General features: G+C 39.7%; 1 protein-coding gene across 4 annotated transcripts; it reads left to right on the top strand.

Annotated features, from left to right (window-relative positions):
* The first annotated feature begins 14,961 nt into the window (after window positions 1-14,961).
* Window positions 14,962-111,263, top strand: tox2 (TOX high mobility group box family member 2). 4 transcript variants are annotated; one of them, XM_028574690.1, is made up of 10 exons: window positions 14,962-15,322; window positions 46,512-46,604; window positions 64,639-64,698; window positions 79,351-79,638; window positions 95,859-96,134; window positions 98,614-98,844; window positions 104,718-104,798; window positions 107,892-108,302; window positions 108,388-108,536; window positions 109,291-111,263. In XM_028574690.1, the coding sequence occupies exons 1-10, from the start codon at window positions 15,230-15,232 to the stop codon at window positions 109,331-109,333; spliced, it is 1,725 nt and encodes a 574-aa protein (XP_028430491.1). In that variant the 5' UTR covers window positions 14,962-15,229; the 3' UTR covers window positions 109,334-111,263. The 4 variants fall into 4 exon arrangements, with proteins under 4 accessions (XP_028430491.1, XP_028430490.1, XP_028430493.1 ...); XM_028574689.1 differs by having other exon boundaries at window positions 98,602-98,844; XM_028574692.1 differs by lacking the exon at window positions 95,859-96,134.
* Window positions 111,264-121,896: the final 10,633 nt, after the last annotated feature.

The raw sequence follows: 121,896 nt of genomic DNA, 5'->3' as shown, positions 1-121,896 counted from the left end.
TACATTTTCTTGCAGCACGAGGAAACGACATCCTGTAATGCTGTTATTCACTTGATTGCATTTGTTTTCAATATCACTCCCATACAAAATGACAGACATGAATTAATGATATTGATGCAGATGTTTGAAATAATGGAGCTGTGCTGGTAAATGTTGTGATAATAGAGGTATAAAGGAAACATTTGTGATTGAGGAGGAGTGATGGATGCAGATAGAGCTGAAGATAAAAGAGGAGGACTAAATGCTTTGTCTTTTAACACAAGTAGAAATTTTAATTGATGAACGCAAAGGGGAAGAATGGGATGCATGGAGGTGTGCGGCTGATTCAGTAATAGAACCAAGCGAGATAAAAGCAAAAGCCTGTAATGCACTGTGACACAAGGCACTGTGACACAAGAGAAAAGTAATGGTGAAAATGTTCGTCTGATAAAAAAGCCATGTTTTCTGTCAAATATTAATGACTCCATGAAAGGCTTTACTCATAACAGCAGCTATTCTGAATTTATAAGTGGGCCGGGTTACACAGAATAGTGATAAATAACATCTTCTAGCTCTCACAACCACACCCCTTTCTCTTTAAATAGATGGGTACACAACACAGGCAGCCGCATCTGTCTGTGTCTCTCTCACACACAGAATAAATGTGTGCGTGTGTGTGCGTGTGTGTGCGCATGCGCGTGTGTGTGCGTGCGTGTGTGTGCTCAGTGTTTGTGCAACTCTGACTTATTTTTCACTTTTCCCTTTAACTTCCTGTGAGTCACCAGCAGTGGAGGAAATACTTTACAGCTGTACCTTTATTTTTTATGTGAAAACACGGCATGCACACAGAGAACAAAAGCAGGAATCTGGTACAATGTTTTGCTTTACTTGTAAATTCCTGTGCACCGAGCTAATTTGCTTTGCTACTCAATGGCAAAATGCAGTTATAGAGCTGTTATATAACCTTTGCTTATTTAAGTGTGTCATGAGCCTAGAGTGGCTTATGTAACTTTACAAGATTGTATAAATCTGTAGATCCTTTCCTCTTCTCACTTATCTAAAATCCAAGATAGATCTCTTGTGCTGATGGAAATGTGAGAAAGTGTCCTTGATTATCGTGCATGAGATTAGTTTCTCTAAAGTGGATTGTGTCTCTACAAATCTCTTTATTGTTATAGTTTTTTTTTACAACCACAATTAATGTGATGCAGTGCAGTATTAGTTGCACATGTTGCCTGTCACACGTGTAACGCAGGGAAAAAAAGAGATGAAAATATTCTTTATTTTTGAGATATTCATATTTAATGTAAACACAAGGAATGAAAAGTCCTTTGATGATAGTAGAGCTTGATGGCTGCTTGTTCATTTGTCATTCAAGGAACTACAGGGAGAGATTAAATGTCTGTAGAATTTTGTCTGATAATTTGTATAAGAAATTCAGTTTCCAGAAAACACCACCTTCCCTCGGAGTAAACTATGATATAGCAACAAGATAAACCTGTCGTTGTGGATACCTCTAGATGAGTTGTTGGAATGTTGCCTCAGCATTACATAACCCAAAGGCATTCACTCAGATTCATGGACTTAAGAGTATGTTGGAAGGGACTATGTACCTCCCTCTATTGTGATTTATAAGCTGAATTAATTTCTGAAGGAGGGACTTCTTTATAGACATTTTCTTTTTTGCCATGACTCCATCTGATGTCAGAGCCTGACAGCAACATAACCCTCTGACAATTTCCACTTTGATTCTAGATGGAGTTTGGTGTTGTTGGTGGGGAACATGTACAGTTAATTGGACTTGTAAAGATTAATTAAGATAATTAGAGATTGCCTCCCATGTTGGTAAGTGAGAGGAATGGTAGGTTGTGTCTCGATAAATATTTAAATAAGGAGCCTCGCTGAACAGGCTGGAGTGTGTACTGTTGTCTGTTATTGTATGTAGTTTACTGTGTGCTATTGTATGTACCATTGTCTGATGTGTACAGTGCTATGGAAATTAATTTTCCCTTGGTGACAATAAAGTCTACAATTAACCAGGAACAAGTACATATTTAGATGTTAATGTGAGTTAATAGAGAAAAGAAAAATATATGAAAATTAAGAACTAGGCGGTGTGGCTCAGAGGCAGTAATGTCACAGTCTTGTCACACTGCTCGGCCGCAACTACGAGCAACTGAGTCGGAAAAATGGTTCATGTCAGCTTCCTAGTTGTAATTCCAAGTTGAAGTAATCGGGGGGGTTCTGACAGCGAAGATGGCCACAGTTGCGTTGCCATCGCTTGGAGTTATATCTGAAACCCAATATTAACACTAATTCAATTGATTCAGCTAATTCAAAATTAATTTAACACTGTTTGATCGTATGTGGTTTCATTTGCAAACAAACTGCTCCAACTACATAATAATGCAAAAGTAGCTAATCTAGGCTATCTAATTTAATGATGTGACGACAAGGCTAGCAGTAGGGTAACTATTAGGGAGTAATGTGTGAACACTCCCAAGTCAGAATAACGTTAAAGATCAAATTTTGTCAGATCAATTGGTAAATTAGCAAAAGTTAGTGTCAAGAAGAGGAATTGTTTCTGTCAGTTTGATTTGGAGTAAATCCAGTTTGAAGAACTCGTAATAAAAAAGAAAACATTACTAAATTGAGGCTGTATGCTAAACATTAGCATGTATGCTAACACATTAGCCATAATACTTTTTTGAAGTGATAATATGTCAGGGGTAAGTGTTTCTCATCATTTTGTAGCGTTCTTCTGCCCCCAAGTGGCCAAAAAGGGAAATAATGCAACTTTAAAACTCAATATTATATTCATATGTTAAAATTGAATCAAATAATTTCTAGTTAGAAATATTTATTTACCTATAAATACATAAAAAACAAATGCCCTCATACTGTGAAGGTAATAGATGATACTTTAGCAATGTACTGCTGTACAAACACTACACTGCCACCCTAACTCACATACAATATACAGTTAAACAGCATTATTAATGATAGTGATTATTTTTTTATATAATCTTTTGTAATTCAATTAACACTATAATGTCTAAACATTTCAATTTTACAAAAAAAATAAATAGTGCATTTATCTTTTTTTTTTTTACTTCTTTATCACCACTGTTCACCAGTTTGTTGAAAGGTTAATTTGTGGTTAATTCTGCAATATTCCTGTGAACATTAATGTGCCATACATACATCTTCACGTAAAGCATCCTTGGGTCCAAGGAAAGGCACTTTTAAAAATCCAAACTATTATTATTATACAGGAAGTTTATGTTTGCAGAACTAACACTTGTTGCACTAATGGTAGTTCTTGTTCTAGGCTTTTATAGGCATATAAATAAATAATTTTGTGGCATTTCATTGAATCTTTCTCTACATGTTGCGTCCTTTTTTTTTCGAGTTCAGACTCCCTCCTGACCAGACTACAGCCGGGGACATTTTAAAATCTTTGTGTATCAGCCTTGTTTGGCTTGCTGCCTGCCCCACAGGTCGGCTAGCCACCGTGAAAACTCCAGGCTCTCCAGATGGCCGGGGCGCTTATGAAAGCAACTTACCAAGTCCCTTTTGAACTGCAGTGCATGCTAAATCTCAAATGATATTTCAGTGCTTTAAAATTCAGTAATATTAATAAATCAAATATATGTTACAGTACAGCGAGTGATTGTTTTCAAGAATAATGGAGTTTCTGTTTGTTTAGTGTTAGTGGATTAGTTGAACATCAAAATAATCACCCTACACTACGGGCATTACTGTCTCATACAACTGTCTATCAACTCTCTTTCTAAATCACTCTAAAATCATCCCACATTAACAAAGTCTGTAAGTATGGCCAAGAGACTGTAAGGCAGGAAGTTACTGTGTTCTTTGCTTGGCTGCCATTTGTTGTGGTTGAAACTATGAAACAATAACCAAAGCTACAGTATGCACCAATTCAGGAGCTGGATCCTCTTTAGTCAGCATTTCTAGACCAAATATGTTATAATAGGCAACAAGGCCAGTCCCGTTTCAACAGCTCCACACGTGAACATAGAAATTATTTTGCTCAAATTTGGAAGACACTTCTGTATGTTTAATCTTTGAAGCCATTACTATCCCATATAATCCTCTGTGGACCAGTCAGTTGTTTAATGGCTTGTTCAAATGATTCTTGTCACATGACTATGGTGTATTTACGAGGTACTTGGTTCAAATTGGTTATCATACATCACATGAACTGGACCAAAATGAAAATGGCCGAGCAGGTTGCAGGTGCAGCCCATAAACGTGGATCTTCATCCTGAAATGGGACATGGCTCCCGAGTGACTGGCCTCCTTTGATCTCATGGAGCTGTAGCTTTAGCTATAGGTGTTTAGTGCCATGCGGTGGGAGGCTACTTTGTGATCATGGTTAGGCTTCCTTCTGCCCATATAAGTCAAAACACTTCTCACAATAGCTGCACAACCACAGAAAATTAATATTAGGTATAAGTCACACTAAAGACATTTTTTACCATTGTCATTAGTATATAAAAAGGATTGTCAATAAGATTATTATCAATGTTAAGTGAATGATGAAAGTCACTTGGTATGCAATATAGTTGTACCTTTGCTCTTAAGTGGTAACAATATAGGTTTGTCAATATAATAATAAAATAAAATGGCTGATGAAAGCCATTTGGCATATTATATTTCAGAATGTGGTGTATAGGATATCTTTACAATTTGAATGGCGGGACATTGACACAGTGTGTCAGTATCTACAAACATGGCACTTCTCAAAGCTGTTTTCAAACATAATGTTTTAATTAACTTAATGGATTTGGATTAGATTCTTGTTATGGGATATACGTTTGAAAGCAATGTTGTTGTTTTTGTGTTTTTTTAGTTTTTTTTTACAGATTTTACAAGGCCAAATAAAATCAAATATTGTGCCTTTTTTAAGATCAAACTTTATTTAAATTTTAAAAGCAATCTAATAAAACAACTGTTCAACTCAATCCAAGCTGGTAGTTATTATCTTTTACATATCTCCCCTCTTACATATTAGAAAATGCTGAATTTAAGACTATAGTAAAAGTGGTTGATTTTATAGGCCTATGATATTAACATTAAAGTACAATATATTTAAGAAAGCTGCAAATTACTTGTCAAACAAATTGTACAGTAATTAATTCTGAGAGAACAACAACTAAATGCATGGGAGGTAATCGTTTTGGTTTTGTGTATGAACGGGCAGTGTGATAGGCATCTAAATACTGTAGTTGTCTCCAGTTTCAGACCACATTTGAATGATAAAACAAAGCCTTAATTATAGTGAATAGAAATAATTTGTTGTTATTATATAGGAGTTTCTTATATTTTAAGTCACAAATAACAGAAATTGTATTAAATTACAGTATTTTTGACTCAGGAAGTGAAGCAGATGTTAACCCCAGCTTTAAGAGCTGAAAGATTAATAAGATTGATAAAAACAGCCAATATACTGCAGAGCAGCAAATTCAAGAGCAGCAGAAGGATACCGAGGAGAGATTGAACCATGTATCTTTTTTTCCCTCTTGCCTCGACACCCTTCACATTCAAATGACCGCTGAAGGCAGCATAGGGATCTGCCAGATAGATATTACAGTATTTTGTCTGTTGCTGCTATGTGCTCCACTTCAGTGCCACCCTCCCCCACCAAGCAAGCTGACCTTTCATATTTAGTATACCATGTTGGGTAAAGGTCACTACTGTTTTGGCTTCTCTCCACTGGTTTTGTTGTCCGATTGGAAATGGCCAGTCTTCGATATATAAATATTTTTCCAGGTTGCTGTTGAGAAACAGGCAAAGGGCAAGTATAATCATGACGCGTTTTCAGCAAGGGATTTTTGAGATTTCTAATTATGCCGGGCTGATTCGCTTGCACCTGAACATGCAGAGCTATAATGTTGTGTGTTTCTCCTCTCATTAATTTCCATTACTTCTATTCAGCCATGATCAGCTTTATGTCCTGTGACCTGAAGTATAGGGTATGCAAAGCTTGAAATCAGTGTAAGACCTTATGTATCATGTGTCATGAATTGAAAAAACAATAACTTTGTTATTGGAGAAAGCATCACCTGTTCAAAGCACCAAATTATCCAGACATAAATATATATTTTCCCTTTGGACCACAGATTTAATGTCACCAGCATGTTTTTTCCCACCAGACTTCACGTTCAATGGAAAGGCAATGGATTTTCTTACATTAGATTTCCCAATAACATAAAGTGCCTGCTGCAGGCTCCCTGTGACAGTTGCAGAAACCTAAAGAGCCTTTTTGAAAACTGAATACCTCTTTGCTAAAATCATGTACATTATTTCATTACAGGGAGATTTTATAGTAGTGGGTAAGCCACGTCTCCCTCCCTCTATGTTCAGTATATTATTGAAACGATTTCGACCTTCAACATATTTCACTCATTTACTGGAATTTTAGACTTTTGTTTCATCACTGTGTCTTTCATTCTGTCATCATCTCTCTCCGTGGTGGTTCTGTTTTAAGACTTGGGAATGTGAACGGCTCCAGTTAAGCTTCAAATGGCCCCCCTCCTCTTCTCAATGAGATGGAAACATTAATCAATTAGGTTGGCCCTTAAAGGATCTGAAGGAGATGAAGCTCCCCTCTCTCTGAAAATGAAATGCCACAGACTTTTAAATCCAGTCAAAGGGCATTTTTCCCAATCTTGCTCTCTTCTACCCCCCCACCCCTCCCTCCCTTTCATTCCCCACTCCGTGTTTCATTCATCTTCCCTCCCATCCCCCTCTCATTTCTCATGTGCAACATAAGTAGAAGGTTGGGGAATGAGAAGATGATGAAGAGGAGGGTTTATTCAGAAGTGGAATGGAAGGATGAGGGGATGATGGGGCTGTGAAAACACGAGTTGAAATAACATTTTCTAGGAACAAATCTAAAGGCTAGAAATACACATTTTCTAATTGTGATTTAATTACAGATTTACATTGTTTCCCCTTCACATTCACATCATTGCAATTTCATATAAAAGTCAAAACTTGTAAAAAAGTGATTTGATTTAGATTATTTGTGTTTCTGATGCACCAAGCCACCATTGTCCATACACTTAACATGGAAATGGTATAACAAATAATATATAATTTAATAAAATGTCATACATTTGTATATGAATAGTAAATATTGTATGTGGTTGGTTTGCATCTGGTGGAAATGCAACAGCAGCTAATTACGAGTATTGAAAAGGGTCACGCAGAGGGTGGAGCGGACTCCATGAATGGCAGTTGTTTCAATGGCCGATTGTCCGAAGGAACAAGAGACAACATAGTCTCATTATTAAAGGTCAGTGGCTAGAAAAGGTTAGCAAAGGTTCAGCATTGAACAGCCCTTTGTGGCCAGCCTGCCATGGCCTCACACAGAATTTATTCACACAAGCTTTGATACAAAACTCAACTGTGCTTGGGTAAAGAGAAGTGCAAATTCTGCAAAGCATTATTTGGCGTGTAATTGTTGTTATTCTGGAACTGTCACACATTTTAGTTTATTTGCACATTTTAATTCAGTTGACGCTACACCAGGAAATGTTTGAATTGTCTGTGATTTCCTTAAGTTAGTTTCAGGTTTTAATGTATAGTACATCTTTGCTTGCCATATGCAGTTGTTCTCTCGGAAAGAACATACAGAAATATGATCTCATAGGGGAGCAAATAACATTTATGGGAGTCAGTGAGACTGAGCATTAAATATTCCCAGACAAGAATGGGGTCTCTTGTAAGGCTTTGGTCAGTGTGATAGTTCCAAGCTATATGAAGCCACATGCTGTGTCTATCAGTCAGGATGTTGCATCTGGAGCCATTATATGTCTTGTTAACCCAGAATTGTATTCCACCAAACCCTGTCATGTCATCACTTCCATTGTTTGTCCTCACAACATTTCTCTCAGAGTCCTATTTAAATTAATTTTCTTATTTTCTGTTTATGATCATGGTAGTTTTGAGGAAAATAATAGCAATCAATTGTCCTGCATGGTTGAAGAGAAACAGCCAAACTGACTGAGCGGAATGGTTTTTCATTCAACATATTTAGGCAGCAGGAGACGAGTGGAAATGTGAAAAATTAAGCACCATTGGTACATTAAGTATTGGCTTGATTTAGCTCAAATTGAAAGTGAAATTCATTGTATGAGAACGAAAGTCAAAAGCAAAGTCATTTATAAAGGCTTTTATGAAGCATTTTTACCAGCTGCTATGTCACAAAGTGGTTGGCAGAACACAAATGACACAAATCAAAGCAAAGGTGGGTATTTTTGGCATAATCAGTTTCTATGGGTTTTATCTTTTTCCACAAATTTGCTGCTTCTTTGAAATACTGCGAAAACAGCGTGTTTTCTGTGTAAATTTGGGTCATTAATGAGTCATCTCTCTCCTTAATGGACCTATTGAACTATTTCCTGTTTACCATTACTTTGCTGTTTGCTTTTTTCCGGACAACCTTATATGGAATTACTGCCAGTAGACCTTGCCAATGCTGTTACAACATTTACATTAGTGATACATTAAATCAGAGAGAGAGGTAGCAACATGTACTTTCAATTTGGGTTAAAGGGACAATGAACATCTATGTGAAAAATAACCTCGTACTGCTCCGATGTAAAGAAATGACTTCTAAAACATCTGACAGTAATGTCTGAACATGAAAGCTTTGAGCTGTTTTAAAAAAGAATAAGCATTAATATTTTAAACAAAATGACCAACAACGAAACTCTTGCTGTGTCTGATAAAACTGCACCTTGACAGCTTCACTTTCCATAACTAGTGTGGAACTGAAGGCCTTATTATAGTGACATAAAATAACACTTGCGTAACTCTGCTTATTTGTTACAGATGAGGGAGTAGGCTAATGTGTGTTCTCTCGTGTGGAGGGAGGATGCCATTAAAGAAATACAGATTAATGTACAATAGGACCTCTGAAATACATAGTGTGTGGAGGTTATTTGTTGACACCAATCTTTTTCCACTTCCCAAGCTTCCCACTTCCCCATTTTGAGAATTTCTACACTCATGCAACACAGTTAAAGATGTTTTTATATCGATTAAAAAAATTCACAAGTCATTCATTACTATTCACTTCATCAGAGACTTCTAATTCATGAGCTCAATAGCTCAGATTGCAGAGGGAGCCTTATAATTCCAAGGTCACAAATATAAAAAGGGCAAACTGATATATATATATATATATATATATATATATATATATATATATAGTCTACATTTTCTGTGATAAAGACTTTTATATCAGTCACAATCGATTTTAAGCCCACATAACAATTACAGCATGGAATTGGTGCTCTCTTCCTTACATATACTAACATTTGCTTAAAAACAACTGAGGCAAGGGAAATGTAGCAACTATCTCATAGTGTGATAAAAGCACTTGTAAATTATGAACAGGGAAAATTATTTCTTTGTTGTTGCTTAATGCTTATTGATGGTAATCAGTCCACTTTTCCAAGTGGAAGAAGAATTACCAGCTCAGTTAAATGCAAGAGGAAAAATCTAAGGGGCAGAGTAGAAAGGGAAGAAAATGTTTCTGACTTTGTCTTGTGCCTCTTTTAATTTTTTTCTCTCCAAGGCCAATTGCTCCTGTAAAAGCACAAACTGAACATTACTGAGTTCCTTTACTTACAAAAGAGTCTGAGAGTCTGAGAGTCACCACCACTTTCTTATAAAGGAAAATTAGTTATCAATTTTCAAAAAGTGCGATCACTTAAGCTTAGAAGAAGTTATAGAACCAGTACTGCTGACATCATCTAAGTAGCGGCTGGGTCGTAACCCCTAATGGAAAATATTGTTTTATATTTTCCTCTCATTTCCTGGTGCTAGCCGGAGCTCTTACCAAGGCATTAAAAAGTGTTTGTTCTTGCTAATTGCTCTGAGTGGATGAATGTATTTAACAATGGTAGGCTAGACGATATGATTTGCATCCCACGTTGGAAATAAGTCATTCTTGAGTGTTACACATCTTAAGAATTTGCGTGACTTTGACTTTTCTCTCCCTGTGTCATCTTTCCTTTATTTACATGTTACACCAGTCTGAGTCCCTACTTTGTTCACCCCTCCACCGAACAACTAATTCCACCCTGTGTCTCATCCTTCTCATGTTCCCTTTTCTTTTTTTCCATTTACAAAATTTCTTCCACCCCCCTCATTTTTTTATTATTAGTATTTTTTTTGAAATCAGACATATTTCCTTCTCTGTGACATAATTCCTTTCTGTCTGGCCAATACTGTAATGCAGCGCTGCAACACAAAAAACGGCATGCATTCCTTTCCCATGAAGCCATGAGTCGGCCTGTGCCAGATACCCCTGTGTACCGCGTCTTCTCTGCTCTAACAGTGACTGACACTGAGAGACTGAGTGAACGAGTGACAGTAAGAAAAAAATTAAGAGACGGGCAGAGAAGAATCACACAGACAGCGACACAGAGGTACAGAATGAGGAGGAATCGGTTTCTTTGTGACAGTTAACCTTATGAGCCTGGATTCAGGACAGCCTGAGCTGGCAGCTGATGTCAGACCGCCACAGCAAGCCCACGGTGCGACCCATCTGTGCCTGGTATTAAAGCAGGCTCCCACCCCAGGGCCAGAGCCACCATGCTGCGTAATAGCTACACAGACATAGGCACAGTCCTGAGGGGGCCAACAAGTCACCCACTGGGATGACAATGGCAGTTTGGTTAACACAAACACACATATATAAAACTCAAACACATGCACCAAAAGCACAGAAAGACAAAAAAATTGTCTTTCACATTGGCCAGAATACATAACTTACACGTTGCTCTGCCTTGCAAAAACACATTAATGACACTTCTCCTACACGTATGACTGAGCACATAACACCACTCCACCGCATTCTTAAAAACAGTGTGATACACATTTGGCTGTGAGCTGTTATTTTCCCTCTCTGCACCTATTTGAAGCTCCAGTTAGACATTGTTCTGTGTTTACATCCTGTTGTGTAGACTGCTGTGTGAGTATGTTTTGCGTTTGTCCAGCTGTGTGTAAATGTGACTGTGTGTGTGTATGTGTATGTGAGGGTCAAAGCTGGAGCACGGTAGCAATATATATCATGTCAGCTACCATGAGAAGTCTATCTGTTCTCAGTGTGTATTCAACTGCTTGCTGCATAGAAGACAGGCATCAAAATGAAATAAAGTGGGGAAAAAAAAAAGTATTCCAAATAGCTGTAGGCAGTGATTTAGTGGTGTGGAGTCCTAGGTGAAACAGACTTTACCAAAAATAATAGCTTAGCATGAACTTTATGGCCTAAATTATTACACATCATATCAAGTGGGGTCAAAGTGATGTAAGTCATATAGAGTTTTAAAAGGGAGAGAAAAACACAAAAGTATGCATTCATGAAAACAATGTTTTTAACCCCTAGGAAGTCCTATTTTATTGGCAGTCCTATTTTATTGGCATTACTGTTAAACACTATCTGAAAAATATACAAACTATGCATGTGGTTGGCCATTTCTTCTCTAAAGTCTGCAGTTATTCTTCACTGACTCTCAGCTGTGTCCTTCCAAACATTTAGCATATAGCTCACATCCATGACAGTCCAGTCAGTGACATTATTAAGAAACAAAAGGAACATGTTAGATTTTCATGTCTAAATTATAAAAAGACTCCAATCCTACAAAGCAAATGAGTCAAATTTTTCACTCTTTTTTGCCTTAAAGGGGTGATAGAATGATTATATAGGGTATTTCACACTGTTCCTTAAGGTCTCCTAATAGGGTATGTAATATTGGTTGGGCTGAAAATGGCCTGAGTGCTATTCTATGGGTCCTAATGCATCCCTGTGTTTTGGCCCTATTTGGAATGAGAGCTTTTCTTCCAAATATGGTATGCTCATGAATATTTAGATGAGCCCAAATTCACATGGAGACGAGACAGCAGGTCTCATATTTCAGAAACTGCAATGTTATACATTGTTCGTTACTACTAAATTACTAAATTCATTTCTGAGACTTTTTTATGCGAGAAATCAACTATGTAAAGGCCAAATATGTGCCGTTTTACGAAAATTGATGTCTAATTGCAAATTTTGTCTGACTGTGTGTCGGAGTTCATGCTCCGTGACAGCGGCTGGTGCTGCCTCGCCGCCTGGCCTGTCCTTTCACAGACCCCAGGTACACTTTCGGCATAACTATAGTATATTTACAGTTAAAATTTCGTCACGGCATGTACATCACAGCTACCCTAAGGTCTTACAAAACTTAGCTAACTGTCCAATTTCAATTTAATGCATTTTTGAGAATTTCAGAGGTCTTGTTAGGAGGAGGTTAGCTAGCTCTTATTGATAGAGCTCCGTCCAGATCACTCGCGGACAAGAGGCGTTTATTTCCCCGATCGTTTGTTTAAATAACTCAACACACATATCCATTATAAGATTAACTGGAACCTGTGGTAAGAGATAGCAGGCGTAACAAGCTCGCTGACCGCGCTCTCACTCACACACACCGGCCATTTAGCAGGAAGAGGGGAGCTGCAGGCCCTGGAGCTCTGTCAGGGCAGAGTCCGCTGAACTCCGACACACAGATTGGATATAATTTGCAATTACACATCAATTTTCGTAAAACGGCACATATTTGACCTCTACATAGTTGATTTCTCGCATAAAAAAGTCTCAGAAGTGAATTTAGTGATGAAATAGCAGACGAACAATGTATAAAATTTCTGAGATATGCGCGACCTATTCAGAAGCCGGTGTAGCCTATGTAAATGTTGGGCCGTGACAAAGGTAGAGACTAGAGCCAAATAAGGAGGAGCCGCCGAGTTGACGTCAACTCAAGAGTGTATGGCTCCCGTCTCATGCCCTCCCGTCTCATGCCTTCCTGTCTCATGCCCTCCTGTCTCATGCCCTCCTGTCTCATGCCCTCCTGTCTCATGCCCTCCTGAATCATGCCCTCCCGTCTCATGCTCTCCCGTCTCATGCCCTCCTGTCTCATGCCTTCCCGTCTCATGCCCTCCTGTCTCATGCCCTCCCGTCTGGTGCAGCCCGAGCTTCGACTTTTCAGAATACGAAATTGTGAATTATTTTCTAAATGAAGTCTTGGTTAAGTTAATGAGCATGATGCAATTAATTGAATGCCGTTTAAACTTTTAAATTAATGATAGCCATACATAGTCTATAGTTGGCAGATTTGTGGATGTTAATGTTGTCTCCCTGATGTTAACCTTTGTTGTTTATTTGATGAAACCTGCTATGACTTTACTTTTTTTTATTAATGTTTAGGATTAATTAGGATTAGGATGAATATGAAATATTGTTTAACCTCTTCCTTTCTGAAATCATAAAACATTTAAAACTGCATCAGCGTTTAGTTTGTTTATGCCATATTACATGAGAGGGTTTAATTTAGAGGTCCGTAATTACGCACATTGTAGGCCTAATCAAAACAATACACATACGATTGTGTACTACTACAGGTTATGTTTATTAAATGAAGCCCAAAATATGTTGCCGATTAGAAATTGCTAGTATCAGCTAGTGCTAGCTAATGTCAATGGTAGGTAGCTGCTAGCTAACACTAATGCTAGCAAGAAGGGTTTGTGGTGACATTGCCTGGAACGCTACCAAGTCGTAACTCGTGACTTGAAGTCGTAACTTACGGGCTAAAAAGTGTGTCTGGAACGCAGCAATATTGTGGAGCAATTCGCTCTTCCTACAAAAAACAAAACAACAGACAGGATTTCTAGACAGCCAGCCAATTTGCGCTAGATAGCTTTGTGAGACTGCTTTGCTAGCTCCATCGTGTTGTAACTGAGACATCTGCTGAAAAAATGATTGTATTCATTAGCATGATTGCTGCTAGCAAGCTTTTATTTTGAAAAGTCGAAGCTCGGGACGCCACCAGCCGGGAGGGCATGAGACGGGAGGGCATGAGATGGGAGGTCTCCAGGCTGCAGCCATACCTCAACTCTGTGGTTCGTTGAGATTTGCCCGTTTTCAGAGGCAGTTTCAAATTGTGAGATTTGCAGAGGAAAGAGGTGTTAATGGGATTTTGAGGCTCTATGTATGTCCTCTTTACCCACCAAACTGTCGTTATTCAACTATGACAAGGCAAAATTGGATTTGCATTCTATGACCCCTTTAAATAGCTTTTGAGATACAAAAATGTTTTATCCACATCGTACAACCGCACGACATAATATATAATGTATCTTATATTTCCAACACTGAAGCTATATGGTGTTTACATTGAGTGACATATTCAAACCTGATATTACATCTGATCTGATGGAAATGTTTTAGATTCTCTCGTATTTTTCGGCATTAGCTGTTTTTGCTTTTGATGCATTTTGCAAACACTCTCATACTTTACCTAAGTGACAATTACATTCAATACTTATACGTGTAATGGAGTATTTTCACAGTGTGGTATTTCTCCCTTTACTGTGGTAAATAACTTGAATAGGCTACTTCGGACTGATTAGAGTTAAATTAACTTTAGATTTGTGTTGCCACTACCATGCAAACACTATCCCACCAATTAGGAGGGGACTTGACCCCAGTTTGGGAGTACTCATTGTCCCCCCCCACACACACACACACACATATTCAATCCTCCCATCCCCTCTGACCCGCCTGTTCCTCCTGTGACCGGTAGAGGTCGCAGCCTAGCAGCCACTCTGTGTGGACATGAACGCATGGATGTATTGGAGCGCTCCCACATGACAAAAGCTCCAGCGCGTCTGGAAACCAGGAACGGAGCACGGGGCGTTTTGGGAGAAACCGTCGACAAGATCCATTCTGCATCTTTACCTGCAGCACGACTCGGCTCGGTTCGGCTCGGCTCGTTGACAGACAACTTAAGTGACCGGTTCACTTTTTGTGATTACTGAGGCGGGCAGCTCCCCTCCCCTCCCCTTGTCTCCAAGTGAACTTTATAGGGATGTTGTATCAGAGCATCACCGTGGTGAATGCCCAGATAGTGCTGAAGTAAGTGCAGGACGGGTGTGAATAGTGAAAGACCGGAGAGACTCAGTCCTCTTCCTCTTCTTGTTCTTCTTCTTGTTCTTCTTCTACTACTACTTCTACTTTTTGTTCGGTTTAATAGACTACGCGAGAGAAAAAGAGAGTGTGTGTGTGTGTGCAGGAGAGAGAGAGAGGGAGAGAGAGAGAGAGAGAGAGAGAGAGAGAGAGTCGCACAGGTTTTTGGAGCTACGCTTTCATGCCGTCAGTCTTGCGGACTCTGAGATGGACGTCAGATTTTATCCAGCTCCCCCTTCAAGCGTGGGTTCATGTACGTTACCGACTGACTCCGGTTTGGACTATTACCACGCCAACAAGGTAACAATTATCTATACTTTACGGGCTAATAGTCGGTCAGATGTGCAGCACTCGGTGTAATGATGCACGCGCGCGCACAAGTAGCCTACATTGGCTTACACATGGTGGGCCGTATATAGCTATATGAGCAGGCGCAATGTGTAGGAAGACGAGTGCTGCACTTTTACTTCCCTCGGGATGAATTGGATTGAAATGAGTCTATAAGCTACACTATCACTGAACTTTGTTGCATTTATGCTGTGTTGATTGTTTTAAACTCTGCAGAAAAGCACGCATGACACCTGTTCTGAACTCGTGCACGCGGGTTTTCATTTAATTAGAATTTGCTAATGTGTTCACCTGGTTAAAGTATGGGCACGTTGTACCTACTGTAGCTGTCCTGTGAGCTGAGTCCGAGCGCACCGCTCTCTCCAGCGCCCTGGAGCTACTGGCGAATGCTCAAAAATTGAACATGTGTCTTTTTTCTAGTTCTTAAAACTAAATATGTAAACGGGCCAAATCGTCCCTGTTTAAACCATGCTGGACTAACTGCGGAAACACGCTATCTTATCTGCTCCACACAGGTTCCCACATGGGTCAATGCACAATTAGTCCAATAAACAACTATCAAGATTGCGTCTGAATGTGATAGTGACAGCATGGTATGGATCAGGGCCATTTGTGATGCTCTAAGCCAGTGTATAGGCTATCGTGCATCTTGTAACTGACCAGTCTGCGTATTAATTTGTCTTATTTTGTCTCATTGCTCGACAAAAGTGTTTCAATGAAGAATATACAGTAGCATGTTTATGCAGGCTCGGTTAACACCTTTTTGCGCATCCACCTAATCTCATCAGTACGTATAGTAACTTTGAAGAATGAATTATTCATCAGCAACCTATAAAAGAAACCATCCGGTGTTGTTTGAAATTCTAAAGGATGAAATATTGGAATTTATTATCAGCTTTTGTGTTCCTATAAACATGCACATGCGGTTTCAAGCGCGAAATGTTATCCAATTACTAGAACCTCAGATACTTTTATTGGTAAATTGAAGTGGGCAGCAATAAAACAGTATTATCGACATGCTTCCATTTGACAAAATCAGTTTGCATCAGCCCTTTTTGGAAATACTGTCAAGTTTCCTAAATTATGCAGTTATTGATATTTCTGTTGAATGTCATGGGGCCTACTGTAAATAAATTATTTTTCCACTGCTCCAATATTTCCATGGACACCGGTGCTGACTCTATGCATCACTGATAAAGGTTTAGTATTAAGACAAATGACAAATTTACAAAACTGCTAAATAGTCCAAGATTACAAGTCACACGCAACAAAGCTAGTTTTGTTTTATGTGGTCAGGGTAAAACTTGTGTAAACATTTGGCAGAGCTAGAAGAAGGCATTATACCTGCAGCCATTCAAATAGGTTTGCTTGCCTTAGCACCTGGAAGGAAGCCAGCAGGCAGTTAACATTTGCTGATGACAAAGTGAAACATTATACTGTAGCACAGTACAATATTTGAATTGTTAATCTCCCCTGTCCATACACACAGTCACCTGTATACATGAACAACACACACAGACACACACTGTTACACCTACACTCACGTGCAGTGAGGTTTGAATTACAATACATGAGACTGCAGCCATTCCCTAACCCTAACCTACTGTAACATCAGCGTCAAGCCTTTAACTCTAACATACCTTAAATAAGCTATAGTTATAAATGTGAGGACTAGCAAAATATTGTGTGTGTGTGTGTGTGTGTGTGTGTGTGTGTTAGTGTGTGTGTGTATATTGGCTAAGTCTAGTTGACACACATAGGCACACACACAGTAGCTGCTGCGGATGTATATTTAAGATCACAATGAGACCTGGCTCTCTGACCAATGCCGGGTCTCAGGTCTTGTAGCGTTGACACAACGAACTGTACTAGTTATCATGATTCGGCGAGCGTATAGAGGTTGTTGGCCCGGTACGAAGCAGGTTTGGGTTTCAAGGACAGAATCGTCTAACATTGTCATTACTAAAATAACAGCTGTGACTAAGATGTAAAGTGACACATTATCTGTGCTGTGCTGCAGCTACTACACATAACTGTTGAATAATGATACGGGAGCTTTATATGACGTTTTGGCAATAGTTCATCCTTTATAGCGGTTTCATTTCAGGAGCTGGATGGAGTTGACCCCCTGAAGTAGCACTGTGTGAGCAGGTGTTAACTCGGAAGCTTGCAAAGATGATTAAAACAATAAGATATTGTTTTGTCTTTCACAGTCATTATGTAGTTAGTTATAGCTATTGCAGGAATGATTTCAATGGTTTGGTGATAATATTTCATAGGAAATTGTAAAGATGATTCTCACTGAATTTTGCAGGAGCAGTTTTTTCAGGAAGGTAGGTGTTGATTCACAATCATTTCCATTAAGTTAGCCAGAATATATATATATATATATATATATATATATATATATATATATATATATATATATATATATATATATATATATATATATATATGTATATGTAACCGATGTGATCTCTGCGTTGTGTATAATTCACTAAATAACTCTGTTACATATATATATACGGCTTGTCTGAAACTCAATAGTGTGGTTATGCATTACTTTACAGCATTGAATACACTAACCAGGAAGTGAGCATAATACTAAGTGGGACAGTCCATATATAAAAGCCCAGCACTTCCTGTTCTAGTGGTGTGAACTCAAACACATCTATTTGTGAGACTGACTGTTAGGCTTTGTGAGAATGACAGTGAGTGTGTGTGTGTGTGGGTTTGTGCACATGCCTGTATTCATGATGTTTTCTACCTGAAGGGGTTAATAATTGAGGAACGTAAAGAATGTGTAAGCTGAAACTGGTTAGAACTGATCAGCCACATTCAGACTGATGACTGATTGATGCCTGCCAGGAATATGGATCACACTGACAGGATAAGTCAATACCACAAATCCATGATTGCACTTGACCTTTGAATTTAGACAATGGCTTTCCTGCAATTACACATAAAACATCAACAGAATACAGTATGTAACAATCATGAATGTATAAATCAAAAGGAGTCAAATGTACTTTATGCTTTGATTTCCTTTTTAAAACCCAAATCTGATTCAAACACAAAACGATGAGTAGATCATGTAAGACAAAGACGCCGTTGTGCTTCTTTAGATTTCATTGTCCATGCCTTGATGAAACGACCTGTGCATCCACATTCCAGAACAATGCAAAGAACAACACATGAGCGAATCATCGATTTGTATTTTTGCTATGAACCCCACGGCTCTGTTGCTCTTCTCAACTCCATCCAACTTGCATTGTCCTGCACTTGCACAATCACCGTGAGTCATCTTTACTTTTTGCCCAAGATTTCTCCTAATCTTTTTGAAGCCTCTCTGTATCTTTCCTCACTGAGTGGGAGGCTTGTTTGTTCAGCGTACACTCAGCTGTGTATACCAGTGCTGAAGGCCACTTCTTCGCAAATGCCTGTTTTAGCGAGAGACTATTTGTCAAATGCATTATGACTTGTGCATATCCCAAGGCAGAATCACTCCGGTGAAATGAAGTTGGATAGATTACTGTAGCTGTTCCACTTTCTCCTCATCCCTCTTCCCTCTAACAACAAGGTGCCCAAGAGAGAGGCTCTCACGTAATTATACTGTAGTTATTCTGTAGGTTTATAATCCAATGGTTTGCAGATGTTATTCTTCACATAGTTGCAGTCTGTTCCAAGTTACTGTATGTTATTTATATATGCTTAGGCCATTTTCACCGCAGTGCAGAGCAAACACTTTATTGATACACAGTGTGTGCAGTACTCAGAGAAGTGATATCTCAATAAAAGCATTACTGTGTTTGACTGTATGTGTGCATGTGTGTGTGCGGTGCATACCTAATTGCTATTATACCTTGAGGTGAGGTGTATGAAACATGTTTAACAAGATGACCCTCATTTATACATTGATCGAGTTTTACACCCACGTGTTATGCTTTGTAATGCCTCATTGTGCATCTTTATATGAGCGCAAGTAACAAGCTGATGGCATTTGTCCACCCAAAGAGCAATGAGGCGAGCTTTTGCAGAGCACGTACCATCCCTTTTCTAGTGGTCCGTTCCATTTCCACCACTATCCAAATCACTGTATTAGTCATGGGATACTTCAAAGTATGGACAGACGAAAATATTTTCCATGTTGAATTCTCAGAATGAGTTTTTTCTTTTCTTTCTCTCTCTCTCTCTCTCTCTCTCTCTCTCTCTCTCTCTCTCTCTCTTCAAAACATGACCGTAATAGAAACAGAAAAAAGTAAAGAGTTATTCCAGCAGTACCTCATTCTGTACACAGAGAAAAGTTAATTACATGGAGGCAAGCATTCTTGGGTCAACAGCATGGACTTGGGGTTTTTCATTGTGCCTATTCATAACATTCTGCTGACTGGCCAGTCCGAGTTGCAATATCCCAACCGTTCTCACTGGGAAAATGTTAACCCATGCATGGCAATAATGCACACCAGAGGGGGAAACGCAGTCTGAAGCTGCTGGAACTGTGAATACTCAAAGTGTTGAGTTTATTGTTCTAATGCAGTTCCAGGCAGTTAACTCAGAGCAAATAATAGATAACATAAAATGCAGTCATGGAATGAACATTATTTTTTGTATAAAACTACTGGCACTATTCATAACCAAGTCTTTCTTTCTCCCCACCTCTCCCCCTCTCTGCGTCTAACTTCTTCTCTCATTTACCTTCCCAGCAGCAATGTCAAAAGGTTATGGTGGGAAGCCGGATCGCCTGGGGCTGATTGTGTCTTTGAGTTAATGATAAGTAGCTACAGTGTTATTCTCTGGAGCAGTGGGGCTTAGATTGTGTTCTGGGCACAGACTATTACAGAATGAGAAAAACTGTGCTATTTATGATCACTTGCTTTAAACACAAGAAAGGAAAATACAGGATATTGAGAACATTTTTAGAATCAGATGGATAGATTGTGGATACGTGAGTTGCAGACGGAACTTCACCTGCCTTCTAATCTGTTTATGTTCATTCACCTTTGTAACAACATTGGACAAATCTCCACATTGGTGCCACAATATCAATGATACTGTAGTTTGTATTCTGCAGCTACACCCACATAGGATTTTATAGGGAATTTCAGGATGGCAATTGAGTAATAGAGAACAGGCGAGGGGATACAGTACTGTCCATAACAGGGATTTACCACAGTGGACTTCTGTTTAACCTACAGGACAGTGAAGGTGGCAAAGCCTCAACCAGACTCTCTCCAGCTCTCCCGTTGCTCTGCTCTGTACTTTATAATCTAGACCAGACATGACTCAGAGCTACTAGAGGTGTTAAGAGGGTCATAAGTCATGTATGGCTGAAAATAGATAGTATAGTTTATCCTGCCTGGTTAGCTACTTAATCACCTAGGTCCATGGAAACAGGCTATTTATGTCGATGATTGATTGTAGGAACTGCCAAGAATTCAATCATGACTGTGCTTTTTTTTTTTTTTTTTTTTATATTCCCAATATACTTTTGTGATATACTACTGCTATCCAAATCATTTCTATGCTGCTATCACATTGCAGTCTATCCACCAGAAAGTAAGTTTACTATAAGAAATCATCAGACTGATAGCAATTAGTTTTCAGGCTTGGTGACAGGCAGTCTGTAACGTAATGCGAAACACAGCCACATCACAAGATGTCAGAGTAATTCCAATTTTGACGTTGAACGGCAATCGAAGCGCCCCGGCCCCGGCCCAACTCGTGCCCCTCATTTAATCACATTAACCCTAATTATCGTCACTGCCCCTTGAAACCAAAATACTACAGTCAAGCTTGACTCCTGGCTCCTCAGCTGGATGTTGGGTGTGTGTTTCAACCCCTCAACTTGTGTAGAGGAGTTCAATGTGTCAAGGTGTTTTAAACTGTCTTCACCTCAGGAGGCCACTGGTTCCTCAGTAGCAATAGCCTAGCCTGTCCTCTGCCTCTCTCCCTGTCCTTCTGCCCCCCGCCAGCCAGTTTCCTTGTGCTGTTTTATATTCAGTTCTTGATTGGTTGGGGGATGGGGTGGTGGAATAGCATTTGAGAGGTTAGCTGGTTTGTGCAGGGAGGGGGGGAAGTAGACTTGGGTTGTGTGTAAAGAGAGAAAGGGCTGTAGATGGAGTGAAAATGGAGAAAGATTTTAGGGGTACTTTATTTTTCAGCTTGCCCTTGAGTCTGTAATGTCATTCAACGATGTGGAAACCAAAATGAGCTGTGCCACCAGATGTGTTCCAGTCCAGATAGCGACTTGAAAGACAGACGTTTATTGTTTTAGTGCATTTGGTGTGGTACAAACCCAAACTGCATGAAATGCTGATTGATGGATTTCACTAATGAATGTGTGTGTGTGTAAGAGAGAAAAAGAAGGAGAGAGAGAGAGAGACATCTGCTTCATGTGATTTATTTAACCATTTCTGTGCTCTGCTCTACACTCTGCCTGCTCATCAGAATGGTGAACTATATGAATTTCACTGTGCTACAGCAGCATTTCAAAGCAGATTCACTTTCTTTTTATAAGCACAAAAATAGGAAATAATACCACCCTTTCAGTAATGTTTTCCTTTGATATTTACAGAGTTGTGGCCTTAATATTTCTATAAAGTAAATACAGGATAACAGGCTTCAATAGAGATAAGTATGGTAAACATACTTAGCAGCAAGAGGATATATCACAAAGTTGTTGCATAGGCTCTGTCTTTGTTATTATATAACAATAAGCCAGATTCAATATTAACACTGTGACCCTCTGTTATGCAACTTTATACATGCATGTTTGGTTCACCAAGGGCAACAAACTTAATGTTGATGCAGACATTTAGCATCATCCACATGCATGTGGTTTAGACTGTAGGTCAGGAAGTGAGCAGCTCTTTTTTGCAACAGTTTCAGCATCCCTGCTGTGAACCGCGTGTCCTTAATTATCATACACTAACACTTTTGGTGTTCCTATTGTTTCACAGTTTTAAGGTATCAACACAGCTAAGACAGACGCAACAAAGACAAAACATTTTCAGTGTGTCGAAATGCAGCAATTCCCGGAGCGAGAAAGCTGATCTTCATTAGGATAATTGCTTCATTTCATTCATAAACAAATAGACCACAAAGTGATTATTCTAGATGCTGGATATTATGAGTGCAGTTATTGGCCTTGGCAGATTTGTGTAAAGCAGGCTTTGGTACATAAATTAGCGTAATCATTGTATGAGAAAACCATATCAACATTTCACATAAGCACAGACAAGGCTCATCATCTCTGACTTTCACACTCGCCACTCTGCAAAGATCTCACAGTTCACCCAACAATTTGTTTTTCATTTCATCACTCTGGGAATGGTTTGTTAGTGCCTATGTTTTGGTACTTTTATGATTTTTTTTCAGTACAGTATGTGAAATGGTATGAGACTGCTGTTCAGTCTAATAGCAGGAAATGAAACACGAAGAAAAAGAAGGATTGAAGGAAAAGGGGGGGTCTTGTTGACAGATCAGAGTGGGGAAGATTTAACAAGTTGTGGACTTGGAAGATAAGATCTAGCTATCACAGGATTGGGAAGGACAGTGTTAAGTCAATCTTGAGTAAGTCTGTGAAGGCACCAAATTACCCATCAAAATGTATGATTGGAAATTCTGCTTTTTGTGGGACATGGCATCTTTCATCGCTCCCACTGTTGACTCAGTCCTTGTTATAAGGCAGGTTTGCTGTATTAAATGGTAGACTGACAGCTGATCCAGGTACAGGTTATAACGTATTAGATTATATTAAAAAGCACGGATAATTTGCAACATGGCATGCGGTTTATTTGTTGGCATTTCAATCCTCTGGCTCCACTCCTGACGGGCGTTTCCTCAGAGAAGGTCGGCGAGGATGGCGTGATCCAACAGATTCCATAGGATATATGTATAAAAACACTGATAAACATAGCATCTGCGCCGTCTATGAATGCAGCTGTCGGGTGTATTAAGAGGGGTTCGCAACATGGGCAAACATGAACAGTTGTCTTAGCTTCCTGAGGCATGTCCTGTGCAAACAGAACTGGAGATAGCTGGTTCAGGCCCACACTTAGAGACCATGGGTCCACTGAGTACACACTCTCACAGGTAGACACACTCATACATGCAAATGCAAGCATGTCCTCGCTCGCATAGCATAAATAAACACAAGCGAACACGTGTGAGCATACAGACCACATAAATAATGGTGTGTTGTTGACAGATCAACAGGCCGACAATTTTGGAAAGATTTCTGGTTGGGACGAGTATATTAGTAAGATTTATTAAAAATATAAGTAAGCGTTTAGACTTTTGGTTTAACATGTCTAGTTGCTTCCTTCTCTAATTGCCACAGTGACTTTAGAAGCCCTGTTCTTTTAACACAGGAAAAAAAGTCAATGTGTGACTAACCTCAACGCAAAGTTCAATGTGTCGTTGACATTGAAAATCAGCCCTTAAGTGAAAAGTTTTGAAACTAGTGTCACATGTGATGTATAGATCACGTTTGAGATACTTCAGGATTGCAAGGAGGAAGTTAGCTGGTTGGGCCACCAAGGATTGGTCCTCTGCCGTGTGCCGTTTGTCTCTGTGCTGCTCTGAGCCAAGTCTGTGTGTGTGTGTGTGTGTGTGTGTGTGTGTGTGTGTGTGTGTATATGAGAGAGAGTCCCCTCCCTATCACTACAAACCCACAGTCCCCCTAGGCCCCTTTTTTTTTTTTTTTTCCTCAGTCTAGTAAACCACCTCTGGCACTTTTGGGCTTTGTTCATAATATTTTCATTGTAGCTTTGCTTTACTTTCCAGGAATTCCATTCGCTGTGTGTGGATAGTCAGTTTTTGCTACTTCAAGATAACATCAAATAAGAGCGTCAAATAGGAGCACTTAATAGAAGAACTGCACCCTATACTTAAATCTAGATGTAATTGTGTTTTTCTTTTTCTTTGCCTATGCTGAATCTGTTACGGTATTCTTTTAACATCTAAACACACACACACACACACACACACACACACACACACACACACACACACACACACACACACACACACACACACACACACACACACACACACACACACACACACACACATATAATACTGCTTCAGTAACATGTACAGGAACCTGATAGTACAATTAACTTTACATTTAGAAATGTGACTTTTGTATCATATTGATTATGGATCTACAGTAGCTGCTTGAGGTATGTTTTAGGCCTCAGTATGTTGATTGGTATGCAATGTGTTGGTGCAGCTGAAAGCAAGTGTGTTCACTGTGCAAACACAGCATTGCTGGCACTCCTGGTTTCATTTAATCTTTGACACAAAGGCACTGGCATGTGGCTGGGCTCTCAGACACATTCAGAGAGAAAGAGAGAGAGAGAGAGAGAGAGGGAGAGAGAGAGAGAGAGAGAGAGAGAGAGAGAGAGAGAGAGAGAGAGAGAGAGATGTGTGGGTGTGTGCATAAATAGCGGGATAATTACTTAAAAGATCTCCCATTTTAAATCGTTTAGATTTATTTATTTTCTCTTTTTTAATTCCATCTAGACAGGAAGATTACCTTTTTTTGGGGGGGGGGTTTCTGTAGGCCTTGAACATCACAGTTATAAGGACTTCCTGAAGCAAACACATAATCGTGTGACTGATACCATGCCTGGTTCTTTGGTCACCTCAGGACCTTATTCTGGGTTGTAGTATGCACAGAAGTCCACATTACTGCCATTCTTGATGGATGATTTATTTGCCTGCCATCCTATAATTACCCACCGGGTAGATGGGAGGACCTCTCTGAGATTATAGTTTGTCTTTGCAGTAAAAGAAAAAGAAAAAGAAGGAAAAAAAAGCCTGAGACTCTTGAAACGATTTGGCAATAAGCTCTTTTAAAGGATCTTTTGATGTTTTATCAAGCACTGAAACATTTATTGAAAATGTATTCATAATCTCTGTAGTGATGGAAATGGTGAAGAAAACTTTTTTTTATTTTTTTATTTCCAAATAGTCGTGTTATCCAGAGTTGTGTTCATAATTACCGCAGTTCAGCTTGTTTGTACTAAAAGGTTACCTCTTGGCACCAAAGACTGTTGTTTGCAAAGTTTGATATCTTTCAGATGCAGAAGCAATGCATTCAGATATGTACCGAATGAATATTTTCACATTAAAAGAATAGTTTCTTTGTTTTTGGGACATGGCTATAATGCCAGAAGAATGATGCCAAAATGAAAAGCGGTGACCTTTCATCAGACTTTGACAGAATTCTGCTGACACCGGTCATGGGTAATCACCAGCTTCTTGGCAGGAGAAAGGCGTTAGTTCTTTCTAGATACACACCACCTAATATTCTTTTAATTGACTTTAGAGAAACTGTATCAAGATGTGCTGATGAAGTTACAAATTGGCTAAAGCTGCTCATTCCGAGAGCCAGATCTCCTTGTTCCTTGTGGTTTGGTTTGTTGTACTTTCTGCTGCTCTGCATAACGACGAGGGTGGAAGAGTGGAAGATTTCAATTACTCTGAGAAAGTCAAGGAGCTCGTTGAAGTTTGAGAAATACAACACAGTTGGTTGCTACATGGAGATTGCGCCCATTTGGAATGCAATTAAATTGGTTTGGCTGTTTGCCAGTGAAAAAATACATCCCCTTTTTTTTCCCAAATGAAAATGTATAGAGTGTTTTGCTGAAAAATACCTGGAGGGAACAGTAGGCTGTTGAATATTTGTAATACAGCTTGCACTGTGCAGTTGAAATGAGTTTTGAGATGAGTTATCCATTGTGGTTTCCCCTTTGACATTTCAAAGGTATGCAGCTTTTGAACCATGGATTTACTGTAATCTATTTTTTTTCTTCTATTATTGATGTGTGGTTGAGTTATAAACTGTAAATTGGCTTCTTTGCCATTTCACTGGCTGTGCCATATCACGAACCATGAGGCCATGGTGCAGAATCCGACTTTGTAATAATGTTTATATATAGTCACATGTAAACCCCAGTTGTTGGTCCAAGTCTACATATGGAACTGTACAAGACTGCTGTTTACCATATAGAGTGTGTGAGTGACTTTCAGCAGCTCCTCAACAGCACAAAGTAACTAGTCCATACAGAGACATGTAACAGACGTTACCAGCCGTTCTAATTTGAAAGTAATGACTAACTTTATTATACGCAAAGACACACACAAGAAAATAAACATTAGAAGGTGAAAGTATCATTGCAGCGGCTCCAGAAAGTATAGACTGAGGTATAAATCTGCAGTCGTAACTGCAAATGTTTTCACATGCACTTAAAGAAGGATCAGGCTACAGTTTATTATTAGTTTACACTAGACATCTGTTCTTCGATTGATGTTAACTGTTCAAGGGCTGAAACAAAAGTTAGCATTTTAACAAAGTGATAAAATATCATCCAAAATGACTAATAGATGAAAAGATAATGTCAGGAAAACCGACTGTGTTATCACTTCCTTTTAGCTGCGTAAAGACCAACAGTAATTGACATTTGAGGTTGTTTTGGCATGCACAAAGTACACAGTGATCTTCCTCTTCTTTGAATGACCTCAAGGCAGTATGAACCACAAAAAAACAATACTTTCAAATATTCTCAGATTTATGTTCAAGATTGTACTGTACTGTTTGCATTCAAGAGAAATTTCAGGGTTTCATTTCAAGCATTTTTAAGGTTGAATAATAACAGCAATTTCTCAACAGTCACACAACAGTGTGAAAACGCCCTAAGAGAGATGGAGAGAGAAGCAGAAGGAGGAACCAGCAGATAAATTCAGAACCATAAACGTGAGGTTGTTGTGTTTTATTTGTGGTGTAAAAATGTCCCTCTGATCCACTGTTGCCTGATCTGCAAATGGATCGAGCTGCCCAGCCGAGCCGTTCTTACAAAATCAGCCTGGCATGGCGTTATAATAGCTTTTCCTTGTACCTGTCCTGTCAAATCAACTTAGCCTCTTCGGGTGCTATTTTAATGTTAGTCACACAGTCGATAGAGGAAACTACAAGTCCTGTGTGTCGCCTCTTGTCCCCAGAGAGCACAAGGAAAACTACTTGTATGTTCAGCGCCGTGATGCTTTCATTACACCATGACACTTTTGGGAAGTGTACTCTGCAACCAGATCCATGGAGCGAGGGAGAGAGGTGTTGAGATGATGAGCTAATTAGCAGGGTCTGCCACTATCCTGCTAATGGCTGTTTGCGGCTTTGCGGGTGCTGCAGCATGCGCGCGTGCGCACTTACGCTGCACGGTTGATTTTTAGTCAGAAGCTTAATTCAACATGTGCATGACAAAGCCTGCTAAGTGAATCAAAAAGCTGTGTATCACTGGAAACAAGGCTCCTCAGTCTCCTCAATGGAACTGCAAAGATAGAGCGAACAGGCAGATGCCTGCCAATACACCTTCGGGGCATTGATTGAGTGCCATAATGCTTTCATGTGCCTCTCCTGCCTATGTCGAATGTGAATATCTCAATAAAGGCGTAGGATTTTCTTCCGTGTGTGTGCCTTCTTAGATACTCAATGTGAAAAGATGCCAGTAAACGTGTGTGTGTGAACCCAGACTTAGGGATATACTGTTAAGCTGTAAAATTATGTAGGTTTCTACTATTACAGCTTGTGCAAAGAACTACAAAACAAACATCCGACAGAGAGGAAGAGGAGATGCAGAGATAGAGCTTTATCCGGCAGACAGAGAAAGAGGCCTGACGAGCAATTCTGCAAACTTAACAGGAAAAAAAGAAACTAATAGAATAGATGATGTGTGCCACACGTTAGCATTGACACATGCACGCAAACCAAGACAGAGTCCTCTTTCCCACAGGACACCCGTTCTCACTTTCATTTGTACTCATGCACTTGCTCACACGCTTCATTACAGCAGAGAGAACGTCATCCATCATCAAACATCGGTGTTCCTACCACAGCCCGATAACACGGTAGTTTTCAACAAGTTCCCACGACTAAATGACAAAGGTTTTTTGTCATTGCAGTCCAAAACCATCCGTATGAGCACTTTATGAGGGTTACGTCACGGTTAGGTTTAGGCAACGCTAAAGGAAGCTGAAAGGGTGTTTTGATTAATAATCTGTTGATCAACAAAAAAACGAATTGCCAGCAATTTTGATCACTGGTCATTAGTTTAAGCCATATATCAAGCAAAAATGTCAAATATTCACTAGCTCTGCTTATTAAATGTGATTGCGGGTTTTGGAATGTTGGTTGGACAAAACAAGCAAAGCAAAGTGTTTTAAAAAAAACTAAACGTTTTCAATAGAAATATTAATTTACAGATTACAGTAATTTATAACAAAAGCCCTTAAACAAGCCAATGGCCTATCAGGTGAAGACGAGATGCAAACCATCCTTCCCTCCTGTCCTTTCATTTTTGTGTGAACCAAACACTATGTTTAGTTTAGCACTAAATGTAAGCAGGGGCCGTTTTAACCTGTTTGAACAAGTGCTCAGTCCAGTTTCTGGAGAAGACAGCCGTCTGGTTACATGTCTGTCAAAGTATTGGGGTTTCGACCAAAAAGGTGTCTCTTGGAGAGAGAAGCAGTGTAGATATGGAGAGGCAATCGATGAGCCAGTGCTTGACCATTCAGCAACACTTCCAGCTTTTATCACATTCCAATAACATTTCTGCTTTTGTCTTCACTTTAAAGAGGCCGCGCTCCTTCTGCTTGCGGGGTCAGGACTTTGTACGTCAGCTTCAAATTTGTAGTAAATCCTGCAGCTTGGTTGTGCACTGTATGCATCCTTGACATCCCTTTACAATTGAATTAGATTTTCTGTAGTCATTCTGGCTTCTTTATAGTATTTGGCAACTACTATTGCTAAGCCCCACAAACAAACCCAAGCAACAGAGCAGCATGAGGGGTAAGCAGGTTTCACGTACGACACCGAAGTGATGGATGAGCTAATTGGGGATTAACAGTTAATAACTGAAGGAGGTGAGACAAGTGCTGAGCCCCTCTCTGTGCCAAAGTCTGCGGTGATATTTCTTTCTTCCTGGTTCTGTTCACCCTTGTTTCTCACCTGTCATGCTGTTATTTCTATCTCCCTGGATTCTCATCCTTTCTGTCTCACTCTGTGGGATTTCTGTTTTTTCCCTTCTCTAACCATCTTTTTATTCTCTCTCTCTCGGGATGATTCTCATCAGTCTGTATTAGTTGCAAATGCAGAACTAAGTGGCTGTGACAACATTCTCAGATGCTCCAGCTGCCACAGATTTATTGAGTTATTAAAGTAATGTACTGTGATTAAAAATGCTAATTTTCCCTAAATAGTACGCCAGCTTACATTCTTTTTTTTTTTTTTACATCGTTTTTTTTTTTTTTCAGAAGCTGATTTAATTACATGGAAAATGAAACAAGGGCCGATGATTCAATCTTTGCAGCTAATTGCCTCTCCACACAAAAAAAACAAAAAACGAATACCCTCATGATACAGAATTATTATTGTTTGGGAATGTGAAATGACAGTGGGATTCTTTTAGATGGAATAATCAGAGGGTTTGCTGTTACATTGTACTAGCTGTAGAGTGCACAAATGCTTACATTTGAACCGTACATGTATTAGTTTAGCTTGTATTTTTGTTTATATGCCATCTCAGCAATCTTACCTCAGGCCATAATCTGAAAGTGTGGCTTTGAAATCAGTGTAAAAATACAGATCCTTTAAAATCCCTATCTTGTTAAAGTAAGCCACTCAATACATGTAGGTTAGTTCTGGATTTACATTTAAAGTATGTATTTTAAATAAAGAGAGAAAAAACTTTCTGTTCCCAATATTATTATGAATTGTGTCCTCGTCTATTCTGAATAATTTCCTTTCCCCTGGGGGATTTTTTCAGTGTGCTTGCATTGGCTCATTTTGGCCTCTCATTATGCATTCATGTATTCGTTTATATAATACGCAACACTGCAGCTTTATTGGACAAATCTTAGTCGTTTTGGACAGCGTTGTGTATGATACATGAATGTTAACATTTCTTTTCTTTGAATTCCCTTTTTTTTTTTCTCTCGTTCAAGCAGTCAGTTTCTCCTGCTACCGTTATTTTGCAGAATATGCGGCCTCTTTTGAACATCAGTGGTTTGAACCAGTTTCTGAAAAAGTCATTCTCATTTGAATAATGAGATAGAACTTTTTCTCTTGATCACTTGATCTTTTCGGGGCACTTCTGCTGAGCAGCAGATAGCACTGTGCTGCAACTTTATTCTAGCCCTCTACAATATCTGCAAGATTACCAGAACAGCTTCAGATATTGTTTGGATCCCTTCCAGATTTTCCAGTGTACTGTAACAGATCCTCGCTAGTATCAACACCACTTTACAGCCCTACCTCCTAAATGGGTCCTATAGGTTAGTGTGTGAAATATCCGTGACCATGTCAGATGTCTTTTCTTCTCTGGTAAGGATTGACTTATATGAGGAGTACAACGGAGAGTGAGTGTCTCCGGCCTCCCAGATGTCCCAGACATAACAGAGGCTTGTCAGCTCTGTGGCTGGGCTCTAAATGGGTCACTTTCCTAGATATCACACAGCTCCTTCACAATGACCCCACTGTTCTCCTGATATTACAGAACACCAGGTGGCTCACTATGAAATGTCATGGCCAGACAAATGTGGACTGCGTGTGTTGATGAGTAGTCAGAAAAACAAATGCACATGCACACATGTGACTGCAGTTTGTGTGAGGTATAGACATGGGTTTGATACACACCACAGGCCAAAACACAAGAGCTTATAGAAAGCTCACTGTTCTGAAAAATAATTAGATTTTTTTTTTCACTGTATGATTTGTGGCATCTCATGACAAAACCTTTGATATGGGGAAAATGCATTTTTCATTGATCTGCTATTCACCTCTATCAGAGCAGTTTATGCATGGCTGTGTGTAACACAACATGCTAGGGAGCTCTGCAGAGAGGAGTAAGAGGGTAGGAACAATAAAAGAAGTGAGAGGGAGGGGGAGAGGGGTTGGGTGGATGGCAGTTCAGTGATTTGTGATTTATGGTTTGATTACAGTCTTTCCATCCTGCTGAAGACCGGCTGTATTTGCCTGCATCACGTGCATTTTTTCGTACATGGCCTATTGGTGCAGCAAGCTCCAGCTCGTTCTGCTCCTCGTCAAAATGAAACACGCATTTGCACATACACACACCAGTAGAATGGTATTCAGGCACACACACGTACACACACACACACTGATTGAGAGATAAAATGGAGAATGGCTCTTTTAGTCAGCTGAGCAGTCTCCCCTCCAGCAGCCTGGCAACCATTCAATACCATTTACCTCCTACTGGGAAATAATATTGATATTCATAAATGTACCCAGTAAAGGTACAAAAAAAAGCGATACAATAGACGATTCAAGCACAGGTGTCTACTGTCTTGGGTTCACAATATCCCACCCAGAATGAATTTCAGCACGTTTACAATATTACTGCAAATATGAATGAGAAGAAAAACTATCTTTATTTGGAATGTCAATGCCGCCGTTTTGTAAAAAAAAAGTAACCATGAAAATGTAGACAATGGAGCTTTTTTCAGCTGTAGCTGGTTGAATATACTGAGAGCTGCATTCCAATAATATACTAGGAGTCATCAGACCTTGGTGTGAAAGAAACACAGTAGCAAAGTATGCTCCCTTTATGTGCCATTAGTGTTTTCAACCAGCATCGACCCACCTTCATTTAAACCATGTTGGTGTATGATAGGATGAAAGCTGCAGTGACAGATCCAGTCACTGATATCATGTCTCCCCAGGCTTGCATTAAACTGCCATTCATTCTCCTCCTCAAGCCTCCTTAGGCCTCTTACTTAGAATTCTCTAACTGCACATTCTGTACCACGGACTCCCGAGCCTTGTGAGTGAAGTAGTACGTTCAAGTTCAACTTGTCACTGGTTACAAAATGCTTCAGTAAGTTTGAGAACCAGACCTTCCAGATCTTGATTTGTGACTTTGAAGGGATCATCCCAGCTGTCAAAATACAACATTAGCAACGAAAGGTTAGTTAGGGAGTTGGTTCTTATAATAATAAAAAGACCAAGCCTTGTAATGTTTAAACAAGTAGTCTGTTTGGTGGGTATCATCTGATTCAAAATTGTTATTACCAAAAAGAAGAAATTTAAGTTTTGTATTGTTCTGTAATGATAACACCCTCTAAATTGGTGTTCTCCAGAGGGTGTGAATGTTTGGGTCCGACTATACTGTTGGCATTGGTTATTTTGTTGGTGCAAAATATCAGCCCGTTCTCACCTCGAAAACAACCATATGGGTCGATTATTAAACTCATAACGGCCGACAATTACATTTCTTGTTAGGTGGCGACCTCTCGTGGCTGTTGTAATTGTCGCGAGAAGAAACGAGGAAGTGAGGTGACAAAGTATAAGATTGCCAAATTCTGCCTTAGGAGGAAAGATTTCCCATGTCTTGATTGCTAACAAGAAAGTTAAACAGAGCGCAGAGGTTACAAGACTTCCCTTTGCTGTGACAGTATGGTCATTGTCATTAACACAACTGGACCCATGAAAGACAGTTAACGCTAGGTTGACCCCACTTGCTTGTGTAGTGCAGGATGAATCCAATACAGAGTGTGCAGAAGCTGCTGATGCTTCACAAGTTAACACATTCCTAGTGGGAATCAGTGCTAGCTACAGTAGCCTAGCTTGGAAATGCCCACACAGGCACTCAAGGTTAGACACTGTTTCCACTGATATGTTCAATAATGGCCTTATTCTCTGGGGTAAAATGTCAAAATATGTACTATACCTGCAGTATCATAAAGGTTTATATTTCCTCACACAAAAAGTGAGGACTTTTTCAGTTGTGACAGATTCTTTTTTTAAGGAGCAGATCAGTTTGAACAAATTTCCCCCTAGATTTGGTGTCTCTGTGTGCCACTAATGTAGTTACTCGGCTACAAGAAGACTATTATCACCACAACTTACAATAAATAAGGACCCCTCGCAATGTTGACTTGTCAGAAAATGCTTGCTCTAATATAAACAGAAAAATGGGGAGAAAGTGCAAATGAACAGCAGATAATGCACCACTTTTTAAATCTTTTTAAATCCAATTTTGTTTTTAAATTGTTGAAAATAAACATACAAATTCCAAAAATAAAGAGCCCTATCTATTCTTTTAATTTGGAGCCTGAAACACTAAACCGCTTATTGATTATGTAGATGAGCCATCATACGCAGTCAGGTAACGTGACAGCAAAGCGCAGAGTGGACCTGATTGTTTCTGGCAGCTCTCAGAAAGATCTCAAAATTAACACTTGGTGAACGCTGATGGTAAAAACCTGTGAACACCAAAAAAGGCCAACCAAAATGACGGGTGTGTTCACAGCGGCTCCAGCATCAGCCGGTACATTTGAATATGAACAGCCCTGACTGAAAGGTTATGACCCATAAAGAGGGGGAACGATTTGAGCAAACCGTGCAGCGGGGAGAATGTCAGAGTCAGAATGGCAGGAAATATGTTAGTGACAAGGAAAAAGCTGCCCCTGGTATTCTAGAGCCGATGAGTAAAAATAGGGCATTGGGCAAGAAGGCAGGAAACCAGCAGAGCGAGGCCTCTAGTAGGAATTTCTTCTGGGGAGGAGAGATAAGGGACTTAACTCCCTCCTGTCTGGGCCCGCCGACTTTAACATGCGACATGTGATCACTGATCACTTATGTAGAGATGGACAGAGAAAGAGGAGATTGAAGAATTGAATAAATGATTTGATCACTGAGTGAAGTGTATGTGCGTGGTGTGTGTGTGTGTGTGTGTGTGTGTGTGTGTGTGTGTGTGTGTGTGTGTGTGTGTGTGTGTGTGTGTAGATGTTAAAAGAATACCATAACAGATTCAGCATAGGCAAAAAAGAAAAACGCAATTACATCTACATTTAAGTATAGGGTGCAGTTCTTCTATTAAATGCTCCTATTTGACGCTCTTATTTGATGTTATCTTGAAGTAGCAAAAACTGACACACAGTGAATGGAATTGCTGGAAAGTAAAGCAAAGCTACAATGAAAATATTATGAACAAAGCTCAAAAGTGCCAGAGGTGGTTTACTTGACTGCTGTGTGTCTTAGTGTGTGCACTTCTGTGTGCTTTCTGATGATCTGTCACTTATTGAGCATCAACAGGACTTTCTAATTAGGTCAAGTGTGATGGAAACCAAAGATTTTACACACACACACACACACACACACACACACACACACACACACACACACACACACACACACACACACACACACACACACACACACACACACACACACACACACACACACACACACACACACACACACAAACACACAAACATTGAGGTAATGGCTAAGGAGTGGAAAGTACCGTGTGTGTGAGTCTGAGGTTCCTCAGGTTAAAGAGTGGAAGTTAGACAATAAACAGTGGCCTTATCAGACTCTGGGCAGAGCTTCCATCCCAATAGCCCAACATATCACTATGACTATTACTGTAGAAACAAATATGACCTCTACACCAATTGCCTTAGCCCACTCTGTCCCGTGAATAACTAATTTTGATAAAAAAGGCCCCTTAGTGGCAAGTTTGTCTCAGTGTTAAGATTTTAAACAGCTTTTAGACTGTCATTTTGCACACTCATCATGCTGCATTATTTGATTTGCCTGCAGTTACGTGACCTCACCGAGACAAGATTTATCAGGATTTTTTACAAATCAAATTTTCAGGCCTAGTGGAACGCGAGATCGATACCCCAGAAGAAGCGAGACAAGGAGATGATTATCATATCGTTGATTACAGTAATTTGTACATGGTGTGACAGTGGTGGAGCTGATAGGGCGTTCACTGACAACTACACAGTTGACAGGCTGACCATTTTTTTTAAACTGTGGGTGGTTCAGGAGTTCCCGATGTTGATGTTGTGCAGGGAACAAAGTCAGAACTTGCCAAACATCTACTCGAGAGACTAAAAATAGTGCACAACAGCTTAACATTTAAACCAACAATAGAGGTCACTGACTTGTATTAATTGTTTTGAAGTATTTCATTCCTGTCCTAAGAGTACAAAAAACATACCCCTGGATCCTAATGATAAACTTTTCCTTATTTACTTTCTAAAGAGGATTGTTTGTTATCAGTAGGAAAAATAAAACGCACATAAATTGTATGCGCTGTTCATTCTAAATGGTAAATGTTTCTTGACTGACTAGAGCTGACAGACCTTTGGTCGCTCATTGAGTTGATTCCATTAAATATAAGATACTGTGAAATAAAAGAGTAATCACTGGAACCTGACAGTCTCATTTCTGTCCCAGTTGTGCAACTTCTTTTTTTATTGAAATGAATAGTCTGCAACTTAAAAAATGTTGAATGACCCTAGGGAGAAGGCAGCTGGAGATTGGGAATAACACAAAAGTGTGAGGGTAAAGATCAGTGTATAAGGATTTGGAGAATACAGGATTTCTTCAGCGCTCTGATGGAACAGTAGCTCTGTATGAAACATACTCTATGATAATTGGAATTGAAAGACAGAAGTGCTTCCATTGACAAGGGGAACAGTGTTACATAAGCGTCCTTTTGTGTCCTTGTTGAGTCCAGTTGCTGTCATATTGAGGACACAGCCTTCCCTCCAGCTATATTGCTGTATGAGGCAATAACCTAAATACCTGTCGGATTTCTCTCTTTCTCTCTCTCTCTATCTATCTATCTACCTATCTTTGTGATCCCATTTCATCCTCACATTCTACACTGCTTTTCCTCTCTCGCCTTCTCTTCCCCATGCACCCCCTCCCCGGTTACCCACACCTCCTCATGGTCACTCTCTTAAGTGATTGCTACATTTCATCTCATGGTAAATCGGCCGTCAGCCCGGTGAGCTATCATTATGCAAATGATGGGCAATTCAATTTCAGTTGGTCGGAGGGGGAATTTCTAATTAGGGTGAGGCACAGCACTCAAGATGGAGAGAAAGATGTAAAGGCAGAGAGAGAGAGGAAGGCAGAGGTGCTGGAAATGGATAGCAGAGGTAAAGAGAGAGGGAGAAGAAAAAGGCTGGAGAGAGAGAGAGAGAGAGAGAGAGAGAGAGAGAGAGAGAGAGAGAGAGAGAGAGAGAGAGAAGGGGGCTGGAAGAGGAGAAGTATTTATCCACGAAATCAACACCTGCATCACAATTATATTCTTCAGTTGGCTGTGAGTCTCCTGCCTCCTGCTCTTCCCATTGATTTTCTTTGTTTCTTCCATATTCAGTTAATTTTAATGAAGAAGTGGCTTCTGAGCTTTCCTAGAAAAAAAAAGATTTAGGCTGTTTTCACTGTAGAAACCTCTGAAAAGCACACAAAAACGGTGTTATTACATTCATACTAAACTTGTCATGATACTGTGGTGAGCAAAGCAGCAGAATGAGAGTTTCACATGGGGAAAAGGAAGGTTACTAGTGTAAACTCTAAATATATACCTTTGACTCATCTGCTATTACACTTGTCTCATAACTTGTGGCAAGTACACGCAGGTTATTACAAGGGGGTTTCATACTCTGAATCTAACTCTGAATCATTTTGCATTGCTTGATATATTATAGAAATTTCCTCTTGGTGGTCAGAGCTATTTTTTCCCTTTCCTTTTGGTGCAGTTAGTCAAAGTTAAGTTTCAAGTAAAGTCATAAGTGCTCAAGGGCTAATATCAGTCAAGTCTCTAGCAAGTTGTCAGGTGACCATTACAACTACACAACATTTGAAGCAGGGATGCGACTAACGATTATTTATTATTATCAAATAATATTTATTATTATCAATTAAGACCTTGTTTATTTTCTTGATCAATGGATTCGTTGTTTTGTCTGTAAAATGTCAGAAAATAGTGAAAAATGGCCACCACGATTTCCTATGTAACCCAAATATATTGAATTTACAATTACAGAGAAACAGAGAAAAGCAGTACATTTTACCATAAAGGGATGTCAAAAACATAGGCCATGTACTATTGACTACACAACTACACATTTGTAATCTATTTGCACTCAAATGCATCATTAAAGCCTTGCAGAATGAGAATACATAAATGAACTACACTATGTTGACTACATTCATGTGTTAGTGTAGGCTTAGTGCACTGGTTGGGCATCATATGCAGTAGATTTCTATATGTCTCTCTGTGTGTGAAAGGCTTTGCCAATTTATTCTGTAATTACCACTGATTTGCATTTGTATACATTAATGTGTTTAACAAAACTTATTCAATTATATAAATCAATATTGAATATTCAGTTAGATCTATAGTGGTAATGACATTTTAAACACACAATATTTTAGATTTTCAGTCTGGATTGCCCACAATCCATCTGCTTACAGCACATTTGTAATGTAAGAGATAAAAGTAGCTTTATGATCATGAGACTTAACATGATGGATACAATTAATATATTTGCAGTAACTGCAGGTTTGTGTAGTGCATTTTTTTCATGTGTGCTGCTGTCAAACTGGATCAGTACTGTGCAACACATTGATTTTGATTGAGCATCTTTATTGTTTCTCATCACTGGCATTGGGCTTGTCTGTGTTTTTTTTTAATTCTTCCAGCAGCCCAGAAGGGACGACATGCTTCTTGCAGGAAGAAAAAAACAAAACATGGTCAATCTGTTTCATCTTGATTAAGGGAATGTGCTCATTTTAGCTGCATATGAGTTTTTTTTTGTGTCACTGTGTGTGTTAGCGTCATTTAGGATTTGAGTTATGTATAGTGTCTTTATCACATACTGTCCACTCTGTCTTTGTGTGTCCATGTGTGTGTATGTGGGAGTCTGTACACGTCCGTGTGGGCGGTTTTGCACATCCACACATATCTGAACATGTGTAGGTGTATGAATGTGTTGGGTATCAACCATACATTCACACACACACACACACACACACACACACACACACACACACACACACACACACACACACACACACACACACACACACACACACACACACACACTTACTCACAGAACAGAGGATTCAGCTGAGATCAGCAGCTCACCCTAGGCTGTCAAATATTCTGTCAGCACAGCCCAAGAATCACAATTGGACTCTTTGGGAGGCATTAATTCAAAGCACCGTAACAATGCTCTCTGAAACCAAATCAACTGCCTGTAGTCAGCATATCAACTCTCAACTAACTCGGTCCCTCCATCTCTCTCTCTCTCTCTCTCTCTCTCTCTCTCTCTCTCTCTCTCTCTCTCTCTCTCTCTCTCTCTCTCTCTTCTTGCCTACTCTAACACTCTCTCTCTCTGTCTTTGCTGCCTTGTCTTCTCCCATCCTCACTGTCTCTCTCATTCCCACACTCTTTCTCTCTCTCTTCCTCCGATGTGTGATTGAACTTCTAAACATGTTGCTAAAGCTGACTTACTGTACAAGGTTACCTAACATAGGCAGTGACTCGCTCTGCAGCTCACATCTTGGAAAAGCAACACTTTTGATTCAAATAAATGCATCTAAACTTCAAAACATTTAAAATGATATGTTTTACATGTTATTTAAATGTTCTGAGGTAAAGTGACATTTTCTCTTCCTGTCTTACTATCAGCAATACTGTGTTGCTAAAAATCCTTATAATGCAGTACAGATGGTATATTTGCTAAGTTGCTAAGAAACACGAGTACATTTATATCACAGTCACAGAATTTCTCATGAAATTAGATGACAAATGCAAACTGACATTCAGGAGTCTCTGCTCTCCTCAGCAATCCCAATTTGTTAAGGAATTATTCTCCTCTGCTTCTGCCTGTATTAAACTAATCTAGCCTTTGCGTGTACGTCTTCTTGGTAAAAAGAAAAAAAAAAGAAAAGAGAAAATCCCCTGTTTTTGTATTAGCTAAATCTTCTCCCAACCATCTGTTTTTTGTCTGTAATATACTAGTTGTGGGCAGCACACATCCCAGGCTCTGGCTCTGCTTGACAGCTGTTGGTTGTAAGTCGTATTGTTGTAACCCTGTCTTGTTTTGCCTTCAGGAAACTCCGTTAAAAGATGAGGGGTTCTGAAAAAAAAAGACAGAAAAATATGAAAACGAAAAGTTTCTTTTCTCCCTTCTGTATCAGAGAGAGCAAGGGCACCGACTTCAGTTTATTAATGTGCTCCATCTCTCCCGCTTTTGTGTCAAATGCAAAAGGGCAGAAAGTGACAGAAAAGAGAGCAAACCCATTTCAGCAGGCTAGTTATTCATATACATGTTATCCTTGGTAAGAGGTGTAGTGCTATAGAAGTCTTGTGTTTAAAACTGCCCCTGATGTAAATAAGAGACATACTTCATCAATGTATTGCTTATCTCTGACATTCAGCTTTATTGGAGATGATGCTTGATTACTTTTTCATTTGAACTACACTAATTTAGTGTTTCAATTTGCACTTTCAAATATCCTACGACAAACTGTACTTGACCAGGATTGACTGAAGCAAAAATCTTTAATCACATCTATAACTTTTATTCTGTTTCTCTGTGTGGAGTCTTCAGAAATGCAGCGTTTAAGCTACTCAATAATCCACTCAGTTGACTGTACTTAGTATCTGAGTTTTGGCACAATTTTAGATGGTGCTGTTGAATTTCTTATCTACCGGCCTGAAAACATGCAGCCAAGCTGTACTTTGTTGTTCCAGTAGATACAGAATCTACTTTCTGTGACAGCCCTATGTAGCTGCAGGTATAGACACACAAAGTCAAGTTAGAAAGAATGAGAGAGAGTTTGTGGAAGAGAAGAGAGAACAGTGCAGTGTCATAGAAGTTTGAGAAATGAGCACAAAGTCGGAAACCTAAACTGTGTTTCAGATACGTAGCCTCCACTGCCACCATTAATTGTGTTTCTTAAAAATAGCAAACAGATTTTCAGCTGTTTATCACACGAGTGCAGTGCCCATTCAAAATGGGCACTTTTCTAAACGGGCTGATTGCTTGGCCTCCGGTATTGCTGCTTGCAGCTTTTTTGAGAACCGCTCAGCCAAACAACTTCACACCCGACACTGCGCTTCCTTGTGTCCTCAGCATTACACGTGCCATGACACAGTTGCATCTCCTAGCAATGCTAGTATATAAGCGCTGTTTGCTAACAGCTAACAATTTGGGACCAGGCTACTTCTGGGAACAAAAATGTTCATTTTGAAAATCACATTACTGATGCCTGTTTGATTTTGCTACATTGTAACATCTCCGGTCTGTCTCTCTTCATCTGTTCTTAAATGCACTGTAGCGAGTGACAGAGAGCGAGCTTTACCCAGCATGCTACATGCTACAAACTAGTAACAAAAATGTCCCGTAGATCTCAAGAGCACGCACTTGACACTGCACTCCCTTGAGTCTTCAGTAGAAAATCCATTAAGGGTTAAGTTGATCGGATGAACGGTTGTCGAGAAATCGACATACGGACAGACAGAGACTACTTTCATTTTAGTTAGATGTAAATATTCGGTAACAGTCAAGTTTCGACAAATACAGCACCTCTGGTTAAGGGCAAGAAAACATTGTGGAATGAGTTGGGTTAGAAATTGCCACAACCAAAGAAAAATGGGACCTCACCCTCACTTTCTACTGTACATTTTCAGTGTCAAACAACAACTACACGTATTTGCATTTTAACACATCGTGCTAGTCTCTTGAAATGCCAGAAGACTGAGAATAAATAGACTTGCGTGAAAATTACGGTCTGCATTGACTTGTGACAACAAAAACCATTAAAGAAATATAAACAGAAGACAGCAGCACAGTCAGGGGTGGCAAAGGCAAAGCTCTGTAACGATTTTATAATAATCAGTTGTTCCCACCTTAGAAGCACAAGCGTAAGCATGTACGTACAAACAAACTTACATGAATTTACACCAGGAGTAGATGGAGAGTCTGTAAAAGCTGCGGTAAGCTATAAATAGCCCCGGCCGGATATTCCCAATGGTGTGATCAGTAGTTTGAGTGTCAGTAGTGGCCTGAGGCAGGTAGCCCCTGGGTTCATGTCCTGGTTATGGTTGAGCTGCTTAGGCCTTAGTTGACATCTCTTTCATACGCACGCGCGCACGCACCCATGCACGCATGCACACACACACACACACACACACACACACACACACACACACACACACACACACACACACACACACACACACACACACACACAACACATCTGTCTGCCTTTCTCACTACAGGTGTTTGGAAATAAATAATACATACAGTACAAACACAGCCCAATGGAATGTGACATACCTGTTGATTCATAATCTATGTGAAAATAAACACAAATATCTAAACAAACAAATCACTGTAAACATATACATGGGTATGTACAATATGCATCAATATGTTTGTGCAAGTAGCTTCCAGCCTTTAGTAATCAATGCTTTGTATTGATTCACAAGTACTGGCCTAACAAAAGAGAATAAACACATTTATGTTTGAACCTTGAGGTATAGATTACATTAATGCAAGTTACCTCTCTGTTTATATTTCATAGCTCAAGTCTGTCCTTTCTTCAAGGTCTAAAGGCTAGAACTCACACATGGGGGGGTGGATACTGTAGGTATATTAACATTAAAAAAACTCAAGTCCCTGCAAAGTAAAGTTGGTTTCATGAACTTAAGATTCCAATAAATCAAATTAATTTGTCATAATAACATTCTAGTATGATTGTAGTACATACTGTACACCCTTCCAAACTGAGATGGAAATTCAGCTTATGTTTGAACATAAAGCTAAACATATATAGCATGTTAAAATATCAGATGTAAAGCATGGCAGAAATCATGCCTGAATCATCTTCCAGCAAATTAAACAATATCACATTCAGTACAAAATTTATAAAGGAAAATGATTCATCACAATATGCAAACCAATGTTGCACACTGCAGTTGGTTTTGTCTCAGACCTTTAAAAGACACTGAAAAAGTGATTCATACTCTGTTATTGACTGTTAGACCACCGCAGCTAGAAGTCGGACTGGTATTATTCAAAATGTTTATGCAACAGAATTGATAGGATAATGTATGTTACCAGTTGAAGAATATCAGGAAGAACAGCACCGACGGGAGCAGAATTGAACAATGTAGAGACTGAATTTGGAATGAAAGTAATGTTTTGTGTCATTGAGCTTTTGATGTCAGTGTGCAGGCATTGTTGAGCGCATACTGTACGTACAGTATGGAGCACTGTCTCCATACTGTATGCATACATGTATGTACATGTATGATTGTGTGTGTGCATACATCACTGTATATTATAGATGAGTTATAGGGTTTCCTCATAAGCCGGTCTAGGCCCTTGCATTCCTCTCATCGGTGGAGTCTTATGTGTGCAGGCCTTTTAGCTAATCTGGGAAGAATGTCGGCTGCAGACACACATGTGTTCCATTAAGTCTAGATCTGCGTAAATAATATAACATGCTAACGTTACAGGTAACTATAGCCCCACAGCTGTGCCTTTGGCTTTGCAGTGCCCCACAACCCCCGCCTATAAAAAGGCAATGCTGATATCTAATGAGTAGATGTATCGCAGTGTCTAATGTGCTTTAGGCTGCTGATTTTTTTTGGACTATTTATTAGATAATAGAGCCCAGCAGATTATTTTGGATATTGAGAATAATAAAAATCTGATTTTTTTTTTTTGCTTTTCCTTACTGCTTTTGCTTTTACAACATAAATATAATGATATGTCTGGGTTAAGATATTTTACAGTCAAAAATGTTTTAGAGCTTTATCAGAGATGACATATTTACGTAATATATATATATATATATATATATATATATATATATATATAATAACTATAAATACAAACATATTACAGTAATCAAAAACATACTATAAATCAAATATGTACAAAAAGCCACCAATTAAGCATTTATTGCTGCAGTTAATGTTTTGCTTATCCGACAATTTGCATGTTGATACCATTATATTTGCGATCTTGGCCGCAGATCAGTATCAGTTGGCTTATATATTATATAATGTGTTGGCAGACAGCTCATTGTTGTTAGAAATATTCAACATCGCAATAGCTTATCTTAGCGAATATACGCTTTCAACAAGATTTTTCAGAATCTGTCATTTTAATCTGTACACGAGCATAAAATTCTGACACAAGGCAAGAGCTGTGCGAAAAAGCACCCCCTCTATTGTTAATGGTTCCACATCCAGATGACCGTCATTGGCTCTCTGTGTTTATTGTCTGCCTGCTTAGCTTGTACTGATTGGCTCCACTCTGCCAAGCGACAGGACAATGTTTGCTTTTGCTGTCTGCCTGGGGAAGTCCCTTTTGTCCCCAGCCGGGCCAAGCTACAGTAACTGATACAAAGTTCAGAGGATGCCAGCCTCTTCCTGGTGTGGTGCAGCATCTTCCTGTGGCTGTACACCAAAGTCAGTTAGAAACTGCGAGTGAGTTACACAGTTGTTTATGTATTTATTTTACCTTTACTTTTCTCTGCGAGGATTACAGTAGCGTGAACAAACAAGAGAACTCTGGCTTCGGCTCTATTTTGGTCAGAATGAGAGTGTGGGTGTGCGGGATAAAAAAATTAAATAAAAAAAGAATAAGTGGTTGGACTCAACATGGTGTCGAGCAGAGATGGTAAACGGCTGGCAGCATCTGGGTTTGGTAGAAATATCACAGAAACCTAAAGCCAGCCAGAAAGTGAAAGAGGGGTGACAAGGGTGAGAGCGTCTGAAGTGAGGACTAGAAAACAAAAGAAAGGTGTCAGAGAACAAGGGTAGAGAACAATGCTTCTTGCACTTGCAAACTGTTGTGAGCCAGCAAGGAAATGTGAGGAGTTTGGCTGTTGCTGTTCTGGGTGCCAGCACTCCTAATGAGTCTGTCAGGGCCAGTTAGCACAGCCAGGCCTGCTTGTGTCCCCTCCAGGCCGCAGACAGCTGTTATTAGCCCCGTAATGGCATGCCACAGGGCCAGATTAGCCTGGCACACTGGAGAAATATCAAACATTCACTTACTGTGGCTCCTTCACTGGCTAAAGCAGCTATTCTGCGAGGCATTCATTTAGCTGAGATGCTGGCAAGCTACCTAAAAAGCCACGAAAGAAAAAGTCTCCACTGAGGGATGCAGTTAGTGTACAGTTGCTCCTCTGGAAAGGTAGAGAGAATTTTCTGATGTACAAGGCACAACGTACCGGGTCATGTTGCTGATTATGACCTAGAATAGCACTGCAAATAATTGAAATAGTAAATAAATATCTATATTGCAATAAAAAGTTTATGCACTTTTTTGTGTATGGGAAAACAGTATATCCATTTTTTTTTTTTTTTAAATGAAAAAAATGAAAATGAAAATCCAAATGGTTGTTTTGTGAGTTTTATGTTCTTGGTTGTCAGAACGGTGCAGCATCGAGGAAAGTTGTAAATGAGAGTTCTCTTTAATAACGCTGGGTCATCATTATGCGAACCATATCGACGAGATGGCCACTGCTGTCTACTCATCTGTTTTCACCTTTCATAATGAGCACAGGAAATCAAACCCTTACACAGCAAGTACTCTCACTCTGCCTCAGGGGATAGCCTGCCACTGTATACTGTCTATTGTAGGCTATTAGATCAGCATACTTTTAGTACATACTGTATACTGTTCTGCATAGAACGCTGCTTATAGGGCATAAATCATGGTCTTTGAGCCTGTGATTTCTCGAATACGTTTCATGCATGATATGTTACATAAGCTTTTGCATACATTGCTTGTGGGATTCACTGCGTGGTGGTAATCATTATGCTTTTAGGCCTATAAACATAAGGTGTGTTTATGGAGGTTCCACTATAAAAGCTGAGGACTGCTATGCTCATGTGAGCACTGACTGGATGTGTGTTTGCCTGCGTGTTTTGGTTCAGGGATATTTTCACACTCAATTGTTAAATATAGTGAAATACTGACTCACTGCATAGCAATCTGAAGCCCTGCCCTTGGATGTAGCCTGTTTGTGTGTGTTTGTGTGTGTGTGTGTGTGTGTGTGTGTGTGTGTGCGTGTGTGTGCGTGAGAGTGTGTGGATGAGGTGACAGAATGAATAGATAAATAGTAAAGCAAGTAAAAAGCTTAAGTTCGAGAATGTGATATTTGTTCTAGATTGCTAGTTTTTCTCACTCAATAACCTACATCACATCCTCATTAGCAGACTGTATGTAATATGTGTGGCAAAACCAACAGGCACTTTACATAGCAGACAGGAGCCATACTCATTACCAATATAAATTCATGTCTTATCCTCTTATTTATGAGAAACAGCATAGCATTTATTTTAGCAGCAGTACAGAAGCAAAAATAGACACTCCAACACCAGACAGAAAAGGATGTAGATCATTTTATCAATTAACACGCACACGGAATAGGTCATCATTGTCGAGATGACAGAAACACCATGCAAACTGTTGACTAGATGTTATAGAAGAGAGATTCTAAGAGTGACAGAATATCAAGGAATCACAGAGGTGCAGTGAGATGTGTATAGTTTAAGGTGAGGAGAGAGATAAAGACGAGGAGTTAGATAGAGAAAGTGAGATTTGAAGTGAATCCTGGGATGTACCCCCGCTGGGCTACGGTGTGAACCACACTGAGCTGCCCTGTCTTCCCCTGGCAGGGACCACTTGTTGCGAATCATTAGCTTCCCAGCTACTGAGGGCTTTGCCATCACTCCCTCAGGTTGTGTTGCACAGCTGAAACCCACATAGGCAAGTACAGGGAGGAGCCGGCGGAGCCCACCACTCGAATTATCATCTGTGTAACATATAGAAAGATGGAGTCAGTAGAGTTCAGTGGAGCTGAGCACAGGAATCCTGGCTACCAAACACAACAGCTTAGTTCCATTAGTGCCGCTACTGAGCCAACCTTATCCAGTTATTATGTGTGGTACATCACCATGAGGTGATGTGATCTAACATGGCAGCCAATGTGCAGGCTCTCCGACTTGGCGGAAATTTATGAAACTAAATGAGGACCGCGAAAAGAACTACAGTATGTATGATCCCTGCACTATGGATTAAAAAAATAAATAAAACTTAAAAAAGTAACTTTGAAACTGAATTAGTTTGAAACTACTTTAATTTAAATCTTGATCTTTTGATTGCGCTTTTATTCTATAGCGTTTGAAGTGTTTAATTTATGCAAAGTTTCACGCTGAATTCTCGCTAAAAGAAAGTAAATATACTTAAAAAATGTCTCTCTTTCTTTCTCCTCTTCCAGAGCAGATACGCTGCTGCAGATCGAGGTGTGAGACTCTACAGTTCCTTGCCCATGCGCCCAAACCCTGACAGCAAGAGACTGCCCTCTACTGGGGTAAGACCCATCCCTCTCAGCCCTCTCTCCCCCCTCACCCCTGCTCCCTCACCCCTAGGTCTCATCCATACCTACATGTACTGACATGCCACATTGAACCCCTATCCATACACTAAGAGCCACCGAAGAGGCCTTCACACATTTGCACAGCAAGGTTGTCACAGGATATAAGTGACAGTTCACAAGCAGTGCAGACAGTATTTCATGGGTCAAAGTGTGCTCCCCTCGGATGCACAGTAGCTGGAAGTTGTTGATCCTTTGATCGAAAGCTTCTGCATAGAAAAAACTGTTAAAGACAATGACCAATATCTGGTTTCAACCAGCCACACAACCCATCATGTTGAACTTAGCATCTTCCTCAACTACCATGACTTCTTCCACATCCTTTAACCCCTCATCCCACTACTACTCACCCCAAGGGATCCTCACACTGACAGACCTGCTCAGTCCCCCGTCCTCAAACCATCACTGGCCACCGCAAGGTTCCCTATTGAGCACCCATCTGACTTGGTGGTTTGTGTGGTGTCTGCCTGGTAGCTTCCAACAGAAGCGTTTTGCTCCAGCTGATAGGCAAAACCAACCGCCTGCTAGTGTATTTGTGTTTACACAGAACAAAGGCACGCAGTGGCTTTCTGGAAACAATGCTTCTGCTCCTGACCTATTTTAGGTTAAAAATAAAGGAAGGTAAATTGTTGATTGAGTATAGAGATTTCGGTGATTTTATTCATGATTTCATATAATTGTTTGCGAGGACGAAGTTAATTGACGTTTAGTGATGCAGCACTTGCAGTACTTTGACTTTGACAAAGTGCGAACAGTAAGTCTGCTTTGTTTGTGACACCTTTCTTTCATTTTTTTAATAAAAAAAAAGAAATCTAGTGTTGTGAAAATCATAATTAGAATCTAGCTTGCCTTGCTTTTATGCATTTATGTAACAAAGGAGAGAAAATGAAAGAACAATAGAGCAAAAAGAGAGAATTTAATTTCATATGTCCCCCTTTTTCATGTTTCACTCCATGCAAGTGCTTTTTGAATTATCTCTTCTCTGCTCCAGGGCTCAATGAGAGGAAGTGTGGGTGAGCGAAGGAGAGAAAGGGAAACAGAGATGGAGTGAAGAGAGAGAGAGAGAGAGAGAGAGAGACAATGTGAAAGCTGTGTAATATTGTTGGTGCGCACCTTTTTTTAATTACAACAGAGATTGTATTGATGTCTCAGGCCACATGTCCTCAATCATTTATCAAGGGGGAGAGTGCTAACAAAGCATTTCTAAGAAACCCATCCTCTCCTCGGGCCTGGAATCATACGTTATCTAAAGTGAATATTGTTAATGCTGTTCTGTGGAGAGACCCACTTACAAATCATGAGAATGAGTTCCTTGTCAGTACATGCATGAGGTAGTAAAGATATATATCCACTTTCATCTGATCCTCTGTTGAGCAAATAAAACTCTGCGTCTAAATCTCTATGCAGAAATTGTATTTGAAATGAAGAAGGACATGTTAAAAGTGATGAATAAACATTCATGTAAGGTAAGGAACATTTCTAAATCACCTAGTTGTGTTTTTTTCAGGCTCCAATTTAAAGATTGCAACTCTGACACAGATTAGAATTAATCAAAAAACAAAACACAATACACAAGGAGACAATATGTGCTATTCCCCCTCCCCACTTTTTGGTTTTCTGTCATTTCCTTTAGTCTGTTATTACCTGGGAGTAGCGTCAATACAGTAGCAGACTGTAGCTACAGGCTGCATGGAGAGGAGGAGAATATAAACCACTTAACATGCAGGAGGAAACCAGACGTTTTTCCATTGCACTTATCAGGTGCTGTGGTGAGAGCAAGTATCAAGGTGTAGTAGGTCTCTGCACCCCCCACCACCCCCCTCCTCACCCCACAGCTCCTCTCACCCATCCTCTCCTTCCTCCCATCTTCCTTCCCCTGCACACCCCTTTTATTTTCCCCTGATCTCTATCTCTGTCTCCCCCCTCCTGCCTCACCCCACCACCGCTCTCCACCCTCAGTTCAGTTAAAAGTGGGCTTGGCACTTCCGCAGCATCAAGCCCCCCCTCACCACCACCACCACCCCTCCTTTTCTCTCTGTCAAACTAACCTCCAACTCCTGCTCTTCACCTCTATGTTTCCTGTCAAGGTGCACTGCCCCCTTCCCCCAACCACCGGCTCTGCCCCCGCAACCTTCTCCTTTTCTTTCTTTCAACATCTATTATGGCTCTAAATGCCTACAGTTCATTTTTAAAAATGCTCGGTGCAGAGGGCCTGACCCCCAGCGCTCTGCAGTGATCTTGCAATCCCTGCATGTACACGAATGGGGGGGGTATTTGTGGCTTTGAAGATAATCTCTGCCTTAAAATAGAGACTCTTTATTTTAATTTTACTTCTTTAAAAGGTAACTTCAGTATTTTTTTAACCTGGACCCTGTTTTCCCATGTTTGTGTCTAACTAATGTGACCAACATTTTTGGAAATCAGTTCAGTATTGCGCAAGGCCGCTATAGCCGGCATCCACAATACAGGCTGCATTGTAACCACTCGTAGCATTTGTGCACCGTCCATTTACATTCACTAAAAGTGCTTGTTTTGCCACTGACATGCTGCAGATTATTATTGTAAGTGTCTGATGACATAATGGGAACGATCCCTACAGAGATAGACCTTTTTGTTAAAGACTAAGATTCTTTTTGTTTAACAAGAAACCGCTCCGAAATTGCCATCACCAAATTCACCAGACTCCATTTAAATAAACAATACTTTTAGCGTTTATAGAGCCAGCATATTTTCACATGTAAATGGGTGAATTAAGGGTTTATTTTAACCAAACCAGAGTGGTGATTGATGGAACAGTGGAAAGTAACTCCCTTAAAAACTGCTAATTGTCATTTTTCATTATTGTTGCCATAGGCAGAATTTTTGTAAGAGCCAAGCTAGCTGTTTGAAGTTGTAAAGAATTATCTATCTCGTTCCACACTGCCAAGTATAGCTGTGCAATTTCAGCATATGGAAATATGTCTTGTGCATCATTACATACACATTTCCTCTAGTATCACCCTGACAATTTGGTATATTTGTAAACTTTAGGATATCCACTAAAATTTAAGATAACACTCAGTGGGTTTGAAACAGTGTTTGCCTGCACATCATGAGTTTGCAATAACTGACCCACTGGCGGATCAGTGAGCTTTAATAGGTACGCTCAGTTTACCAACCTACTGCATGCATGGTGCAATGTGTTCAAGTTTTGTCATCTATAATGGAGCTACAGGAATCTGTACAATGAAATCAAATAATGAAATATAATGAGTGTTTAGCAATCACTCTCAAAGCTGCTGAAGTGGAAGTTTGTTTCAACTCAGGTTGGATAAGCATCAGCGTATTCTTTGCAGGGAGTCAAACTGTTTGAGTTACGGTTGTAGCTGTTGTTATTGTTGTTGTTGTTGTAGCTCCACTGCCTTGACAGGGATACATATAGGGTGAAGGTTCAGAATCTGCGATAGCGTAGAGAAGACAGGATCGTTTCAGGACTCTTTCTCTCTCTGTCTGTTTCCCTTGGTTTCTACATGTCTCTCACTCTCTCTTGCTCTCTCTCCTGCTTTGTCTCTCTCTCTGTCTTTCCCTCTTTTTCCAAGCTGATTTGGAGCCTTGCATAGTCAATTATGTAGGGAGTGAGAGATGGAGTGGGGGCTCCGGCTTCCATATTTTGGTGCGATATTAATATTGCATGAGCGCTATTCTGTAGTGAATATCTAAGAGACTGCCTATTAAGGCAGCAGCAGGAGAAGAATGTGACAGACACACACACAAACACACACACGCGCGCACACACACAGACACGCACGCACGCACGCACGCACGCACACACACACACACACACACACACACACACACACACACACACACACGCACACAAACCACAAACACTGTACTGTATACATACACACAGCCAGCCAGAGAGCAGGGGTGAATTAGTCAGGATCATGCACAGGTTTGTTATAATTAGTGTTTTCCAGATTTATTTTGGTGGGATAATAAGAGTGACTCATTTTCCTGTTTAATATGTCATGTTTGTTTATCTTGACATGGCTCACATCACGCCATACAGTGAGCGTGTTTGATGTTGGTGAGAACTGAGTGATGTTCCACTGTAATTGTGCTAAGAATGGAATATTTTAATGAACCAACTGAATGAACAAACAAAACAGAGACACAAAACAAATGCCTGCTGTAAAAAAAGAGTGAAAATTGCCAAGATAATTGTGATATTGCAAAGCAGGAGTGATCTGATGGCAGGCTATGTACATGTATTTTCTGCTGCTGGGTGGGTATCAATGATGCATACAGCAAGTGTCAACAGTGACAGGCTGAGAAGGTCCCTAGCAATGACTGAGAGGCTCAGCACACTTGATGCTTTTTTGGGTGCTAAGTGGGGGTGACACTGGATAGTCTGTAAAAGACATCTCATTTCATGCCACCGCAGTTTGAAAAAAGCATCTGATTTTAATTAATGTGTCATATTATAAGCATAAACAAAACACAACAAAACATGTATCATTTGCTATAGTGTTTTGTGTTTTGTAAACCTCAAACAATCAATGTTGTTAGGTGACATGGCTGAATAAGGATGGTTTTTAAAATTGATATACTGTATATCATGTTTTAATGTCATCAATCAAACACATTTATTAACACACACACATATATAGGGCTATAACGATTAGTCTCAAAATTAATCAATTCATTGTTTTTCTTTTTTGGAAAATGTCAGAAACAGTGACATACAGTCATTGTAATTGCCAAGGCGACATCACATGCCCTGTTTTGTCCGACCAACAGTCCAAAACCAAAAGATAATCGGTTTACTATCATGTAAAAAAGAGCAAAATCAGCCAATCCAGGTAGAAGGTATGATACTGGAAGTGTCCTGCATATCAAACATAATGATCAACTGGGAGTTATTTTCTCACAGGACTTGGAGAACATGCTAAAGAAGTTTTTCCCTCTTGCAGTCACATTGCCAGTCGCTGTCAAAAGCCCAGAAAGCCTAGCCTGGAGTCGACACAGCCAGTTAGTCCCAAGCCCAGAAGCATCACGCTGGGCCTGACATCGAACAAGTGCTTGGTGACCTTACAGCACCAGCTGGAGTTAAAAGAAGTCTTTAAAAGGCCGATTCTCCACAGTAATATCATCGCCCATGCCTCAAAGAGTCTGGATTAAGGCCCACTTTCCCTTGCTAAAATGTAACAAATGTGTGAAAAAACATCACAGCCAAAGCCAATACGAAAGGAACAATGGGAGAGGAAATGGAAGTAGAGAGAGAGAGAGAGAGAGAGAGAGAGAGAGAGAGAGAGAGAGAGAGAGAGAGAGAGAGAGAGAGAGAGAGAGAGAGAGAGAGAGAGAGAGGGCTAGGAACCGATATAGGAGAGGCAGAAAAGAAGGGAGAAAGAAAGTGAGGGAAACTCAACATCTTAAGATCACCCCAATCCCCCCTCCCTGCCAAATATATCAATGTAGTTGGCTTTCTCTGAAATTCAAATGGCAAGAGAAAAAAAAAAACCAGATAAAAAAGAAACCTCTGGCTTTGGAAAAGGGGGGGTGGGTGTGTGTGTGTGGGGGCGGGGGGTTTGCTGTAGCTGAGAAAAAGACCTGCCATCTATGTATTAGTGCTCCGTAAATATTACATGAGCTCCACATTCGCTCAGTTGTTTGGCATTACTTCCACTGGATGGGTATATTATTTTAGAAACCATGCCTTGTTTATGAACAGGCATGACCTACTTCCAGACACTCCTCTCTCTCTTTCTCTCTCTGGTATTTTTTCATTCTCTGCCCGCTCTCTCCTCTTTCTCTTCCTCTCTCTTTCTCTCCCTCTCTTATTCAATCTCAATCTGCGAAATCTCAACTAGTTGTCCCTGCTGAACAATTACAAGGCAGAGAGACCCAAATGGAGATGTTTGTAGAAAACAACATGTGTATAATTAAGGTTTAATGAGCTCTTGTCAGGGTGGAATGTGCAATTAGATTGGTAATAAAAAATTCTGCTTGAATGCTAGTGGCAGAGGCTGGATGTGGAGTCAGCATGGCAGTTTATGAAGGAACAGTGAATTATTGTGAGCCCTATTGATAGAAACATACGGTACTGGATGCTGCATTTAGATTTAAATACATGGTGAGGTCCCAAATACAGAAAGAAGTTTTTTTTTTCTTCCTGCTGGTGCTGTATTGTGTGTTTTCAAATAACTGTACTGTACTTGTGCAAACCAGATTGGTTTCTTCGGAAAACAAACAGATGAAGTTATGCTTTACTGCTACAGAATGAAACAGGGGAAAATGATTGTAATTTGAATGGAGAAGGTCATAAATGTCATTGGATGCAAGAACATAAAAGGGTGAGCTGGTTTTTATTAAAAAAAATCTCCAAAAGTCATTATTAATTAGAGAGCATTCAGAGAGCATATACCTCAGCCAAGGCTGCACAATGTTTTCTTAATTGAAAATGTTTAGACATTTTTAAATTTCCATCTAGATTTGAATCTGCATCAAGTATCACAGTGAAAGACAATCCTGCTGATTAACAAATGGCAGCCATGGTATTTGGAGAATACCTAAATCCTGCCCTGGCATAGGAAGGCTTTGTACATGAAGAGGTTTTTTTTCAAAATGTCAAGTGAATCGCTTAACCACTCGCTTATACCTTATGGCCATATAAGTTCATTATGTTGCTATAGCACCATCTATAGTTGAAAATAAGGCTGCAGCAAATTATTATTTTTTAATTTTGACCAATTTGCCTATTATTTTGTCTAAATGTGAGCCTCCATTTCGTTACATATGTGCCTGCACATTGTGTCAACACTGTTATCCCGAATTAGTTGACTTTACTAGAAATTCGCGTGGAAACCTGTTGCCTTACACCGTCCAAGTTTTTACACAAGGTGAAACTTACCAGGTCAAGTTGTATTAACACAGAGCAGGACGTTGATGCAGTAGACAAATCATGTTTACATTAGTAGTCATTACTAAAAATCCTTAGTAGACATAAATCATTTTTGTATGTCAGTATCACTCTCAGAACAATGAATTTAATACATTTGTCCTAAAAATACATAAACAAAGACATTACACATAAACCATTGTAATTTCCCAACATATTATGTTACGTGAAATGTTTCACTCAGAAGATAGAGTCACTGATTTCCAATCTGTGTTCAAGCCTCTACTCATTTTCTCCCTGCCCAGAGCCCATTGGTCCCCACCCGGGTCTCGTTCATGGAACAATAAATGTAGATAAACACGAACACTAAAACCAAGGTAACATAAATGCACACCCAAAACATTAACAGAACATTATTAAAACACACTTTAACTAGGACAGAAACCGTTCAGAACATATTTTTTTTTCCCATGAGCCTTTCCCATCAGCGCAGAACAGTTCCAATGACCCCGCCCCTCCCATACAGAAACTTAACATCCTTAGTTATCTGTGCTAGATATGATCTGTGCACTGCATACTTAAGTTTAATTACAATAGAGTGAATGACAGTAAAATGGAATTGAATTGAAAATAATGAGAAACGGCCATTATATTTTTCTGGAAACCAAGGTGACGTCTTCAAATGAGCGATGACAAAGAAAAGAAAAAAAAATCCTCACATCTAAAAAGCTGGAAAGCAGCAAATATTTGACATTTTTGCTAGAAAAAGGACTGAAACCACAAATTGATTATCAAAATAGCAGAATAGGTTCCTGTTGATCGACTGATCAGTAATTGTTACGGCTCTGAAATGTCATAAACATTTGCAAGTTTGCTCTCATATGCATTATCTAAGTATTAGCGATCGTAAAGTCTGTTCAAATGGCCACAGCGGTAGTGTGTGTGTGTGTGTGTGTGTGTGTGTGTGTGTGTGTGTGTGTGTGTGTGTGTGGGGGGGGGGGTGGTCAACATTTCCTACGGCACATTAAGGCAGCAGGTGAAGGCCGAGGAGAAAGAGAATGAAAAGAGATGAAGCAAGAGGGTTAGGGTTAATATATTCAAATCCCAGAATTGAAAATCAAATACCTACCCATCGAATGAATATTCGAGTATTCGGATCCAGCCCTAAGAATTAAGAATCTCTTCCTTAACTGATGGCTGAGCTTTTGACCAAATTTGATTGAAATCTGGTGCTTTTTTAGATATCCAGGGAACTTTACAGACAGACAGGCCAGCCTGGTATCCTTAAGAATTACATCCATACTTGACAATTCTGCAACTCATGATGTACAGTATTAACCTGACTCCGCCAGATGGATTGCTTCGCATTTGCTCAGCATATCCATCTGGGAACTTTCCGTTGGAGAACTTTTGGGAAGGGGTGAAAATACTTGTTAGCTGATTGGATGGACCATCAGTCTATCACCTATGTTGGTGATAGACGGGCCAAATCAACCAATCAGATCCACAAAGCGTATGAAAATACAACCACAAGCCCGCCCCTGCTGCTGCAGGCAAAGCATAGCTCGTTAGCTCAGCAAGCAAGCAACATGTCGGTAAAGGATATTTGCCGTTTGTGTAACGAGAATTTAGGAATAAAAGTCACCATTTCAGGTTCCCGGACCGCTGTCTGAAAATAATGGTTAGCTGATTGGATAAACCATCTGTCTATCACCACCTAACCTGCCTCAAAACCAACGCTGATTGGCCCGGTCGTTTGGCTAACGGCTCCAAATTTTCTCTATCTCAAGATGCCAGACTGATCTGCGAGTGGAAAACTGGTTATGCTGGAAGTAGTGGGCCGTTGATGTACTGTAGCAATGCTGAAGGTTCAGGGTGTAGGACATCTGACTTTTATGCAAGCGACTGGAGTTTTTGTCCCATCACAAATCTGCAATTAACATTCACCTTTGACCAATTGTTTTAGTTGCCTAGTCTTACCCATACCTTAGCTTATTTTCCATGACCGTAATCTTTTTCTAAACGTAACTGTACCGCAGTTGCCATGTGCAGATTTTGTAAAACACCAGGCTTTTAAAAACTTTGGCACTTACGTTACATAAAAGACATGTCAAATGTAATCGGGAGTCTTGCAGAATTGTCCAGTAACAACGGTCTTTTGTGGTGATATGGTTGGACAGACAGACAAACAGAACTGAAAACATTACCTTTGTGGTGAAGGTAACAAACATACAAATAAGTGTATTAATTGAATATAATCAGCATTCCTGGCATTTTTATTCCAGGTCTGTTCCTTTTCTGCCTTAGAGAATCACTATTTTGGAGGACACTTCTTCAGAAAAGCTTGTGTGTCTTTTTTAAAAAACTGCTCTTTTTCCCCCCTCTATTCCTTTTTTCCCGACAGCCTTTTTCTTGACTTGGTGAAATTGCCGCTTGGGGTCTGGTGGAGAAGATCCACACACACAAAAATTGTGTTTGGCTCTTTCTGAATTACTTGACTAGACCCTGAAAGAGAGGGCCCTTTGTTGGCTTCCTCTGGGACTGCCCTTGAAAGGCTCCTATTGTGTGGTAAGCACTATGATATAATGCAAGTGGATTTAATAGATTTAATGGAACATGCAGACATGGTTCTCAAGCCCTCATGTGATAAGAAGCAGCTTGTTTTTAGGAGATCAGAACCACATCTTAAAGAAATTAAATGATCTTTCAATGTCGCGTTGCTCCTGATGCATGTTAAGCTTTGATTTTATGTTAAATATTCTTCATTGTTCGGTGTGTATGCAGACGGAATCCATTGCAAGTATTTATACATTACCAACAGTATGCTTTGGTGTCTCATTTTTTAGTTATTTTCAGATTTCTGTATCCCTTGATTATCCATTTCAGTGTTCCACCTGAGTTATGTTGGAAGTCAAGGTTGGGCAGAGTGGGGGGAGTTGAATGTCTGCGATGTGTTAGCTTTGTTTTCATTGTGTTAACAGGAGCACAATGGCACGATTGTGTGGCCATCTGAAACCCTACACCTACTCAGAGCTTTCGGGGGTCAGAGGTGGGGGAGATATGTGTGCCTTTAGCCTGACGAACCATGCATTTTGAAAGACCCAGAAACCAAAGAGTAATCCAACCAGCATACCATCAAAACCATTCTGCTTCGCAGGCTCGCTCACATAACTAGATCTGCATGTAAAATGCTCTCATTTTCCAGATATAAATGATGCTTATTTTTCTCTCCCTTTTTTTCCCCTTGTTGCTTTGTAATCTGTCTCATTATTTTAAGGTGCCATTTGAGGAGTGGCCCGCCTCTTGAAACCCCTCAGTATGATGGACAAAGACCATAAAGCAGAGCAATAAACCTGAGATGAATGTTATATCTTAACACTGATAGAGGCAATTAAGTCCATCATAAGCGAGAGAGGGAACATTCTCCTCTGGGGACTCATTCACTTGCATGGTTTAACATGATTCCCAGCTAAATCCCTTATTTTATTTCTCTTCTCAGCTCACAGCTTACAGTCGAGCACAAATTGAGCTGATGTGTTTTTTTTTCACACAATTTGGTCTTTCTGTCTGATCTGCCCTTTTCTGTCTGTCGTCATGCATCTCTCTGTCTCTCTCTCGTGCGCTATCTCTCCCTTCTCTCTCTCTCGCCTCCCCATTTCGCCGTATTTGTCATGGTAATGTAAAAAAATCTCAGCTGCTCCAATTCATTTTGTGCTCTTTCAGTCGAGAAAGAAGGGCAATTCTGTTTTTCCTCACTGGTTTCTGTGTGTAGAGGTTTAAAGGTAATGAAGACCATATTTCATCTGCATGGAGTTATATAACTGGGCGTGGCTGAGCAGGTCTGTTATGGGAAAATAAATATTACGGAAGGTCTGACTTTGTTATCTTTATCTCGCTGAGATCAATGTGTGTATTATTGGACAGGATACATTACACAAACACGTCGGCACGCACGCAATGTACACACGTTCAGAGCCAAGAACCTAAGTTGTCTATACAGCATGCAAACATGCTCACACATAAGGAACACATAAAGGTGAAATACACATGCAGCAGCAGCGATATCCACACAAATACACAGGCAATCCATATCTGCTTTACACCACACCATCCCCCATACTCTGCTTTGGTTATGTCTGTATGTATATGTGTGTGTGTGCATTCACACGTATGCATTCATTCATCTGTGTGTGTGTGTGTGTGTGTGTGTGTGTGTGTGTGTGTGTGTGTCAGTGAGTCACTGAATGCTCTAATGACCACAGTCCTGACACAGGTATTTTGACTGCTGCCTCTTTCCATGGGCACATTGACTGACATGTGATTAGTTACGCTGGGGTGAAAAACTAGGGAGGCGCACACTCCAACCATGAAAAGAGACAAGAAAGAGGGTCACGTCCTCTTCTCTCCTTCTCTCCTGCCTCATCTTTCTTTAAATCTGAAACATCCCTGGCCGCAGTTGCCGGTTGTGTGATTTGGTATTCAGTACGTACAGTAAAGCACAGTTTGGCTCACAGCAACCTTATGAGAAAAGCTTTTCGTGTAGATCAATGCAGGTTAGCAATGCTTTAGCACAGAATGCAAAGTAACCATCCCAGTAGGAATATGGAATTGATATAAAAGTAATCTAAAAAAAAAAAAATCTTTTAAGTAGGGCACCGCACCGTTACCGATCTCTGTGAGGGTTTCCTGTATCGGCAAGACTTAACTGATCCACATTAAGTCCAGTTGGTTTGTAAATAAAATGAACAGTTTTTGTTATATGTTACAAATAATTCAATCACAGCAGGCAGGTGATTTTGTGCCAGAGCATCCATGGTGCATGATAATGTCGTACTTATTCCAACGAGTTCCACATTGTGATGTTATACAGAGTGGTAATTTAGGCAAAAGAGAGCAATGGTATCCAATCAGTACCCAGTATTGGCAGATACCCAGAGTTAAGGCCTTTTTACTGTCGCCGCAGCCGACCTGTCGAGCGCCAATGTGATGTCAAAATGACGTAGATCTTGCTTGGATTTTGAGTGTGCGCGAGTATAAAGAGTTACGGCGCTCCCATGACGTCACATTTGCGCACGACAGGTCGGCTGCGACGACTATACCGGACGCAGCCGACTGGAATTGGTTTCAGGAGAGAAAGAAATGGATCGCCACAACCCTTTTTTGTTAAGATCACTTATGCTACTCTTAACAAAAGTACACACTAAACCCAACACAAAACCAAAAACATAGATATCCAAAATATTTGAAGATTTATATGCAATATGAAACACAAACTAGAAAAAAAAAAAAAAAAAAAATATATATATATATATATATATATATATATATATATATATATATATATATATGTATATAATACTGAACATGAACTGGTTGCGGCAGATAAAGCTACTGTACCTAGAATACAGTAGAAACTGTCCCAATTTCTTTCACTGTCATCATTAAGAGTAAAAATTTTATCCTGGTTCCTAATTTTCTCCACTTTCTCCACAAAAAAGTTCTATGGTGTAATTTTGTAAGAGAAACTTGATTTGGATGGTTTTGAGATGCCACTATAGATGTGAGTCCTTACCTGCAGGCTCTGGAAAGCTACATTTCTGATATGTTGTGTTCCAGTCAACAGTTGTTTTATTACCTCGATGACTGTGGTGCACTTCCTGCATCCAACTGACATTGGTTTGTCTTTACGCAAACACAAAGCTATTTATAGCATCTCTCTCCCACTTTATTTTCTCCCTCCCATTCTCTCCCTCTCATGTATTTGCATTTCTGCTATGCAAACAGGAGTCTGGTGTCAAATGCGTCAGTTGTACAGGCCATACTTGTCCCTTGTCTTTCTCAAGCCTCAATCTATCTCAAAATGTCTCTCCTTCGTTTCCTCACTCGACATGACTCCCCTCTCCTCCATCTCACTGTTGCTCTCCACCTCTCTCTCACCTTCACCCTCTCCTCCCTCCCCACTTCACCCTCTCCCCCCCCGCTCTCTCTCACCCTGTCTCTGTTTTCCTTTGCACAATTGTTTTGCTGTAGATTTGACCGCTATGATTAATGACCTCAAAGCCTCAGGAAAGCAAACAGAGAGAGACGCGACAAGCTCGCCCTTCCCTTACAAACCTCCCTTTTTCTCATATGTCAACTGCTCATATGTGCACACTGAGCACATTATGACTACTGGATGAAAAAAATAAGATCTACATAATATGAGTCAGATTACATGAGAGGAAAATTTTATATGCACACATTTTTTATCTGATTTCTGCAGACACCAACCGCCACCTGGCAGCGAGAACAGCTTTCCCAGACCATTGCTGTAAAGCTACATGCATTATTAATTTGTTCTTAGTGCATTTTTATTTGGCTCCTTAACTAATTGTATACATTTTGTTATTATGCATCTCTCTCAGCTTTTGACATTATTTTCTAACATTTCAGAGGTTTTGTCATTTTCAAGTGTTCAAAATGTTAAATGAACCTTAGAGCAGGGAGCACAGATGAACTGAACCTTTTGCTCAGATTAGTCAGAGTAGTCACATTTAGAGGTAGGCGTTCAGGGTCTTGCTAACGGACACTTCAGCTGGTTGGTTGCTTGAATATGGTTAACATTTTTTGGTAAAAGTGTGACTTTTATAACACAAAAGAAACACATTTTATAACCATTATTCAACTTTTTTTCTGTCGAAATCTCCCATGTGGAACTACTACAGTATAGTAGATTTTTGATCAAATTTATAAATGTAATGTAAATAACCAGTGTTGCCACAGTTACTTTGAAAAAGTAACTAAGTTACTTTACAGATTACTTGGTTTTAAAAGTAGTTTAGTTACATTACAGATTACTTGATTTTAAAAGTAACGAAGTTAGATTACAAGTTACTTTATTAGTTACATTCAGCAGCTGCCGACAACACCCCTGCAGCCTCAACATAAAAATGACAACCGGTTTACTGTGAGGCAGCTCGGCAATGCCAGTAGTAGGGATCTGGTTTATTCTGGCACGAAAGAGAGTGAGTCAACCGTGTTTAAGGGCAGCATTTCCTCTACAACATACTGCCAGACCAACTTCTTCAACTCTCCCCCACTTACTGGTTTTGCACCGAAGTCCAGCTTTTGTTGTATGGGTGGTGGAGGACCTCCTGCTCTCTGCTTCGATCCACCTGCTGGAACTTGCTCTGTAAGTTTGGCTGCAGTGCTGCGACTCCAAATGTTTCTTCAAATTTGACGTAGTCGCCACCAGCACAGAGTGTACAACAGACCTTAATATTGCCGTCTTGCTAGCTGACACAAACTCTAAATAGTGACTGGATTTCCAGCTAGAAAACGCGCATCTCTTTCCTCCCTCCATTGTTGATTACGTTTGTGTTGTTGCGTGGAACACGTGAACTGTCCTCATGTTGAAAACGTGACTTGTCGCATACGTGACTTCACTCCCCGAGACACAAGAAGAAAGCAAAAATATATATTTTTACTAGGGCTGTCAATCGATTAAAAAAAATGTACTAATTAATTGCACAATTTGCTGTAATTAATCGCGATTAATCACTTTTTTAAATTGAGACTGAAGCTTGTAATAATGGATATTTAAATGCTAAATCACTTAACTTTGCAAATATGAAGAAAAAAACAAACAAGGAAAGGTTCTGCTAAGTTCAGAATGTTTAATATCTTTCAGAACAACAGCAGCAACAATTTGGCTTAGTCCTGCTGAAGGCTGCTGAAACGGCTAGAAACTGTACGACTTGAGAGCAGATTTTTGTCACCGTCCCCGGCTGCTGTCGCCTGCTCTCGTCTACTTTACAGGCGAGGCGCAGTTCATCTCCAACGAGCCGAGAGTTCAGTCGTCGGCAGGGCAGTCGGGACTCACCCGGAAATGGCGAGCAGAATGAGGTGACTAGTCTTTCAAAATCTGACGAAAATCTTCTAAACTGACCTTTGTTGAGCTGAAATGAAGACAGATTCAGCAACTGCACGGCCTATTTCTCGCTTAAAATGTTTTCAGAAACATGTTTCAGTGAACTATTTTAGTACAATATGAGATTGTATTCTGAACGGCCGCCATGACAGTCTGGCTCTCAATATCCGGAGAAAACAAACCCATGTGACGCGTTCGTCCAATCAGCTGCCGGTTTTCATTACTTGGGCAACAATACAGAGTAGCGCCGCCTGCTGTTATGTAGGCGTACACGTTTCTCAGCCGCCACATGAAGTAAACAAACACAGCTGCGTTAATTTCGTTAATTTTTTTTAACGAGTTAAATATTAAAAAATTAACGCAAAAATTAACGCGTTAATTTTGACAGCCCTAATTTTTACCAAGGAAAATGACAAATAGTAACGCACAGTGACTTGGATAAGTAACTTTAATCTGATTACTGGTTTGGAAATAATAACGCGTTAGATTACTCGTTACTGAAAAAAGTGCTCAGATTAGAGTAACGCGTTACTAGTAACGCATTACATGGCATCACTGTAAATAATAACTCATAGTTACTAAGAACAGAATCAAATGTCTTGTGGCACAGTCCATTTGACAAATAATCTTAAATTAAAGCTAGCTGCCATTTAGCTTAGCTTAGCATTAAGACTAGAAGCGGGGCGAATTAGCTAGGAAGTCAAAAAGTCCTGCCAAAGAATTCTTCCCAAGCATAACCTGTAAACCCTGTAAAACTGCAACTTTTTGGTTTTACATTTCCTTTGTGTGTACAGATTAAACAAAAGAGATATAACATAACTTGTGAGCTTTAGCGTTTTCTAAAGTTTCCAACTATTTCAAGTCTTTGTAACTTGCATCAAGAAAAGCATGTTTCCCAAAACGTCCTATTCCTTTTAACGCACTTCACGTTGGAGTAGGCGTATTAAACGTATGTGTACTGTATCTGTACTGTATCTGTACTGTAGAATAATTACAGTACACTTAGCTTAACTGGCTACTGTACTTGCTAGCCACAAAGAGGTGGGAAATAATTATTTTTTACCTTTCCGCTCGATTTAGATATTGTTTGTTATTCTAACAACTCTGCCCTCAGTGACTCACATTGTGCTGCAGGAGCACCACCACAGACTCTGTTTGCTCTTTGACATTCTGTATAATTGTTTTCTACTTAGCCCATTTCGCTCATCGACATCTGGTTTGCAGGTGTGAAAATAACCTATTCCAAAATACCGTCACTTCTTGTGCGATGTGATTAGGATATGAAAAATCATTTTCCAGGAGCAATAAAGAAAGTGATTTAATTTTCCTTGCAGAATACAATGATTATTCCTCCAGCAAACTAATGGTGCTATCAGACAGAAAGCACTGCACTAGAAGTAACAGCTCAATCAGAGTCTGAATGATATGGAAATGGGATTGGGGCCTCAAATTGAATAATGTTGCAAGTAATTCTCTTTGTAGATTGTTGGAAAGATAGAAACAAAAAATCAAGAAAAACTACAGTAGCTACAGTAGATTTAGTCCCTGGAACACATAGCTTATTACAAGAACATGGCTATAAAAAAGATTGTGGCCCATTTTTTGGTCCCTGCCCACAGCTTGAGGAACACCCCTAGTTCTGTAAGCTACTCTAGGTACATATCCATCCTGTTAATTGACCTTACAGTAGTAATTCATCGCGGCCACTACTTGCTGTCTTGAGGTGTGTTTTGTATCCTCATAAATGGCTGGTGCCAAATCGTGTCAGACAGAGAAGCAGGGAAGGCCTCTGGGAGTGTGTGTGTGTGTGTGTGTGTGTGTGTGTGTGTGTGCATGTTTATATGCCTGTGTGTTTCAAGCTGCGGCCTCTGGCTGTGACCCCAGTGTTAATCACACTACAGCCAGAACAACCACAGGCTCTATTGCCACTACTGCTGCTACAGCCCTCCTCCTCTCAGACTCGGTTTCTCTCTCATTCATGCTCTCTGTTGTTATTTCTGTCTCTCTATCCACCATTACTACAGCATCTTTGCTACTGTACCTCCCACTGATACATGATCTCTACCCACTCCTTAACCATTGGCTCAGGGCTACACCCTCATCTTTCTCATCCCCATAACCTCAAACCGTCACCTTTCCTCCAGCCTATGCCTCCCCTTTAGGCTTCTTGAGCTCGGTGTTTCTGAGTTCTGGATTAATGGGGTTGCCCTGTCCTTGTTTCTTTGGCAAAGTGCAAAAGCGCTAAAGGCTGTTCTCACCTACGTGTAGTCTCAGTCACTTGCTGGGTGGCTGCTTCGCAGGGTTGCTGAACGTGGTGATTTGTGATTGGTCAGCTATGTTACTAATTGATAAGGGTGGGAAACAGCATCTGTGTCTAGTGGGCTTTCTTAGATTTCAGTATTTTCTCAACCTCTATTATGATTGATGGCCATTATAATGATCCCCACCTCCATTCTAGAGATTTTGGAAACCCCGCACTACGGCACAAATAATGTCGATCAGAGCGAGGAGCATGAACCTCCTACAGCTTTCCAAAAAAATGTCAATTCCATAGAAATCATCTTGATTTCTTGTCTTTGAGTCTGACCGAAAGTAAACACGGAAAGTAGGTCCCCGGAAATTCCTGTAGCTGTTTTAGCGAACTGCGTGGCACAGCAAATCAATTTCTGGGTCAACTCCTGGCTGACTTACCTGTCACATGCCGTTTGATTATGTTAATGTTGCCTTTGATTTGATTTGACTGGCCAACTTGCTGACTGACTAACTACATGGCCGCTGGTGCAAGTGTTTTGCTCTCAGTGTTGCGATAATCACTCTGTTGTGCCTTTGTCGCCCTGTGACACCCGTGGAATCAAAGCCGTAAGGTGTGTGCGCACTAACACACAAAACCTCAGGCTGTCGGCAAGCTGAGACTAAGAGTGTGAGTTACACAAGCTTTGACAGAGCATAATTATACGTGTCTCTAATGAACTGTAATTACTGACATCCACCAGAGCATCGAGGTCTATAAGCCGAGGACTCGCAGTCATTAGGCTGCAGTCTTACACTGTTTCTGTATCTCCACTGACTGACTGAAAATCAGTTTTCTGTCCCTGTTTTGATGTGTCGGTCTCTGCCTAAATATTTCTAAATCTCTCTCTCTCTCTCTCTCTCTCTCTCTCTCTCTCTCTCTCTCTCAACAGTTTGATGGTGACAACATGTACATGAATGAAAACAACCATGATTTCCTCCCGCCAAACCAGGTATGTACAGATTGCCTCTAATGGAATACCTGCTTTTTTCCTCTCATTTCATCTGTTCCAACGATCGTTGCCGAGCCATTTTCATTCAACTCTTGTTCAAGCTTGTTAGGATGGACGACAAAGTATTGTTACAGAAACAACCACTGAGTTATATGACAGCGGCTGAAAGCAAAGGGACTGAAATCTTTCAAAATATATTCCAATTAGTTCGCCCATGTTTTATGCTGCAAGATTTAACAGAAATACATATTCAATGCATTCTGCACTCTATGGGTGAAATATTCTCCCAGGATAATAATAATAATATTAAATAATAATATAAGTGTTAGTGGTCACAGTGTGGAATAAACAGAAACACATTTCTTCTTGTCCCAGAATCTGAAGTCTAAATACAGTCAAACGATTCCTGTTTTTATTGGTTATTGTTCATTTGGATGCCCATTAACAAAGTTAATAAGATTGTTATAGTTACAAGACAGTTACAGAATGGCAACCCAATAAAATAACATCAAAAACAAATATATGACATACAAGCAAACAGAACAGAATAGTAATAAAACATTAAAATAATAATTCTCAATTTTTTTGCACATCCACTCTGCAAAATGAAGTTAAAATATCTCATTAAATTTCTTAAAAACCTTTTTTTACTAGATTCTGAAGTATACAGAAGATATGGTTTTAAAATGGGACGTAAAATGTTAAAAGTATTGATGTCTCTTCCTTAATAGATACAATATTTGTCGTCTTTTAAACACTGAAGCAGGAGTCAATCCCACATGCATTGGGCAGAATTAATTAAAACACACTGGACAGGTTGCTAGTCCATCACAGTCTACGTCAGGCTGTCAATTACATTTCTGTTAAATAGGAGGAAACCAAAGAACCAAAAGCAGTAAAAATATCCAAATTCCCAAAAAGAGTGCTGGGACCTTCTTTCTGTGAGGGGAGAGTGTCAACCATTAAGCTAACTCTGCCATCATAAAATTCTAATTCACTTTATTCCAATTATGCAATCATCTGCTGTGCTCCTTTGGTAAAAGCCAAGCAGAAAACGCTGCTTCACTCTGAGTGAGTTTTGGCCTTATTGCAAAGGATTTATTTAGTTAGAATAGAGGGGGAGTCAGCGCTCTTCTACAGTACATGGCAACCGTGCCAGATACACTGTAGCACAGCTGGTCGTGAACAACTGGGAGACCATATGGTTGTGTTTGGACAGGGGGATTTGTGAAGTTTGGGAATAAGCCCATCTGACATACACAGGGAAGCAGGGAATTTGTCCCTGTCAATTGCAATTATTAGAACCGACCCATAGGCTACAGTAGTTCTGCATTTTCTGTTTTGCTTAATTTCTTAATGCTCTGGTTTGTTAAAGTGTGGCTCATGGCCCAGAATGAGAGGCATGCTGCTTCTTGAGTCCCTAAATTTATTTAGATTACTCTGACAAGAAATATTTCTGTTACAAAGGGATTTTCAGTAGGATAGTGCTGTTATCTGACACATTTATCATGCTGATACTTGGCTGTCTAAAAAATCTTAAGAACCACTGCTTTTATCTCCCATTTTCATTCAGCACATGTACTTTAACTGCAGTGCTGATTGACTGATTACAAGTCGCGCTGATGTGCACAATGTTCTTCGATGAATTACTGAGGGAGAGATACAACATCACAAATGTGGCATGGAAGATAGACAAAGGGAGAAAGGGAGAGAAAGGTGGGGATCAAGGAAGCAAGAGAGAAAGAGACAGAGAGAGGGAAATAGCGCGAAACACGGTGATGGGATGAGAAACGATTTTGCTTTGCTCTGTGTTATACTTTGTTTACTCAAAATCCCCTCATATTTGACATGTGCCTTGCTCTATTCTCCGCTTCACCAAGTTTAGCCTCTCCTTCCTCCTGACAGCTTGAATCAGGGAGGGCCTTAGGGGTGGACACACACTCCGACAACAAAACATAGAGATGGAAGAAATAGAAAAAAATCACTTATCTGCACCACCGTAGCTGTGTCCTAATTCTGCACCACATACCAATTTTAAGCAGATTTTAAGTATGTAGTGCGTTCAGCTAGTAAAGTCACAAAGTATATTCAAAAAAGTCAGTATGCAGACTAAAAATGCTTCATTTGTGTGGACGATGGGGAAACAGCTTGAGGAAGATCTTGGAAAACAAACACATTAGTATGAAATCTTTGTGAATTATAATTGACTGTGGTGACCCAAATCTATATTATTGACACACGTGTACAGTATAATGCATACTATATCCTTATACTGTTTCTGGAGTTAGAGCACAAGAAATTCAAATAATTGAAATACCGTTTTACTGCTATTTAGACAGGCGTCAATCAAACTGTGGCTTTAGAATTCAACCATGCCAATTGAACTTAACAAAGCAGCAAAATGTTTTTTTCCAAAATGTGTTTCTGGAGCTGTACCACCCGCCTGACCACCCACTATTAGTTTGAAATGTCATCAAGCTGTGAGCAGCTTCTCGAATTTCTTTGTGCACTACATTGTGGGAGAACACTGTACATCAACAGCACATTCATAAACAAACAAAAAAGTTTTTTGTTAGTATGTACACTGACTGTTTTAAATATACATTGTTTTTTTCACCTTTCCAGTGTGAACATACTACATATTTAAAACCTGCTTAGAATTAGTGTGTAGTATAGATTTGGGATTCAGCTGCCATTTGGTTGATGTCTATTAGCATTGTGTTGCATAACTTCCGTTATTAATTGGTAGTGTGCATCGATTCCTTCTCTGCTAATTGCAATAAAAGTATACTATGACAATTATTAGTATAGTTCGTATTCTATGCAAGTAAGTGTGTTTCATTGGATTGAGTGTTGGAAATGTGTTTAGGCTTGTGTTGTTTTTGCACAGATAAAAATGAACAGAGGAATAAGACAGCTGCAGGGATAATCTTTTATTAACATTTTATTCCGGAAGAAACATGTTGTACAGTATATACAGTAGCTGTATTATTCTCAATATATTCCATCTTGAATCAAAACAAATCATACTGCCTAAAGCTGACTTTTCTCTGCTTGCTGCTTTATTATTTCACTTTTTTTCTATCTTTCTTCCTCCCATTCTCTCTGACTCTCCCTCTTCTGTTTCTCTTTTTCTCTCTACCCCCCGTTGCATTTAAATGCATTTGGGTCAGCGGTTCCGCCTCCAAACTGTGAAAGTGTGTCTCTCAGTGCTCTGCTGTCTCTCACTTCAGTTTCTGCATGTAATCGCTCTATTTAATCTGGCTCACCTATATAAATACTTTTTTTTTTTTTTTTTTTTTACATAAGGTACTTTCATATAGGACAGAAGCATGGCCCTGTTGAGTAACTCCGGCCAACTGCATCATATAGTGAGATGCTTAGATGGGTATATTCTTGTGATGAGTCACAAGGAAACGGGGTCAGTGCCATTGTCATATCAATGTTCCCATGAGCATCGTCGTCTGGCCCTGCTTAGTTCTCTGTAGTGTTTCTTCTAGTCTCTCTCTACCCCCCCCAGCGGAGTGACAAAGTGTTAGTGATTCAATGACAAGGTCACGGACCCTGGTCTTGGCATCAACAGGGTCGTTGTCTGCCCCTGTGGCCACTGACCATTGTCGTGGCAACAAAGTAGGAAAGAGTAACCAACGACGAGAAGCTCCGGCTTGTTCCGGTGTCTTTGCAGAGTTTTTCATCGGACGCTCGAGCGCCAAAAAAAAAAAAGAGACACACAGCATGACATTTCCACAGTGGAGTGGGGAAGAGTACCAGGCAGAGAGCCTTTGTTGTGTTATAAAGGTCTTAGTAGACCTTCACCTGAAGTGGGATTTCTCCTGCTAATACCAAACAGAGCAGTACGGAGCGATGCGATCAATGATAATGCACTGTGGTGATGCCTTCTCATAGCTCTGCAGCAAAGTGAAAGAAACAGTATACTTCATCAGCACTTTACCTTGACAATGATTTGCTTTGATGTCTTTCTCCCTGACTTATGAATTCATTTAGCAGAACTGCTGTTTGAGAGAAATATGTCACAGAAAAAAAAAAGAACACGAGGAGGAAATGGAAGGTGGAGGGGGTGGAGTGAGAGGAAGAGAAACTGCACAAGGGAATAATTCGGCTAATGGAGTGACTGTTTGGATATTCAGCAGAAGTAGAAACAGAGATTATGATCTTGCAATTAGCGTAACAAGGTTTTATTGATTGGCTGCCGCTGTAGCGTCTTTGCTGCCAAGACACTGCATGTGGTTTTAACATGCACAGTGTGTGTGTAGCCCAGCCAGCCACACTAGTCTGACTACTAGTAGAGCAGAATCCAGCTCCGTGTTACTGTCGAGCAGTGGCCATTTCCTGAGCATCAAAGCTGAAATATTATGGATTGCCGAGTTGAAAGGGTCTGTTTGAATGCCTGATGATAAAGTGGACTGCATTTGCATTTTCCACTCACTTTTAAGTTAATGCATTGCCCTCTTTCCTCTTTGAGTAAAATGCAGGTATCAAAAAGGCGGCTTCTGGTAACGAGGGATTTGAAAGTTTGTCTGCCTGTTTTACATTTTGGGAGTTCAAATTATGTTTTAACGGTAAGCTTGATGCTATTTCTCGTTTCAGTTATTTTATTGTAAGTCATTGCTGGCAGGGATTGTACTGGTCCCTTGGGTGTTGTAATTGGAATTAGGGAGGTGTTTGAGTGCCAACAGCAGATCTGTGAGACACAGAGAATCAGAGACAGATTGCAGACCGATGGAAAGGTTTTTTTTTTTTTTATATGGCAGCAAACAGATGTGATTATGATTAAGTTTAGAAAACACACTGAACACAGGGACAGACTGCACTTATAATGAGGCCTTTGTGATATTTTTGTTATTCCTAAATGTTTTTAATGAGAGATTTAGTGGTGTAAGAGCTCTTGTGAACAGACACGATGTCTGTCGCACAGTTTTAGTGCCTCAACTTGCAGAAATTGATGAATATGATTTAGTCCTCCTCCACAGCTCCCACGTGTCTCTCATCTTTCCCCCATATGTTTCTGATGAACCATTGTAGAACATGATCCCATAGTCTTTTATGTCCAACCTTTGACAAATCTATCACCTCGTCCCTCTATGCTCTGAATTAAAGGCTCATTCCACCTTTCCAGTTTAGATGAGTAATTCTCTTGTTTGGCAGCAGCCCAAAGCCCAGCCAGCCCGTCTGGAACCTCGGCGGAGCCTGATTGGTCGGGTTCAGTCGTGTGTGACTGACAGGAAGCCTGCTGATTGGGGGAGACGGTATCTTCGGATCATTGCACTGATTAAAGCCTCGCGGCGGCGTTTTGTAAACTCCCGCCGTTCGGGGTCCCCGCACCAGCGCCCTGGCCCTGCTGGTCTGAATTACAGCTCGGACGAATTAGTCTGATTTACAGCTTCCTCCAGCTGTTTAGATTGGAGCTGGGGACCAGAGTGGCAGGCACCTCCTCCCCTACACTTCCACCTGCCCCCTACTCTGCCCATTGATTCTCCCACTTTGTGTCGCACCCTCTACTTGTCACCCCAATCTTCCCAATCCCTTGTCTGTTCCATCCTTTTATGCCACCTCACCTGATTTAACTAATTTAAACATACTTCCCTCCAGTTCTTCTCACTTTCCCCTCTCTCTCCTACTCACCCTTTTTGTCTCCCCCCTCCATCTTTCTTTGTTTTCTGCCTTCCCTACACCTCCCTACAACCCATGTCCCCACTCTTCCCCTTATCCTCATTTTCAAATGCACCCCCCCACCCACTCCAAACCTCATCCCTTTACCTTTCCCACCCAGTACCTCTCCCACCTCCCCCCTCCTCTCTCTCTCCCACTCCCTCACTACATCTTTTGTGAAAATGAAAACAAAGAGCTGCCTGCCAAAATATTTATATAGCTGTTTGCTGATGAAGCAGGGAGCAGAGACAATGCAAAAGGATGTGCAGGCATATTTGTTGCAGCAGCAGAAAGATGGAAAGCTCTCTCCCTGTGGCCTTTTTACAGTCATTTGAACCCCCCCTACCTCACCCTGCTCACTCCCTCTTTCCCCGTTTAAAAGCCTTCTGTTTGAAATACTCATCTGACATGGCACTACATATAAATGCTGTATATTTGTGTAAGGCCCTCGCTCTGCCAAGCTGTCCATCCCCCTGTTGCCCCAGGTGATCAGATGAAACTAATGGCAACCTTAATGTGTTTGTGTAGGCCTTTCACCCCATTGGATAGAATGATGACAGACCAAACACTCACTCCTGTCCTAGATCACATGCCAGAGTGTTATAAAAGACCAGTGTGTGTTTAGCCTTTTTATAACCACAGAGATTTTCTATCTCTTTTAAAAATAAAATGTACAAAGTTTGACTTGAACTGGTTTTCCCTTAAGGCTGCGGAAAAAAACTATTGGTTATTAAAGAGGAAAATGTTGCATTGAACCAAGATTCATTAGCAAAAATACTTGGTTCATTATCTCAGTATCTTCAAGGTATAAAAAAAAGCCCTAAGCTGACATCGATCCATGTTGGCTTATTTCCTCTGCTGAGAGAAAGTATAAATGAGGTAATATAATTTTTTATATTAAAATGGTTAAGCAGTACACAGCAAATACATTGGTACGAACAGTTTTTATATTTTTTTATTTGTGTAGTTTGTCTAACACAGGTTGAGTTAACCATGTAAAACAATAAAGAACCAGAAAATGTACAGAATCAGAATAGATGCAGTTAACACCTCCTAGCTGCTGTTTGTAGTTGAATTCACAAAAGTAAAAGTCTATAGCCATGCTGGCAGCTCTGTGAGGCTTCTAACATCAGCCCGCTAACATGCTTACAAAGACAATGCTAATATTCTGTTACCATCTAGCATGCTAACATTTGCTATTAAGAACTACACACAAAATGCAGCAGGGACTGAAGCAAATGTGAAGGCATTTGATCATAAACCAGAGTGCTGGACAATTTTAAATCCCAGTTAAGGGATCCTGAAAGTTATTACAATTCATCCTGAGGGGGCGAAATGAATGTCTGAAATTTCATGGCAATATATCCAATAGTTGTTATATTTCAGTCTGGGTCAAAATGGTGGACCAACTGACCCACGTTGCCATCCCTAGAGGCACAGCGCTAGTGCGGCTAAATACTCCAAATATCAGGCCTATTAAGCTGTTCCTGTTTGGGTTCAACTCTGAAATCTTAGTCGTGGATATGCTGCGATGCTGGAGGTTCCTTTGTGGACACTTTTGTGAAGTGTGAGTTGCAGTGCCGAGCTAAGAGACAGGGAGGTTCATTGACACTGGAGAGCTGTCTCCTCCACTCCCCTCCACTCCCCACCAGCTTCTTATTAACAATGGCACCAAGAGTACGAGGGTCCAGATGTAAGTCTCCTGCTCCCACCAGCTGTGCCAGCCTCCGATACACAGCCTCATTGACTCCGAACCAGGCAGGGGAGACACTTGAGAACACACGAACACCAACACCACACACACATACACACACGCACAGAGCAGCCAGTCTCTGACAGTACATTTTTAAGAAAAATATTTTTTCTACAAAATGTTCACAAAAGCATTCAAGAGCAATTGCACTCAGTTTTGTGCAAGAACAATTGCACGCAGACTCACATTTGTCACCCAGATTAAATGACACACACACACACACACACACACACACACACACACACACACACACACACACACACACACACTCTCACAAGCCACATGCACTTTACGCCCCCCTTCTCCTGGTGTATGAGTTATTTGTGGGTGACAGGATCCTAACAATTCTCAGTATAATGCACGTTTGTTTGGATGACTGCGCCATCAGCGCTCCCTTTGTTATTTCCAACATTGTTAGTCAGTTGGTACTGATCCACCAACCCTTTATTGTGCTGTTTTTTGTCCATTTACTTGCTCTTATAACAATAATTAATTTTGTCATTCAGACACAGTAGCGCCATTGTCCACATGTTAATAATGCTTTTGACAGTGAGCGTAGAAAAGTAGATAACTGGAGAGTCATTCAAAATTAAAAAACAGTTGACTGGCTGCTGTTTTTTGGCCTTGCCGAGTCTCTGGGCGGCCATAACTGTGCAGCAGCAGTGGCTGTTTTCAAGCCTCGCAGAACAGACAGTGGTTGGCCAATGAGCAAAGTTAAAACGGGTTCCCTCTCCAGGAGACATGGCTGCTCCAAACAGGAAGAGACAAAGTTGACTCTGAAAATAATACTGCATGTCTGACAATGTAACATTGCAATCCTAGATGCACCCTGTCAGGCAATAACTTTGATTATGGTCCTCATTTGAAATGTTGGATTCATATCATTCCCCATCCCCCCTTCTTTACTGCTCCTTCTTCTCCGTTTTCTACATCCACCCTCCCCTCTTCCTCCTCCTCTCCCGTCACCCACAGCAGTATCAACATTGGTATCATAATCACTCTAGATGACTATTGGGAGGCCTGAGTAATCGTGTGCACCCATGTTGTTTTCTGACCGCATTAGTGGAGATCACAGTTGAGTTTTCACTGACACTCTGCAGCATCTGCATATCATTAATACAGCAAGGTCCTGAACTCTTCCAAACGCAAATATAGATGCATGTTTGTTTATCAAACAATAACACCTGCTGTTATTCCTCTTCATAACAATAACTTTGTGTATCACTCTTACTATGTGTTGTATTCTATAGTCATTTGGGAGCTATTTAAATGTTGTTTGTGTTCCAGTTGAATGTTCAGCAATAATGATGTGGTTGTTGTTGCTGACAGCACTTCTCCATTAGTCTCCTCTCTCACTAAAGTCAAGTGTTATTAGACAGTTAGAAAGAAAAAAAACAGAGACAGAGAAAAACAAGAGAGAAGAGGGTCAGTAACACATTTTCAGTGAATCAAATTGATAAAGAAAGAAAAAAGGAAGTGGAAAGCAACATACTAGGCGCAGAAGGCAGCTAATGTCTGGGCACTCGCATCAGTTTGCAGAGTAAAAAGGAAGCGGGCGAGAGACAGACAGAAACAGAGGTACAAAGGAGGTTGTGTTTATTATTTGATAAAGCCTCCCTTATAACCTCAGCATGTTGTGCAATAGCTCTGGCTCTCCTTCAACTCTGCGGTGTGCCACTTCAGATTAGTTGCGTGTGGAGAAGGCCTGCCCCGTCTTTGCAGAATGCATTAGTACGCCACTCAGAGCCTCACACAGCCTAGGGTTAAACACAAATTATATCATTTCTGTCATCCAATCAAATCACACTGACCCCTTGACCTGCCAGATGAGTCAAATGCATAATGAAATATGACATGGCACAAAAGCTCTGATTCTAATCTGCTCTGACACGCGATCAGATGAGGATGACCTCCTGACCTGGACTGACAAGTGAGACGAGCACTGGGAACAGGATACATGAGGGAGAAGAGGGGAAAGAAACATAAAAGAAACGGGGGGAAACATAACATAAGCAATTAGAAAGGCTGGTTTTAGTCAATGGGAGGTTAGCTAGTAATCAACTCAGTATCTGGGGTGAATGGGGCCATCTGCATCTTCATCTTTGGACAGTTGTTATTCACTTCAGTTATTCTCAGTATTCCCTCCATATTTTCCCTCCCATAATGATAAATAAGAAGCATTTTTTCACAGAGCAGCATCATTTCTTCTCACTTAGCTGTGGCCACGGCTGAAGAGATAGTAGCTGGATTTTATTTCCTAGAAAGAGTACAACTTTTATTTTATTATCACCCCCCCTCGCAGCATCCCAATTTCTCTCTCTCTCTCTCTCTCTCTCTCTCTCTCTCTCTCTCTCTCTCCCACACCTTCTCCTCTTCCCACCCTCGCGTCCCATTCATTCTCTGAACAGAAACTAAGTATATAGTGGTTTAGCATCCCCATCCCCACAGCCCCTTTCATGATTTCCAAACAGTAACATAGTGACAGATAAATAATGCAGCCTGGCTGTTTTAGAGAGAGATGAGATGACAGGGGGATGCGTGGGAGGGTGGGTTGATTGGGGTCCTGGGGATGTAAAGCAAGGACCAGAACTGTTTGGGCTCTGTGAAGGACAGACCAGACCAGGCTGGGGTTGGGCCAGCCAAGAGAGGAAGAGGAGAGTGGAGGTGTAGGGTGGCTGTAACTGGATCTTTGGCCCTCTCCCCCTCCTTTGGGCTCTGCTAGAGAAGGCTTTGTGGTGTGTTGATACCCCCCTGACATGATATTGTAGCAGAACAACAGCTATGGCTTTAATTAGGCCCGAGTTGACTGAGAGAGATGGAGGGATAAAGAGAGAGAGAGAGGGAGAGGAAAAAGAGAGGTATCAAAAACAAACAAATCAGTTCATGGTGTTCAAGTGTTTGAAAGTTAGTGATCTTTGTAGTCTGACAACAGCTATTTGCCTCTGCTGTGTTACATTAAAACAAGAGCTATGTGTACACTAATAAACAGGATCATTCATAAATATACAGTATAATCTTCCTCTGGGAGAGCAATGGCAGAGCGAATGAAAATAGATGATGCTCTCAAATTCTTCCCAAAGATAAATCCACCGTTTCCTTGCAAACCGGACTGCGTGGAAAGGAGAGATAACAGGGCTTGACTTTGTCTCTGTGTGCAGAGTTCTGCACGGTGGATACGAGAAGGTGTTGGAACGAAGAGTGTCGGTGGTAATGGAAGTGGTAGTGTGTGGGGGATTTTAAGCATAAATCACCACTGTGACAAAGCTCTCCAATAGGCAGATAAGTGCACATTAGTGGTAAGGCAGATCTGTCATCGTCTGTCTCTGAGCTGTCGGTCCCGCCCTCTCTCCCAGAAACAAACGCTGACTTGAGAGGACTTCAAACTCTGCGTCTGTGTGGCACATAAGCAACCGGCCTGAATTTACTTATGCACTTAGTATGTTCTTATGTTGTGACTTGATGTCTAGCTTGATTATTTTGTTTGTAGGCCACCTATCAAAAATAATTTTCATAAAATGATGCTCCCTTTTAGGTAATACAGTAAGAAACTGGCAAATAATAAGACTAGGGCTGCGACTAATGATTTTTTGTCAAGAAAGAGTGAAAACAATATTTATTTGTGGTGACAAGGTATAAAAATGTCTTGTTTTATCTGTTAAGAGTCCAAAATATATTCAGTTTACAATAATATAAAACACAGAAAAGCAGAAAATCCTCACATTTGAGAAGCTGCAAGCAGAGAAGGGTTGGTGTTTACATTTTAAAATGGCTAAAACCATTAATCAATTATAGAAATATTACTCTATGCCAAGATCATGTAGTGTTTTACAAATACTAAATGGCATACAGCTCCTTTTTTTAGTGCATATTAATTATCTATGACAATGAATAATTTTACAGAATGAATATACAATTAAATAGGAATTGGGTTATGTCCCAAATCCAGATTTCTACAGGCATTACAACAATAATCTAATAAGAAGAAGAATGTACAGATAATGAGCCATTAGCCACAGTCAATATCATCTCCAGAAAGCCTTGAATACTCAGGCAGTATTACAGAGGGAGGGAGAGATCTGTGCCAAATAAAAGACAAGCTGGAAAGCTCCCCAATCAATGTTATTTTCTCTCTCAGTCCCAGACCAACTGTCTCTTCATCTGTTTCTTTCAAATGAAAGGTGTGCTGGTATGTAACACTTACAGTCAAGAGATTTGTCTCGTAATTAAAATGTTACAGATTGTGTTTCGCTCTGCTGCTCAGACTGAGCATACTGCGTATTGGAAATAACGCTCCCTATAGTATGTGGTATTGATAAGAGGAGGAATATAAAGGATGTTTCAGTGAGAAAATAGAATGTGTGTAATGCAGCTTTTGGTAGGAATGTGGCCCTGACTATTGAAAGTAAACCCATGACGAGTACCTCATAGGGGGAAAATAAAGAGCAGGTTTTTGTCTGAAAAGCCAGCTCCATACTAGGACACATGCTGGTCTGTACGATCCATCAAATACATTGCCGTTGTTTGGATTTTACTTTTAAAGGAGAAAAGAGTATACATTAGCCAGGGTGTACATGTGGTTCTGTACATGCAAGCTCATTCTGAATAGAGGCATATGAATAATTTATCTTGCCACAATCCAACTGGGAACGTCCTTGGTATTTACATTTTATCATCAAGGGCACTGGATGATCCCTCACAGCAATCTAACACATGACACATTCTCTGTCCGCGTCCCTTTGCACAATCAAAAGCAACGGATGGGACCGGGAAAATGTTTCTATAGTGTGGATATATATATATTTATACAGGAAAAACAAAAGCTTGATGAACATGCTAGATGATGACTAAGCGTGGCGGTCTTCCGATTACACAGTCACACGCAATTGTAGTGAAGCACGGTGAAAGATGACGCCGATGCGAAGGGACTCACTTTACACAATGGCTCCAATGTTTACAGCAGACAATTTAGTTTCCTTCCAACAATTATGAGGGAAAATGAATCTCAGGAAATGTTCGTTTTCTTGTCCATTAGACCAAACAATAACACTATTCCCAAAGGTCTACAAAAACATCTGTCTTCAAAGGACAGTCCAAAAAATTTATATCAACTGGCTTGCAGGCTATGTCAGGACAAAGTAAATCAAATTGAGGCAATCCCTATTTCTATTCCTTCTTTCATTTGGTGTAACATGTAGGAAGATGAAAGTGCACTTTGAACGCTGAGTCTGTGTCTACATTCTTGCTGCAAAATAAAACATTGCTAACGTCCTTTTTTGTGGTCAAATTAAAGATTGGTGTTTTAGTGTTTTAGGTATCGTAACTTAATGAAATTACTCTCATCTGGCTTTGGGCTTACTGCCTTAGATAAGTATGCATTGTAAAGACATTAGATACATTTTAATCCTGCTGAAAGCTAATGTAAAAAAAAAAAAAAAAAATAAGATTATTGTTACATTGTACTTTAGAGGCGCAATTTGTGATCCAAATGGGGAAAGAAAGGCTTACTCCACTGCTACATCACAAAACACAAGGATTAAAAGCTGCTATCACTTCAAAACAAACAGCAACATTAGACAACAACAAAATCCACATCATTAATATTTTCTGATCTTGATTGATGTTCGTTTGCAGTAAAACAGGCCTATTTTCATTATTACAAGCAGCTGAAAATGCTAATTTATTATCTGGAGGTCAACCTTTTCAGTTATATATTCAAACAAACCTGTAATTTATATGGTCACAACATTACAGAATGGGCCTTTACACTCACCTCTATAGAGAAAGAAGAAAAATGTGCCCTGTATCCTCACTCCTTTCTTCCATCTCCCCATGCCCCTTATTTTCTAAAAGTATCTGTTTGAGAGATAAATGACCACTCTGCTGCCGAGGATGACAGCCTACACAAAGATGATATTGAATTTATTTCAGAAATGTTGCAGAACTGACTGTTTGATGTATACTGCTAGACATGAATCATAAAAATTCTATTAAAAACCCCTTGAATGGCTGACACCAGAATATTATTTGTGATGATTAATTTGACTCAGTCATTACAATGGGAGTCAAGTTGGATCGTCTCAGACAAAATTGCTTTTCATTCCCCGTTGAATTTCCCTGCTATTTTTCTTTTCTTCTTGCTCTGTGCAGAACTCTGATCTGATTGGACTTACTGTGTTAGCGTGACAGCACAAAAACACAGAGGCTGTTGGTCTTCTTTATTACTGATTGCTGAGCATCAAGTTTTTGTTCCAAAATGAGACATTCAACATTTGAAACAAAATTACACCGGTTCTTCTAACAAAATGACAGATCAGAATTTAAACAGTTTACAAAACTATTTGTAGAATGGCAGGAAACTGAATTCATGGGTGAACAAGATGCTAACATATTAATGATTATTTATGTTGACATCAGCCTTACTTGTTAGGTTACACAAAAAAGGTTACACAGATCTGTTTTAATGAATCAGCTCCAGACCACCGCATTGGATGTATTGACCACTGTAGTGGTCAGTGGATCCAAGTCCTCAGTATTCAATTTATAATTTTTTCTTCCTATCTAATACTCTGTTAGCAATAATACACACCCGGATGTTCTCATATATAATGGGTGAGGCAGAGAAAAAAACACTAGCTGTTAGTTTTAATGAACTCCACTTTATTTGAAGAAAGAATAAAAAAAAAAAATCCACCAGTTTGGTTTTGTGAATGGCTCTAAATAATGCGATATCCATGAACCAAGAAGCCAATTAGGGGTGTGAATTAGGGCTGTAGCAATTTGAGAGTGTTTTGTTTTTGCATTTGGGAGCAAAATTCACCATAGTTACCACATTCATCCAAAAATGACCAAGAATCCAAAAGTGAATTGATTTAAACTGCTGAATGTATGTTTTGGATTGGATTTGATGTTATGTAATGAATTGCACCTTGATTGTACATACACATGCTTGTATCTTTGACTTTTGATCAAAGAACTAAATATTTTGAAATGCGATACTCACCTTTTGTGATATTGATGATTCAAATGGGAGAGTTGTATACACATTCATGTCTTGGAGGTGCTTCACTTACAGTACCTAACCTGGCCTATCTAGTAACTTGATCATTGTAAACTGAATGTCTACATCTGCAACCCATATGGACTATAAGTTATGACTTAGCCTTAGTTTGATCTACGGATATCCACAATTTCCTTTTTCTCACTTTTTTCTCCTTGTTGCCCTTCCTCAGAACTACACAGGTCAGAGTGGCGGCGGCGGGGGAGGAGGCGGAGGCGGTGGCTCGGGCAGTGGAAACGGAGCCGGGGACGAAGACTACGAGATCCCCCCCATCACTCCACCTAACCACCCCGAGCCTCCTCTTCTTCACCTGATGGAGCATGACTCTACAGGCTACCTCTGCCACTCGCTGCAACACAATGGGCTCATCAACCCGTATTCCTACCCAGAGCTGCCCACACTCATGATGTCTAACATGCTGGCACAGGACAGCCACCTCGTCTCCAGCCAAATGCCCTCGGTGAGTAGCACTAAGTGGACTGAACCATTCCACGGGGGCCTTGTAACACCACAGAGCTGATGTTTAAGGAGTCATTAGAGAATATTTTTTTAGTAATGTTCACAAATGTTTCGGACAGTTTAAGCCTTTAGTAACAGTAAGAAAAATATTTGATACCTTAGAGGAAAGAGGGTTGGACTCAAACTAAACCCTTTTAGTTTGGGGTGTGATTTAAGCTGTGCTGGCTTTTAACAAAACTGTAGGACTTTGAAGATTTTGTTTTTTAAATTTGAGATACCCAGGAGGACATAAGGGCAAACTATTAACCCACACACACACACACACACACACACACACACACTGACCAAACGCCATACACTGAGGCATATACGAAGTTGCAATTTCGGGGGGAAAAAGATGATGGAGCACACAAGAGATTGGACAAATTTGACTTTTAAAATGATTTTCAAAGCTTTTTGGATATTGCAAAAACCTCCAAAGCCAGCCATTTAAAAGAGCTCTCTAATATGAAACAGATTACAACCCTATAAGGTAAATGTAATTTCCAAGACGTGAAGAAGGGGGCTAAGTAGGGGGACTGAATGATTGTTCAGCTGTAGCCATGTCAGCTCTGATGCATGGAGAAAAGGATTGTGGGTAAATCCATCAGCGTCATATCTACCTTCGACAGCATGCATCGGTCAATCTGTCAAGCCTTCAAACATGAATACGCACTGATTACTCCCTCAGCTCCACACAGAACTACTCCTCCACAAATTAACATCTTCAAACCGTAATTGCATTCAGGAGAACTGCAGGAAATAGAGCAGGTTTCTATCACAACAAATGATATATCTTAAGCTTATGCGTAATGTATAGGCAGCAATAAGCAAAGGATCTGCATTTAGCAATCTCTTATATAGGATACATATGGCTCCACATGGCAAGAAATGAGTAAACGGTGGAGTTCAAAGTCATGTTGGCTTTTTTTTAAATCCTATTCAGTGATCAACATGTAAATATTGTGATAGAGGTGCACTAAATAACATGTATGGTAGGGTTTAATATTTGATGCAATGGTTCCCTTTGAAATATGGACAGATGTGACTGATTTTTATTGATTGCAGCACTGAGGAAGAAAAGAAAAGAACACATTATATAGTTAACAATAACAACATGTATGCAAAGATTTTTGTGTTCAGGGTTTGAAAGTCAGAATATCATACCTTCATAACTTGATATTGACTGAGATGTAATAAAAAGATACAGAAATAGCTACTAGAGTACACAGCTGTGCTTTTCTGGTAAAATAATAGATTGTATGCAGTGCATTATATAGTGCACATTTTATATTGTTCTTTTTCTGTCTGAGTCAGCCATGTGTTTAGTGTATGTTAATGAACAGAAAAGATAATCTGTTATATACCGTATGCATTAAATACAGACAGAGGTGCATATCAAGCATAATGTATTATAATGTTAATCATAAACAGGAGAGATACGATTGAACAACCATCAGCATATATCCAAAATCTAAAAAAATAGATCTGAAATATAAACATACTATATATTATATATAATGTTGGAATATTCCCCCTGGGTATTGGATTCATGTGTCATTTATCTTCATATTCATTTCACATTTTGGTCATGACCTTTACTGTGGAGACAGTGGTTGATTGGCCAGTCTCTCACTTGGCAGTCAGGATATTTGTTACTGCTACGGAGGGCCACACTGTGGTTTTAATAGATTGAGTATTTCAGGTTGTGGGGTAAAATGCATGAGATTTGAAATGTTTATAATGACACACGATATAAACATATAATCAAAACACATAGACTTCAAATGCTGGTAACTGCTGGTGATTGATATTCACTTTTATGTGGAGACACAAAGTTAAATGCAACACATGTTGATTGTCCAAATTAAGTTTATATTCAGGGTCATTTAGAAGCAAATAGCAAAAGCCAAAATAAATTACAGCTTTTAACCAGATTATCAGTGGTCTTTAAAAAGTGTTATAACCTCCCAAACCTTGATATTTCTAACTGGCTCTGAGGGAAGCCCTTTCAACATACAGGAGACCTTTTCAGGGCTCAGCCTCGACTTCACTGCAAAAAGCAGCATATAAAGCAAACTCAGAGATTTCTAAGTCAAATAGGCTGCCTGGCGAAACTACCAAACCGTAGCAGAGGTTCATTTGTGCTGAGAATGGAGTGTCTATTAAACTGGTGCCTCACCTTGATACAGTCTGTTGAGCAGTGTAATTAAGCAAACTCTGCAGTTCAAACATGAGATTCTATCATAATGAATACCTCACTTGACATGGATAGATAAATAACGAGGGTTAATTCTAATTTTAGACTAAAAAATGCAGTGTTTGAGAGCTATATGTAGATAGGAAGGGGTTTTGGTGCTGTGGACGTACTGTTTGTGTGTGTCCAAGTGTGTCTATGTGTTTTTGTGTCCTCACTATAAACAATATCTCTGCTGTTGAAATGGATCCACTACATCTGGAGGTCAGGCCTTATATTCAATCTTGAGCACATTGAAAAAAAAAATCCATTAGGGTTCATCTTTCCTGCATCAGCCATTCTATTGTGGTGCTGCAGTGAGATCTGTTTTCATCAGGCAGATTCAATACGTGAGCTGGGCAAAGAAAAGAGTGCAATAGAGTTGGATAAAGAGGGGAGGGGTGAGGATGGAGAGAGAGAGAGAGAGAGAGAGAGAGAGGGGGGGGGGGGGGGGAGGCTTTGTGGGGAGGAAAGCAAGAAGAAATTGCAAAGAGGAGAGAGGTAACTCTTATTCAAAATGAGCATATACCTCCAGTTTTCTGTACCTCCTGGATTTCATTATTAGATATTTTAGAGATAACTCAGTTGAGTGAAATAAGGTTATTCTATCTCAACAAAAGGCTGAGAGCTTCTGGTTTCTAAATGCGTGCCTACGTGATTCAAGTATGAGGACATTTGAAAGTACTCCATTGCAGGTGCAACAATATAAACATAAAATAAATAGGGCGATTATATAACAAAAAGGATTTAGAGTAGAGAGCCGTATTACAGCAGCAATTGATCATAGTCAGGGAGCTGTTAGACACAATAGATAGTGCATGTTTTGTTTGTGGTGTTTGGGTGAACTGTGGGACTAAATAGTGTTTAGATCTAGATCTTAAGGTGAATAGTGGATTGTGGGTGTGGATCCTTCGGACCAATGGAAACTATCAAGACCTTCACTCACATGCAAAATAAAGAGAATATTAAAGAGTAAGGTTACTGTGTGTCCCATGAAAAGACCAAAACCAACAATGTGTTAGTCTGTCTCAAATACTTTCTGACTGTGGTTTTCTGAACGAATATAGATATACAAATCAGTCATAAATATTTTATTTACAGCAGCAGGATTGTGAATGTGGACTTGACACTGCCTATGTTCACGGTAAAGAAGGAACATGTTAGCCAGTGCAACAGTGGGCCTCATTAAACAACAATAGAGGTCTTTGGCTACATAGGCAATACTTTAGTAGATCTAAATCAAGTGGTCAGTTATGAAAATGAATCGGATAATCAGTTGTTTGGGTTATTTTTATGAAAAAGTGGCAAAATTCATTGGTTCCAACTTCTTTATGTGAATATTTGGTTCTTTTTTTTGCTTAAAGTTTTTTAATCGACTATAATAGAAAATTGATTATCTTTGGGTTGTTGTTGGACAAAACAGGCAATTTAAAGTTATCAACTTTGGTTTTTGGGAAATTGTAATTATGGTATTCTTTACTATTTTCTGACATTTTACAAACCAAACCATTAATCAACTAGATGTCAAAAATAATCTGCAGATTAAACGATAATGAAAAGAATTGTTCGTGGCAGACCCACTTGTTAGGATCAATACATTGTTGCATTTGGTTCATGGGATTTGTTAACATATAAAAACTATCCAATATTGCCAGGCTAATCCGTTAGAAGCAGTTTAAATCCTTAACAGGAACGACAGGAGTTAATGGAAGCTAACTTTCCTGGCCAACCAGGTGGTGACGTTTTAGGTTTTTTTCCTCCTCTGCTGACTCTCAAAACCTGAAAAACATAATTGATTGTACTCTCCTAATTTTGAAAAGAGGCCATTTTCAATAGATAAGGTTGTTTTTTGTTTGTTTTTTCTTTTGCTGATGCTTATTGTGTCTGAAGCCCCTCCTGGCCAAACCTGATATCTTTCGGAGAGCTCTTTTCTCTGATGCACTTGGCAGGGCCTCTCTCTCTCTCTCTCTCTCTCTCTCTCTCTCTCTCTCTCTCTCTCTCTCTCTCTCTCTGTTAATGCCCCCTCTGTCATAGCATCTACAAGTTCCAAAACACATTAGACATTTAATAGCCATGCTCAGGTTGCATTGATCTTATCAACACAGCCCAGAAAGATACACATCTCTGCTGCTGCTATTGAATCATTTCTGGATTGAAGTGGCCTTGTTGTTGTCTGTTGTGTCTTTATTTACCCCAAAACTTGCCTAAAGCGAAACAATTTTATTAATGGTTGGATAGATTTATTAGCTTCACACACCTGTGCCGCGACAACTACATCTGCAATCTATTTTAACAGAAAGGCTCCATATTCAATTACAAATTCATATGACCTGTGCCTGCGACTGGAATGAATTATCTTTGATGAAGTATTTTTTTTTTCATCTTCCTCAATGATGCATGCAACATTAGCCATCATCACTGGCTTGAGTGTGATGTTTTGAATATGTAACAGATGATGAATGTATAATCAGCCAAAGGATGTTATGTGTAGCGGCTATATATTAGCAGAAAGAGCTATATGCAGCCTTGGCTCCATCAAACTCCAAGGTATTATCTCATTTGTTATTTTCCAGAACACAAGATGTGAATCTGCCTCAATGAGGGTCAGTTCATTTTTAATGAGGGTGGTCTACCAGCTGTATTCATATTCAAATTCATACTTCTAATTCCTTTTGTTACCAACATTTAAATGTAGGAATTTCCTCACAAGCTCTTTATTTTCAATTGTTGAGGTTAATTGTCAAGTGTTAATCCCACACTGATTGTCATGTTAAGTTGGGTGGATGCCTGTGTTTTCTATTCTTTTCTATTTTTTACTCGCAAGGCATTAAGTGCTCCTGGCAGGTGCTCGCTCTCCAAGCCTGCGTGAATGAAATATGAGCTGCAATGTCAACTGAACTTGTCACAGACAAGCTGGGATGAATTAATGATAAGAGAGCAGAGGTGTGTTTTAATGTGTTCTCTCTCTGATGGAGGGTCTCAGCAAACGTATTATCGCATACTGTACACCTGCCGGTTTCTGTATAAACATGGGACAGAGAAAGAGGTGGATTAGAGATAAAGTGGTGCATTTATAGAGAGAAATCTTCGTCTACTAATTCTAAGTCAGAAAGATGAATAGTACTGTACGTCACCTCGACTGTTATCAAGCGACTTTTCAGAAATACTGTCATTAAATGTGTTTAGACTTTTCCAGTAAGGACTTTAAATTTGTCTTACCTTAAAAGACGTCCTGCTCTTTGAGGCTCTGCCTTATTTTATACTTTTCATTCAGATGAAGAAAACCTATTTCTCCTTTGAAAGACCTTCATTTTCAGTCTTTTTTTTTTTAAAGGGATTAGAGCGTCTGCGGAAAATGATGGAATGTCTGTCGCTTTCCACCACAGTTCAACAAGCCCAGTGATAGAATGGGACTTGTATTAGTTATTCCAATGTTGATTCAGGCACAGATGATTTTAAATGATCAGTGCCATCAGCGGAACAAAAATATCACTTGCTTGTTTGATGGCCCCTAGAAATCTGCAGGGGGAAAAATAAACTGCTTCCCCCTTTTTTATTTTGTTTACTTTTTTTTGTGATTATTTATTTCCAAATTGTCCCTAAGGCTAATGTTCCATTTGGCATTTCCCACCTCCCTCTCCCATAAATGAACCATCACAGCCATAAATCACTGGACAAACAGAGACTTGTGCAAACCCTGAAAGGTTTAGAGATTTATGTAACACATTCATGTTTTCCACTTCCTCATTTTAGTACTCCACTGGTAAAGCCTAGCTAATAAAAGGTCCTATTAATATTTCCTGTTGCGTAGCAACGGCAGGCAGCAAGTAATAGCATTCTGCGGAAAAATAGATGACCGATAAGGAAAAATTCAATTCTTTTCTCATCTCCTGGGAGAAAGTGCCTTATTTCTCTGGCAATGTGATATGAAACTGTAGTTGTATATTAAGAAATATCTTAAAAGAAATATAGGTTATTTTCCAATTTCATCATTTTGGGGGGATTTTTATTGCAGAATGGAACGGCAGCTCATTTATTTTCTCCACTCTGATAAAGTCGATTAACCTCGGATTAAGCTAATCAGAGGATAAGGTGCCGACTTAATTTCTTTCTTTTTAATCAGACATTCTAAATAGATGGTGTTAAATAACACACACACACAGAACTTTAAAAGGATCAGTTATGTGAGACAAATTGCATCTCATTTATATTGCAGGTATAATTCAAACATGTTTTGTACAAACACTGGCTAGCTTCTAAAGTATGGAGTGCTATGCAAAGATCTCTTCTAATAACGCTGGCTATCAGTGTGATCACAGGTAATGGAAAAAGATCTCCACAGTGACAATTTTCAATTTAGATAATTTATCACATCGTATTTCAAAAACAACCAAGTAAAAGATGTGTTATCACACACGTGTTGTTGTCATCATCGCCCTCCTCCTTACTGTTGATGTGTTTAACAGTAGTGTTCAAGCAAAGAACAGAAGCTAAAGAAACAAAGGCAGATTTCAGCTGCAGCAGATAGCCGGTGTTATGAAGCAGATACATAGATAAGGGATTTCATATTACACTTAGCCACGGGCCCCTGCTGAGATTTATCATGCCATGAAATCGTGTCCATATTGCACTGTGCCCTATCTCAACCATCCATCAGCTCATTCTGCTTTCACCACCAGGAATATTCTGCCCTGGTGGCGGCGGAGAGCCGTCCCATGTCATCTCACTCAGGGACGTCTCCCCTGCTTTGCCGCTAACCACCAGTCCAACACAACACTGCCACTCTGTCTGCTAATGTGCACAAGAGTGGCTTGAGCCAGGGTGATTAAAACACTTTGTGTATTCATGAACTACAGTTCGTAGTGTGCTGTGTTACTGTAATCCAGCACCAAGAGGCACAGGGTACAGGCAGAATTCATGGGTAGAGCTTGTCCTTGGTGGTGCCAAGTAAGTGAAAATGTTTTGTGAAATTATTAGGTGATTTCACAGTTTACATTTGATATTTGAATAGAAAGAAATGCTGTGGCAAAACATATTTTTGCTGTGTATTACAGCATTTACAGGATTTACTGCTTTTTATTTGGGTAATTTTGTCTGTTTTATAAAAAAAAAACAGTTAAACAATGAAAAAAAATAATAATCCAAAAAATCTGTTATTTTACTCAATAATCTTAGTTGCAAACCAGTGGCTCATTTGTGTTTTTTTCAACCCGGTCTCACGCCAGGTCGTTATATAGTCACGTTATTATAATCTATTAAGTCGTGGACAGGTTAGTAAATCCCGTTTTTTTCGTGTATATGCAACGACTTTTGAACGTGTACAGGTCACGCTTTTCGAACCTGCTGCTCTGGGGGACGCGACAACGGGGAAATGAGGCGCCACACGCCGGCCAAAACAACGGGACGGGCCGCCACTCGCGACCCACGCAGGGGCACACAACAACGGGGAAATGAAACGCCACAATAACAAGACGGTTGGGGTTAGGAAAATAAAAGAACGGGGAAAGGAACCGTCACACACGGGACACGCCAACAAAGGAACTGCAACACGCGGGACAAAGGAACTGCCACACGCGGGACGCGATCCCCGGTCTCCGGGGTGAAAGTCCTGTGTTTTCTGGGGTGAAAGTCCTGTGTTTTCTGACCCATCCACCACCCCGACCAACATCCCTACTCGGACTTTCGCCTTATCAACTACTCGCTACTCGCTTTCGTTCTGGGATCACGAAATATGCTTCCCATTAAAATGCATTGCTTTCAATTTCGTAATGGCCACACGAAAAAAATGGGATTTACGTAACCTGTCCACGACTTAATAGATTACAATATCGTGACTATATAATGACCTGGCGTGAGACTGGGCTGGAAATACAACATTTAGATGTGTTGGGACATTTAATCTGGGTGAAAACCTTTTTTAAAGTGATCTAATTCTTTTATAAAACCAGTAGTTTTTTTGTGTGTTAAAAATCTGTAAAAACAAAGGCAATAAGCCTCATACATACTGTATCTTAAGGTGTGATGCAGTGAACCGTGTGAGCTGTGTAGCATACCAATAGCAATGAGTTTATTTGTTTGTTGTTTGTCTGCCATATTTGTTATAGTTCAAAGCTGAAGAATAAGGCGAAGATGGCTTCTGTCAGAAATGTGTGAAATTTCTCTGTGAGAGGATTTTACACACATGGAAATCACCTCACCATGACCTGCACTTGTGTGGCACATACAGTACTGTGTGCACCTACTTTTTATTTGTGTGCTCTTTCTTGTTTTTGTGTTAATTATTTCTGCATCTACATTCACTTTTTTGTTGTGCGAGCGTGGGCACGCCCACACACTATTGAAGAATATTTACACACAGACACACACACACACACACACACAACGTGTGTTTGACACGGCAGTCAGGAGTCTCATTAGTGAGAGCAGAGGAGCCTTGCCTTCTGCTGTCAAGAGTGTGTGTCCCTACTGCTCCTCACAACCGTCTCCTACATGTCATGTCAGGCAAGGCTCTGATTCTCTGACGCTGTGCTTTGTGAGGTGAGCTCAGAGACACGCCTGGGCTGAGAGGGAGCGAGACGGAGAGTAAGAGACAGTGAGAGAGAACAAGAGAGAGAGAATAAAAAAGACTGAGGAACAAGAGAGAGAACTGGGGGGAGAGTGAGAGAGAGAGAAAAAAAAATAAAAGCAAAAGGGGTTCTGACATTAGCAGTAATGAGGAACATGGAGGATGGTGCCAAGGGGGACATCATGACATTACTATCTGCAAATAAACCACTGCCTTGTTGCTGCCACATATTCACTCTGAGAGGCGTTCAGGGTGGTACAGTACTTTTCAAACTAACAGTCAATCACAACCAGGCATATCAACCTCTTTGTGCAAACGCTTCCAGCTATACTTTAAGATGTATTAATTAATAATAATAATAATAATAATAATAATAATAATAATAATAATAATAATAATAATAATAATAATAATAGTCACAGGTGTTAAGTACTTTCCACACAAAGGAAAACAAAAAAATACCAACACAAGGTTTTGTAAAGTACAGCATCATAAAAGTAGACCTTCTTACCATGTACTTTTATTATAACTTCACTTCTGTTTCTTATTTTAGTATTTATCTGCATGGCACAACTTAAAAAGTCATTCCTAGGTATTTTTTGGAAAAAATCAAACATGTTGGCAACTTGGCACATGCTCTGTTTGGCTTAGAGAGATATAGTGGCAAACACCCTTTCAACAGTTTGGCTATAAGATATTCTTTGAAATAGCTTTTTCTCTCTTTTCAAGTTTGTGTTGAAACTCGTCATTATTTCCTCATGCTGTTGGTTTGTGAGGTATTGCTGTTTTTCTGCCAGATTAATTACTTGATCACAGTTCAGCGCAGGAGGTGTAAGAGCAAGAGTATTTCACATTTTTCCTTTTGACTCGCGTGTAATTGGAACGATTGAAAGTGACCTTACAGTGTCTTGTTTTGGCAACATGAAGTGACTGCCAAGCTGTTAAATAAAATGAGGTTTTAATAGTGTGTTGCTAAATGCAGTTGGTTGGTAGTGCACCTGGATCATAGCATCAGATTACAGCTGAATCAAAGTCTCCTTGTGGTATTGAATGATATTTTATAAGTCATCTTGACTACTTTTTTAAAAACACATCCAATTAAGCTTCAACAAATACTTAAAACACTTGTGTTTCTTCTTCTCAAACATCCCGGCTGCATCTGCTGCCCATCATATCTCCTTACTTTGCATCTGTCTGATGTCACAAGAAGGCAGAAGCAGCATTTTGCCTTTGCTTTCATACTTAAGTAGCGTATGATTCATAAATCCACACTCTTATTAATTCTCCTCAGCTTGTGTAAATGACCCTCCTGGGTATATATAAGCTTGATAAACCGAAGACATGGATGGAGGGAGAGAGAAGAAGAGAGAGAGAGTGAGGAGAGGGAGGGATGCTCTGAGGCTCTTTGAGGAACAGAGTTGTTAGTGCTTTGCCCTCGGGGTGAATGAGAAGTATCTTTGAGGGTTCTGAGGCCCGGGGTTGGCTCCCCACCTAAAGGCGTGTTTACCACCGTGTTGCGCGGCGGCTGGGCTTTTGAAGGATCAGTCTTGAACGCGCCTCTAATTAAAGCTGTCATGGCTGGGTGCCTGCAGGGATAATGTTCTATTATTATAGTCATTTGTTTCAATTAAACGCTGGGTGGTTTTACAATAGCAGCCGTGAACCTGTGTGAGTGAGCCATCACTCTAAACAAGATGGCTCCAGTCAAGCAGGGATCGAGGAGAGGAAAGTCTCAGGACTCTCTGAAGCATTGATCACTGTGTAGTCAAACAAGCCAGGACGGGACAGCGAGAGGTTCTGAAGGTCTGATAGCGCAGATTAAAGCAGGTGATGTTTCTTCAAAAATCAAAATACTAAAATATATCTATATTGGGGAGAATGCTTTATCATTAGCAAATACATCTTGCATTTGCATTTCAAACTAAGTGAACTGAAAGTGCATTGACTCTGAACTTATTTAAGAACTGACACACTAAATCCTTATTTAGTTAATTTTAGATAATGATAAAAGTTGAAACACAGCATTTATTGATTTTTAGCATCACTGGGCTGGTTTATTATGATTCCAGGGCAATAAAACCTTGCATAGCAATCAACCTGCTTATTTAAATGATGAAACAGATGCCACTCTGGTGTAATCATCATAAGGACAGAGCAAGGTTAGCTGCTTTACTCTCCTCTGGTGTGAATCTCTCTTTCTCTGTATAGGGCTCTCTTCTCCCCTTTTCTCATCTCTGTGCTGGTGGTCAAATCCCCTTAGCTAAATCAAATGGTGCAGGCAATTGGAGCAGCCGTGAAACCATTTCAAAGGTAAGGTCAGCAGGAGCAGGGGAACAATGGCTTTGTGATATTCCATCTCACACACAATGTGCTACACATAATTGGAAAGCCTTTGTTATTTGACTCCCATTTGACTATGATGTACAAGATGTGAATACAAACACGACAGGCGTAACGATGGCAGAGGAACACGTTCACACCGAGTTTCCTGGCTTTACATCACAGTTTAGGTCTGCCTGGCTGCTCATCACCAAAAAGCAATATCTAACTGTCCCCTTGGTAACTTTGGAGATGGATTTTAGTACTTAGGTTAGTATTTTTTTTGTGTCTTTTTTCTGTCTCGTTGTTGTCATACTTTTTTACACTTTCCGCCACCCTCTCTCTTTTCCAGCAGCCTCTTTCCTTTCCTCTTACTTTTCCTCCTCTCCATTTATAAGAGACTATGATCCCCTGGGGCTTTACAACAAACAACTAAATTGCTGGAGGTTAAGCACAGCTATGACAATACCCAAGAGAACTCAGAATCCAACTTAATAAATAATCTAAATATAGATAAATGTAAATTTAGGGCACTGCATTGCTCAAGTTGGCAGCTGTTGGTTTATAGTTGTACCACGAAATACAGCAGAAAAACCAGAACGACGATGAGCAAAGTGTCGAATGAGTCAGCTGCTTCAGCATACGTAGAATAAGACTACTTGTAATGTTAGCTTTCTCAACTATAACCATCTATTGGGTTTACCCCACTAGAAAAAGAAACATCATATGGCAAGTCATATATCCAGAGTTACAATCAATATTATAGGCGGTCTATGTCAACAGTCCATTAAAAAAGTCAGTTTACGTTGAACAGTAAAGGCAGAGAGCAATGACCAACCAAGTCATGTTCACTGTGCACTGCCCCCCCTCCCCCCTTTTGGATGATACCATTAGGAATTAGCATACAGTACCTATGGCAACCGGCAACCTTTGTCAGATTCTTTCATAATATTTGTACAGCCGTCTGCTGCTCTCTTTATTTAGCTCAGGCTTGATGGCGCTATGTGATAACTTCTTGCTCTCTCCGTCTCACCCAGGTGAAAGCACCAACTGATTTTACTGTTTTCTATGTTCATTCTTTCTATTGTATGACATGTGTTTCTGATGTTAAGCACTTTGGATACCTGCTGGTTTTGTAAAGTGCTATATAAATAAATTTTGATTGATTGATTGATTGAACTAATAGCAACCAGAGACATTTAGGAGTAGATTAGCAGAGAAGGAGTGTTTTCATTAATGATCGCTAGTCCTTTGGGTGTTATACTGTATATAGCTGCTTCTAGTAACTGTAATATCGTAATGCACCCCTTGATACAATCAGTGTCTTCGTGCTTGCGTCAATATGTCTTTACAGTTGCTATATATACTTTGACTATCAGTTTCATTAGACTTTCACTGGAATGCAGTGTGTTTCTGTATTTTCTATTTTCTTCATTAGTTAGGATAGAGCACTCAGCTCTATTGAATATTGAGTCAATGCTATGAAATATGAGAGTGAAGATAAATAATGGCAGATGAAATGTGTGTGAAGATAAATAAAATCAAGAAATACAGTGAGTTTATTAATAATTTATTTGTTTGTTGAAAATAAATTTCCACTACAATCTCCACCATTCCCTCCACAAGAGTCAGGCGAATCGGTATGTATTATATTGTCACAATTTTAGAAAACAATGAGACTCAAATGAATCCCTGAAAATAGGAACTTAAAACTAGATATTTGTATGTCTGTAAGAGCCTGAGTGACCCTTTTTTTTTTCTACACTTGCAAGGCCAACACCCAGTACCCACAACGCCTTCCACCGGTGAACTCCTCTGCTCTGCGTGTCTACTACTTGTTTATATTAAACATGGTGTGGCTCAGATTAAAGGGTGGCAATATGGCCTGGAGGCTGTTGCTATGGAAATGTGTCTGCTATAGCTATGATAGGCCATTCATGTTTGATTAATTGGTTTTTCAATGCTTCTTGGTTTGTGAGGACCCTAAAGAGCAAGTCCATGGAAAATGGAAAATTAATGGATTTCTATTTCCTTCTCCCCTTTCTTCCTCTTCCCACCCCCCTGTCTTACTACTTATTTTTGCTGAAGCTATTTCCTCATGTTTTAAGAAGTGTAGTGATGGTGTTTTGAATTATGATTGGAAGTTGGATATTGCCATGGATGGGGGAGGTTAGAGCTTGGTTATTTGAAATGCAAAAGGAATGTCTTTGTTCATGACTGCCTTTTGTGTGCAGCTGCTGAGGCAAACACAGAATCTAATGTCGTGTGAATATTACAAGTTTTCAAAGCAGGCCAGGGCCTCGTACAACATTACTTTGTTGTGCATTTTTATTCGAGCAATCTACTGGGACCAATTATGATTAGAGAGCCGAGCCTTCATCTTTGAACCTCTACTCATGTTTATCAAGACCTCATGTGCTCGGGCCTTTTTCAATTTGATGTTTTTAGCACTTCACTAATGTATTATTTAACTCATAAATGTTTCAAATAGCTAACAAATGCTAGTTCATCACTTTCTGATCTGTAAATTGCCAAACATTCCCATTTATGCCTACATTAAAAGTATCCTTTGGTCCATGCTCATGTTCTGTCCTGATGAATCTTGAAGAAAAGCTTTTCATGTAGTAATTATTGAAGATCTTTTAAGATGGCTAAGAGCAGAACTTTGTAACTTTGTGAGAGTCTGATTCTCTAATCACTGTGAAGGGTGTTCTCAATGTGGGGGTCCTAACTCCAGCTGCGAGCACTGTTTTTATTTCTATTTGTAGACCCCAAGTGTTGAAAAAGGTGTTGTTTAACTTTGCAGTAAGTAATACTTTTCTCTTTCATAGCACACAGTGAGCATAATATATCTGCAGGGGGTTGATAGGATTTTTCATCAATGTCATTGACGCAATGATTGCTTTGCAAGGTGCTATGATTTCTGGCTTCTTAAAACTTCCACCAACCAGGTCACTGTGTCTTGAGGACCCTGGAGGGCCTGCACTTGTTGCATTTCCTAGTGATTGCCTTCCTAGTAATACGTAGATAAAAGTCAAAGAAATGATGGATCATACCTTAAACTGTAATAGAGAGCTCCCTTCAAAAATATAACATTTTGAGATAAAGGGCCTCTATGTTACATGGCTGAATGTTGAAGCAATGCAAGGTTTGGCTCAACGGACAGTTCCCCTAATGGCTTAAAGGTGTTGGAAAACTTTGACTTTTTTGTGAAGTTTTTTATAAAGATAAACCTGCAAAAAACTTTTTTTGGCCGCTTGAGCGTGTTAGCAAACAGTTGCTTATTTTCCACATCTAGCAGATACAGTGATATTAACATTCATTTGGAGTTGTTTCTCGTTGGAGCTCTCTTTTTGTTTTCCACTAACTCTCTCTTTAACTGCTAAATGCGCCACTATGTTTACCAGCAAGTCGCTAACTGTTTCTGTCTGCCGTTTGATATGGAGCAGGTAGAGAACAGTGAGTTTTAAGAGCATTTGTGCAGAAAACATCTGCTTCCTCTGGAATGTGACTATCACACTATAAAAGCCGTGAGAATGAACCAAAATAGTAAAGTTGTGGACTGGAAAAACAAAATAATGAGTTTAAAAAAATGCTAAAATGCTCCGTATAGCTAAGGAGAGTCTCTGTAGCTTCATCACTACAAGCAGTCATGTGATCTTTATAATATAAAATCTACTGCTTATAGCTAAGCTTTTAATAGCAGATTTCACTTCTTCTAGTTTGTATTTTGACAATGATTGTTCAATAATTACAATTAAAAACCAAATCTTTGAAAACGTATGGTTGGTTTACATTTGCTTGATTGACATCAGTCTTAGCCATTCACAGCGAGCCGTGTTAAACGCTGCTCTCATCAGATTCCATCCAGCTCCAACTCATTGGAAATCTAGATTTTCTGCATGCCTCCGGTAACTGACAAATATGGCAGAAGGCCAAAAACATAAAGGCTACCAGGATTCAAAATGAGCTTTCAGAAAACTATGGGGACCACGTCACACATGCTATATTCATGTTTTTCTCTATCTCAGAACCCATCGACTGTTGCTCTGACGATGATTTAGCCTCTGGGGGCAACGGCTAATATTTGGGGGTTTCCGGTGTATCCTGGCCAAGACTTCCTCTTGCATGCACCGGGTCCAATTTACAACTTGAGAAACAAGAATGGAGTTGGAGTTAAGAGACGTCTCTATGAACACATATCTGTATATGAATTCAGATAAATAAATACATAAACTAATAAAAATCGTCGTCAGACGATAGCCGATGGCTTCCGAGATTGCTTTTCCACCGATGCACTCTTTTACTCTTCACATGCACTCTTCACCTGCATTCAACCAAAGCCCGCTCAAATACTAACTCAATACTACTCGTACTAGAAACGAACTACAAATGAAAACCAGAACAACTATCTTGTCCCGTTGCCTACAGATTCTGCATTCATATGCAGATATCTGTTTATAGAGATTTTGTTTTTTCTAGTGTGGTTAGTTAAGAGTGAATGGTACAGTATTTGCCTTTAAGGAGCAAAGTAGATGTCTTCTTTAATGTCTTAGTGAGTTGTCTGATCAGTCGCTGTTGAGAGACTATATATGTTTTTAGTTTTTTAGAGAGCTACCTAGTATTCAAAACGTGCCCCTGTATGAAGGTCAGTAGGTTAGATGAACTTGGCCACAGGCCTGAAAGTTTAAAAATAGTGCATTTTACTGTCTTGATAAGACAGTTGAAAAAGAAAAACGAAGCTTTCTAACCACTGGCCTCAGTTTAACAATGACCTGTGAGAGTTTTTTTTGTCTGTCACTTCCAACAAACACATTTCCCTCATTACAACACATTACATTACAACATATCTGCATATACTGTATATATGTATGTATATGTATATATATATATATATATATATATATATATATATATATATATATATATACACATGCATATTTCTCAAATTTAAAAATGTCATCTCCACTTCGAAGTCTTTGCATATTTGGCTAATTGGCAAACTTTTATTACTTTGAGTAGAGGAGAAGATAGTAAAGCTGGTGTTCTTCTCTCACCCCAGATGCAGGAGATGGCTTTGCACCACCACCACCACCAACAGCAACACCGTCACCATCAGCACCCAGATGGCGCTCATTATGACCCCACCCGTAACCACCCCCTGATTAACAGCTCACCTCCGATACTGCCCAACCCCATGAGTGCACTGACCCAGCTAAACCCTCATGTCAGCAGGAGTGCACTGCCTCATGGTTCCCCCTCACCTCCCGGAAGTAAATCGGCCACACCCTCTCCCTCAAGCTCCAATCAGGAAGAGGAGACTGATCCTCATTCGAAGGTACTGATGTAGCAACACTTGTCCGGCTTGTAGTAGTGGAGTAGGAGGCGAGGGCTTGGCAGTGCTCCTCAGAGATGGTTCGCATGCTAACTGTGGTGTGGGGATCTGGGGGTAGCCATACTTGTGCTTCTTAATGGTTTGGCTAGAAGACTCGCATGGTTACAACATTTTGCTGTTGAGGGGAACAGGAGCCATGTTTTTTTTTTTTTTTTTTTTATTTGTGTATGAAATGGTGTGGTGGAGTGTGGTGTCACATTTAAAAAGAAAAGAGTCTTGAAATATTTACTTGATTGAATTTAAGTGTAGAAACCAACTTGACTTTGTTTTAGTTATTAAAATGTTCCCTTTTTCTTAATTCTGAGCAGCACATTTCCAAAGTCTGGTTCACAGAAACACAATCTTCCTTTGGTCCTTTTGTGCGAGATCATTTCACCCTCAGACAAATTTATTTCCCAATGACACAGTTGCAAATAGACAATCCATTACCACCATGGCACTGTAAGTTTGTTGGCAAACTCTTACGCATACATGACATGAGACATGAAATCTTTTCCCCTAAAGTAATTTTAAAAAGACCTCCTTTATTTACAAATGTGATGAATATTTTCAGTAGCGAACCATGGGGTCTGGCCTTGGGCTTTCAACGTTGCAAAGTCATAATATTTTTAGGCATTTTTAAAAAGATGTGAACAGCTCTAACACGCTCCACTACAAGCTCCAACACACAGCTCCAATGCACACACACACACACACACACACACACACACACACACACACATTTATCATCAGCACCACAAGGTAAAAATCTCCGACACACAGCAAACAAGGGAACCGACACATTGTGGGCACACACACACACACACCGCTATATTCTGGCCAGTACAACTGATTTAGATAAGTTGACTGTGGTATCACATATCCCTGATCACAGGTTGATTTATAACAGACAGTGGCAACCCTAGTCTTTCCAAACCACAGACTGTTATTGTTGATAGCTAAAGTTAGCTAAATTAGCATAATCGTAATTCAAACTATAACGTTATGTAACGTTAATGTTACCCGATGCATCCAGTCTTGTGCCTAAATGCTCTGACACTGTTTATGTCCTGTTTAGAAAAAATTTTATATTTTTGGGAACTCAGAGAGAGCAAGTGTTTCTTCCACTGATTTGTACTGTGCGTTGCTCACGTAGGAATCCGCTTCTCGCTCCGCCTGTCAGATTGCCCCCGCCCCCCTACCTGCCCGCTTGCCTCTAGGCGCGTCTATCACAGGAAGGTGTAGAGCATTGTTTTTTTTCAAATACTAAACTAAGACACACGCTCCAGACTTCCGTCCCGGTCATTAAGTCTTAACCAATGAGTGATCAAGCTGTAACCTTTTTTCTGCCTAGAGACAACAAATGTGAAACTAAATCTGATTGGATAACTCTATTTTTTAAGGTTTCAGGACACAACACTGTCATTTCTGAAGCAAATTTGAGTTGCTAAAATTAGAACTAAAAGAGAGATATGCTCAGTATTACATTTAAAATGCTGAATGTTCGGCCTTCTCTGAAGTCCTAAAAGTCCCTAAGGGTTCCCCTCTGGATATTTTAATGGTTGATCATCAGTAACGCCGATACAAGGTGTTGATCTTAAGGTCTTATTTTGTCTTGGGAGTATACCATCTGGTTTGAAAGCTACCACTCCTTCATTTAAATCACTCATTCATTCAAATGAGAAAAGGATACTTGTTTACATTTGTTTGGTTTATGTAGATCTGTAAAACTGCTTTCATAAATTGCCCACCAACCAATGTCTCTGTGGATTTGCATGGTTTATCAGGGGAACGTGAATGAGTGTATAATTGAATCTGCCACAACCACAGTGTTTTAGATTCATCTGTGTATGTAAATGCTAGCTTGCAGTGAGACAGTTCAACAACAAGGGGATCCTTTACTTGAAGAAAATATATTTCCCTGCATATACATCTCTTCTGTGCTTCTCACTGTGTATGTGAATAAAAATGATTACTATCTCTCCTATTCAGTAAGTAATTCCATTTGCTCTCTCCTATTCACTCTGAGACCACATCAAAGCCAGAGCAGAAACAGCAAGTGATTTAAAATTCTTTTCACCCCTAGCATGAAAAGTCAGAATTTATGACTTGCTGAACAACTGAAAAATAAAGATTTGAAAAGGTTCGATAAATTCAACTAACAGGTGTTTTTTTGTTTTTTTTTAAAGTAAGGGGAAAAAAATGCTGTCAACAAGTAGCAGTCTCAAATTGTTACTGTCAGTGAAACATTGCTGCAATATTAAAACGCTGAATAAACAGAGAGCTTGATTTGTGGACTTATTGAAGTTTACATTCTACACCAGGACTCAATGTTACAAGCATTTATCAGAGATGCAATCATTCACTCCAGTTGATGGTAGGCCTTGTTTTTGCAGTGTCAATAAGTTGTTTTGTTTTTTGTGTGTTTTTGATGGTCTTCCAGATCACGGGCGAGAAGCGGCCGTCTTCAGAGATGATGAAGCCCAAGCCCAAACCCCAAAAAAAGAAGAAGAAGAAGGATCCCAATGAGCCTACAAAGCCTGTGTCAGCCTATGCCTTGTTCTTCAGAGATACCCAGGCAGCCATTAAAGGACAGAATCCCACCGCCACCTTTGGAGACGTATCCAAGATAGTGGCCTCCATGTGGGACGGACTGGGAGAGGAGCAAAAACAGGTAGATTCATTTTGTGTATATGTACAACTTTGTACTTAAAGAACCAGTGTGCAGGATTAAGAGGTTGGTGATTGCTACCAACTGAATCATCCTTCCCTCACCCCTCCCTTTCTGATCGTGTAGTAGAACCTATGGTGGCCTTCAGGTAAAGTCAAAGCTCAAAAGATTCCCTTAAATCCTCCTTTACAGCAGAACTATATTACAAATTACAGATGAAAAGTTCTTCTTTGATTAATCAGTGTTAGATTTAAACCTGCAATATTCAATTCATTTTCAGGCCATGTGGGCTCAACACAAACAAGCTGTGAACACAACACTGACACTGGCATTACTGAATCATCTTTTGAGTTAATATGGGGAACCTGGTAACAAACAGTTGCCTATTTATACACCCGGATTAACATTAATTTGGAGTCATGTTTCTGTCCACCTGGCAAGTCCAATATTCACTTTCCTTTTAGCTCTGGTTTTGGTCTCCACCAACTTCTGAGGGAAATAGCTGGCTCTTTACCTGCTAAATGCTCCACTATGTTCACCAATTAGTCGCTAACTTTATCTGATAATTGGTGCTGGAAAGGTAGTGTATGGTGGGTTTTTTGAGCTTTTTTGCTGAAAGCAAACCAAAAGTAAACCGAAACAAAATAGTTGCGTGCTGGAACACCAACACATTGCGCTGTAAAAATATATTGATTGCAGCTGCATTAGGGTGGTGATTACAGTATTTCCTACCTTTCAATCAAGGTACTACCTATAGTTGACTAGCCACCAGTCAAATGTTAGTAACTAGCATGAAATGAGTGTCTTCTAGCCAGTTTACATTTTAGGTCACCGTCATGCAATTTCACAGGTCAGGTTCACCCCACATACAGTAAACTCTGCAGAGCTTTCACAGCTTAGTGAGTCTCTCTGTACACACTGCGGGCAAACTGAGACTGATTTGTATCTATGTATCTGTGTCATGCAGCTACAAAGATATAAATTGATAGATTTATGTTGATAGGAATTTTCCTCAGTGCAGCTCTTAAAAACACGCAAACATCCGTACACGAAATCTGCAAAATAAGAGCAGAAAAAAAAACTTTATTACATTTATTCATCCAAACATACATCATGTGATAAAGTAATGAAGTGCTTTAGATAGCTTGCAGCTCTAGTATTGCTTGTCACAATAGTATGTCCTTCTGACTAGTTAATAAAGTACCTGGCAAGTAGCCAATTAGAACATTTTAACTGGAAGGGTAGTTAAAGTTAAATGGTTTATATAGACATAAGAGCACCTTTCATATGTTTTATTACATGATCTACAGTACATCCTGTAGACAGTAGATCTACCCACAAACCCTGGGTACGATGAAGCTATCAATTTCAAAACTGTATTAGCAACATTATTTGTTTTTTGTATGCTAAAACCGCATAATAATATGTATTAAATAAGTGGAATGATAATGCAGCACCAGAAAATTAAGATATTTGTTCTAAAATTAGATAGTTGTCCTCTATTCTCTATAAAGACATCTTGCATGACAGTGAAGCATAGAAAATGTGAAAAGTGAAAGTCATGAATCTAATGCCTTTGAATTTTCTTTTTTTACACATGTATTTATGAATTAGACATGCACCAACCATACCGAATCAACTGATAGAAATTGTATTATTATGCAGTGAAAATCATATATTGAAAGAAGTGAGAAGTCTGTTACCATCAGCAGTGTAGATATATTTCCCTGCATATTTCAGGAGTCAATTTAATTTTATTACAGCCTGACCTGTCCGTATGGAACTACGTTAACATTTACTGCAGTTTAGAGCATTTCCACAAGCACATTTTCTATTTCATTTTAGCATTCCGGACCAACAGACAAAGTCAAAGAGGTTTCTACAGTATGTGTTTGTGGTGACAAATGATGGGGTGAAATGAATGGAAAACGAGACAGTCTGATGATCATGCGTAGACTCATATTTTTAGAATATCCAGTCAGGGCGCAGCCTATTGGGTGTCAAATAAAAGCACCTGTCTCCATGACAAAGTGCAGCCCATTCTCCTCAGCCCCAGCCACTGTCGACTAGAGCCTATCTAGCATGTGTGTTTTTTTTCTCCCACCAAACCTACTTTATACGCTGGACTTTGGAGGCCGTCTGTCCCTTTTATTTGCAGTTAATTTTTGCCGCCTTCACCGGGGCTCTTCACCATGAATCTTCATTTTGCCGCTGACACCCTTGAATGTGAATTCCTCATTTCCTGTCCTTTTATTTATATCTGTTGCCTGGTGATTTGATCATGCTGGGAATACAAGATTAGCAATTGCCTTGTCCTTGGTTTTGCCTCAAGGACATCTGCTCCTGAAATGTTATTGTTTGTGCATCTTAACCCTTTGTGTCCTGGCTTCTTTTTCACCTTAGATTTCAATTTGTCAATCCAATTCAATTCAATTTGCTTAATTGGCATGAACAAAAAAACATGTTGTTGCCAAGGCTGTTTACAGAAAATGTATAAACACATCACATATTAAATACATAGGTGTCACATAAATGTTATACTGTACTGATCGCTGCAAAACACACTATATTACAAAACAATGACATTACACAATACAATACTTTATAGTTTTGTACAATGTAGTGTAATTACCATACAATACTAAACACATCTGTAATTTTGGGATCCTGTATAGATTTCTCTCTCTCTTTCTCTCTTGCTCGCTCTCACATACACACACACACACACACACACACACATTATTACCTGGCAACAGAGACAAAACTAACAAAAGGGCAATTCCACCCATTTATTGTGCCATTCCACAGCTAATTTTTTTATTTGTTTGTACATGCATGTTTTTTATCAGACGTGTCATTTCGCAAGACACATAATTAACTTGAGGTAATGATGTCATTATGGAATGAAATGTAGGACCATGTCTGGGCAATAACACTGTGATTGCTCTAATTATTCTCTGTGACTAACACTGTCACTTATTCCTGCACAACAAATGGATAAACTTGATAACCGTGTAGTTACAGAGTGTGTCCTATGCTGCTACTGCATGTTATGTAATACTCATTACAGTCAAAAGATATTCAAATGTCTGTCTTTGGTATGAACAACATATTATAGCATACTGTATCCATCACTGTTGCTGACCAGTAATGTTGAAGTGAAATGCATTTAGCATTAAAACCCTTCATATCTTAAACATTTTCAATACTGCTTCAACTTCTATCTTTCCCTGCTCTTGACTTGCTGATGTATACGTTGTTTTGCCTTTTCTTTTTTTTCCGCAACCTCGGCTATCACGTCATCTCTATAGGACCGATGAGGTGTGTTCTATAATGTCACAGTCAGACCCTCTGGAGCCATGCAGGAGTACCAGAATGTAAACACAACCCTTCCCCTTCCCCTACTACACACAGCTTTGTTTTAACTAGAACATGGCCCCTGTTTCCAATTACTTACAGTACTTCTCAAACACACCACGCAGTGGAATTCACATAAATGCATTGAAGGCAGCATGTTTTATTGCTGTATTTTATTGAAGAAACAATCAGAAGTGTCATTGTTGTGATTTGTATTCTTTTTGTGATTCTTTTTTTGAGCTTCAGTGTGCATTTTCCCCACTTTTGCTTACGTTGTTGTGTATTCTCCAGTGTCACCCTTGAGTGTGGTAGAACAAAGTGTTCTTTTTATTCATGTTTATGTTCATACTTTCTTTTTTATTAAGATGTTTTGGAATGCCTGCCCGCTATACAGCGATTTTTAATTCCCGAAGGCCTTTGTTTTATAGTGCAAGATCAATGCCTTATTTGGGCTGCGTTATTCCTCAAGGTGACTGCGTGTTAAAGCTGCCCCAGAAACATAGAAGAACATTTTTCTTGTTTTTTTTTTATTTAAGATTAAGATCAAATTTCCATTTTTTTACAGCGGTGGGGAGGAACAGTGATAATGGAGTTGGGTAGGAGGGAGGAGAGACCTTAGCTTTATTTAATGGAGTTGGCTGTGTTGGAGTTGTGTATTTGTGAAAGGTCAGAGATAGAAGGAAAAGAACACTGTCACTTTGTTAAAACTGCATGCGTTGATATTCAACTCCTTTTATATGCTATGTTTTAGCATCTATCCAACGATTTCTGTCTATTTTTTAGTCTTTATTCTGCCTTTTTGTCTTTCACATGTACTTTTTTTTTAAGTGTAACTTGGCTTCCTCTCCTCTCCTCTCCTCTCCTCTCCTCTCCTCTCCTTTGCTACTTCCCATTTTGTTCCCTCCTCCTCCTCCTCCTCCTCCTCTCACCGGTCGCACATTTTTTTCCCTGGTCGTAATCACTCCCTTCAGTGTCAGCAGGGTGTGGAGTTATTGTCTCCTGTAATTAACTGGTTATCAAACAAGAACATTTCATTAAGGTACAATTAGGGGCTAATTCAGGCGGGACACCTCTGTGTCAGGATTACGATGGAGGCATATGCTCTCCCCTTGCAGCTTTGTTATTTTTAATTCATACTGACCTGCAGCCTCTGACGGCTTCAATTGCTAATGAATCCACTCACTTTGGAATAATTAGACATCCTTAGGCATGGTAATTTATTTAAAAGTATCCGTCGTTGTGCAAATCATTAGCTGTGTTAAATTGATTTGAAATTAAAGCTTCTGGAAGTTTGGGGTTCATTAAAGGGGCAGCCATGGCTCTATCAATATTTAAGGGGTGAGGGGTAAGGTTGTCACTTTTTTTTTTTTCTACAAAAACTGTAATTTATTTCTTAATTGGGATTCACTTTTTTTTCATTATGAAAGTCTGTGGTGTATTCCTATATTTTTGAGTTTCCAATCCAATGCAGTCTTGTTCCAAAATACCTGGATGTATATTATGGCGGGGAAATAATAATGTAAATAGGGATGAGTGAGCGGATAAACATCAGCTGTTTGAGCAAGAGATTGTATCCGTCTTCATTCCGGTTTGTTTGCTGTTCTGTGTGTATGTCTTGTTTGTTTATTGACTGTATGTGTTAGCAGCTGCTAGCCTTTGTGCATTTGGCAACACATGAATGCTTAATGGTTATTCTACCCCACCTCTTTGAAAAGAATGACCCCATCCATGAAGCCACAGACAGTCTCTCACTTTGGATCAGTAATTACCCGCTGTATTCACACACACACACACACACACACACACACACACACACAAACACACATTCTTCTTCATATTATTAAAATGCTCCAGAGCTGAGTCTTCCTCATTGATTTAAGGGTGGACTTTTTGCGACTTGTTTTTCCCGCATCAAAAGGCATTGGCAGTTACAAAGAGCCTGTGAGTGACATGTGATGACATTAACTTGAATTCCCTGTCTTAATGCATCATTTGAGGTTCATTCTGAAAGCTTGAAATTGCCTCTTTACTAATGCTGTTTCAAATTCTTTTATTTTTTCCCCCCTCCTCGTCTGAATGATTTGCAGGGACATCAGCCCTGATTAAGAGATGAGCAACAGCCTTAATAGAGGAAGAGGCTGAAAAGCAACACAAAATTACAAACAGCTTCTCACTCCTCATTTTGCTCCGTAATATTTCAAACTCCATTTTCACGTTGTTGCACATAAGCTGTCTCTGCATTTCATTCTGGACATTTTTGAAGACATAAACGATTCAAATGCAGCAAGATCATGCAGATGGTCAAAAGTACTTGACTTGATAACTGTGCAATGACTTGTGCAATGAATGAATGTATGTATGTTTTTCATCACAGAGCACACTGCTGGGTCACACAATCACACCATGACTCCCAAAATCTCATCCACATCAGTCAGTGTGGACCACAGGGTCATTTTACACTTTTGGCATCACTTTGTAATCAATCGTTGTTGTTGTTGTTGTTGTGTTTGCTCCTGCAGAACTACAAGAGGAAAACAGAGGCTGCTAAGAAAGAGTACCTGAAAGCCCTGGCCGCCTACAGAGCCAGTCTGGTTTCCAAGGTAACTACGGGGGTCACATCTTTGATATACATGGGTCAGTGGCGATATAAGGGATGACAAATTAGACAGAGAATTCCTTTCACTCTTATTCCAAGGAAAGGGTCGACTTGCAGCACAGGGGGGTTAATATTTATTTGTGTGTGTGTGTGTGTGTGTGTGTGTGTGTGTGTGTATGTGTGTGTGTGTGTATGTGTGTGCTCAGAGGAGAACTGTGAAAATTAGGCCTTAAACACACAACCAATTTGCAACCTGGGGAGAAATGAAAAGTAACGGTACATGTCTGTGCGTGCACACTTATCAGTGTGCACATGTAAGAGTAGAAGTGGGCATTACCTATCATTTGCTGTCCTCCTGGTGTTTCTGTCCTCCCTGATGGGCCACTAATGTGTTGGCTGAGGTTTGCTCACACCTACTGCTCTCTCTTTGCTGCAGGTTACTCCAGTTTAGCCCAGAACATTAACACCTTTCTACTCGCGTTTGTTTTTTAAAAGCTGATATAATATATTCCCTAAACTCTCTGTACATCTGCAAGACTTGTGCAATAGTTTTCACAGTGCAGGGCTGTTTCAATCTGTTTAATCTGTTGGTGCTCAGAATTTCATTTCAGCGTTTCTGCATTGTTTTTGAAACACAACTCTAAATTGCCTTAGCATATACCAAAGCTCCTCCTCTTCCCCCTCCCCCTTCCCCCAGTACTCCTTCCTCCCCTCCGCACAGCGCCACACTTCCTCTCATGCTCATGGACCGAAAACAAGCACCTTGATTAAGGCATGAATAGTTAATTCATCAACCTCTTCACTGTGGCATACTTTCAACTAAAAAGACTATTCTCATCTCTTGTCTTTGGTGCAATTAAACATTCATGTCAGAGCTCCTATACAGAGGCTTGATTGATACTATATGTTGGTAGATTGCCAGTCAGAAAAACTGACTAACAAAAATAAACCTGCAATCCCCCTCCCCTCCTCACTCATTCAGGACCAGCCAATCTGAATGCAGGGCTGGATCTCATGATTCAATGCAACTCTTTTTTAATTACCAATGAAGGAGTCTTTTCAAAGTGAATTGGGGTGGGTGGAATTGGAGGTAATTGGAGTATCATTTGAAGGATTCACATCTTCAGCGTGCACCTGTTGCCTTTTTGTTTGGTGATGCATGTCGGTTTGTTTGGGAGAAGAAGAAAAAACAAAAGTTTGATTACTTCCCACAGTATGTCATGGCACTTCTCTTGTGTTCATTTGAATCCAAAAGCTTCCAAGGACAGAGAGTGATTTTAAAAAAAAGTCTAAATTACAAAAGTCACACTATGAAGTAGATTTCATAAATGTTTCAATCCTCATAAACTCTCATTTGACACATATACTGTTTATATATTTCCTCAATTGAATTTGAAATAATTGTATTGCAATACATCACAAGGTGAAACAAATCACAGCCATCCTCTCACCTCTTTGCTTCTCCCTTCACACCATTTCTTCAGTATTTCATTTTCCACTTGACCCTGCAAATGTATGTGACCCTCTCTTTTATCCATCCCTCCATCCCATCCCATTGATTATTTCACGGGTTCAGAGGGATGGATGTGAGCCCTTACTAAATAGCAGACCACCACACTCCATCACTCCAGCCCGTCTGACAGTTAATGAGAAACACTGGATGTATTTCATACATACACCACCTCATAAAGGAAAGGGAGACAGAAAGACCTGCAGAATAAATGTGTGTGTCATCAACAGTGGTTTGTGTCGGATAAATAAAGAGAGGAGGAACAGAGCGGTGACCAGGTCTAGCATTAGCCGCAATGGCTAAACATCCTATGAATACTTTATGCAATGAATAATACAGAATTAATGCACATTGTTACAATACTACCATTCACAGCTCAACGACATTTTCACATCAAATTAGTGTTTCTTGGAAGAGAAGCCGAGCCACTTTTGTATTTATTTCATGTAGTTATTTAAATAATTGTCTCAGAATTTGCCGATGCCAGCTGGTCCTTTTCTTTTACTTCATTGACATATTGTTTTGAAAACTTCCCCTGAGAGAGTTGTCTCTGTGGAATTGAGGAGGCACAAAGAATTATGGGACAGCTTTATCATTTAGTGACTATAGGCTCCATCAGCTTTTGGATGCATGCTCATATCTGTCTCAAACTCTATTTGCAGACTAAAATTGCCCTATAATGTCCATACTATTCGTATTATAAGCAATTTGGACACAGGGTCACAATACTGCTTGCTTCTTGGAAGAGCAGTGCAAAACTACTACAGCTAATTTACACCAAAAAGAAATAACACAAATCTTAGAGATCTGCATTTCAATAAGAACTCTGTCAAATTTTAATATGTTAAATATTCAAGTCCTAACCATTACATGAACCCTTCAGCATGGTGCACACTGTTAATATTTCATTGAATACTTGATTTATCCACAAAAGATAATTCCAGTTTATTACAACCTGGGTCATGCAGTAGTTTTGTAGCATTTCTAGTGGTTAAAATAACATTTTAGCAATATGATCTGAACCACTTTATTTGGAGGATAACACACACAAAAAAACTAATTTCACAATAAAAACTAGAGATGGCCCGATACCATTTTTTGCTTCCCGATACCGATTCCGATACCTGAACTTGCGTATCGGCCAATACCGAGTACCAATCCGATACCAGTGTGTCATATATTTTATTATGTTTTAACAACTGTATACTACTATCCCTGTATGGCTCAGGTTAAACTCTTTGTAAAACATGAACAAACACAAACAATGAATGCCGTAGAACTTTCTTTTATTATCCAGTCAGACAGTCAGTTATAATGGAAAAATAACATAAATAAACTACTTTAACGTAGATTTTCTTTAGGGCTTTATTACGTGGTAATCGGATCGGTGCGTAAACTCCAGTACTTCCCGATACCGATACCAGCGTTTTAGGCAGTATCGGAGCCATCGGACCATCTCTAATAAAAACCATGCTAAAACGACAAAAATCAGATCCACATTGTAAAAAAATGAAATGGTTCTTTATGGCTGAAGGTAGTGTAACAATGAGTGTAACCATTTTTCCTTCTCCGCCGTCCCCCCTCTAGACATATAATGATCCTGTGGAGACAAAAAGTGTCCAAACAAGCCAGGCTTCTCCACATATGATGCCAGCCAACCCGCCCCTGTACAGTGTGCCACATCCCCCACAGCCGTCGTCGCCCTACCTGGGGCCCGGGGCCTTCCCTCTCACTGACCTGCAGAGCTACGCAGGACACGCCCCTCGCCACACCCTGTCGCAGACGCTCAGCCAATCGCAGATGCTGCCCAGCATTAGTGCCTCTCCCCCTTCCTCTTTCCAGATCAGCCCACCCCTTCACCCCCACCAGCAGCTCTCCCTGCACCAGAGCTCGCTCCTCAACCAGCCTATCCGCATGCAGCAGGTCCAGTCCCAGCCAATCATCTCTCACCAGATGGGGCTGCAGGCCTCTCTTCACTCCCCACCTCCTGGACAGCAGGTACAGCAACAAACTAAGGCACACTTGCTGCTGTGGAATACTTTCTACTTTAAGATGTTGAGCTTAATTTTCCTTCTTTCTCCAGGGGTTTTCCCACCTCCAGTCAGAGTATCAGAAGAGCATTGGTGGCTCCCAGTCTCCAGGAGCCCCTGGACCTGGTCCGGGCCCTGGAGTGGCTCAGAGCCATGACTGGGACAGTGAATACTGCAATCGGGAGTGTGGCAACCACTGCAGGTCAGTGAAGACAGAGGAGACGGTTTTATTTGCTTCCCACAGTCAGTTTTCCACAACAACCTTTGTTACTGCAACTTATTAAATAATATGGTCTTGAAGGCCATTTTGAATGGAGACAAATGAATCAAGCATATGGACATTTGCTTCTGATGTTTGATATATTTACTTAAAGTACACATTTTATTGTGAAAAAGTAAATGTCAATCTTTTTTTAATTCAAGTTTTCCCAGTTGAATTTGTCAGATAGATACAGACCAATCTAAGTCTTAGACCAGAACTCCCTTAGAAATAAGTATATATAGTCTTGTCAGACGTCTCTCCCACTGCTTTCACAATATAAGTGTCGAAAATTGTCAGCCCCGTTCCAGTGAGACAGGGGAGACAGCTGGAGAGGTAATGGTGAGATAATAGAGCTTGTCATGTGTTTGTCAGACAGCAGTAAAAAAAACAGATGTTCCTAACACAAGTTTTCACTGTTATTGTACTAAACGGTTTGGCAGGCTATGCAGTCCTGCAGCACTGGAAGATATTCTGAGTGCACAGTGTTTTCTAGAGTACTATGGAATATTTCGTTTTAATTTGAGAATGGGTGTCTTGTCTTAAATTGGGGACATCAGGGAATGACAAGTGCTTGCAATCAAAAGAAAATATACTTCCTATTGTTCTGTTCTATGTGTGTGACAATCCTTCTTTTCTTTGCCGTTTTGTCTTTGTTCGTAATCTAACCTGTGCTTTTGTGTTTTTCTCTCTCCAGTGGCAGCATGATTGGCAGGGACAAGCCACTCTACCTCACCTGAAACTGAAGATCATGGTCTGTCGACAAATATGACACGAGGAGTCTACTCTCATCCCCTCATCCCCCCTCACCCCTATCCCCTCAACCCTCTTCTGATCTGCACACACTTACACACAGTTCACACCTAACATACAATAACATACATACACATGCAAACACACATTCCACCTCCCAAATCACCACCACTTTCTTTTTGTCAATGTAATTATTATTTCTTTCAGTTTCTGGAAGAATTTGTGAGTTTTTTGACTAGATGACTGCTGTCTGTACCACTTAATGTATTAGCAGTCCTCTTGCTGTTTAAAATTTGCCAAGCACTTATAAGGCCCCCCTCCCATCCCCTCCCCTCCCTCCTGCTCCCACCATCCTCTCTGAGCTGTGTGTCTATGCCCTCCACGATATACAGGCCGGGCTATTAGAGCACTCCTCTTCTGTGTCACCATCAAAGTCCCCTCAGGGACCCCATCCAGCTTTAATTAGAATGAGAAAGAAAAAAAATACTCTTCCTCTTCTTTAATCATTTTAATTTCCCTTTTGTGTTTTTTTCTTCTTTTCTTTTTGTTGTTGTTGTTGTCGTTGCTGTTTTATTTATTTCTGGCTTGCGAAATTGTTCCTCTTTTTTTGCCATTAAGCGTTGGGCCCTGTACTGTAGAAAAATATTAACTTCTAGTAGGTTCAGGCTTTGATGTTATGGTAGCTTTGCTTAAGGGCCTGCAAATTGATACAAAAAGCTTGGGTGGGGAAAAGAAACAAAACAAAAATAGTCTTTTTTTAATATTTAAGACCTGTTAAGGTCTACTGAGCTGTCACAGTGTGATTGTAAATATCACTTTTATGGGATCAAATTGGGAATCGGAAGTCCGGATAGATTTGTTTCTTCTTTAATATTACATGTAAGTCATCGTGTGTGTGTGTGCGTGTGTCTGGACGTGAGAATGTACCCCATTCATGACGTGTGAAGTCGAGTGTGTATGTGTGTATGTGCACGGACACACACTTGCGTGCAAGAGTGTCTCAGTGTTCGAGTGTTGAGTCTTTCTCGTGAATTTTAACAGCCTTGTGCAGCTGGATTTCAGAGGAGTATTTCACACTCTCGTTCTTGCATTAAATCTGTGCTCACTGGTGTGTTTTTTTTCCAATAAAGTTCAATCTAAAACTGAATACACAATATGTGTCCTGCAGATCATTAAATGGAAAGAGCCAGGTGAGAGATTGAGAGGAAAAAGATTTGAAAGAGAGAAAGAAACGCTGTGAGATAAAATGAGATATAATGTTACAGGTAAAAAAAAAATATTGCCTCAAAATGCCCCCCACCTCCCTTTTCTTCTTTTGTCTGACCATAATATCAATTTTGTCTCCTCGACATGCAGAAGTGAAATAATGAAATATGTGAATGGAGCCATCACATCCACATTACAGTGATTTTTTATAAGTTTCTACTTGATGTTTGGTTGTGTTGATCTCATCTTTTTAACTTTTTGTGTGATTAACAGAAATGCATTTTGCTGACAAAGACATCTGTATTTATCTCTTTACTGTAGCATAGTTGTTACAGATCTATAACATTTTAAGTTGTGTAAAAAAAACATGCCAATTGTAGTTATTTTATTTGTAAAGCCAGTAATGATAAATATTTTAAATGGTTATCAATATATTGTTTTCGCTAGTTGCCCATCAGCCGTTTGACAGGTTTTCTTATTTATGAAAGAAATTAGATCACTTTTGCTTCTTACAATGGAGGTGTATTTTTATTCTTATTTTATTGTTTCATTTCCTTTGGTTTGATAGAAATAATGATGACCACAACAATTCTTTCTTTATTTTTTACATTTTGGGTGCTGCTCCTTTTTTTTCTTTGCCAGCAGCATCTGTTTGTGTCACAATGCTTCTTTTATTTCAAACCTGCATAATAAAAAAAAGTTTAAAAGTGATCACGCCTGATGCCTTTTAATTTCCCTGCAGACATTTGGTCCCCTTCTCTAATGAGATGATCACACCTTCTTTTTTTGTTTTAAAGAAATGATAATCATTGTTTTAAAGATCCACCAACACCTACAACTTACTGAACCTTACAGGGTATTTGCACTTAAGAGGGTCACATTTGTAGCCTATATTTATATTTATCTGAGGGCTCCAATGGCATTAGCTAATTAGCCATGGATACAAAGTAAACCAGCCAGCGTGGATATTGCCAGTAAACTATCTTAACAAACAAGAGAGCAGATGCGAGAAGACGTTTGTTTTTGAAAGTGGTGCATCGTAGGCGTCTAGTGTGAGATAAAGAGAACAGAAATGCAATGTGCACACAAACTCAGGCAATCATCCAAGTACTGATTTTACCCCAATTGCACACAAGTCTTCTTAGAGACTTTCTGAGAGATAGAGAGAGAGAGACAGAGAGAGAGAGAGAGATAGAGAGAGAGAAAGAGAGAGAGAGAGAGAGAGAGAGAGAGAAGGAGAGATTGAAATGGAACTGTCTCAATCCCTCCATTCAATGTTTTATTCATTTTACGTCTGCCTGCCGTCTCTTTCTCAACAGGATTGAATTGGCAAATAGATCATTATTGGCCAATTGGAGAACCTGCCACTTTGTGATATGACACACATTATATGAAAATCACACTCATACATTCTTAATACAATACAAGATAAAAGAGGTTTTGGGTGCAGCCACACAGCCCTGTCTGTGTGTATTATTTTCTAGTCTTTTCTGTGTTTGGGTGTTGCCTCTCTTCCTCTTTAGCTGTAGTTATATTTGCACATGCATGGTGACAATATCTTATTTTCTTTACTACATATTCTCTCTGCCATACACAGATGTACTGGTAGTCATTGTATTACAGTAGTAAACAGCGCGAGGAGACAGTATCACTTTGACACTTCCGTCAGCGCCCTTAATCCCAATCCCTCGTCTCAGAGTCATAGTCATGAAGCCGACAGAGAATCAAAAGCTGCAATTTATGGTGGAGGATGCCACTGAGAAGAGGTGAATACAGTGGCCTTGTTGGTTTCCATAGAATCCTAAAGACCAGTGCAGCGATAAAATAAACGACATCAGTAATATCAGGCTGGGTGACAAAGACGAGGTCGGTGCGGTACCCATTTAGAAGAGAGCAACATTAAAGTGATGCAGAACCACTATAAACGCAAGTTTAATACTGAATCAAAAGTAAAATATTCTCATTTGAATGAAATATTTGTTGGAAGTCATTCTGATATGTTTCATGTTTTCGACTTTGATGCAGGTTCATTTATTTTCAAACCATGTATTTTCATTTATTTTAAATCAAAATGGACTTTAAATGATTCATCTCAGCCCTATTTTGTGACTCCTGTCGGATCCATGTGTTTGATATGGTCTTATTTTATCGAGGTTTAATTAATGATGAAACAAGTGTCCAGTGGCCTAAAAATGACCCAACGGCCCAGTAAAACAAAGCAAGTTCTGCTAAATGTTTTTCAGTGGTGCAAACTGTGTGCATGACCGCCAGATCTTTTTTTTTTAATAAGTTATTTATTTATGTATGTCTGCAACTGATTACTAAAAATACAACCATGCATATATAACAGTTTGAGCATATTTGTAGACAATAAATCTGAGGCCAAGCTCAGCGTGTGTGAGTGTGAGTCTGTGGAGTCACTCAGCCAACGGTGAAAATGTTCCATCAGCAACAGGCGTGTAAGATCCACCCTGTCAAAAGCCTTTTATATTCTTAAAACTTGTACATTATTTTCTTCTTGTTGTTGTGGTGGTGGAGCAATGCACCATCACATTTCATGCGAGCGTGAATATAAATAAGGTAAATCTGACCACATGAGACAACAAGCTAGTTGGAGCTTATCTGTCCTTTGAGTTTAAAGTGATGCAGGGCAGAAGGTCAGTGCAATGGGTGAACTAAAGGCTCGAACACGCAGAGAGTATTAAACACACTGAGCCTTTCACAGACCAGCTACTGTAGCATACAGGCAAAACATTTCAGTTGCAACTTTGGTGCTGCGGTGGAGCAACAAACAGCAGGAAATGTAGGTGGTTTTAACAAGAAACGGGTTTCGCTTTGTGTTCAGAATCAGTTAAGGTTTCTTTTTTATGCTGACTGTACCGCACAAAATGAATTAGTACATCAACAAAACACAATATTGCCATCAGAGTTTTACACTTAATATTTCAATTGTGCTTAATTAATTGTGCAATACTTTTAATGTAGCATATTTAGCAACTCAGCAAAAAGTTGTTAGTTAATAATAATTTCATCACAATAATAATTTTTTTTACCAAAGACCTTCTTTTTTTTAACAAACTGGGTTATCATTATTTGGCATAACAGTTGCAGCTTACACACTCATAGCTATGCATACTGAAGCAAACACAGGGTGACAAAATATAATACATAAAACATAACAAGTGATGCACAAAGCACACTTGTGGTTTCACACCTGTAGATGTTTACGTAATCCAGCGTTTGCTATTTCAGCTTTAAAAAACCATCAGGTGCTGCCTGTGGTGGCCAAATTTAGTCTATTTCCTGTTTTTTTAATATTACAAATAATCAAAATGCTAAAAAGTGATTGCATTGTCCATATAATCAGGGGTGCAATTATTTTAACATATAAAATCCCCCCCAGACTCCCGCTGTATGACTGGATTAAACCAAATGTGAATGTCTCAATTTCAATTAGGCTACTTTCAGATTCAAACACATGATCATAAGAAAATAGAATATATATATGACAGAACATGTCCAAAAAAAATTCAACTTTTATAAGAGTGACTGACACAAAAATCACAATTTAGCAAGCTGACAAGTGGTGCAAATACAGCTCCCTTGGTTTTAGTTTTGGTGGAGTGGTCTTGTGAATCTTCTTCGCCAGCAATTATTTTTGAAAGTTTGAGCTTTCCACTGGATTGTTACTCTGCTTTATATGTCTGCACAAAACCAATGTAGCCAATATCCAGGTTCAGGCTGTGAACAGGCTGATATTGCACTTTTAATATTTATGGACACGTGGAAATCAAGGTTGAGAGTGAGCATTAAAGGTCAGATTTTTTTAAAAGTAATATTTCCATGTCTATTTTTATTTTAAATACTATGAAAGTATCAAAATCCTCAATCCACAGAGATATGCACACAGCCCATATTCCTTTGAACAAGCCATCAGGATTTCCGTACAGTTGTGATGTCACAACTATACTATACATACAAGAGGTAGAAAGTGCCGCTACATTGCCATTACAGTCATTCCCGGGCTGCAATAATGGTGCAGAAACGCTGAGAGCACAGATGCAGGAGACCCAGAAACACTAGCTAGCTAACTGATCTCACAACGTGACTTTTTGCCCGAAGACAGCGTTGGTGAAAGTGAAACGGGAGACTAGAAAAAGGTGTTCAGGTAGCGTGTTGTTAGGATGGCTACAGTAAATCATAGGCTCCTGTTATCTAAAAGATTTTCAATGTAATGGCTCAATATCTAAATGATTTCGACAATGTGGATGAGGTCGTTATAATTGGATGGCCTTCAGCTTCAATCACAATTCGTTTGGATTGAAGCATTACATTTTGGAAGATAGACGGGTGCGCGCACACACACAGCAGAGATGTGTTACAACACGCTGCACATGCACCTGACTGGGAAAGATAGCGCTACGCTCGTTACTGTAAGTAGGCTACAATAAAACCTAAAAGTAAATACGTATCAATACCCACTCACCTGTCTACAGGCATACACATATAGGGAGTGATATATTTCCATCTGATCTGTCTGGGCAGTCCACTCTCATCCACCGCGCTGTTTACACAAACACAGCTCTACTCTACTCTAAATAGCGAATTTTGACAAACAAGCTAAAACAAAAGCTGTCGGTTTGTAGTCTAACTGTTTATCTTAGTTTGCCACAAAATGTTGAAATTTTGAAATTCTTGTAAACTTAACCGCTGGCTAAACTAACCATCCTCTGCTGGAGCATTTATGGATGTATTATAAAACCAAAACAAACCAACGTGGCCACTTAATATGCATGTGAATGATGCAATTTTATGTCCACGTCTTCATTCTTGATGATGATGATGCTGGTTGTATTCTGGCCCTCATGACCCCTGACCTAGGACTAGGTATAAATTAAGTACATTTGCACAATGATATGGTATTAGGCCTAGGCCCAATTTGTTAGGAATTCCAGTTGTACAATAAAATAGGATGAGAAATAGTATTGTTTTATTACAATTCTATACAACAATATTGAATAGGGTAATAAAATGCAGTAGGTGCTAATGATATGTGAGTTGAAAAGCCACTTTGTGACCCTCAAATACAAATTAATTACTTCTCATTTACATTATTTTATATTTACTGTATGTGACTAGATTGTATGTGATATCATCATTAACATCATGACACAACTGAAGATATGCTTCAATGTGTGTGAATAGAGGTGAATAAATATATTTGTTTGTGTTAAAACAAAGTGTCAGTTCCGTTTCATACGTAAAACATTTGCCGGCGGCAGGGATGGGGATTTTTTTTTTTTGCTAAAAAGAAATCCTAAAGGAAACACTGTATGCAGCCAGGTCAAAGGTAACAGGAGTCTTCTTTATATTTGTCTAATTGTTTTTTAACATATTTTAGAAGTTATCTGCTGTAGTTATGGCTGATACTGGGGCAGGGCCATCACAGAAAAAGAATAAATGAAGAACAACTAAAAGCTTAAAGGGAAAGTGAAAGATGTTGGTCAGGCTTTCAACAGATGGAAACAATTACGGGATTGTAAATGATTAAAAACCGCCCCCGAAATGGCCTTCAGGTACTGTACGTAATATGTCTATTTAATTCTTTACAATGCGTGATGAGTTACGTACGTATGTACGTTTTGAACGTCAGTAGCCAACATTTAATTACGTCCCCCTTCCATTTAGCGTACGGTTTTTATTTATTTTTAGTCCGTGGTTGTGTAGGCCTACTATTTTCTTTTCTCTTGTCCCCCTGTACTTGTATAAAGCTTACTTGGTTTCATGAAATGCGCTATATTAAGTACATAATTAAGTTACTACGTTGGATGCTACAACTAACTCTTGATGCTTTGGCTCGTGACACAGAGACAGTGATACCTGGTATAGCTCACGAGACATCCAAAGTAGGCTAAGTTATCGTATGCAACACTTGAAATACAACGATGCATCTGTAACTCATTCTCTTAGTGTAAATAAAATCGCAACTATGTGACCTCCCGGAACGCTAACGCAGTAATCTACAGTGGGTCATACATACAGCACAAAAATAGTGGCCGGAAGAGAGACTTATATGATAAGAAGTAAAGTCTCTCTCTCTCCCTCATTTGGCTGTAGGTTGTATGGTCCAGGAGCCTACATCCCTGAAGAGAAACCACTGTGCTCACTGACTAAGAGGTAAAATAATAGTGCCTCGCATTTTTTCATCTCAGCAGTTCTTAAGTCTTGACTTGAAGTGGAGATGAGTCAGATTGAGAACCACACACATGACTATTTTCTCATCAACCCTGCAGTTGTCTGTGAAAGTCAGGTCTCTCTGTGCCCTGGATCACCTCACACTGGAGCCACAAAAAGACGGGACCAACCATATGCAGTCATTTCAGATTTTTGTAAAACACCGCAGCTGCTCTATTTGTGCAATATCGCCCACACATGCTGCACCTTAGATCCTCCAATAATTGCATGTTGGAGAGAGTGTTAGAGAGAAATGCTTGTGTTAGTGTAACAAGGTCCTGGTCCAGATGTTTTGGATTAAAGGCCTGTTATGAAAATACAAAAGAAATTACTCAGGAAGTAAGGTATTCAGCTCTGTCATGCACATGGCATGTAACACTATTTAAAAGGCTTGAAGATGAGATTGGGAAAGGATTCAATTGAATATAGTGCAACATGTTGGCACGTTGTATAAAAGATAGTCCTAGCATTTGGTTGGTGAAAAAGGTCTGTGTTCTTAAAATCGGCTCCATAGCAACCAAGCTGTGGAACATGCTTTGCCAATATACAGTAAATGTAACTTCACAATGTATTTTTCCTGACTTATTCCTCAGTTTATAATTGCTATGATACCATATGAAACAGTATGGCTGAATTAACTCATTTAATTATATACACAAAATACTTTCATTTATGAAAATGAAAGCATTAAATGATTATTTTGAAAATATGTTGCCTGTTTACCAATGATTGAATTGTGACATGTTCCTCTTTGACTCATTGCATCAAACTACAACTAATGACTTCTAGTGCAGAGGGCTTTTACAGCTGTCTTCTTTGTGCAGAGAAAACAATTATTTTCTCCCATGCAGTGAGCCATATGGTTAAAAAAAAATACATAAATATATCCATATTGATACTTTGGTAGAGCACATCTTTCTTTCGACACCATACAAAAAAGGATGCCAACAGCAAAAACACCATTTTGCCAAGTAGGAAGACATGACGGCTGCGTACAGGCTGCTAGCAAGCTAACATTAACGCTCGTAATGCTTTATATCTCCCATAATCTCTAGTTTTTGCTGCAATAGAGCAGAAACTCCTGCTCTCTCAAGAAGCATAAACAAAGGAACCACGCAGCACGGTTTTGCCATTTTTAGATACAGGCCTGAAGTTTAAAAAACAGGGAAATGAGAATGCTAGCTGTAACCGGTAGCTATAAACGCCTGACCACATGAGTTAGCACTTGTGTCTTATTCTTTGACTATAAATGAATACTTTATGCAAAAGCCTATGCTTAATTTCAAATTGATTTGATGCGATTTGCAATAAACATTCTTTACACCAAATAAATTGTTACATTTTGGTGGCAAATGTATTGTTATGTGCTTATGGGGTCAGTGCAAACCTCTCTGAAATCGTGTAAACTGATGTTAGAGAGAACAAACTAGCTTGTCTTGTTTAGTCACTGTGAGCTCCATTGTGTCTGACATATGGTATGTCAAGTATTTTTTCTCTTTTATCAATTGCAGTGTTTATTTACCTGCAGAATCCAGAACGCTTTGTGCTTGTTTGTAATTTTTACATTTCAAATCCAACATATCACTCCATCTTTAAGCCATATTACTCTTAATGTATGCCTGGGAGACAAACTTTTCCTTTCATTTATTTTTGTCAGGTGCATCTGCATTCATTAGAATCAAATACACCAGAATATTTTTCTTCTATTTCTTGGGGTTTCTCTCTTTCTGTCTCTCTTCCAAGTAATGATAGTTTCTGTCACTCCAAAGTGTTTTCAATCAACCTCCCTGGTTTAAAAGAAATGACTTAAAAGGTTTGGAGGAGGTGAAAAAAATGTGGATTGAATTCTAACTCGGGATTCAATTCAAAGGATCATCCTTGGCTAAATCATTTGCAGAGAGTTCAGGTACTGCCACATCGAACCCTGATGAAGGCCAAATGGTGACAATGTGTGGATTTTACAAATAAAGATTAATTCTCAGTTAAAAGCATTTAACTCTTTTCTTAATGTTATCCATGCATTCTTTGAATCATGTCAGTAGGTGAAATTGCACCAGAATAACTTTTTCAATGATGTGCTGCCATGCCAAGGAGAAGGGCAGCAGCTGCGTGAGACAAGTCAGGAGTTCATGTGCAGTGTGGCTCAGATTGAGGAAGTTTTCATAGACTTTGGAGCCTGTAATTCTAGTGAATGTTTGGGCTCAGCTGTCACAAATGTAACCTTATGTGTGAGAATTTTGAATGCTACTGGAGATGCAACCCTGCTACTTTTATATATTACTAACTTACAATGGCAAATACATTTTGAGCGAAATGTAATGCCACCTGAATGTGTGTTTTTCTTTATCAGAAATGAGATCAGAATGAGAACATGTTTTCAAAAAGTTATTCTTGACCTTGGAAACAGCACTTGAAAATGTGCAGCTAATCCAAAAATGGGCAAAGAGGTGGAGCGTGGGTGGAGCTGAGGCGGGCTGAGCGAACAACAAACCCAAACGACAGAAGAGGTTGATTGCCAATGACTCAAACTGCACTGTTATCCCGAATTAGTTGACTTTACTAGAAATTTGCGTGGAAACCCGTTGCCTTAAACTGTTTAAAGCTTTAGTGCGTAACTTTTTCATATTTACATTCAAGCCATTACCAAATTAGGTGCTACAAAGCTAATTAAGACTATCAGCTCCACACAACTCTCTCTGTATTTCTCAGTATGGCTATGTTCAGAAGATTATGTCGTCTGGCCACTTTCATGTGCAGAAACTCGAGTGAAGATAATTACCTCTTCTGAAGAGTCCATCATGTTTTTTAATCCTCCGTGTCCTCCTTGGCTACTAGCAACTGCGTGGAGGAGGGGTGGGGGCTGTGCGCGATCATGGAACGCTTGTATCATGTGGACGCACCGACAGTTTTGTTGTTTACTTAGAATTCCTCATGGAGGAGACAGAAGGTGAAACTTAACAGGTCAAGTTGTATTAACACAGAGCGGTAAGTGGATGCAGGAGACAAATCAAGTTTACATTAGTAGTCATTACTAAAAATCATTAATAAAATTACAGTTATTATTTTCTGAAGGCATGTTGTCTAAAATAGGCATTTTAAGTTAAACATGTAAAGAAACATTACAAATTAAAAACATTAGGCTACTCACCACTACTAAAGGAATAATTCATTTATACAACTATTTTTTTTCCTTTATGCCAGTATGATTTTAATAACATTGTACTTCATACATTAGTTCAAAATTAAAAAAAAAAGGATCAAAACACAACCATAGAGTTATCCATGTTGCTGTGCTGCAAGGAACATTTCACTAAGGGGACAGCATTACTGCTTCCTCTCTCTGTACAACCTTGTCCCGATGCCCAGAGCCCATCGGTCCCCACCCGGATCTCGGTCATGGTGCAACAATAAATGTAAACATGATTACTAAATCAACCATACAGAACTAAAACCCAGCAAAATGCTTTGTCCATTAATATTATACAGTCTATGGTTTAGAGCTTTCTTTCAGAGTTTCTAGCACTTATGCGTTAGCTTCATTTTTCAGCAGTGGAAGTTTCTGCTTGGTTAGCATGCCAACATTAACTAGTTTGGAAGGTATTTGCTCAAAAAACTAACAACAACTGGAAATATTGAAATGGTGGTCGTACAAGAGGGTCAGTGCATTGCCAAAATTACATGGCCATCCTCTGGGGACCATGAAATTTCACAGCAATCCATTCAACGGTTGCTGAAATATTTCAGTTGACTGACAGACGACATTGCCATCCCAAGAGCCACGACACCAGGATGGTTAAAGTTTTCTGTCTGCTGAGTCCCAAGATTTTGAAACCCTATGATGACAGCCCTGGAACAATCCCTAAGATCAAGACACAGAACACTATTTTTAAGAGATGGATCACCTCCAAAAACCTATTTTTTTTTGTTAATCTCTCTGTCTCCTAAAGTGTAAAATGCTAAAATGTGAACAGCAGAGAACCTTACACACTGATCTAGGGGACTCATTTAATCTTAACCATAAATTCATATTTTAAGCACTGCGATTGTATCATTCATTAGCAACTTAAATTGCATGAGCCAGTTATGACTTAAATCCTGTTTTCTTCTCACACCCACATACATGCAGCCTCTTCTTTCTCTGCTTGTCAGCCTCAGATAATAAACACAGGAGGACATTCTGGAAAAGACATTTTTTAATATGTTTCTTAGAAAAAAGTATTATCCAATTAATTGGAACTGCTCAATAACTGCTGCAGTTAGGAATGCTTCCCACTTAATTGAATTAGATTTCATTTCTGTGATTTCTGTGTTTGTTTCTGGCAGCTGCCATCTGTTTGCCTGGGACCAGCTCTATTAATAAGCTATTCAGATTTAGATGGGCTTTATTCCCGCAACTGTTTCTCACCTCCCCTCTCTCCCTCTCTCTTTCTCTCTCTCTCTTTCTCCCCTTTTCTCGCTTCCTCGCTCACTCAAATTATTGTCATGGAAATCATCAGAGGTGCCAAACCACAAACAAAAGAAAGAGCTTTAACATACACCTGAGCCAAAAAGAACAGAACTGTAGTCTAATTATGATGGGAACAATTAAGACTGTGCATATTTATTGACAGGGGACTTCACACGGAAGCATATGCTCATGAATACAAAAAAATGAAGGCAGGCTGGGGTGGTGTTGGTTTTGGATCTGAATGTCTATATGATGGTGTTGCTATGAACAAAAACTCTTTTTTACCCTAGAAAGCATGGGAAGGAATGAAAATGTGCACTTTTATTGTAATTTCCTTATCAACTATAACTATTATGCACTCATTTTGTGCAATGTTTTGATGCAACACATTTTTTGAAAGCCAATTTCCATAGCCTCAAAAAAAAACTTAAGTGTGCTTAAATCTGCATCATCACCAGCTGCCAATATTAACCCCCATTTTCTTTCCTTTTTACCCCTCCCGTTGACCGTCTCCCTTTCAGTGCTCCAAGAACAAGGAATTCCAATCTGGGCTTTGCTCAGTATTCTGATCACACACCTCTCTCCTACAGTAATACAAGTCTACTTTAAAATTCATAACTACATTTGGAAAGAATAAAAGGGTGCCCTGATGGAATATTTCCA

This window comes from Perca flavescens, chromosome 4 (genome assembly GCF_004354835.1).
Source record: "Perca flavescens isolate YP-PL-M2 chromosome 4, PFLA_1.0, whole genome shotgun sequence".
In the NCBI taxonomy this organism is placed as follows: domain Eukaryota; kingdom Metazoa; phylum Chordata; class Actinopteri; order Perciformes; family Percidae; genus Perca; species Perca flavescens.
Note: the sequence above shows the minus strand (reverse complement) of the source record. Positions and strands in the feature narration are given on the sequence as shown.

What these genes read in the sequence shown, in the direction of transcription:
- tox2 (XM_028574689.1), top strand. Translation starts at nt 15,230, where the DNA reads ATGGACGTCAGATTTTATCCAGCTCCCCCTTCAAGCGTGGGTTCATGT. An exon ending in TGGGAGAGGAGCAAAAACAG is followed by an intron (nt 98,845 to 104,717) that starts GTAGATTCATTT and finishes TTGCTCCTGCAG; the next exon opens with AACTACAAGAGGAAAACAGA. An exon ending in GAGTGTGGCAACCACTGCAG is followed by an intron (nt 108,537 to 109,290) that starts GTCAGTGAAGAC and finishes TTCTCTCTCCAG; the next exon opens with TGGCAGCATGATTGGCAGGG.